Genomic DNA, 143447 nt, shown 5'->3' on the forward strand with positions numbered 1-143447 from the left:
TGCGAGTTAAGAATTCCAAGTGTTCTCTACTAGAAGCAATGTTATTTATCAATTCTGCAGGCACAAGCTGCCTAGGATTGGAAGATAATATCTATCACATCGATTTGGTGTGCCCTATGTCAACACTCAGATTTTGTAAGGTTAATAAGTGATAGCCGCATCCTTTCTTTTTGTGCGTCCAGCGAGATGCCCGCAGTTTGTTATATGGGCCCCCGTAAATGTTGCACACCCTGGTGAACTTAAAAAAAATATGCGCTTGGCGGTTCAGAACTGCAGTGGCCATAAACTTCACTGTGCTATCCTGGAATTATATCATGCATGCGAGTGTGAACCATTCAAAATCCGTCTGTGGATCCCAGGTTGGAACCACTGCTTCAAAGTTTACTGATGACTACTCTACCAAGACTACTGCGATCGTCATGAACACAGATACCGTCCTTAAAAATTAACATGTTTGATACATTCAAATGATTTCAAAGAGGGAAATATGTTTATTGCACACTGTTTGCATATAAAGAAATGATCATTGCAGAGAAAAACAATAATTTTAAAAGAAATTGCATACGATTGAGAAGTGATGCTAAAAGCATATGAATTATCAAGCATAAAAAATTAGACTGGGATATCAGAAACATATTTAAACTCATAATTACGATAAGAATAGCGCTCTATAAATTGATAAAAGACAACAATGAAGTTACATTAAATCATGGCAGAAATTTAGCAGGTAATGTTCGAATACTCCCAACCGTAGAAGATGCTACAACAAAATCACGGACACGTCTGCTGCTGGAATAAATTTATCAGCAGCACATAAGTTATCATTTATAAAATCAGACTCTTCTATCATTACTCTTTCAAATGAGTGCATGTGACCTCGTTCGCCGATATGAGCCGGGAAAGAAAGTAGTTCGTCATACGGTTCAAGTTACGTTATCAGCTTTCCCATATTACGCCTGCAAAGAACCAGTAATCTTATGCGCATAACAAACAGGAAATGCATAATGTAGAGATCAAAGCAAGGTAAACAGTCATTAAGTGAAATTTTATGATGATACGACCCCACTTCGAGCAAAGTCTGGAATCATTATTACAAAAGTTTTGAAGTCCTATATTTCATCTTGTAATGCATCTTCAATTTCGTCGTCATTTTCAATTGCCTTCGTATGAGTATCTTCTAAATTCCAGATTCCTTTTCGAATTGCTTCTTCTGATTTTTTCTTTCTCTCCCTTCTATTTTTCTCTATTTCTTCCAATAGACAAGAATGCTCATTGGCAAGGCTTGCTGTAAACAAAAGTTCAAAGAATTATAAGTCATTCGTGGCGTGACAGCACAATAAAAATAACCGAGACTCGCCTTTAAGGTCTTCGAGTTCCTTCCTGAAAAAAAAAATTCAATTTACTAGTTATCAGTATCTAATATATCCATACAAATTCAGACTAATTATCATTGTATCATACATAGTAGTGTTTGGAAGTATAACAATTTGGAGTAATCAACCACTTGGACACTTAACATACAAGCAGAATGGTTGGTTCGGACAATCCTCATTGGTTATATGCTGACTGCACTAAAAAAATATTAGGAATGCGGTTTGAATATTTCTGAAGTGTTAAAGCAGTCTTTCATGGCATTATGAAATTCACACTTTCACAAGTGTCTTTGGCTGGTATTCTGGGCCATGAGATCCTTATTCGCTGAATAGGATGAAAAAAAAAGGATTTCAAAGGTTCAATCCTTGCTTAATTGCATTACATACATATGCGCCGTCAACACAGTCATTCACTATCTATTCTTGTATATTGATTGCTTTTATTGTTCTTAAGGTATTCATAAGCCCAAATGAATACCTATATTGAGGCAATTCTATATCTGTCAAATAGAGGATGTGACATGTGAAGATCTATTTTTTATTGATAATAGTGTCAGACAGGGTGACTCATCAAGAGCTTTCTTGTGTCTTATTTTTATGGGCGACTTCAGTTAAACGAGGTAATGATTCGGTGTGTCGTCAATATTAATATCATTAATCATATTTCATCGTGCTGCACTTCTACTTCCGCCACAGGATCTCTGCCCGTAATATTGATCATGACAAGTTTGCATTTGCATTCATAAAAAAAGATCATTCTAGAAACAATCATTTAATTTGATAGATGCTCGTGATAATTTATTTCACTCGATTGTCAAGTTAGATTCTACACATCAGACTGCGTGTTTAGAGAGTACTTAAAGACTTTTCCGACAAATATGGCGATATAAACTTACACCTGCTAAAAAAATTATTTGTTTCCATCAAGTTTTTGTGACTGCTTGTAAATTTGTTTTGAATGACCAGAAAATGCTTCCCATCACCCTGCCCAGGGACAAAGCAATAGTTTGCTGGGATTGTTATGTTTTGTATATCTAAAAAAACAACTTAAGCCATTTTATTCATTCTTGACAATAGAAAATGTATAGAACAACATACAGAACTTTGAATGAGGCGAAAAAAAAAGAAACTTTACTCAAATGTAATCTGAAGTTTTAAATAAAAGATAAATTTTATGTCCTTTATTCAAACTGTATTAGATATACTTACTGCCTTGTTATTCTAAGTGCATGAACTTCATCATTTTTCTTCAGTATTTTATCAACTTCTTCCTCTTCATCACAAACTGATTCAAGTAATAATAAGATTTCTTCTATATCATTGAAGTCACCTTCTAGTCTACCTGCAGAAATAAGAAATCTGCAATAGTAATTAACTAGTAAATGTATCAAGGATTTTGCTGAATGAATGGCTTGATTTCGCGATTGTTCAACACTTCACAACTTGTAAAAAAGTTCAGCATATACTCTGCTACCTGCTCAACTGAATCAATGAGCTCGGCGGAGTGGCGCATTGTGATAAAAGTGGGGAATACGCTTGCCACCACACCTCTGATTACCCAGCGTGGGTTCGTAGGTTCGTATCCAGTGTGGGTATAGGTATGTGCGAGAGGATTGCTGAACTCGTCAGTTCCTTCACCATCAAGTCACAGATTCCAAAAACAAATAACTGGCTAATCCCGGGATAAATATGTAAATCCCATCATGACTAAATATTCTGCTAAAAATTTTACGACACACAAATCAAAAGTTTAGTCCACACAGCATACCTAAATTGATAGTGATGTTATCAACAGATTCAATCATGGAGGGAAGCATTTCTAAATGTTTGGAAAATCTTGAAAACTGATTATTCATTTGGAGATATTTCTTCTGAACTGCAGAAAGAATGGCCATCATGTTCTAGAAACATAAAACTCTCTTTAAAGGTGTCAAGGGATATCCAAAACAAATTAAATATGCGAAAGTAGCTATATTAAATACTTTATTAAATAAATTCTTGATTTATAAACGAATCAAGAGAGTTTCATTAAAAAAATTCATTTTGAACATTAGAAATCTAACAATATCAAGAAATAGTTGTATAAACAGCGAACCAATTAAATCGATGTTTACCTGAATTTCCAAATTCAAACCCATTGAGTATACATTGATAAGTATTCCTTGTTAACCTTAACCTAATTTAGAGCATACCGTAGTCAATATTCAAAAATATTATTCTAGAATGCATTTGAAATAGTAAATTACTTGGCCATCCCTAAACATAACAAAGATTTAAATCAAATTACATGTACAAGTAAATGTAGTGAGATGTTTCGTGCATCTGCGCACATTGCCAGACTTTTTCAAAAATGTCTAGCTGAATATACTCAGGTTGTGGTGACAAAGCTATCACTGACTCAACATTATTGATTACTCATGGAGAAAAAACATCTAAAAATTCTGATTCACATTTTGTCTATATTAATTAAAACAACATTCAGTTTGATTATTTCACCATAATATTATAACAAAATATATTGCAAACCTTTATCAAGGCAATATTTCTAGTCCCATCTTTACTGATTTGTCCCCAGTTGCGTTGAAACCTATGACAAGATGATAACAATCATGAAAATTATATGATTGCATTTAGTTTCTGATCAATGTTTTTACACAAGTACATTCAGGGTCGTAGCCAGAAATTTTCAAAGGGGGGAGTTCTGAAATTTTTATTTGGCAAGTTAGATCGAAACAGCTAGCGGGTCCGATCGAACGCTGGAATACGCATGTTTTTATTAGTCTTGAGGGTCTAAAAAGCATTTAAAGCTACGAAAAATTGCTATCTATGATACAGGAAAATGTTTTTTTTTTTTTACATTCCAAAAGGGGGGGTTTCGACCCCCAAACCCCTCTTTTCACCCTAGATGTAATTCTATCTGTTATCTCCAGTAGTTACCAACAATCACTAATCTCACCTTTCTAGAAGTTCGAAACCAGCATATTCACTCATTTTTATGAGTCTTTTTCCTATTTATTTCATAAGTAATAATATAAGCATAGTGTTCATCATATTTCTACATAAAAAGATAAATAATTGATCACAGTTCATGCAAACATATGGTAAAGAGAACAAAAGATATGAAAAACTGAATTGTAACATTACCAATTAACATATTGGTACAGAATTCAACACATAACGAATAGGGTTACCCGGATGAGGGAGAAACGAGGAGGTTTTAATCACATAATCCGAAATGATAGTTATTTATGGATATAGCCAGTATGAAGTGGAATTTAGTAGCCTATATATCATAACTACTTTTAAAGAAATGAATTCCAAATGTTCAAAATACAATGAAACACAAAGAAAAATGGTAGAATACCAAACAAGTGAAAATAGTTCTATCATTTGTTCTATCATTCTGAAATTTGAACAAATATTGGTAAATATGAAGGACAAAATGAAAATTGTGACCAACCGATAAGGAAATTTCTCACAAAATGTGATCCTTAAAAAACTATATCAAGGTTTGAAATAAGAGAAATACGTCCAATTTTATCATTAAATGACTACAGAGGTATTCATTATAATAAGTAATGTACTTTCTCTTATGTTTTGTATGGCTTTTTCAAGTACCGAAGTATAGAAGGATGGATTCAGCATATATAAGTATTAAAAATAAAAATTACAAATTTGTGAGAATCATTTTTAGGTACCTTGAATTAGGTGAAAAATATTTCCTATTAGGTAAAAAAAATTAGGAATACACCAAACAGAAGCCACAATTAACTATATTTAATGAATAGCACATGCTCTAATCATTGTAGAATCAAAGTAGAACTTTCAATTAAAGAAAATGCAAATAACATCTGCCTTCACAAGAAAATTTATATTTATCTTAGCTGGCATAGGTCAGAAAGCACGCACAGTTAGACTGAATAATAACTCAAAGACCATTTAGATAACACCTTCAAATTATACATATAATTTTTACATAAAATGAAACAGATTAAATTTGTACATAGCTAATAATAGCATGAAAGCTAACAGGAAAGAAATGTAAATCAAAATTACTAATCATACAGTAAATGTAGATAAAAGGTGTAAAGAGAATATTTTGCTCCAAACAGTATGGTTAAGTAAAACATGTTTTTTTACGATAACAAAAAAAAACAATTATGCATTTTATGCTAATAAATGTACAAACAAAAATAAACACAATTGTTCATCAGTATATAGTATATATAGATTTTAGAATCAAATATGGACATCAAATTTAAGTCGACTCTTGAGTAACAGGAATTTCGTTGATAATTCCATAACCTTTTAATATTATCAAACAGTCTTCTAATAACACATCTAGATTATTATTACCTTTTTAAATCATGCCCATTTAATTAAACATTTTTCTAACTACCGGTATGTGTGTATAAGTTACATCCTAACATGTGATTATAGAAAACAAGAATACAATGGAAAATAGAAAAAAAAAATTGCAAATGTAGTAAGCCACTGATGATGAAATAATGTAAAAGACTATTTTCCGACATGGACCGAATGAATCAATTCAAAATTATCTGTTTCATATTTTGAATTCCTCATTTTATGGATAATTTAGATACCATTTCAAGCACATTATTAGTGAGCAGATTGTTATACAACAACGAAATGTAGATATTCTGTAATTGGGATATAAAATGAGAGGTTTGAAGGTTGATATTTTGTGAGATTTGTTGTATGAGTAGACACAATAATCTCATGAAAAATGATAGAAAGGATAAAAAATGGTGTATGTATAAGGTATTTGATCAATTAAACAAATCTTACAGGTCAAAGAAAATCTAAACAAAGTTGAAAGTTTCATATAAGTAAGCACTGGGTAATAAATAGGTACTAAATCTGAATAAATCAAACTTTTTCAAATCAATATAACATGGGTAATTTATTACTAATAAATAGGCTTGTCAAATTAATCTTTTTGATTTTCTTCCTCCAATATCTTGCAACAGATTTAATCCTTATATTTACCATAAAGGTGCCATTCCAAGTTTTAAGCAAAATTTCTAAATACTGTGAAATGTGGAAACTGTGCTAATGAAAACACTAGCTTTGCAAGTATATTCAATGATTTATGATTTTTTTTCACATATACGATAGATTATGGCATGTTACAGGGTATAGTGAGTGTGACAAGGCACAAGCACCATGAAACATTGGTACTAAAATGAAAATTTTACACACAAAATCACTTCTGACTAAAACTTATTCATATTTCATAGCATCAATCATGCAATAATGCTAGCGGAATTAATAAAAAAAATGAAATACTAATAAGCCAGTATACTATACATACTAAAGCAGTTATTTCAAAGATTGAGTTAGCTTCATATAGTGATTCTTCTATCATCAGTGTGAATGTGATTATTGATGATTTTATTTTTACAAATACTTCATAAAGATGAGCTGAGAACTTTCTGAGAAGAAAATTTCCTCAAAATAGCGTCATCTTCTTCTTCTTCTGAAGTAGATCCAACATCCATCATTGAGTGGAAGTTACTTGTATCTCCATCGGAAACAACACCATCCTGTTCATCGCTCTGTTGTCCGAGTAACATCGCTCCAATATTTTCAGGTGATGAATCGTATCCTAATTCATAATCAGTGTCGGAAAGATCAGCGGAATATGCATCCGATGTTTTTCTTCTTAACAATTCTGAAAGATCCGTAAATGAAGTGTTTCCCTTTAAATTAGCAATTGAGGACTTTCTTCTTACATTTGAGAACGTCATTGTTTCTTCCGAAGCTGATCCAGGACTTTGTTCCGTTTTTATATTATGAAGATCGTTCCAAAATTTCCGTCCCCATTCTTCTGTACAATTTTCTCTACCATATTCATATCCAATCTCCAGAATTTCTTTCCATTTGGAAAATTCAAGCGTAGTATACTTTGTAACAGGCGGTCTTAGGTAGGTACAATAGTCACTGTGAATAACCAAATCCATCAGATAGAAACATGAGATATAAGACAGACGTGATTGAATGTCATTCATGTCAGGAATTCTGACATGTCCTGTCCATCTACCAGTCCATTTTTTCCAAAGAAGCCACCAACCAGATAAATGGTCACCGTAGTTGGTAAAATCGGTTTCAGTGGCCGCACCAACATTAACAGCGATTACGCGACAAGCTCCTCTTGATTTAGCTACGTCTCCTGGTAAGTTATTAATATATCCACCATCCATGAGAAGATGCCCATCCTTTGGATCGCAAATAGGTGGTAGATATCCAGATAAGGACATGCTTGCTCTTATGTATCGCCATAGTGATCCATCTGTGTGTACTCTCATTTTTGGACTTGTGATATCTGTGGTTATTGCAAAGTATGGTAGCCAGAGATCTTCAATCTGGGTTTCTTTAAAAATCATGTGAATTCCATTGTTAAATGAAGAACCGCTGAACATTGATGTTATAGGGTAGGTAAGATCAAATATTTTTGGTAAAAACGATCCCATTTCAGATGAAAAAATAGCTGTTTGTGATTGAACCATCGACAAATCTCGATGACTGGCCCAAAGAGCTCCCATGAAAGAACCAATAGAAGTACCACCAACCATGTCGATAGGTATTCCTGCTTCTAGTAAACACTTGATAATTCCAATTTGCGCAATGCCACGTGCTCCTCCACCACCCAGTACGAGTGCCACTGAAGTTCCAGTTAAAAATCGAGCAAGACGTGAAAAGTCACTAAATCGATCAACTTCACGTTTCTCCAACTTTTCACGATATTCTCTCAATTTCGATTTACGAGTTTTGGTGAATACCCGCTTAGATGCTTTAATGTGAAGATGTTCAGTCAACCATCCTCTTACATTAAGCCAATCAGCAGTTCTAGTTGGCTGTGACACTTCAGGTCTGTGAAGAAGAACCAAAACTTTCAAAGCACGAACAGAGTAAATTTCCAATTCCTGTTCTAATTCACCAACTTCTGGTCCTGCATCACCTAAGGCAACAATCAAAACAGCATCACTTTGTCTGACACATCTTTTTGTCCAATCAGACATATAAGTATCAGTCTGATACAAAACAATTCTATGAAGATCTTCTTGCTGAGCCAACCACCCTGTGAGTCTATATTCATTGGCAGAATCAAGTGCATTTTGTCCAAGCCTTTTTCTTATAGTATCACTATTCATATGTAAAACTTGATCGCAAATAGCAGATAAAGCATGTTCCAACTCCATCGTAAATTTATCAACAGGTACATGTCTGCTTGCAGGCAACACTGCAACTGTTGAAAGGTTGGCAAGATGATTAGACACATCACCATATGCAAATTTAGTTTCTTCTGATATATGATGCTTGTGTGATAGTAATTCAGCTGGATGGCTGCGATGCAACTGTCGATTTGACATCATAGACCCTATCAATTTATCTGACATAAGAGATACAAGATGGGACACTACACCAGGATGACGCTGCCTAATGTGTTTCAAAAGGCCTTCGGGAATTTTAGCAAGCTCTGTATCTCGTACAGCATGCATGGATACTGTACGACTTGTCCCACGTAGTGCTTCCATCATACCAACCAACTCGCCTCTGCCATATTCAGCAACTAATTCTTTTTTGCCGCCTCCGACTTCACGTACCGATCTCAAACGACCATGCAAAATGATATACATGCAATCACTTAGAGTTTCTTGTTTGTATAAAGCTTTTCCAGCTTCGACCATCGTCCAGTCAAGAGCAAAATCGATTTGACGAGTGAACTTACTCACTCTCTGTACAACAGTATGAGCGGTGTTGAGAACCATGCGAGGATACTCCTGCATTATAGTGTAAAAATCGTTCCTTTTCAGTTTTGCAATAATAGAATTCTTAACTGCACGCGCAGAAAAGAAAGAAGGTTCTCCAGTCAAGACGGCCAATTGTCCAGTCAGCATACCAGGATGGGCATGAAATAAATTCACGTTTCTTGTTTCGTCTGATGCTTCATGATCTTGGATAGCTTGATATACAGAAAGTGTTCCAGTCACAACAAAGTAGAGAGAGACATCCTGGTCACCTTCTTGAATCAATTCAAAGTTTTGTGGTACTTTGAGAAGTGTTACGTTATCTAATAGCATTGCATGGTTATCAATCCCAAATATTTTCAGCATATCTTGAATAACCAACTCAAGAATTTCAGGTTCATTTAGTTCGACCATGGTATTGGCATCTTCAAAACTTTCTTGTGAAACAAGACGCTTTTTATCTATACCGTAAGTCAAGTTACTTTCTGTATCAATTGGTGCAGACAAAATACTATTTCGATGACGACTGAAATTTTTCATATATCCATCTTGACTTTGTAAATCTCTGGCTGCTGTCTCAGATGATGTTTGCTTCAGCAGATCAGCCAATTGTTGTCTTTGTCTGCTTTGAGCTGGTAAACTTGTTTGTCTGTGGAAAACATTATCATTATCATCGACAACAGTATCAAACTCACCAAAACGAAGTTTTTTCGACTTTTCTGGTACCATAATAGGATTTGATTTATTTCTAGGTAACACTTCTTTTATAGGTGGTGGCTTTTCAAGGAAAACAGCTGCATCCACTTCATCATCTTCCTGTATTGTCTCTATCTCATCGAAAGACGATTGACTATTTGTTCCAAACGATTCTCTAGATTGAGAAAGTTTATGGATGGATAGCGTTTTTCCACCGACATTTTTAGCAGGAGTCAATAATTCTTGTGAGAGACCTAAGTAATTATGTAAAGCAAGAAAAGTTACACGCTGCATTCTTGTCATCACAACTTGAACAATTTGCACGAGTGCGTCTTGCCTGTTTTCGAAGGCGATGTTGAATGCCTCAACAGGCAACCTGATGACTGTCGAATTTTCTACAGCACGAGCAAAAACAGTTTTATATGGGGCAGAGTGACCAGTCAACACATCCAAAATACTTAACAAACTATGCAAGCTTTCACCAGTAGTAAATTCACTCAATTTAATTTCCAAACCGTCTTCAACAATATATAAATTTACTTGTCCTTCTTGAATAACGTAGATGAATTCATCGGGGTCACCTACTCTGAAAAGATACTTATCTTTTTCTATTTTTAATATTTCCATATGACGACATAATTGAAGAAAAATTCCTTTTTCAAAATGACCAAAAACTTTAACACTTTGCAACAGATACATCACCTCCTCTGGTAAATTCGGTTTAAGAAAATCTTCTGATAAGTCTGCCTCCAACATAGATGGCGGCAATTCCTTCTTCAATAATTTTGGAGGTTCTCTATTGACACGAAACATTTTTTTCGCTAGAATATACATCCTCTCTCTTTTGTGTAGTCTTCTACCTGAACGACTGTATTCTGGGACAGAAACACCCTCCTTGATCGCTGAGGCTTGACGTTGAAGACGTGACGCCGCATCTTTACCTTTACGTAAAACTTTTCTTGCAAAAAATTGCATTTTATCACGTTTGCGGAATCTTGGACCTCTGGTTTGTTTTATATCTGGAAGTCTTATCTCAACATTTGGCTTTTTTATTTGCTTGTAATGGTAATGCAAAATTGTAACAATAATAACAGCAAGTGTTGCTGTGATGGTCACCCAAATATGTATTCCAGTCATTTCAATATTGGGAATATGATCATAAACATGATCAAAATATTCCTGAATCATTTCCATATTGCTCAGTAATCCAATAAACGGTCCAATGTCTTTATTCTGTTATCACACTAAGATCTGCTTTTATAGAAGACACAATATTATTTAAATAGCAATTTTAAATGAAGAAAATCATATATGCCCAAAATCAAATATTTCAATATTTCGAATTATTATTTTTGAATACGGAATATCATTTCAACTTCATTTTCAACCTGGAGACTTGCATGCGTGAATTCATAGACATTGAAGTCAGTTAAGCAAAATAGTTTAGACAAACATTGATTTTGCAATTTTACATTGTCAGAAACTTGATTAAAGTCAAGTTTTGTATGCCATGCATGCTAACGTTGAATGAAAAATAATGAATATATTACAGGCTAAAAAATATTTTTATATACAGTAATAGCAAAGTGCTGAAGTGTTTGTATGAGCTGTTGAAGTAGTGGGGCACAGTTCTCCAATTCTAAGTATAGCCCCCATATTAAGGGACATCATCTATAACAGTGAGTACAAACCCCCTCATTTACCAAATGGTCTAGGCATCCAAATCGACTCAAAATGGCAAACTGGCACTGTGCAATAATCTAAAAAGAAGCACAATCTAAAAACATCACCATTGGATTCCTTGAAAAAAAATTCTAATTTACCAAAGAAAACTTTTTTTTACCATATCATTCGAGAGTTTTTTGCAAAAAATCAGAATTTTTGTCACATGGCAGCCGATGCATGTTGCGATTGGTTCTAATTATTATCAAGACAAGCTCGGCGCAATCGGACACATCTGTAGTACTGTGCCCTACCGTAAAGCTTGAGTAGTAAATTTAGAACTTTATTCATGGGACATTTGATGCATTTGAGACAGAAGAACAACAAAACAATGCAATCTGGCAATGGTCAAGTTATACAAATCATCTGATATGATATGATTTACATATTTATCCCGGGGGAGAGGAAAGCCGATAAGACGGCTTATCCATATGGCGAACCACGGCCTCTCGTCCGGTTACCATTCCAAGTCGGGTATGGGATTGATTTTACTGTATTGTTTGTTTTCGGAAGCATGGACTTGGTGGTGGAGGAAGCCATAACCGACCAGCGGTTACGTGAACCACCCAACGACGGCGAGGAGTCCAGCAATCCTCTCGCACATAACCATCTCTGCATGGGATTCGAACCTGCGAACCCACGCAGAGTAATTAGGGGTGCGGTGGCGAGCGTATTCCTAACGCTTAGCCCGTTGAGCCACACCGCCGCGCCAATCTGGTTCTAAATCTGGTTGAATTAAAAAAATGGGAGTACATACATAGAACCAGCTCATTGGTTACTAAATTCATGTCCATATTTAAATACATTGTTAAGGTGCAATTCTGTTTTAAAATTATTCATAATTATCTATACTAAACAAAAACCTGGTTTAGTCATTATAATAGATTTCATTTCCATAGAACATCCTATTGCCGCAATTTCAATGAGATTAGAGCCTATCAGACACCCTATTTCGGGGGTCATCAGCTGCCAGATTGCAGTTAACTATTCACACAATCATACACATGCAGACATGTAAGGCAGTACCGGTACGGATTGAACGACATCAATCAATCAATCAATTTTATTCGGTCACTCTGATACAAACAAAACACAAAACAACAACAAAGGGACAAACAAAATACAGAGGACCTGGAGGACGGGCATAACTTAATAAAAAAGTTAAATACGTACAAGTACGTGCCCGTCCCCCCAAAACAGAATAAAACAAAAACACAATGTAACATCGGGCAACAACTTATTCACATTATAAACGTGGCCAGCTTACAGACTACCGGTACCATTTAGGCTACCAGTACTGTCATACGTTATAGCGTTCTCGAATCATGTATGTCTCTATTCTGCGAGGCCCACGAGTATTTTTTTTTCCATAATTCAACGCAATGATACCGGAACCAAAATGCATACCGCTACCGGTACATAGAATTCATGATGACGAACAAGCATGCGTTATGTGAGTTAGGCCTAACTATTGCGCAATAAGACTGATCACTATTTTGCAATGACGCCGAAAAGCATACATAGAATCAATTCCATACATTAAATCTCAAATATGTCTTATTAAACTAGGCATATAATAAGTTACGGTACAACGTAACGTGAAATCAAAAGCTCGCGGAACCGGATTGTGATTGAACCAACCTTGAAACTACTTTCGGCAAAATTACTTTGATGTCAGCTGACATGAACGTGTCGTGACGAAATAAGCAAAAAATTATAATAATATCTATTGCTTTATTTGTCCTATTTTATGTTATTTTTATAACATTTCAATATTTAATAATTTGAAATTATATATTAAAAATTAATAAATTTTATTTTCTTCAATATTATTTGATAAATGCACTATTTCGGTTACATGAATGAATGTAAAAATATGTCACGGCGGGTAAAATGAATGTTGACAACTGGTTGTTAACAACGCTTCGCGCATTGGAGCGAATAATTTTAAATTTGAAAGCATGCATTTAAATTTATTTTATTTGTTCCACATTATGGGTTTTGACTGCATATCTTAATATTAGATTGATGTAGTCTAGAAAATAATTTATTCGTGTACACATTCTATGATTCAATATGGACGATGCATCTATCGAGGAAGATATACAGAAAGAACTTGATGCTATTTCACTTTCAAGCTTAAATTCCGATGAAGAAGATATTCATGAAGAAGATCAGATAGTACAAAAGTCCTACGATTATGGTGAGGGTTAAATTGACTACTGTTATCCCTTTTTTTCAAATATGTTCAACATCAACCTTGATTTTGCGACAGTAACAGCGGTATCTGAGTATGGCGGCGGTGTGGCTCAACGAGCTAAGCGTTAGGAATACGCTCGCCACTGCACCTCTAATTTCTCTGCGTGGGTTTGCAGGTTCGAATCCCATGCAGGGATGGTTATGTGCGAGAGGATTGCTGGACTCCTCACCGTCGTTGGGTGGTTCACGTAACCGCTGGTCGGTTACGGCTTTCCTCCACCAAGTCCATGCTTCCGAAAACAAACAATATAACTAATCCCATACCCGACTTAGAATGGTAACCGGACGAGGCCGTGGTTCGCCATATGGATAAGCCATCTTATCGGCTTTCCTCTCCCCCGGGATAAATATGTAAATCCTATCCTATGGTCAGATAGAAGACCTACAGATAGAATTGTAGAATAGTATTTTCATATTTATCCGCCGTTATAGCGCATTGTGCTAAGCGTTGAGAATACACTTACCACCGCACCTCTGATTACCCTGCGTGGGTTCACAGGCTGGCTCTATGGCTTCCACCATTAAGTCCATGCATCTGAAAACAAATACCTGGCAAACTAATTCTATATCCGGTATGGAATGGTGACCAGACGAGAGACAATGTATGCATGTTTATTCGTCTTGTGATAGTGAAAAGTATAAATAAATTGACAATTATTAATATTTGAGACGGGATGCATGCACAAGACCTACTGGCCCAAAACACATATGTGCGGCATGCAACCCTTTTGACTAATATAAAACTAAAAACGTTAGAATAGATACGTATAATATGGTCCCTTACCCCCTTATACAGACAGATGTGCCAATTGGCGCAATGAGTTGATGCGATGAAAGTGGTCATTCGCCATATGGTTAAGCTGTCTCATCGGCTTTCCTCACCCCCGGGATGAATATGTAAACCCTATGCCATCCAGAGAGACAGTAATATTATACATTGAATAATACTGCATATCATGATACTGATATATCTGTATATTTAATATTCTTAGATTAACTCATCCTTCAGATTTGTTAAATTTGAAAATATAACTTTATCATCTGCGTTTAATTTTTTATAACAGATTCAGTTGGTTTATTTCTGGAGAAATCGTCACAGAGACATCAAATTGCTCATGATATATTAAAAGAAGCAACGGATATTTTGACAGTGGTAGGCAAATACTGAAATGTATATTTGCGCTTGTTAACAGTTTATTGTGGCACGTATGCTACCCACTCAAACCTATTTTTGCTTTCATAAGTGTGATTGGACATATTCGATTATTACGATTTTCAGACAAGTGCTAATAATTCTGTGAGACCTCAATGCTGCAAAAAAATTTTTTTTTTCAATATATAAAACTTATTGTATTTTAGAAAATTAGGCATGGAGGAAATTGGGAATATCTTTAGTTTGAAATATTAAGGAAAAAAGATTAAATTAAAATTTAAATCATTGTTATTCTATTTTACTAAAAATTCAGTTTTGCTAATAGTTGATTTATTAATACAAAGCATGTGTAAGAAATTAGATTTGTTTTATATTGTTCAAACTGAGTTATATATGTGAAGAGGTTTTGTCCATTTTATAATACTTCTGTAATCTGTACATGTGTAGAAATCTCTATTTTCATCTCCCCATTGCACGTTGATAGGATTTGCACTTTGACCTGAGCTTTCCACTCCAAGAAACTTAAATTTCACATAATTTAAGTCTAATTTCATGGCCTGTTGAAAATGACAATATTGAAATGCAAAATTTATTTCAGTGTGACCATGTCGGAAAATCACTGGTTTTATCAGAAGAAATATCTGAAAATGAAGAAAATCAAGAAGAAGATTTTCCATCATCTTATATTCTCACATATCGTGATAATAATGAAATTTCCACAAAAAGCACAAATGAGGTGAAAAAAAAATAGAAATGGCATTGTGCCTCATTTGGATGTATAGATTTGAAAAGAGAATGATTACTTTACTTGTAATATGAGTAAGGATTGGAACATTTGAATGAATAAGAAATAGGACATCTTTGTTGTAATAAAATTTGATTTCAAGAAGAGTTTAGAAAACTGGATTAGAAAAGTTTGTCTCTATAACTGAAGTATTTAACATCTAGTAGTCAGACATTAAATAGATTTTATTTGTCGTTGTAAAAATAGAAAATCAGTCAAAACAATGTTTATCTAATGTGTTCTGCACCACCAAATTGAATTTTTACTGATTTATAGAGATTTGTGCAAATTCTTTATTTAACATTGGCCGATATTCCATATTCGGATATATTATTTTGAAACAGATGAAGGTGACCCAAAAAACTATACCCATAAACTTCTCAATCACTTCTATAAAAATGAAGAAAATATATTTTTCACTTTAATACTTCCTTCATTATGTTCTTTCTAGAAATGTTCCAGATGATCGAATTTTTTTTTTTGTCAACCCGACTATTCCTGGATATGATTTTCACTCTTCTGTGACTATAAATTCTAAGGAATATGGTCTTACCCCCGGTATTAGAACTATAGGCTATGTCACCAGTTCCCAAATTACATAAACAGTTCAGTTCAGTAGATAAATAAACTGCAGCTGGCGAAACTGCAGTCTACCTTTCTAGATGCAGACACTACATAACAGAAAGTAAACAACATAGAAAAGTAAAATTGATTTATTGATTTATATACCAATCATTCAATATGAGAAACAATAAAAAATTTATAATAAATACAATATGTTAAAGATTCTATCATATATTAGTTATGTTCAACACAATTCTGGTAATTTTCAGGGCGCATTGGCAAATCGCCTCCTTTGGGAACCACTACCATATGCTATTTTTATCATGACTGACTCATTGTATTTCCCTGTTCTATTCCAAAAATAACTAGATCGAAGAAGAAAATAGAGTTAAATTGGAGGAACTTGAAGACATTCTCAAAGTAAAAGAAGAGGATGAAATTTTACAACTTGAGAAGAAGAGAATCTCAGATAAAGAAAACTTAAATCGTTGGGTAGAGAATGAAGAAAAGATGAAGAAAAATATAGAAGTGATGGTGGACAAAGAAAATTACTGGGAAAAGGTATAAAATTTTGTACTTTTACATATTATTCGTTATGAAGAATGTAACTTTTCTGGATTTCTACATTGTGCGAAATGTTAGGAATACACTCGTCACCGCATCTCTGCTTACTTTGCATTGATTCGCAGGTTCGAATCCCCTGGGGGAGATTTATGTACGAGAGGATTACTGGACTCCTTACGGCTTCCTCCACAATCGAGTCCATGCATATGTAACGAATAACTGGTTGACTAATCCCATACCCGGCATGAACTGGTAATCAACGAGAGGCCGTGTTGCCATATGATTAAGCCGTCTTAGCGACTTTGCTCTCCCCCAGGATAAATATGTAAATCCTATCCTTTTGCAGGCATGTTTGCCTAGCTAAGTGGTAGACGAGACTATATTAGGATAGATCAGGGGTCTCCAACCCCGCCAGCCAATTTTTTGCGGCCCGCGTCATGGTTGGGATTTTTCCACAAAAAAATAAATTAGTACATTGTCAACTTTAAGTAGGTTTTATCGTGTCATTTATCATCAAGAGTCCGATCAGGCAAACTGTAAAAAGTGAAGCAAAATTCCCCCCTGTTGTCCACCTTCATGTTTTATTATATTGTTATAATGCAATTATAAATGCGATAATTTCATTTCGCATGTTCATTGTGACGAAATAAACGAGTTTCGGTCAGTCCATTGTGCCCGAAAAAGGTTTGCGAAGCTAATTGCACATTCACTTTGCATACCTGCGATTTTTGGCAGTTCTTATATTTGCGAGCAGTTTTTTTCGACTATGAAAGTTAGCAAGTCAGTCCTCCGCACACGACTAACGGACGAGCATTTGCATGTTGTCTTGAGACTAGCACACCAACGCAAAATAAGGCCAAACATCGATACCAAATAACCAGCACAGGTGAATGAATATGTTTCATGTCTCGTTTGCTGTAAGATTCAAGTGTAATTTTAACACAATACATTCAGATACCCATTTTTGTACCTAATTTCTCGGTTTGCGGCCCGCGTGGACAATAAATTCCAAAAAGTGGCCCGCGACATGTTTTGAGTTGGAGACCCCTAGGATAGATGCTTCAACTTCTAATTAATTACGATTTCTTTCTTATTTCTCACGATTTTTTCAACATTAACTCAATTTTACCTGATGCCTAATCATATAAATTTTGATCCTTCCAGAATAAAATAGCTTCTAACATATTAGTGACTGCTTGCGCAGAGTCTTGTTTAGAGCTAATCTCAGCATTGTGTCATTTTTCATTTAGACTTACGGGCAAGTTGCCAAAGAAGAGATATCTAAAAAAGAAAGTGAGCTAGAAAAAGAATTTCTAGAATCTCAACAGAGGATTCAGATAATGCAGGAAGAAGAGAAAAAAATTCTTGAAAATCTATTGGAAGAAAAAGAGGAATTGGATAGCAAGAAAAAACGAAGTTCAGCTATATGTATTCAGGTAAATGAATTATGCTCTTCTAATTAAGGTAGGTAAAGTCTAAATAAGTCTTATTAAAGGTATTGCCCAATGAAATTTATAGACTTTGTTGCAGATATTGTTTTTATGCATTGAGTTCAAAATTTTTCTGTGACCACTAGCTCAAATATAAGAAAACTTAATGGATTCTCTTCACAATTCAAGTGCATGCATGTGATAATTGGGTAAATTATGTATTACAGCAGGAGATAAATTTTCATTTTTTTTTTAAATTTTATCATTATAAAATAAAATTGTTAGGTTATTATGTTTATAGAGTATTCAATTCATAACTTTTCAAATCCTGAATTCAAAAAATGTTGTATTTTCAGAAATTTGTCTATTTTCATTGAATAACTGGGTATTATATTAATTCTCATCTGCATTTAAGTTTGTAAGATAACAAGTGTTCTCTTATGCAGCATAATCAGGATATACACGCTTTATTCTACTTTGAATAATTTCACATAAATTACGACTTCTCTAGCACATTGGTTAATTCAAGTGAATTTAATCAATTAACTCTGGTCTCTGAGTCCTATATTTTGTTTAAACTAAGCCATTTTAGACATTTCTTGAATCAATATTTTAAATTCATAGTTTTTACTTTCAGGCGATATTTCGTGGTTACAAAGTGAGAAAAATATATTGGAATGAATTGCAAACAAGAATTTTACAGTCAAAGGAGAGAAGACGACATGAAAGAATTGCTAAAATGGAGGAAGCTCGTGCAAAAGGAAAAGCTCGTCAAGAAGAGGAAAAGAGGAAAATGAATGAAAAGAAAAGGAGGAATGAAAAAATGAAGGAAAATTTGATAGAAAATAAAAACTTGACTAAAACAACTACGAACTCTGAACAGGTTTCCTTGTTACCAAGCACTGGAATTAAAACTAATGCTACTCAAGAACCGGATTCTATGAAATATAAAAATAAAGAAAATAAGTTGTCAGATGCTGAAATTGAATTCAACGAAACAGTAAATCAAGAAAATAAAAGTATGGAATCTCTATCTACAAGCACCTCTGAAAACACTGATACCCGAAACGAAAATAGACCTTCAGCCTTGGAAAGCGAAGCACACGAAACTGCATTAGATACTGTCTCCAATGAAGGAGAGTTAAACAATAAAGTTTCTAATGGAAATATCCAAAATGACAGCAGCTCTTCTGCTTTGAAAAATTCAGCACAAGAAACGACAATTAACGCTGTCTTCATTGAAGACAACTCAAATGATGGTTGTAATAGTGATACAAGTAATGCCATTCTATCTAACTCTGTGACAAATGAAATTGAAGAGGTGTCACAAGGTATTCCAGTGGAATCTGAGACTGATAAAATGATTCTTGACAAACCAAAAAATGAAGAAATTCAACTGTCTACTGATAATATTATAACGGGTAATGTAATAAACAGAGAAATAGAATTTGTTAATGAAGATTCCAGATCTGTGGAGAACGAAATGATATCATCTCCTGGTAACAAAGAAATCCAAGTTTCTTTAAAGGTAGAAACAAATTCTGGAGCTAGTGATCATACTGTGGTAGCTCAAAAAGATGTTGCTCAAAATATCATGGAAAGCCTGTCTTTAAATTATCCCAACCAACAACAAAATGATTCGGTTGATGGTGTGGTAGAGCCAGAACCTGCAGCCCAAACAAGAAATGAAGTGGTGGAAGAAGATATAATAAAACAAGACTCTAATCAGAATGTGACTACTAATCAAGCTCCAAATTCGGGATCACAAAGTAGGGGGGAATCTGAAAGTTTGGTAAAAAAAAGTAGTAATGCTCTTGAAAAAGATGATAAATTAATCCCAGAAAAAGATTTTGAATTGATTAACAAAAATGAAATGATTTTAACAGAATCAAACAAAAATCAGGACTCAGATGATATTTGTGTAACGGAGAAAAACATCGAAAACCATCCTCGAAGTACATTACAATTAAAGGAAGAAAAGTCAGTTTCATTTGAACGGACGCAAGTCACTTCACTATCCAGCTCATTTGAAAGCACACGAGATATAAATTTACCACCGATTAATTCTGAGAGTGCAAAGATTGAAGAAACGAAATCAAGTAATCCAGTTTCAGAGTTGAAAAACGATTCACATCCTGCTGAGGATACCTGTCCAACAGTGCAAACATTTGAAAATACTTATTCTAAAACAACTGAACTCGATAATGGAGATATATCTAATACTGGAATTTTTAGTCTATCAACAAAACCTACTAACATTAATGTGGAAAAAAATGAAAATATTCTTAGAGAAAAACAAACTGATAGTACAAAACCTGAATCTACCAATCTTGACAATTCTGTTCCGTCATCTAATTCTCATTTTAAGAAAGAAAAAATTGAAAATAATATGGATGAAAATTGTTCTTATTTGGAAAAATTGGAATTAAGGAGAAATGCCTGGTTAAAAAAATTCAGTTTGAAGGGAAAAAGGGAACACAAATCACCATCTACGTTGTCAAAAAGAAGAAGACTAATCAGAATTTCTTCAGCTGCGAAACGGCTTCCTCCCTTCTCACAAGAAGAAATATTTAATGGTAGGCAACCTTGTTGATATTCACTTCTCATATCAAAGTAGCACCCACTTCCTAATATAGAATTTCATTATGGTGAAGTTACATGTATGTGAAAGATAAGTACTACATAGTTGGTGGATCTTGGCTTGATCATAGCCTATTACGAACTATTCAACTATCGAAATGTTAAAATTTAGTTGGTTAAAGTGTCCTAAGGCGTAATAAATTGGATGAGCAGTGCGGAACTGGAAAGACCTCTGTTTCTTCCATTAATGATATCTCCTTACACATCAGTGTCTGCTTGCTGCTTGTTCATAGCAAATTTGTGAAAAATATTTTTAGTTGTAAATCTGGTTGTCAAAAACAATTTTTGGCTATAGATCAATATATTAATTATCATGATATTCTTCTGAAGAAATTCATTTTTCTATTTTTAAGTCAGCAATACGACAGGATATTTGATGATTGAACTTTGTGAAATTATTTTTTATTAAAGTATATTCATATGCAATTCAAATTAATTAAAATTTCTAGACTTTAATTATTTTAATAATCATGCTTTTCTCACCCTTACTGTAATCTAGTAGTGAAATGAATTTTCATAACACCAGTTGGGAATTCAAATAAGCTATGATCAATAATGAAAATGGAAAAATCCAAACCTGACTGATTTGACTACGGCTCGGCCGTTTGGCACATCATGCTAAGCGTTAGGAATACTCTCGCCCCCGCACCTCTGATTACCCTGCATGGTTTTGTTGGTTTGAATTTCAAGCAGGGTTAATTACCCGTATATGCAAGAGTATTACTGAACTCCTCGCCACCATAAGGTTTTTCATGTGATAGGTGGTCGGTTATGGCCTCCTCCAACATAAGTCTATACATCTGAAAGTATATAACTGTCTAACTAATTTCTTACCCGACATGAACTGGTAATTAACTTGATGAGAGGTCGGGGTTTGTCATATGATTAAGTCGTATTATCATATTTCCTCTCCCCCGGGATAAATATGTGAATCCTATCCTATTCGTTACTTTTGTATCCCAGGTTCTTATCAAACAACAGAATGCAGGATAAACAAAAAGGCACTTTCATTTGAACAAATTAAGTGTGTTTTCCTTACTGGGATTGAAGAAGGAAGAAATCTATCGAGTGTGTCAAACTGTGCTTATTTGACTCATTTAACTGTTCAAAACTGTGGTTTATTATCTCTTGAGAACATGCAATCTTGCCCTTGTTTGAAGGTACTATTTTATTTATTCTTTATAATGTATGACAAATGTGGAAATTTTCACTATTCCACGTGCCGGCAACCTTTAGCATTGATAGAGCCATTTGGCACTCATTCTCTTCAACTCAAACTTGCTCGGAGCCGCAACATATACTCTAATGTCAGTGGCACCTTGAAACTATTTCTTGGACTCTGTGTGGGTTTGCGGACCCAAATCTCCACTGACCCCACTGCGACCACTTTGATTCATGGGAATCAGAACTACAAGAACAAAGAGCCGCAGGAAAGACCGGGATTTTTCGTTTCGATATTACCCACCTTTTTTATTACACCCTTGGTGGCATGGGATTTAAACCCAACAAATTCAACAACAACAAAATGCTATTCTATCACAGGATTCGTAACTGTGACTAATACGAACAACAATCATGCAGCAATTGCGCAATTCTTGCTTATTATTGAGTAGGTCAACCATGGAATATGCAACAAATGCAAACTAATTATAAAAAATATTACTTGATTATGGCTATTAACTGACTTGGTTTTATTTATTGGACATGGGCATTTTGATTTCAAATTTTTAGTACTGAAGGATGGAATAGTCACTAAGAGACTAATGCTTTTATTTTTTCCAAATTTTTGCTGAGCCCGATATTCAAACCAAAATTTTGCTGGTTTTTATAATTTGCAATTTAGACCAGGGGTTCTTGAACTTTCGGAGTTATGGAGCTCGTGAGGATCTTAACTGATATTTATGCAGCCTCACAATAAATTTGAAAAAAAAATAAAAAATAAGAACACATAAGTTCCTGAGTGAATTAAAAATACTTCATTTGATGACTTGGAAGTATTTGCTGCTTTGTATTTAAAAAATATTTAAATTGTGGTTCAATCAAGGTCATTGTCAAATTTATTGTCGATGCCTTTTTTGCTTCTTTAAACAGATACAAATTAGTCAAGTGAGTAATTCAATAGCTCGTGGAGCCCTTAGGTTCCACTCACGATGCCTTGGGGTTCCAATTGGAGCATGAACATATGATTTCGATCAGGGGTGTGCAAGTTTCAATACAGAAAGGCCAGATACAAATAACTGGGTTTAACCGCGAGCCGCACCTTTAACTAATTAACATATGCTTTCTAGTAGTTGCAGACACAAAAATATTGGTTATTGATCTTGTGAAAGTTGTGACATGCGTTGTTTGCCTCGCACAAGCTAGCCGTCGGGGCATTGTAACGTCATGGGCTAGATAATAAATTGGACTCGGGTATAGGCTTGGAATTTCTAAATTAAGAACTCGTTTTGCAGGCCACACAATATTTCCTTCAGGGTCGCATTGGCCCACGGGCCGCAGGTTGCACATCCAGGATTTAGATGATGCTGTTAGGGGTCAGTCATATTAACCCCGTGTCTATATATTTGACCATTACTCTTTCATTCAGTTCATTGATGTTTCTCACAATTCTATCAATATGATTTCTTGTTATGGAATGAAGCAACTTCAATATTTGGATGTTTCATGCAATCGCTTAACTTCAATCCATGGAGTAGATGGTTGCCATGGTCTACTGTACTTCAATCTATCTCATAATAATATCACTAAAATATCCGGACTGGATGATGTTATAAATTTGCTTAATTTGAGGTTTGTATATTGATAAATTGTTTTTATATTTGGTTGTATTTGATGTAACTAGTAATATAGAATCGTCCTTTATTCTCCTTTTCGCAGATTTGGTCAATAATGACAATTTAATATTGTTTTTTTGTTTGTTATGAGTCTTTTTTATACCTCGGAAAAAGACTTTAAACAAGTTGCTGTGACTATGTAAGGAGATATCTATGAAAAACCGGTATCGTTTGGTTTGCCTACCAACGTGTCTACCCAATTTATTACCCCTGGGTGGATGGGCAGGCGATTAAAACCTGATATTTTTAATCCATGAGACCAACAATCAATGTTCTAACTACTACGCCTTTGCACCCACTAACTTAATGTGAAAGAGCTGTCATCACATCATCATTAAAAATTATTAAATAGGTGTGATTGGAAATTTTGTGAAACTGGCCATTTTCGGAGTGAAATCACTGTCATACATCTTGCCTTTATTACTTATCGATTTCAATCGGTGAGTATGTTGATAGGTATTTGTCTGTCTGTTTGTCTGTCTGTCTGTCTGTCTGTTAGATGCACGCGATATCATGTACATTCATCATATGTCGTACCAGAAGCCTATTGATTTTGGATGAATTATGTCGTATAATTAGCGAGTTATTAATTAATTAGTGATGAGACACAAGGTGTCACTATGGAGTAAGAGCGCTGTTTTCGGGGATCCCCTAATTTTCAATCGATAAGTCTTCGGTCTCTGACCGATATTCTCGTTTATTCATTTATTCTGTTTCTAAATTATACTATCAAAATCTAGAACACCAAACTGATTCGATATGGACAGAATGAAGAAAATTCCAACTCTGACTTCGGTAACCAATTCCCAATTTTGACCTAAATAACTTCAGATTGAAAACTTTGATCATACAAAACTTCTTATTTGCCTGTTTAGGAATGCTTAGTCAACTTGCTGCAATTTTAGTTTTCATATGGTGATCTAACTTTGATCACCGCCATAAGAAGTTTAAAATTTCTACTTCCCTTCCGGCTTGGGCCTTGTGAAAATATCAATAGAATCTGCCAATGTCCACTGACCAGATTTTTAACTACATTTTTTATCCATACTTTCTACACAGGATATGTAACAACCAGTTGATCAATATTTCTGGTCTATGTTGTTGTGAAAATCTCTTATATTTGGATATTTCTGAGAACCATTTAACAAATCTGGATGATTTGGAAGATTGCAAACTATTACTATCTGTAATAGCATCAGGAAATAACTTGGAATGCCTGGGACAACGGTTTTTGGGAAATATGGTATGTTCGATAATTAATTCACAATAAATATTTATGATTAATAAAAAAAATCTTTTTGTAAAGTATTTAATTCATACATTTTTAAATCACCTAGCCTAAGGGTCAAGTCCATTGTTTTGAAATGGCTTCAAGTACATGATAATACAATTATTGAATTAACTTTACCTACATTTGGTTTAACAGTAACCGGTGAACACTGTTATCTGTTATCAAGACACAATAAACATATGAGCCCACCATATATCCTTGCATATGAACCAATGTCACATATAAGCCGACCCCCTAAAACAGTGAATTTATAAAAATTTGCATACAAGCCTACCTTACAAATCATACACTCTTATTATGAGAACTTAGTTGTAGCTGCTGGAATTAAGTTAGCATAATCAGTGGCGCAACCAGCGGGGGGTTACGGGGGTCGTGTCCCCCCCATTTGAAATTCTTTTTTTTTTTATTATTGTTCTACGTTCAAACAACGTCGTTCTACGGTCATAACAATCCGGTGAAAACTACTTTTTTCCAGTGCTTTATCAACTCGACGTAATTTAACACCGCCCGACTTCAATCATACTTTTTGCTGTTAGTTACGTAATAATCGCTATCCCCGCGTATATGTTTGTATTCGAAAATGAGATATGTTACCTCAAAAAAGTAGAAATCGCGCGCTGTCGATGCGAATTGAAAGCGACAATAGCATAATGCTATCTCTCTCTCTCTCTCTTGTGACGAATACTCTCGTCTTCATGTTATAATGATGCAGTAGAAACTCTGAAAATCTGGATACGAACATTATTTTCGGAAAAATATTGCTTTGATTAACCTAAGATTTTCTACACATGAAAGGCCGAAAACCGAAAACGCCGTACACATCCTACCGCCCCCGTCCACGTTCTGATTTAAAAACATTTCACATTTATTTCATTTTTTATCCAATCGAAAGCAGTCATGTGTGGTACGGCAATAACTAACAGTCGTCGTGAAAGGTTTTCAATAAACTCCAACTTGGAAGTGCTTATAAGACGTCGAGGACGTTTTTGGTTGAAAATGTTTTACATTTGTTATCGTATATTTCAATTTAGTCAAGATATGTAGTGTGCCTCGGCAATAAACTTGAAAGCAAATCCTGCCCTAATTAATTGTTTTCATCCTCAGTTTCGATAGTTATCGAACTTAACGGGAAATATTTTAATTTTTTGCAATCTATAAAATAGCTTCTAAATATTATTTGGTTTCTATCGGAGATTTTATCGTTATCCCGACGTCGTTGATAACAATATCGTTCATTTTAAGTTGGAGGTATTGGTTTATAATCAAAAAATTATAACACATAACATGAAAAATTTAAATCAATGCCGACTCGAAAAGTATAACACGTTTTTCCATCTCTATTCTCCATTATTGGCGGACGGAAATTTGGAAATCGGGTTTAACTAATTTGATTATGATGACGATGGTAAACAAAAGTACACAAACATACCATACCGTTCTTAGTTTTTAGTCGTTATTTCTCTGTCCTTTCTTCTTTCTTTGTGCATATTAAGATCATAAAACGTGTTTTATTTTTGAACTCTGCGCTGATTGGAATATTTCATGTCGGCTGTTATGCATTTTTGTTTGTAAATGAATACCGCTAACTTAAACTGAACGATGTTGTCATCGACGCCGGATGCCGACGAAATCCGCGATAGATATTAAATACTATTTTAGAGATATTTTATACGCGGTAACTTACAAGAAATGAAAAAATTTCCTGTTATGTTCGGTCACTATCGAAACTGAGGATGAAAACAACTAATTAAGACACAATTTGCCGAGGACGCCTAAACCATCTCGACTAAGTTAAAATACACGATAAGAAAATATTTTCAATCAAAAACGTCCTCGAAGTCTTATAAGTTCTTCAAGTCGGCGTTTATCGAAATTCTTTCATGTCAGCTGTAATATATTGCCGAACCACACATGGACGACGTCGCTAGGATATGTGCGCCATATTCTGGATTATTATAAACACAAAAAAAAACAGTATTTGAAGTTTGCGATATTTGAATTTAAATTCGATTTGGACATCCCTGCATTAAATTAGTCAGTTTTTAGTTGTGTTTCCAAAAATTAGTTGTAAATCAATTATTTCAATTGTCATTATGTCTTCCGGTGAGCTTCAGTTTAGTTTAGAATTTTTCTGGGATTAGGGTCGGGAAAACATCCATTCGCAAGAAGTGCATTTTGTTTTTAGTCTTGACGAATTCACCCAACGAGCAAGGCGCGGCACGAGGGAAACACTGGAATTTATTCAAGCCGTGTTTCACTATCCACGAGGCGCAAAGCGAGGGAAACGTTGAAAATAATTAACAGCTTTTCGTTAGCAATTCCCTGGAATGTAATGAATGGCGTTTTGCTACCCACGAGGTGCAAGACATAGCGAAGCGCCGTTAATGAACGAAAAAATTCCGGTCGGACCAACCCCCCAAGTTGAAAACGGCCTGGTTGCGCCACTGAGCATAATGTCATTTCGTTTGAGTGCGATAAGAGTGATGCGCGTAAAAGCCGAATTTTTAGTACGATCTGAGTTATGCGTGTATAAGCCGATCCCTTAGTTTGCAACTTTTTTTTGTTTTAAACTCGTCGTATATGCGAGGAAATGCAGTAATTACTTTTACATCGATTTTTATGCATAATGAGGGAGAAACAAAGATTCAAAAAATAGGCGGAAGGAAGAAATTGGGTCTTCAGTCAGCCAGTATTTTAATTCTTCTATCATTTTATATCTATCTTTTCAGGTTCTTCTATCCAGATTAGACGTCAGTCGAAACAGCTTACAAGATTTGGATTTGACAGAGAACACTTGGCTTCCTTTTTTAACTGATCTCGACGCTTCCATAAACAGAATAGGATCTTCACAAGATTCCGATTTGCAAGCTGATTTCTCTATTGTGATGCCTTTTTTGAGCAATCTCAATTTAAGCAAAAACTTAATATTGAATGCAAAAGAACTCACTTCTCTTATGAAGTGTAAATGCATTAATAAAGTTGACTTGACTGACAATCCGTTAGCGTCAGACGATACAGAAAACGATTTTCGTTTCATTCCAGAGATAGTAACAAAAAGTGAATGCGCTAAGCAACATTTGCTTGAAAATACACAATTTTATAAATTACTACAAATGTTTTGTCCATTAGACAATTTTGGAAAAACATTTGCAAATATGACTCATCAAAAATCAGAAATTTTGACTCAACATGACCCGGCTAATAGTGTTATCGAAATAGTCTCAAAACAACTTGAAGAATTGCAATCTGAAGTGAAAAAATATTCATCTGAAATTCAAAGAACCTTGATTCGTTGGGGAAACAAAAATGAAGGAGATAGTAATAAAGAAACCATTACTCCACCCGGTATATTTACTAACCATATAGAACATTTGAAAAGTCTTCAAGAAATGTCACTATATTTCAGGTAATATATGTTTTTAATACAAATACTGTACAAATAAGCTTTTCCAGGGTAACAAGTGTATTGTTACTATATTCAGTGCTAGAGTCTCTACAAAATGAATCGAACTACATGTTATATGATATATCTTGCAGAGCATGATTTAAAACAGTTGTTCCCAAACCGCGGCCTGCGTGCCAATAACCTCTCGCGTAACAATTTAATATGGCCCACCGACATTAAGTGAAATTGTTTAACATTTTCTTTTTGTATTCTAGATACTGCCAATTGTTACATCATTATCACAGATTAATTATATGCGTAACAATTCAATTATAACGGTATCCCCATTATATGTACCGCATCTGCCCCTTGTGGGCGCTACTTCCTCCTGGCCCATGAACGTTCTTCCACTTTTAATTGTGGCCCCCAGTCAATCAACTTTGGGAACCACTGATTTTATAGGTCTGAAACCTCATACTTCTTTCTGATCCTGCAACCAAAGTGATATTTCATAATTAAACTTTATTTAGTTTTTTAATTATTTGAGTTTTAATTTAATTTCAACTATAATGTTTCAACATTCATAATTAAATAACCTTTACAAATTGTTATTAAAACAAATCAAAACTGTTTGGGGCTGTAAGATAGTAAAACAGTTTTAGTACTCCATGTATCTTAACCGAATAACTGGTTAATTATACCCATACCTTACATGCACTGGTATTCAGATGTAAAGCTGCGCCCTGGCCCTCTCTTATCGTCTCTCCTCTTTCCGAGATTTGTATGAAAACATTATCCTGATATGCAATCCTATATTTTTTACAGAAATGTACATGAACATGAAGGATTCAAGTTTGTTCCTATTTCTACAAGTAAAACTGAAGATAATGGTTTGCCAATTTCACATACAACTAGTAAAGAAAGCTTTTCAAGCAAAAAGTTAGACTCCAAAACAAAGAAAGATTGCATTTTGAAATCGTCTCGAATAATTCAAAATGTTTCGAGTGAATCTGTGCAAACAGTATCTAAGCCTGAAGATGTAAATGTGGGAGGGTCGATAAAATTGATCAAACAATCTAATGGACCTGGTGATAAAAAATTGGATTCGAATACCGTAAAATCATTAAATGTGTATGGAAAATTAAAATTACGAACAGATGGAAGTGTTATGGAAAATGTTGCAGCTAAAAAAATTCAGGTTTGATAATATAGTAAATATATAAATGAATATTGTAAATATATTTTGAGAATTTCACCACACAGTTTGTTTTGTGATTCAAAAGCTTCTTCACAAAATTGATTCTTCTCTGTTTTATATGTCTTATTGCAAATGTTATACAATATAATAAATTATTTTGTGCTATTGATTGGATTTCTGTGGGACCAACTAACTACTCATCCTTCTTCTACGAATTGTATTTTCATTCTACGAGATAACAAGTTTTAATATTGTTTATATATTATTTTTTAAGCTCTTAGGTCATTGCCACCTTTTTAAAGAACTTAAAGGATTCTCTTATCACAAACTTATCATCTGTTAATCGTTATTCAGTTATTTATTTTGTTCAGAGTTTCTGGAGAGGATTCCACGTCAGAAAAAGACATTCTAACATCAAGAAAGCAAGAGTAAAAGCAGCAATTAAAATTCAATCTACATGGAGAGGTTATCAAACTAGAATGAAAATCAAAAAAGCAATGGATATGTTGGAACAAACTCAAATGGTATGGAACTTTGGAACTTATTTTTTCACACCATAGTGATTTAGAGCCTTTCGTAGGTTTCAACCATAGTTAACTAAATAAAGTTCGCTCATGGCCGGTTCGCTACGCATGAGTGAGGCGTTACTACGTCATCAGTTTGCTATATTTTGAAGCTTTCGGTAAAGGATTTTCTTTCAAATTTATTCGCGTATTTGGAATGGCTTTGTTGGTTGAAATACCAGCAAAGATATACTGAGGCATTAGGATAAAGTAGGGGGTCGTGGCATCTGCCAGTCATCTTAGCGTCTGTACCATAAGGCATCAAAGTGGAGTATTCAGATACTCCCATGTGGGGATGGGCGATATAGAATATCGAATCTGGAGGGTTTGAATTCCTAGGATTCGGTTTCCGCCTCTTCAGCGCTGTGCGTCAATTTTTGTATTTCAGGATTTCTAATTTTTTAATCAATGACGAGCATTTTTCTCTGGCGACGAAATCGCAAAAGCGTTTTCGGCAGACATCAAATACCGTAATCCCAGCTTGAATATTCAAAACCTGAAGACGACGTTATTGCACCATTTTCGCGTTTTACAATTTTACTATGTAGTTCCCTTATAATAAATAATAATAATATTTATTGGTGCCGACTGCCATCTTACAAGCAATTTTCCGATTGCAACAATCTTAATTTTTTGAAATAGTGAAACATTCTTTATTTAAGATTTAAATGACTTTTCGAGTTCTCATGGAAAATGAGTACCCTACATTGGATGATAAAACATTATTTGCGATTAATTCAGATCAAATTTTACTTTTCATGACACCCTTTTCCCAAAAATACGAAGTTATAACGGAAAACAATGCGTTTTGTTATATTTATTTTGAGCTCCCAATAAAATACATATACCTTGGATTTCGAGTCGCCAATGAATCCGTTCCTATTGCCCAAACGCGACACACGCCTGGTATTTCAGTTGCCGATAAATTAAAAAAGTCGCCATACGTGTTATGTATGACGATGATAACTGGAAATTAAAATTTGGTAACAGAAATGAATTTGTTTCAAGTTGTTATTTTAGGAGTTTTGCTCGCAAAAGCAATCGATTTCTGTCAAAGGCACAAGTCATTCAAACAATATATAACGCTATCATATCATTCCGATAACCTACATCCCCATTATACATCGACTACAGTCAGATAGCTGAGTGGTACACGCGCCACAATATCGCATTGAGAGAACACCATGACGCATCACCCAAGCTTAACGAGAGAACTGTGTAACATAAATAAACACAAAGCCGACAAAAAAGCGTGAGCGAACTATATTCAGTAATCAGTAAACTATGTTTCTACTGTATATGTCCTAACATTTTTATACACTGTGTTGAAAAACATAAATTTATTTTAGAACACTGCAAGACAGGATGATTTTGAAGAAGAAATTGATTTGGATGGTTTTGATTTTGATGAAAAATCATTTGATGAAAAGTGGGCTTATAAAGTTTCTGGATTAGAAGATTTCTATCCTGAACCACAAGAACAAATATCTGAGAACACAGCAATGTACTTTAATCGCCCTTCCAGCCATGAGAAGGTAATTTCATCATAGTGAAATGTCAGTTTGTTCTGAAATTATTCTCAATTATTCCGGAAATCCAGAATTACCTATATCGAATGAGACTGATGTAGAATGCATTTGAAAATTTGATTCATTTTGGGCATTCCTAGATATAATAGAGCATTAATTCAAAATAAGGATAGGATTTACATATTTATTCTGGGGGAAGGGAAAGCTTATAAGACGACTTAATCATATGGCGAACCACAGCCTCTCGTCCGGTTACCAGTTCATGTCGGGTATGGAATTAGTCAGCCAGTTGTTTGTTTTTAGATGCATGAACCTAATCATTGAGGAAGTCGTAACCGACTAGGTGGTGAGAAGTCCAGCAATCCTCTCGCACATTATCATTCCTGCATGGGATTCGAACCTGCAAATCCAAGCAGGGTAATCTGAGGTGCAGTGGCGAGCATATTTCTAATGCTTAGCACGATGCGCCACATTGACGATTATTATATTATTATCATGCTTTTGTTTAGAATGCTGATCAACCTCCACATTACCAACAAAGGGAAATGACATATTCAAAACCACCTTTACCACCAATATCATCTAGAGGTAATCCAGCATTCTTATTGCAAAATTTACCATTTAATCAATCTTGCTATTGCTTATATATAAACCTCCATATTTTAGGAGACACACCCCTCAGCACTCGTCTACGGCTTGGTTTGGATTCACGTGAAGAATCTGTGACAGATTCAAATCGTTCTAAAACGTCTGCTAAACAGGTTGGAACTTGATTTAGTTAAGTAATTTAGAAAGGATAGTGTTATTTCTATAATAGAGTAATATAATAGCGTTCCTCGATTAGGATAAACTGATTTATATATGTACACTGGGATGGCTAATGCATGGACTTGATGGTGAAGCATTGTATGCCAATCAGAGGTTACACAAAACACTCTACAACGGCAAGGGGGTCCAAATATCCTCACATAATGGGATGTACAAGCATTCCTCTATTAGTAAAAAATTACGATTTCAATACATATAGTAGGGAGAGGACTGTTAATGCAAAGATATGAAGGTGAAGAATACTATGGCCAATTGAAATTTACACAAAACACTCTACAGCGACTAGAAGTATAGCAATTCTCAACATATTTATCACCCAATTATTCGAATTTGCGAATAGGTAGTCAGAAGGGTGATGGCATGTCTATATGATAAAGGAAATCGACCGCTTTTTAAGATTATCAATGTAATATGTTGGTAACACTATCACAGGAACTTCTCACAAATCAATGGGGAATAAAATCATCCAGTACTGCGGATTTGATGATGAGAAGAGCAAAAAGGTTAAAAGGAGGAAGGAAGAAAGCACAATCTGCTGAAGAAAAACTTCACAGATTTCAAGAGAAAGCTTCAACTTTTCAAACTTCAGAACAAATCTCTCATAGAAGACAAACCCCACCGAACAAAATAGATTATTTTAAAGGTGATTTTCGATAATATAATAAAATTATGTTCGATTATATTGTGTGGCCATTGGTTAGTTCATTGCTACATCTATATTGTTATTGTAGAGAGTTTGAGTTAGAGCTCGGACAGTGTGGTTACTCGATTCAAACTTACTGGCTGTTCAATCGCATGTTGCACATTCATAATTTAGGTTAGTATGAACTTTTTTATGCATCCCATCTCCAACAATCATTTTGCCATTTTATCTATATATGTGTATAATAAACACACATACCGGTACATACATCCCACACAGAAATTTCAGAATCTTTTTCACCTGGACTCGGTGGTGTGGCTCTTCGCGCTAAGCATTTAGAATACGCTCGCCACCTCATCTCTGATTACCTTGCATGGGTTCACAGGTTTGAACACTGCGGGGGATAAGTATGTGTAAGAGGATTGCTAGACTCCTTGCCGTCATAGGGTGGTTCACGTAATCTCTGGTAGGTTGCGTCTTCCTCCACCATCAAGTCCATGCATCTGAAGAGAAATAACTGGCTATCTAATCCCTCATTCGACATGGACTGGTAACATTATGACTCAGCCATCTTATCGGCTTTACTCTTCCCTGGGATAAATATGTAAATCCGATCCTATCCTAAACAAAATTTCATATCAGATGAATAATATGATTGATAACTTTTTAGCTCGTGAACAAGGATACAGTATGAAAAATCTGAAAGATGCTGAGGAAGAGCAACAAAAACAACAATACACATATGAGTAAGCATTTTTGAATTACATTTTAATACTATTTTATTTCACGAAATTGGCAAAGTTACACACATGTTTTACTTTTAATCTCAATCATGATAGTGATGTTCAATTACCATCAGCCTGTTCAATTGTATCTTACTCTTGTGATGTTCAGCCCTCAAACGAAGCTTTTTTCACTCAATTGTGCATACACTTATTGCTAAATTCCCAAAAATTTGGTAGTGTTGTTATGTAGTTCAGATCCATTTCTACAATGATGCATTAGGGTTTTAAATCCCCACAATGCCTATGGATTTCTGAGCTTTTCAATTAAATACAAATGTCTACTGTTTTTCTTACAGATGGTTACATAACCAAGTAGGATCAAACTACAATCCCAACCATAAAATTTCACCACCTCGAAAACTTGGTCAACCACATCCGCCAGAGACAAAAAGAGCTAATTCAAGATTTTTACCTGTCATTCCTAAAAGTCCATCATTAGTGGGAGTACAGGACTTAGAGGTAACTTTATAGCGATTTTCAAGTATTTTTTCAATGGTGATACTGTACATCTCTAACACAGTATCCTGTACTTTTGGTTAAGAACTCAGAAATCAGTGTGGATGTAGTGTGACAAGTGGTAAGGGTGTTTTACCTGATTATTTTGGTGTCACATGTGAAACGACCAAGGGTTCAAATTCCATACCCACCACATCGACCAATGTGTAATTAACATAACTGATCTATTAGCAACAAATCAATAGAATCTTGTTTACATATTTAGTCCCGGAGGCAAGGAAAGTCGATAAAGCGACTTAAATGTATTGTGAACCACAGCCTCTCGTGCGGCTACCAGCCCATGTCAGATATGAGATTAGTTTGCCAGTTATTTGTTTCAGAGGCATGGACTTGATCATGGAGGAAGCCGTAACTGACCAACGGTCACGTGAACCACTACGCGGCAGCGATGAGTCCAGCAATCCTATTGTACATAATTATACCACACAGGATTTGAACCTGCGAACCAATGCAGGATGATTAGAAATGGGATAAGGTTTAGTATTCCTAAACCTTAGCACGATGCCCCACAACAGATATTCCTATACACAAGCGGTACTGTACAAGTGGTACAGTAATAAGTTGGGCGACTTGGCAACTCTTTCCCAATATTACTATGATATCTCATTTTATATCTATCATATGCTGTATTCAGATTCAGTCATTGACCAGCGGAAGTAGCTACGCTAGCAGAAGTAAAGATAGGCTTCTAGATATCGTTAGAAGACACCATCCTTCGTATTCAGGTCTGTATATTTAATTTACTTGTAGTACCCTATCTCTTTTGTGATGTCCATTTAGTTTTAATAATTTTTCTCTATCTCAGGTCAACAACAAAGCTAACCCGACAACTTCATCCATATTGGTAGCAGCATTACTTTTATAAGAAATGAACATTCGCAATAACCATACACCAGCTGATGCTGATGCTGCAGTGCCCGTCCATTCTGAGAATTTCACCAATAAGGAGAACTAAAGATGCTGCATTAATTTGCTTCTGTTTTGCATGCAAAAGTTGGGCTGTTCACATAATTTTTCTCTCCGTCGATATGAGAATCTATTTGAATTGAATTGTCGTTTTATAACATGTTACTGTGATATTTATTGTTTAATAAACAAATCATAATAACAAACTGTAAGTTGTGTTTATTGCACTTCAATTAAAATGTATCACCATCAGGATCTACATAACGTTGATGACCCATTGCGTCATATTTTGATTATGGATATAAACAATTGGTGGGGAAGTGCCTTCAATGTCTGTCGGAAATTATTTTACAAAAATTTATCTTTCTTATGTTTGCCAACTTATGAATTATTCCAAGGTTGCTATGGTAATAAGCACTTCTTATTAGATATAAATGGGTTTACAATGCGTAAATTAGATTAGCCGTGAGCATTGTTGTCACGGAAATGTTTTGGCAAATCTGCTGAATTTCTGTCATATTTCCTGTATAGTGTCATTTTTGTACACTGGTGAAGAGGTTGATTCGGCGAACACATCTATGAAATATCTTTTCTCGCTAACCAATGAAATGTCAGCTAATGAGGTGTCATTCAGGCTTGCAGTGGCACGCATCGTTATACAGTTATAAATTGTGAATTCTCTGGCACCCAGAAGATTTCTCAACCATCTGAATTCTTGAGACTTTGAACTGTCGCACTGAACAATTTACGTGTCTTGAATCATCCCACACACCTAAATGAAAGAATAAATGAATCAAAAACTATTCAACATCTGCTGTTTCAATACCCCAGTAAAGTGTGTATGTTACCCAAACATAGAAGATCGCGGCGCCTTCGCTGACGTCACAAACGCTTCTCAAATCAAAACCCGCCAAAAGTTCTTGAACACGTGATGCGACTTCTGGTTTAACGTGATGTCGATCGAATCGCATCATGAGATTTTTCAGTGCGTTCTTCCCTCGTTGACTCAGAAGGGTTTTGATTGCCTGCCAACGCTGCAATGAAGAAAGGGTAAAGTGGCCCGTGGAAGTATATATATAGCCAATATATAACAAGCATAATCCTACGTACACGTAAGTCCTTTTCTTCCTTCACTCCTAGTAGCAAGTAAGTGCAGAGCATCACTGTATGTACCATCCGGGGTGGTTTTCCATAGCTTCGCAGTTCAGACACCACACTTTGCCGAAGGTCTCTAACAGCTGCCCGAATTCTCTCTAAATAAAAAATTAAGCCGTTCGAAATGAGGGTATAGTTGGATACGTGGACACACTCATATCCTGATCTGTCTAATTCACATCGGTATGGACTGTCTATTTCGAAAGCAATTTAGAGCACTTCATATCATGGCAAATAGGACTACACATCAACGGCTCCAAAACGGAATACATGCTTTTCAATCAGGACAATGAAGAATTGAAAACGATAGGTGGAGATGTGCTGAACCAAGTAGAGGACTTTCGATATTTGGGAGAATGAGTAAATACCTGTTCAAAAGATATAAATACCAGAATTGGAATGGCCTGGTCAGCACTATCCAAACTAGAAAAAATTTGGAAATCGGGATTGAGGGAAGAACTAAAGATAAAGTTTTTCAGAGCTGTAGTTGAAACTGTTCTTTTAAATGGATCAGAAACGTGGACTCTCACAAAGGCAACAAGCAAGAAGCTGGACGGCGCATACATAAAAATGCCTAGAGTAGTTAAAAAAGTAACATGGCAGGACAAAATTCCAAACAAAACACTATATGGTAAACTACCAAGCATCACAACCATTATAAAGGAGAGACGCCTTAGATTCAGTGTCCACTGCTATAGAAACAAGAAAGAAATCGTACATAAACTGATCCTATGGGAACCAAAACATGGGAAAAGAAGCGTGGGCAGACAGCGACGTACATACATCGATCAACTTGAACAGGACACGGGAATACCCCGGGAGAATCTTGCCAGTGAAATGGAGGACAGGGAAAGTTGGAAGAAGATTGTTATAGCAAATGTTCGACTGCGGTCGCATTGAAGTGAAGTCATATCATGTCATCCGCATCCAGAAAAGCCATTTTGGGGAAAGTTATTATCGTATTGAACGTAATTCCAAAATCGCGACTTGTCTAGCAATTGTGTTCTTCATCACACAAAACGATTGTAGGCTACTTACCCATATCCGCAATTTGCCGTATGCATCTTGATGCATGATAAATTTCATCTCTCAATTCTGCTTGATAGCCGTCGAACCTTGCCCACTCAATAGCGTCTTCTAGCTTCGTTACGTCATTGCTGGCAACAGCATCACTCAACTCTTTAATGTGTACAATAAAATAGCTAGGATTGACATGGGAATAAAACCCATAAATTAAAATTAAAAGTGTTTGTCAACATCAACGTTTTTGCAGAATACCTGAAGTTGAAAGTCAATAGCGTCAATTGATAAAATTATTTGAAGTAATAGCAAAATTACGAAATCGGAACAAAGATTGCTTTTGAAAAGGAGTAGGATACAATCTAAAATTCGAGCTTAGTTTTGTACTTTTGTCGAAAAAACGGACCGTGCAGAGCAAGCCTGGAGTAGAAATGTAAGGGCATTGCACCACAAAACCCACTCAAGTCACTCAAATATATGTTTTGAAATAGCAATGTACCTAGTATGAATCGAGAGTTGAATTTGATTACAGTAAAAATTCCTCTTTTGGCGTTACATTAATTCAACACCAGTATCGCATTATTATTTGATGACAGCAACTTTTTATCAAATAGACTACAAATAACTCGCCTGTTTTCCGTTTTTTCAGAAGTTCTTCATTCGTGCATATTGTTTCAATTACGGCAATTTCGAGTCGTCTTCCGGCCGTGTCATCATCATTGACCGCTTGATCATTGCTATTCTCAGGAGGCAGTTCTCTGAAATAAAACGTTAAAATTCCAATTATTTAACATTTTGATGAGCCTTTGACGTTTTTAAAATAGATTTTCTAATATACCGTCGCATGATATCTAAAATTATGAGATAGCGACGGCAACCTCTTCTGTCTAAATAAATAAATAACTGTCTTAATAAACAACCCAATTGAGAACGCTGGGTATTCTTTAATTAAAATATGATTTGTGAAGCTCTAATATATTACTTTCAATGGCCACATGCGTATAGGTTACACATATGATATAATCACAGCATCATTTATAGAATGATTTATCAAGAATACTATACCTGTAGAAATTTTCACTTTCTACGTCTATTGCATTTAACACTTTATCTATTTCACTATAAAAACGACGAATTCGTTTGTCCATTCCTATGCACAAACTCAATCAGTTTGATGATGCATCACCTCGTAAATTTACTCAATCACTGCGACAAATTTTCATCGATTATAAATATATTGCCCGCAATCGGTTCGCTTTAATACCAATTATACTTCTCCTCGATCAGCTGTACAAAGTCATTTAAACCACTCGTTTCAGAGATCGTTTCGTCGCCAAAAAGGAAAGAGAGTTAGCCACTACGATCTCAGTTATTGAACAACGCCTTTGTCGCTAAAATAACAACACTGTGACACGGCGACACTTCAGATTTACAAGTACATTCAATTCGTGATTCCCAGTTTTAATGGCGTGTGTCCGGTTAAGGGGAAAAGAGCATACCTAACCATTGTTGTACCAAACATGATCAACTAACGCCGAAACCCACAATTCTAACGGTGGAATGTTGACTATTAGCGAACGGAATCGAGAGTACGCACCACGAATACTCAAATGCCCTGATAATTCATGATTTGACATTGGAAATACAAACAGCGAGTTTCAACACAGAATGGTAAAATATTATGGAGACCAAAACATCATCTTATTACTTGTTACAGTTTATTCAACTTTATTGTATAGTTGCTATCTCACCCAAATGCATTGCCAGGAATATAGTTCAAGTTAGAATTGTTCTCAGCAGAACCCTTGTGCTCCAAAATTGAATCATTCGATGATACAAGTTTTAGATCACTGTTTGAAACAAAGGATGTATTTTTGTACTTTTCTTCTGGTATTTCCCTTCCATCATCATTCTGTGTCATTTGAAAACTTTGATTTTTCTTTTTTAGACAGTATTTCACCAACCTGTAAAAGTAATGGTTATGAATATTCATATATATACTAGACAAGTGTACTGTAAGTCGAACTAACTTCACTAACATTTCTATTCAGTATTTTACAAATGAGAATTCGCATCTCACCTGCAATGTATCCATATACACGCTAATTTGAGTAAGAATGATACAGCTAATGCTGGCATACCGATAGCTAACATAAGCCATATCGCATTTCTCATTCTTTCGAATCATTCAGAAGAATATTCAAATGAATTGATTTTTCATCACACTATCATGGAGTCGTAATAATAATGAATAATCTAATGGCATGCTATATTGGTTTATGATGTTTATTCGGAAATCAGCAACAACAGCGTAAAGAAATTATTCTGATTGTCCCGATTTTGACCTTCTCATTCGATGTGATCATGAAGCGTGATTAATTGACTGATGCGCGAAGGACGACGGCTTTAGTTTGCATTTACAAACACAAAACTATAACACAGATTTATTGAAATCCTGGTTTCATTCCTAATTCAAATACATTCTGGAATCTTATTTCAAAAACTACATCTAAGATATTAAATGAGTATTACTTGTCGACACGAAAATGTCTATTGCTTTTTTGAAGATTGTTTGGCGCGATCCCGTGAACGCCCATATTTCATTTTAGGCGTATAATTTAGTTTAGTAAAACCACAATAAATTTGAAATCGTTTTGTGTACTTATTGCATATTACAAATCTGCTATACTAACAAAGATTGAATCATTCTCGCGTGCATACTTGACAGTTCCATTGTGTGTACAATATCAGTTCTCAATATCTATCTACATCGTTCAGTAATAATTCGCAGCTGTAGATGGAATATAAGTAATTGAGTAAATATGTCAATTTCTAGATATTTTATAGCAATTGTGTTGGTATTTATTGCGGGCCTGGCACTTCTATTTGCGTATTTTCCCAGTCCCTTGAAACTTGTGCAGCAGCAAGACCAACTCCGGGCGAATGTAAATTCCGGCAAGACTTTCGACAACGAGTCTGCAACACAGGACAACCCTACTGTGAGTAGTGGTAATATCCCCGAACCAAATAGCCCATTAAAAGACACTACTGTGAACGAAAATGTAAAGAGTTTGAAAGCTAAAAACAGAACAACGAATTCCCGAAAATCTTTAGAAGCAGAGTCAGATAAGGGTACCTTTCAAAAGTCAGTGACAACAAAAACTACAAATACCACCAAAAGTCCTGAGAACGAAATACATGTAACAAAAGGCAGAGTTGAAAAAAATGAAACGTTGGGTGCACTGGAAGCTACAAATGATAAAATTAAAGCCAATATGGCTAAAATGTCAAAATTCGCGAATGACACTAAAAGTTTGAAGAAAGAAAGAAACGCAACAAGACTAGTGAACAACGTCAAAGAAGAATCAAAGTCAATTGTATCAGGAGGTAAAAACAATAAAATAGCTAAAATAAATAAAATGGCGGAGAATATTAGATTTAACAAAACATCATCGTAAATGGAGACAAACGTGAATTTTGTTGTTAAAATAGGTACCATCAACTTTGTTACATATGAAAGGATAATATTGCAAATGCGCAATGGGAGTCGATGGCGTCTATACCTCTATTTGAGTGTTTATTATTACTCGTAAAAAGTTTTTGCCAATTTATACAGACTGATTGGCATCAGACAAATGTGACATGTTTTTAACATTGCTTACGTTTCTAACCATATCAAACGCGAGTTTATATTATTATCAATGACTGAGTATGCAAAGGATCTTTAACTATGTGTGACAAAAAAGCTTACGATTCTGCAGTTGTAACAATCTTTCTCTTTCTAGTAAAAGCGCATATTCAAGATAAGATGAGACAGCTCCATTTACGACATCCACCATTGCATCCAAATCACTCTCAATATCATGCTGATTTTTTGAATAACTATCGCCATCTATATCACGAACAACATCAAAAGCACGAACTTCGTCATTTCACTCATCATGTGCATCGTCCATATCGCCACCAGTTCAACCATCACTTCTTTTTGAATCAATTTATTTATAAGCTGAAAGGCGTCCGATTTTGTGTCTTTCAATATGTCAAAAAAAAATGCTCACTGCATGTTTTATACCAGGTGAGAAAACTTTCCTCTGACTGAGTGAAGAATTGAATTGACATGAGCACTATTGGTCGGACTATCATCTATCTCCCATTTTGGGAGCATCATCAAATAAAATTACTCTTGAACTTTCCTAAAAAAAATAAAGAAAATATCTCACTGAGAATTTGGTTGAGAGTTCGATGGAACTTCTTCAATAAAATATGCCAGCAGGTTCTCTACATACAGTGAACTATTGTCCATCATATCATATGGACAGCTATGGCAATTTTGTTCAGTTATCGACGTCATCCTTGTATTCTAAGCAAAAATCCAAAATAACGAATTAGTTGGTAATGAACGATTCAACGATAACATGCCATTTAACGATAAATATGCCATTTAATTTAGCCATAACGTCAGGTACTTGATAATATGTTGTCGATCAGTCTGCTTTTCATAACTTATTTTCTAATTTCGTTGCCAAATTTTGTTGCAGAGTATGAATTTTGAGCCTGTTACGATATTTATCGCAGATGCCCAGAACCTTATTGTACACGAAAACAAACTACATAGAAGTGGAAGTTATCACAACATACCAAAGACCAGTGGTAACGTAGTTGTTATTACTCTGTAACACCAATTCATATCATGTGCATGCCTTTATCTTTAACTACCAACCAAGTAACTTTTCAAGTTCAAACGACTAACCTTCTCTAATATTCGTCCCTATTATTTTAAGTAAGATATATGCGTAATCAAACAGCTGTGTTTTCTCTATAGTCCCGCTAGAGGAGAGGTGGGCAAGGTTTTTGAGCTATAGGGTCAATAAATTGGACCACCTAGGCTGGCGGGGCATGTGAGTGTGACGTAATAGTTACCTTTTATGAACAATATTTACAGTTTTACAAAATCAAAAGTGGAAAACAATACGCCCCAAGCCAACACTAATTTAAATTGCAATCTCGACAAATTCCTTGAGCTATTTTTAGCTAAAACATCAAATTTGGTTTCAGTTTGGTTGTGGCAGCAACAGACGGGTCAGATTGAGGTACTTAATGGGCCGGATTTGGCCCGCGGCCCGTAGTTTGCCCATGTCAGCGCCATAGCGTCGGCCCGTTTATTTTATGGACTTTACAGGTGCAAAGAAATAATGAAGATGATGGGGAACTCCTTACTAAATAGTATAAGGACATGTTATTTGCCACTCCGCGTCGGTAAACAATTTAATTTCAATAAAATTTCATAAACGTATTATTGTGCGCAATCTCTCTTGGGCTAAAATTTAAGAGGAAAAGATATTTTGTTTCAGAGGTTGATTATAAGTATTTATTTAATTTTGTTTGTAGGCTCGTTTAAAGTATGTATGGAAAACTACAGTTGGGGACCGAAGAAAATATTTTTGTCCATTCGGGTTGAAAATCACTGGAACAGTCTTGTTATGAATATGTCTCATTATCATGGATACACAACTCTGGTAGGTCTAAGATTTCAATACAAATGTATCAAAGTACTTTAATTAGTTTCTGTATTTGTTCAGTTTCATCTTCTAGATGCCAAGCTTTTGCCACCAATGCCAGAAATTGGACGTGGAGCGTCGGCTTCCGAGTTTGTTTGTATTATAATCGTAGCAATAACTCAACGATTACGTTAACAATTGAACCATACCCGAATGTTTTTTTTTTCACTCAGACAAATTTTGAAGCATGGTCATAACCATTTACTCGTATTCATGTTATCATTTTTAAAATTGTATTTCCAAAATTATGTATAATTCAAGATAACTCAGTAGTAGTTTTCTTGGTTCGTATATTAGGGATTTCTCTGAAGTCGGGGTCCGGGAAACTAGTCATTGCCGATGGATTATAGTAATTTGGCGGCTTTTGTTTTCTACTTCTTCTAGCAAAGTCAGTTTCCTAATCAATAGTATTTGACAATTTTTCTCATCTCTCGCAGGGGCGAATAAGGAATTTGGAGTTAGAAGTTCGTACTATGGTCACGCAGTTGAGTCAGAAAAGAGCAGCTGCTGCAACTGACCTTATTCTTTCAGAGGACAAAATAGAATTCAGTATATGGATGACATGGGTGGTGTTGATTGTGTCGTTGATAACATATATCTTGGAAGTTATAGAAATTCATCGAATATTCAGAATCGCTGAGGCAACAAGAACTTTCTCTATGGATCAAATTGGGAGAAGACGATTGTTGACCAGTAAATAATGTATATATACTATGATTTTGCAACTTATATCGAGCTTTTATAGTCCATTTTGATTCTAAGTTTTGTACACATTCAGAGTCCCGGTGATGTATTCTCATATCGTTGTCAAACGATAGCTAGATTGTGCTATATACTTTGACTTATACCAGCTTATTTAAAAATTAACACCAGTCGCTTTGTGATGTAAGTTTATCATTGCGACTTGTCGTCAATATCATTGGTTTATACATAATGGCATTTACATAATGAGAATTCAATAGAATTGTTTGCATTCAAAGGAAGTCGTCATATGTACCCTGATATAGAGGCTTATGGGGAAATGTACGTGTTGTTGGAAAGGCCTTTTTACTCTTGGAACGCTGAGTTTAGTTAAATATATATATATTGCAAGGTAAACCGATACTGATTACTGTATAACTAACTTTGCACACGAACACTGTACTTGGAACATCCGAGACTTCATACTTTTGTACTCACATACAAATGCACCAATCGACGTTTACAGTTATGGACATTCTCACTTAAAGATATTTGCAACGTATTAAATGCAAAAATTTTGTCATTAGCAAAAAACGCTTTGTATAGTACCAGTTCTATGGGTTTCTATGTGTGTTTTAAGGTGCAATCTTAATCCGCTCTATTGCGGATTGTTTTCCATACGATCAAATTCTAAATACAATTGACGAAATTTAAAGTTTAATTTACTTCACATTCAAAGTGTTTGTTTTGAATCATTAACACCCGTCGAACTCAGATCGCCGGTACTTTTGAAGGTTTTCATGTGAAGGCTTGGCATTCTGGCCGATTTTGTTCTGATGGTCGCCAGCCGTTGTAGGAGTGATCTGGGCGGACTTTTACTGCGAAAGGTCTCCGAAGGAAAGATAGGGAGATGAACGTCCACTGGCTCATTAGGGTTGAGCAGAAATTGTTTCCAAAATCTTGGATCATTGTTACATAAGTCTGCATCTGATTTTTTCACGCGACCAAGAATACCTGTAAAGAAATAGGTATGTGTTACAAGCATTATACATGTGAATAATATAATCACAAACAATTTCCCCTCGGATTTCTTCAGTTTGGTGGACGGCTGGACGCTATATACTAATGCTTAGAGACTTGGAACTATATGCTATTTTTGATATATCGGGTTCAAAAAATATGCCCACAACTATAACTCAAGTTGTAATATTTCAACGGAGAATTCCAAACTGGAAAGATTCCAGATTTTCTAAAAAATAGCAGAGACGTATGTATAAGTGGGTGCTTGTATAGAGCCTTGTTCAAATTAGACTTCTTTTGAACTAGTTTTGTATTGTTCATATGCAGAGTTCAAAGTTTATTACATGAAACGTCGGAATTATATGCCTCTCAACCCTTTGATTTTCTACTTACATCCCTGAGTTGAAACGTTGATATAACCAATTCGTTTCTTTCCGTGAGAAGTTTGTGCTTCAACTGTAAATGTAATCATTTTCTCCATCAGCATGTCAGCATTAAATCCACGGATGATAAATATGTGGCCCCACCTAGAATGAGAATTGGAGGACTGTGTCAATATTAATATTTTCTGGGACCTGGGTTCACTAAAACTGCAAAACATGTGTAGCTTTAAACTGGAGAAAGAGCAGAAATCTAGGTACTCCCGTAGTATGTGAACCAAGTAGTATGTGTACCAGGTTGGGGTTAGGCCATGATTTCAGGTACAAATACTACGGGAGTCACATGGCTGGTCACCGAACTCGTATTAGAACTAAATTAGAGAAAATCAAATTGGAATCAAATTATGGCCTAACCCTAACTTGGTACACATACTATGTTCAGGTGTCCGCCATCTTGGTGCACATACTACAGGGGCGCCGAAATATATGGATTATATACGAATTTCACATGTAATATTTGCCAAAATGCGTAACTATAAATATTTATCTGTCGAAATGAAAATTTATTAAACAACAGTTTCTTGACCTCCATTTTTATTACCTCCCTAATGCCACTGATTTTTACACAATATATACATAAAATTTGTGTACCTTGTCACGTTGTTATAATTGGGTTTTGTATAAGGTGTGGACATTCCGGATCCATACAGCTCACTATCCGGTTGCACCGCACAGACAACTCTCGATTTGAGTTTTCTGTCATGGCTGTGAATCCATTTGTGTAAATTTGTTGCTCCGACTACCATTATTCTAAGCTCAACTCTGCATTTTTTGTTTTTCTTTTTTTCATCATTTTGTACAAGGAGCGATGGAAATGCTTTTAGGTCGTTTTGATCTTTGTACTCAAATTTTGATATATTGTCTTCAGAGTCTCCGCTAAAACAGTTGAATTAAATTAAATTATATATTGATAAATAAAATAAAAACACGTTATTACTGTATTATTTATATATTTATAAACTTACAACAAACTTATGAGGGAGCCGTGGTCGTCGTGGCGTTTCTTCTTTTTGAATTCAAAGTACTGAACGCGAAGATGAAGAAGCGGAGGCTAGAAATATGAACCTCAAAATATAATTGCTCATCGATCATACTGTAAAACGGATGTTACAAAATCACCGGAAGATACAATATGAACACAGGCGATTGAAGCGATTTTCAAAACAAATTATACGAGTGCACAAAATCTTTGTTCCAAAAAAACTAAACGTAGTTTCTGCATAGGATATTTCCTGATGAAATTTGCTCAAGTATAATACTATACTGACTACAATACTAATTCAATGAAATAAATGTCTTGAAATTTATAATTTAAATATAGGAGATAAGTTCACAGACCAGTTCCAAGTGACGTCAAGCCTTGTGCCAAATTGATTCAAGCAAGGGCGGATCCGTATGTGTGCAATCGTTGTTGGACATATTTAGCATGTCAAGCCAAAAGCAAATTGGCACTGTGTTCATGGCCGAAGATTTTGACACCTTATTTGATTCAAATTAAACCCAGTTCAGATCAAAGCATTTTACATGGAAGAATTCCTCTGAAAATTCTTAGAAATAAATATTCCTATGCCCCCAAGTTCTAATAGGAATTAGAATTGCTTACCATATTTTTTCTCCTCGCCAATTCTGCCTGTTTCCTTACAGATATACTTCCCAGTCTTGCTTCAATTGAATCTACCAACCGATTAGGCCTGTAAATACCAAATGACTCTTCTTGGCGAATGAGATGCTCGTTTCGTCTTTGTGCATACTTTTGAGGGTTTTCTAGTTTAAACCGCTCACTCATTTCAAGTAACGTTTCTTTCCGTTCTTCCGAATATAATATAATCTCCTTTTCTTCGCCAGAGCGTAAGTTAGATTCAGCTTTCTCCGGTTTTTCCATATTCGTTACAACATTTTTCCATTTGTCAAGAGCGTACAAGCAATTGTCGAACCTGCGATATTCAAATGTTACTTTTTTCAAAATGTTTGTGGACACATATGAAATTGTGAATACTCAGGTTCAAAATAGCACAAGGCTAAAAGTTTATGCGATCTACAATATAGGATTCTAGGAAAAAGTTACAGAAATCTCACCCTTGAGTTTCGTTTGCATCCATGCTGAGGCGAACATGAATTCTTGATGGACCACATGAGCGACTGTTTTATTTTTTTCGCCGTTTTCAAAACCTGTTTAGAGGATGATACAACATATATACCCATGACAAAACTTTGTTTCCGTCGATTCGTAACACATGCTCACAAAAATGTTGTTTCGCTCGTCTTGAATTTGTGGTTCGCTCATACGTGAAGATTTCTTTCCAAGACATTTGCACATATATAAAATATAATATATCGTTTACCAGTTAACGTATAAATGCATATCTGCAGCTGTATGTCTTTGCAATAATTTGCTCTATAGGTCAAGATGCACATTCGGAATTGGGCTGCAAGAAGTCGTTGTGCTATAAGTAAACATAATGCAAAATACATTAGGCCTACTGTAAATAGAAATAATATGATAATAATATAATATGTAAAAAATAAATATATATATATACATATAAAATATACGAGATATAGAAAGAAATTAATAATCACCGCTAATTGTGATCACTAGCTATACAAATTGAAAGCGAACGAAGTAAATGTTTCTGTTAGTAACAGTTTTTTGACAAAAATATGGGATTGGCGTAACTATGTCGAATTATATTTCGTATTGTAATTTGAGATAATAATTCAATCCCTTTTTTGTCAAATCCCACTTTCATAGCTGGCCAATATGAATAAATTGGGTTCAATACGGTACTCACTAATCTTCATTATTCATCTCCAAATTGGGTGTTATCGATCCTGAAGCAAATCGAAGATAGACAATATTAACACGAGAGCAGAATAGTCCACACTGAGAGAACATTTTTCCAGAGCAGCCTTATGCGGAAGAAATTTCTGTTAATGTATAGATTTTTGAGAGAACGATTGACATGAGGCTACCAGGGGTGGGCAAGGTCTTTTAACCAGGGGCCGAAAATTTTGCCCACATAGTCTGGCGGGCCATGTAAGTGTGACGTGCAAAGTTACATTTTATGAATAATATTTACAGTGTTACATAGCAAAGGTGGAAAACAATACGCCTCGTGTGAAAACTGGATTTGACCGCATTCTCAACAATTTCTTGGGCTATTTTTAGCTAGAACATCAAAATTTGATTTCAGTTTGGTTGTGGCTGCATCAGGCGGGCCAGATTGAATTACCCAATGGGCCGGAGTTGGTCCGCGGGCCGTACTTTGCCCATGGTTGACGAAAAAATAAAAATAAATCTCTCTCTGTCTGGGCTACAAATACTTGAGGTTTTTGTACACTTCATAGCTCTAAACAGGTGAGCCATATAAGACGCCCCATGCAATGAGGTAGCTCAGACAATAAAAGTTTATTACCAGACCATATAAATATATATAGAAGATTGCAATGGTAAAATATATGACTAATTAAACTTTTAATACTAGTATAGTTTTGTCTCGCGAGAATGGACATTTCGAAGATTGTAACTTTCTGGAAGTGAACCTTTGTGAGCATAAAAGATTACAAAATCAGAAAATCTAACTCACCGCAATGCGTAATCAGCGCTTCGATGGCGATATATCCCTATAGGCCTATAATAATTATTAAACTTGTTTCCTCAAACAAGATTCATTTTCCACGCTACCGGGGTATTTGGACAGGCTGACGTTTTTAGATTGACCTATGTATATGAACTCTTTTTTGAAATGTGCGGAGAGATCGACTTGGAATTTAGGCCAGAGTAAAGCCCTGAATTCTTTTCTTTTCAGTAGTTTTCGATATTGGCTGTAGTGAAATTATCATTATTCAATATAATCTGGCACAATCTTCAATACACATATCCCATCAGCTACGATATCTTATCGGAATGCATTGCGCTATTTAAACTGACCAACTTGGACACAATCTATTTAGACTGCTCAATATGGGGGCAACACGCATGGAACTTTTTTGTAATGAGGGCGGGATAGGATAGGATAGGATTTACATATTTATCCCGGGGGAGAGGAAAGCCGATAAGACGGCTTATCCATATGGCGAACCACGGCCTCTCGTCCGGTTACCATTCCAAGTCGGGTATGGGATTAGTTTTTACTGTATTTTTTTGTTTTCGGAAGCATGGACTTGGTGGTGGAGGAAGCCGTAACCGACCAGCGGCTACGTGAACCACCCAACGACGGCGAGGGCTATTGCGAGAATGCAGCTTTGCGCATGCAAACTTTTGTAAGGACGAATTTTGGCGAGAATGTAGTTTATTGTCAGAGGAATTTTGAGAGAGAAAGCATTTATGTAGTTGTAAAAATGATATTTTTCACTGAAAACATCTAGAATTTTTAGTTTATGGTCATGTTCTGTTATCATAATGATTAAGTATGCGATTCATTGTGAATCGTGTTCTGGTTACAGGGTTATGAAGATTTTAGTAGCCTGGATTTAAAACTTGAAAATTCCAAGTATTTCATTAATAAATTAGATATTAGAACTATGCTCGCAGGTTCCCGCGACTGCTACGATATCTTCCACGGTAAAAGTGTGTAATTATCATTTTCTCGTAAAGTCAATAAACTTGACTTTGCATAAGGGCTGAAGAGTGAGTACGGTACCGTAAAATAAAGTATACATTCTACATCATCAGTAGCCTACCGTACATAGTTAGGTTCAGAAGTAAGCATAATCGTAGTCCACTGTTGTATAGACTCGTACTGCTGTACTGTCTATGACTGCATGGAGCTAATAATTCTGTATTTGATTAAAATAAGTTATTTTTACCCTAGTTCTGTAGTTCGTACAGTCCCCTAGTTTTTGACATGCGAGATAATCTTTTTCCCGGGCCGGCGGTAATGTTAATTTACTTATTAAAGCAAGCGTTTACTGTCTGAACGTTGGTAAACTATAGCTGACATGTAGGAGGAGTTGAAAGTATTCCAGTATTCCTGTATTCTGGTATTCCAAGATTCAAACCTAAGCGCAGAAGTGTATTTCCAAAGACAGAAAGAAGGATGGGATTTACATATTTATCCAGGGGGAGAGGAAAACGATAAGACGACTTTACCATATGGCGAACCACGGCCTCTCGTTCGGTTACGGTACAGTGCCATTCCATGTCGGGTACCGTACCGGTATGGGATTAGTGAGCCAGTTATATGTTTCAGATGTCTGGACCTGACAACTTAATGGTGGAGGAAGCCCTGACTGACCAGCAGGTACCTACAGTCAGACAGTGGTGAGGAGTCCAGCAATCCTCTTGCAGATAATGCCTTACTGAGTTATCAGTTGAGGAAACACTGTTAATTTTAATTATTGTTAGAGATAATTTCTGAATTTAGGCCAGAGTAAAGCCCTGAATTCTTTTCTTTTCAGTAGTTTTCGATATTGGCTGTAGTGAAATTATCATTATTCAATATAATCTGGCACAATCTTCAATACACATATCCCATCAGATTGTTTATTGCTGGTCTAAAGTTGTGAATGTTTTGCCCATATTATTATCAAGTGATTAGCTACATTTTGCAATTAGGCTTCAATTGATTTTATTGATGGGGGACATTAGCACATTGATCCTAACAGTCTTCACTTCGTTAACACCAATATTGATTATTTGTTTTGTCAATGTAAAGTTTCCTCATTTCCTAGGCAGATAGGTCAGCAGGTGCTGGTCTTGATTACTTTTAATGACTGTCAGTGGAATATTATTAGATTGTGTCACTATTATCTTGTGGATCTAGAAACCTGTTTCAATTGAGACCCTCTGGCTTGCTGCTGATCTATTTCATCTGTTGGATATCCTATGGAGTAATGCTCACAGAGGCATCTACTCTCACTGGTAAGACATTTTTAGTTTGCAAGTTTTTTATGTATAAATAGGCTCAGTGGAGTCTTTGATTTTTCACGATCCATTGTGAAATAGCATTTCTTGAGACTTTTTATTTAACTTAATTTAACTTATTTTGTTGCCTTTTCACATCTGTATATATGAAATTGATACTGAATTGCTACTTGCTGATAAATAGGACCAAAAAAATATAGTCTTTACAAATGAGGTAGACTTTCACTGGTTTAATAAACGCAGCCATTGTTGCATTTGTTATCACTTGGTTTGAATAATCTTATTACTGCCGAAATAAACTTAGAGTTATACTGTATTAATAGTATTCATTCCTGAACTATTACTAACACAAGAACAATGTTAAAAGTACGCCTATTCAATATTTCGGCATTTTTTGTGTACAGGGTGTCCATAAGGTCCCATTACAATTTTAATTTTGTTGTTTTTTGATCAATAATTGTTTAGGTATTTTTTATCTTATCTACTTACATCTATGAAAGCCAAAATAATATATGGTATCGATAAATTCCCATTGCGATTTTTAAAAAAATTTGTGGACACCCTATATGACTATGCATTCTTCTGTCTTCTGTCAATTTATCTGTGTATGTTAGGGCAAAGTAATTTTGCCTATTTGCTGGGACTTCTTGTGCAAAACATTACTATAGGTGTAGAAGTTCATCACTGATCTTCAGATAAAAATCACCAAATCTCTTCATTCTTTTTTCTACTTTTATATAGATGGGTGTTGTCAAAGACAAATTAATAGAATATGGGTAATGTGCATCCCAGTTTTCAGAAGTTTTTTTCATGCTGTGATGTATGCTGTTTGTTTGCATATATATTTGAAGTGAATTGTTGAAAAGCAATAATACGATTTTTATGCAAATTAATTTAATAATATTCATCGTATGATCAACTGCTATTTTATAATATGTTTGAACCTCACTTATTTTTATTATGCACAAAGATTGAAATTGTAACCTTCCAAGGAGGTCATAGGCGGTCATAACATATGGCCTGGGCTGGAACATTGGGGTTTGAATGCACACATTTGGCTGATAACCACAATCGTCAAGACTTTATAGTCTCGGCATAGATAGGGGAGACATGCCACCCTCCTCAAAATTTTCAACATTTTTTTTTTCAAATTGCAATTTTGCGACATTTGCAGTGAGACAAAAATTCTTATACCTTTTCCAACACAATTTTACTCTATTCTTGAGAGATTTACTAAAAATTGACTTTTCCTGGGTTGCTATCAATCATCCTTTCACTAAATGAACCAACCAAGATAGATGAAATGTCAGTTTGTATACCTTGAATGACTTTGACAGCGAAGTAAGTCTGCAGACGTCGAGAGAATTTTTAATATATATTTCTAGATATCAGTTGCTGTTTTTATCTAGCCTTGTTCGGAGCAAAAGGCATGAGTAAATGTCGTATTAGGTCATAATACAAAAAACAATTTGCCCCCCACCCCCTCCCTAGAATTTGGGGCTGGCTGCGCTTTTGCATGACTTGGTAAAAGGATCAGCCCATTTAATTTTTTAAATGACATAGTCACATAGCTTTGCTATTTTATTCTATTTTTTTATTCAATTTATTAATTCTATTTAATTATATATATATATATATTTACTGTGGTTACAGTTCACCTTGTTTGTTCGGATTGCTTACAATCATTAGGAAAAACCATGACTGTGTGTTGTTTTGCGATATTGTGCTTGATATGAGCATGAAGAGTGTGCTTTAAGCTTTTCTTTGTATTTCAAAAAAATTTTTCCATAGGAAAGAAAAGTTATGCTCAGTATATTATATTTTATTCTAATTTTGTTTTCATGATACTTAATAAATATTTTGGACATTCATATTTACATACAGAAGAAGTCTTTGAGCGGTATTGGATTCTTGTTTAAGATCCTTTAAAATGTTGTTACATAGGAGTAAAGTGTTCCATAAAAATATTTTAAATTTTCTAATGTTTTACATAATGATCTAACTTTCATTAGACCTATTTAAAACGGCCAAAACTTTTTCTATTTGTAATTGGTGCCAAGTTTTTCAAACTTATGTATTCAAATATTGTAGGAATCAATATGTGAATGGGAGGTCGTGAAAAGTGTATGCCGGTCATAAATATTTCATTGTGAATTACAATGTAAAGTCGCATGCACTCCTAAGTGTTCTCTCTCTTTCATCTAATTATTTTAGCCATTGCCGATATTTATTATGTAAATGAGTTCAGCAAGTTCATTTTTAATCCTCTCATATTGAGTGTTTTATTTGAGTATGTTTATACCAAGCATCCTGTATCAGACAAAGAATAACAAGACTATAGTCCTTTAATAGGGAAACTATTTATATTGGTACATTTGAGTATATAAAACAGACTTGGAAATTAGATCATGACTTGAATAGTCAGAAACGATATTCTGGAACCATTACAGACATCAAGAATAAAATACCCACATCGAAAAGATTACGTATATAACATAAGAAAATATTTATTGTTGCTAGTTGCTACGGTAAAAGTATATTATAAATGCAATACAGTGTCTTTTGAAAGCATCCTGCATACATGCGATTTTCTTTAATTCATGACTCTTTTTGCTTATCTACATCAATGATTGCTCTATACCAGTGTTCACTATTAGCGCACTTTTTTGCGAAAATTGCGAAACACTTTCGCAACTTTTTTTAGGGACTGCGAAATAGCACTTTTTTCCGATTTTGAAGAGAAATAGCACTTTTTTCCGATTTTGAATGGAATAAAAATTCAAAGTTAACAAATATTTTCGAGTATTAAGTTGACAAATAAGTAACATACTGGTACTTTTGTAACTCAATTCTGCATATCATAACGATATTTACCGGAATTCTAACCTATGAGATGCAGACATAGGAGATAAAGCTTTTGCATTAACGGCAAAATTCTTGTTTATAATATGATTATTATACGAGCACACGGATTCCGCTTCTCCTGCAAAAAACGCTCACGGGGCGTTTCTTTGAACTGAGAGTGGTCATGTGACTATCAATGATATCGATGAATTCAAAATGACTATAAAAAGTGTTAGTAAGGTGTTATAGTCACTTTGGATGAATTGTGACCAAACTGCACGATTTTCAAATCAGACGAAACTTTTAGCAGCATGTCACAGATTTGCAAAATCAACAAATTCACAAAATACCATTAAATGCCATTTTATTGTAATCACAATGTTGAAAGGACGTGGCATTTTCCGGATTTTTGCGATATTTACACAACTATTTCTCATTGATATGCGAGGAGGGGTGGGCAAAATTCAATATTTTTTTAAATCGAATATTTTCAAGGAGTACCGAATAAACGTGGTGGAAACATTAAAAAATCGGCAACAAAGCCTTTTTACTGGTTAATTCCGTTGTAATCGCTAATTGTTCTTGTCACCGATCGTTTTGGCGGCGATATCCAGGTTTTGGGTAATCTATATTCCCGCCCTCTTTTTTTTACAAATATGAATTCTTGTGGGTCGGCGGACATCGAAGTTTTATATTTCGGGTTTACCCGTTCGTTCACATCGGCAACAGCTGTTGAAGACATTGAGGACTCGAATTAACATTTGCGCTGGCTTTAATATTACCTATCAAGATTTGTAAATTTACCGTCCCATATTTATGCGAATGGTAATATTATTGTCCATACCGTGATGCAGATATTTATTAAGACGATAATTAACTTTCTCATGTATTTCTATGGTGATAAACTTCGCAAATCTGAAATTGTGCCAATCCTGAATGTTGATTTGAAATAGTGATTGAATAATTCGGCTATAAAGGCATTTCTGCGTGGTCATAAGACGAGATGACGTTAATGAACAGCACTTCTTTTACAGGATATTTCACGTATGCGACTTATTGCTAAAAAAATTGGGCTCGAGTGCTTTTTTTTCGAGTGCTCGAGTGCCTAATAGAGGTCAGGCGCTAATTGTAACTAATTCCCTCAAGTTTCGACGTTTTTTCAACAAAACAATACCCCGGCGATAATTATAGCTAAAATGTTACCGAGCAATTCACAATTTTATTTATGGAATTTGCAAATTCACCAGTTTCTTGACGATTCTGATATTGTCACGCCCTAATTATTAATGCAAAAAAATACTCCCCTTCTTCCGCGGCGGTTTGACGGGTTCTTTGTTCCATTCTTCAGAAAGTTCTGACACGGGGGATATAGAATACTGAATCCGGAGGGTTGAATCCCTGTCCACTTACTGGTGATTTTCCGTTTTGAAATGCGTGAAACATTCTCTATTTTAAATTAAATGACGTTTCGCGGGCTAGAGTTCTCCCCGAAAATGATGTGTTCCAGACGTTAGTTAGACGATAGATAAAACATTAAATTAATAATTTTCGTGACGCCCCGTTTTCGAAAATACAAAGTTATATCTCAAAAAAATGCGTTATAATACATTTGGAATGAAACATTATTTACGGTGAATTCAGATCACATTTTACTCTCCATGACACCCGGTATCCGAAAATACAGTTGTATCTCGAAAAATGTGTTTTGTTACATTTAAAATAAAACATTTTTGCAATTAATTTAAATCAAATTTTACCTTTCACGGCAACCCGTTTCCGAAAATACAAAGTTATATCACAAAAAATGCGTTTTGTTACTATTATTTTGCATTCCCAATAAAATACATATTTTCCCTAATTAAGGTCGTCGATAAATTAAAAAGTTGCCACACGTTATTTGTATAACCATAATAACTGAAAATTAAGATTTTATAATAGAAGTGAATTTGTCTCAAGATGGTATTTTACGATTCCTGCCCACAGAAAATAAACACGCTGACAGGCTTGGTTATAATTGATATTCGTTTAATTTATTTTACACTATTAATAAACGCGCCACACCAATTGCGACCATATAAATTGCAGTCGCATCGGTATGGACTGTATGTTTTTGGCGCTCTCAAATTAATAATAATTTTCAACAAAACAATACCCCGACGGTCATTAAAGCTGAATTCGTTACCGAATAATTCGCAATTTTATTTACGGAATTTGCAATTTCAAGATCTCACTTGACGATTTTGATGATGTCATGCCCAATTATTACTGCTTAAATGCCTCAAAATACAACAAATGTAATCATTTTCGACGATAACAGGCGCAACAATTCGTAAACGAGCCGTTATAACGAAATTCGCGATTGATTTTACCTCTCTCTCTTGTTTACAATTTTAACATCCCGCCGGCCATGTATGGTCGAATAAAATGTTCCCATATTCGAAACATGACTTGGCCAAGGATGGAAGGGATCACTAAAGAGCTAATACAAAGTACATACGCGAGGGTATGATATTAATATTGAGAATATTTGTGAGCATATCACAGGACGGAAATATTTTGCACCCTGCTGTTTGTTGGCAGAACAACGATACGCTAAAGTTAATTGATTGATCGAATACAGGGAAGTATTCATTTATCATCTCACTTGCGAACATCGAGGTTTTGGCGGAATTGTACGATCATGTTGTCTTTCTTAAATAATAACTTTTTCAATAAATGTTCATTTTACTTTTGCCTCCTTATTATATATATGTCTGGTTTTCATTTATTTTAAATTCGAAATTGTCCGAAATACTTCCACAGGTGTATAGGTACAATAATAATAGTACTTACCAAAGTACCTACCAGGGAAGTTTAATACACACGATGTGTAAAGGGCGTCGTAACTCCCGTTTATTAATTATAAATTTTTTTACATTCTGCTTAAAAAACAACGGCAGTCATCTCACGTAACTCTCGCGACCAAATCTTTTTTGTTTTGTATGGCATCGTCTTGGCGACAAATTTATTGCCGACTGAATTTTAATTGTGTTTTAGGTTAGTTATTTTCTGTTTGTTGGTTTCTAAACTTTACAAACTTGGGTAGCAATTACTATTAATGTGAGATTTGTGCATATGAACGATTGAATATCGCGACTGGATGTCCGATATCTGAGAATGCGTAATTCTCTTTCAACATTAATTTTCAGGATATCAGCGTTCATGTGGTCGAATAAAAATTATTTATCAAATGGATTGGTATTTCGAGACACTCTCAAAATTATTTGGGATCCATTATCATATCATTCGTTTATTTTTTATATTCATGTTTTTCTCAAGAATCACCCTCGTTATATTTAGTGTACCTTCGCAAAGTAAACTCTTTGATGTCATTGTTCCTATTAGTGTAATTGAAATATATGGAAACCTCGCAAGTGGCGTTGTGATGCGAATATTTGATACTAGGTCAGCAGCATTACAAAGAGTGCTATTTATGAATGCTGAAAGTACATGAAATTACTAAACATTTTGCCAATATATGATGTTTTCTGCCCGATTTAAACTAACTCGCACGCAAACCAAGGCATGTGGATATTTAAAAATTACTTGTCTTTGGGTAAGCTCTGAAATAGTATAATATAAATGTAAATGAGAAATTAGGTCACGCTAGCTCACGAAACGGGAGGATTTTCAAAGTGATCTTGTGTGATATTTCGGAGAAAAAAGTTTGAAAGGAAAGTAGGTCAACCTATCTCCTAAAACAGGGGAGTATCCTGCATAATATTTCGGAGGGAAGGTAGGTTAACCTATCTTTTAAAACAGCGGGTGGCGACTTTCAAAGTGGTTCAAAATCACAAATTAATAATTATCAGATTAGGTTTAGGGATGAATCGAAAAGTTGAATTTCCAGCGCACCTAACCCTAATTAGTTGATTGCTATTTATATTTGGGGGGGGGGGGGGATTATTTTGCACCGGATTTGTACAAACGATCCACCCTGTAACTAATATGGTTTCCAGCCGGCCTCGTGTCTGTTAGATGGAGGGAGTAACAAATGTGAAAGTCTTTGCTGTTTACGCGAGTAAGCAACTGACACCGTGATACATTGCATGAAAGTTTTGTCCGCGGCAGGTGTTAGCAGATGTCATTTCGTTGCCGATGAATTCGCTTGTTTTAATTAAACATGAATTCGCTTGAAGGGAACTCGGTTAACGAAAAGGCTTCTCTTTAAATCATAATATTAACCGGAGGAGCGCTTTTTCGAGTATCTATGCCGTTTTAAATGGGTTATATGAAAGGCTAGGGCACCTAACTTGTTAAAATCGGCAAAAGCACTTTCGCACTTTTTTTTTGGACTGCGAAGCACTTTCGCATTCATAATTTGCTTAGAGTTAACACTGCTCTATACTCTTTAGGCACGATGTTGAAGTCAAAGAAGGTCATTTACTTTGTTTTATTACATTATTCTAATTCAACCCTTTTGTGTTTATTTCATATAGACATGCCATTTCAAACCAGGAATATAAGTTAATACTGGAAATGTTTTTTATGTTTTTCAGATATCCACAATAATTGTGATGCCACTGAGGTAGAACTTGTCTCCATTGTTAAAGAACAGATTCCTAAATATCGTCTTAGAGCCAACAGTGTGAGTATAATAATTTTAACCATTCAATTTCTTCATTTTTCCCTGCCATTGGAATAAAAAAATAATAGAATAAAGTGTTGAGGTTTGGCGAATCCAAGAGTAAGGATGTGGTTGCAAAATTATCTCTTCGAATCATTGATTTTTATGATGGTACTGCTTTAAAATTGGTGTTACGAGCGAGTATATCACACTATACTTGCTCTTGAAATTTCTTCTTAGAGTTGATACATAGAACTCCTGTCCTATGCTTAGGTTTGTGTGAACTGAATTTGATTAAACGAAACAAAGTTCATGACCAAAGTGTGAAATCATTGGTAAATTGCTATTTTTCTTTCAATGTAGGTAAATAATATTACAAATACTATCTTGAAACTATTCAGGACACTGTTTATCTTATTTTAGTGTTGTTGCCAAATGCTATAATTAAGAGGCCATAAAGCCCCAACATTTATTGCGAAATCTGGAGCAGATTCAATCTCGCTTTCGTGAGATATCGCGAACAGACAAACAAACAGACAGACAGACAAATACCTATCAACATACTTACCGATTAAAATCGATAATAGAATAATACATACACATAACAAGAGTAAATGGTATCAATGGTAAAAAGGCCATGGCTGGCTTTCCGTTACTGAATAGATTTCTGTATCAGTGCAGAAATACTCTTGAGTAGAATATTTCACCATTCCGAATACATTATGAGAAAATATCTTTGAATACGGGATATTGAGTGCATTCAAAATTGGGGGCAAGTTCATGTGGAAAATTAAATAAATCTTCATTTCTTCATGTTGATCATGTCTGAAACAACATAAATAATAGGTCATTGTGTTCTCTGTATTGCATGTTGCCAGTTGAGGTATCATGTGTTTTGACCTGCTTGTCTGATGGCTCCAAATTTTTTAAATAGGATTGTTCTGAATTATTCCAAAATTCAAAAAATTACTATATTATATATAATGAATTTCGAACATGTTCGAATATTCGATTCATTTTGAACATGCTCAAATGTTCGAAAACTTCAATTTGTCACTTTGTTCAAAAAGGGCATAAAATTATAAAACGTCTGGGAATATTGAGGGAATAAATTAATCGTGTCATGAAGTTAATAAGCTATGAAGTTGTAATCAATAAACATTAAATTGTCCAATCAATTCATTTCTGTGACAATTCTAATATTGTGTATGTGTATTTATAAAACCTTGATTCTAATTATTTCAGGTGTTGGGATACAACCAACGGGACTGGCTACAAACGCCTGTCCTAGCTCCTGAAACAAATGTTGACTTGTCTCCAGAACTTTGTGAACAAACATTCAAGTACTTTAGTAAGTATTAGTAAAACATATTCAAGTATTTGACAAGTGAAATAAATGCTTATGAACATAGAAAAACGATTGAAATGATCTATTTAGTTAATCAATTCATCAACAAAGAAAATTTTAGCAAATGGTTATTCAACTATATATTTTTTCTAAACCATGTGAGTTAATATTTCATATTCATTGCAGAACAATATTCTGAATATTGAATATATTGAAAGGAAAAAGGAATGAAAAATGATTTTTTTTCAATTCGTTAAACTTTATTAAGAGTACCATATATTTTTTATGCTTCATCTACACTTATAAAAAGTTCAGATAAATTAACTTTCATCTTGAAGATACTGATTAGCTAAGTTTAGTGTACACTAACAACAGATTAAGATCGGATGGAATGTTATATTTAGACAGGAATTTTCACTAAATTTGGCCTAGCAACAAGAGGCCAAATTCAGATTCTACTATAGTTTAGATATTATGTATTTTCTGCAATGAAAAAGAAAAGTTTAAACAGGTTAGGCTACATATAAGTAGAATGTATTAGATCAATAGCAATTTGACAAATACCATTATTAGTTTCAAGTTACGCACCCATGGGATATAGTTTGGCAGCTTCAGCCAGATGAGATATTGGAAGTTCTCTGTATTGATTTTCAGGGAGACTGCAATTGTTAGATTTCTCTGGTCTATTCTCGGTGTAAATTATTGCATTCAATCATGTATTGATGTCCTGGATTAAGATTTGAAAGGTTCACCAAATGAAGACTGTGGTACTCAGATGAAATGAAGCATCTGAATGCTGTATTAAACTGAATTATAAAGAAGATTTTCCATAGATCACCAAACTGAATTTTAGTGGTGTTATATCTGAAGTCACTACATGAACGGAATCTTTGATGGAGATTCCATTCTACATGCCTCGATCATACAAAAGATGTTCCATAGTACCAAGCTAAATTTGTATATTAATAGAAGCTACTATTTGAACTGAATCTTTGACAGGAATCGGGAAAAATTATCTAACGAACTTTGATCACTTTCATTGTTTGCAGTACCATATACTATGTTTACCATATACCATGAAGTTCGTTTATTTCTCTCTTATCCTTTTGTCCTTGGGATGTACATCAAAGCATGTGCCACCTGTCACGTATTCATAAATTTGAATAAACTCATGTTTAGTTTATGTGACTTTCTCACGAGTACCTACAATTGCCTTTAAATACACATTTTGGATGTTTTAATTCGGAGGTGGTCAAACTGCGGCCTCTTGCGGAATACTTTTTGTGGCGCCGCGAAAGCCTTTGATAAATGATTTAATCAAATGAATATAATCCGATAAAAGTCAAATTACAAATCTGTGGACTCATTTCGCTTGACTGCAGTGACGGACGGTACGATAGTTCCCAATCAATCAAAAGTTAAATTTAAATTCCACATGCAAACATTTTATTCGTGATAACTCTGACAATTAAAATTCACTGTATCTATGGAGTATATGTGTGACCGTGCTTATAATTTCTTATGGCCTACCAAAATATCGGAAACCACTTGCTTCGACCGGGTATTTTATCTCCGTGAGTAGCGAATTATTTTGCGAATTGCGGCTGTTCAGTCTTACTGTTTGAGTGCTGTTATAACACAGCACTGATAATGTTTAGATATATTTAATATCACTTTCAAGCGTGTTCCCTACCCTACAACTGCGCAAGCTTGAAATTTCAAATTAATTGCCCAAACCAGGGGTTCTCAACTTCTGGTGTTATGGAGCCCGTGAAGAGGTTGGCCATTATTTTCGGAGCCCCGAACAGAAAGCACATTGTTTCTCACTGTTTAATGTTCCCGCGTAAATCAAAATTAGTATTTTTCAATATCTCGGATGTATTTGCGGTTTTGTATTCCAAATATTCATTACAGCAACAAGTTGGTAATTGAAATAGGGCAATATGTATTGGAACTTCGTATTTTAGTTACCACATTTCGACGCTACCGCTATTTTATTGATGTCGTTACTGCTTCTTTGGACAGTTCCAAAATTAGCCAAGCCAGTATTTTCATAGGTAATAGCTAATAGTAGATAACTCGCGGAGCCCCTGTGTTTCTCTCGCGGATCCCTACTAGGGCTCCTCATGGAGCACTTTGAGAACCGACGTGCTAGACGTTCGCGGTTAAACAGATTCTAAACAGATATAATAAATTGCTTGACATCAATAACAAATATATCAACATAAAAAACCAAACACGGACGCGATACATGTCCAAAACAGTGTTTACCTGATTCGTAGTTGTGCGACATGAGCCCCTCACAAATATGCCAGATATTCAACAGGGAAAATATTCTGATGTAATAAATCGCTTAGAGTTTAACCAACCGAAATATTTGGTTAATACAGGTTACGTAATCTATTCAATGCAACTGAATTGAATAATAGATGGCTGAATAATCCCACACTCGACGTGGAATGGTAGCCAGGTGAGAGGTCGTGGTACGCCATATCTATAAGCCGTCTTACTGGCTTCCTACACCCGGGAAAATATAAAAAATCCTATCCCAGCCTAATTGTGGTCGGGGTTTCTCGGGTCGTCTGTGGGAGATTACCGGTATTTGGCCACTTGCGTCGCTCGTGGGCAACATTTTGTTTTTTTTCCCCGGCATGAGGTTTAACAGCTGTATTGATTGTGTGACGTATCACAACCGTCGCGATTCCAAAAGCAAACATCGATTGCGGCGGTCCTTGGTCTTTGAATCAGTTCAACCATAAGCAGCTCATCCAACCTATTATCTTAATTTTTAAGCCTTTCAACGTTTCGTATCCACAACGTGATTAAATCGACATATGACACGTTTGCAATGCACAATAAACATTTCTTCTTTTAGCAAGATTTTTCATCGTTATTTACTAGAGAAGGTTAACGTCTGATATCGATTGTTATATGTTAGTTTTTGGAGTACTCTGTTCGCAAATCTTGCTGCATATTCGCTGATAGTAAAACTTAGTATTACTTTTCCAAGCGCCAAAAAGCCGAAATTTCGTTCTTAGTAACTTGAATAGCGTCAAATAGCTCGCTTCTGTAAATATGGAGGGAAAGCCTGTGTGTGTCTCTTTTTGATTTTAAAAACTGAGTTATTTGTAAATTTATATCAACACACTAATTGTCGCATCCACGTTGCAAGCGATTAATATTTTTTCGCTATTTTTTTTATTTTGATGCAATAATAGTTTTGATTCTTCCAAAGATGACTGTATTATATTGCCATTAGGATGACGTTTTATATAGCAATCCCATAGCTGTTATGAGACACCAAGTATAGTTATTTGATTGTTTCTCCGCCTCCAAAATAGCTGATTCTGTGCGTCAAGCAATGATCTGAGAGACCCTGTTTTCGTGTCTTTCGGCGGTTTTAATACGGTGTCATTGGGGACCTGAACGAGCGTTTGATCGGTATTACGAACAGCTCAAGGAGATCATTCACCGGTAGTGTAGCGTAGAGGTAAACTATAGGTATTGAACTAGGAATGTCTCTAGTTGAAATAAGTAGACAAAGTATTCTTCAACAATCTTGGGCGTGCCACAGAGCAGCATTGTTCTCGTGTATATTAGATGTTTAGACGCAATGTCACGGGTGTGTGACGTGTATCGTTTATGTATTAGCTAGTTAACGTTTCGATATATACGTGGTTATAAAGCGTTATTTTGGTATATATTTTTTGAATCTGTACCACGTCCTGTATTCTTGCTAAAAATTTGCTAACAAAATAAACTGGTCGAGTAAACTTTGACTTCCGCGGTTAGCATTAGGGTAGGTCAATAGTTAATACAGGTTTGAGGTGAAACACGATTATGTGTTATTTTATTCCTAAAAATTTACTTTAATTCAAGTATCTGATGTTTACATTGCCCTGTTTAAAATGGGCAGATTTATTCCAAGACGGGAATAAATTATGCATACTTTACGTGTTCGCTTAACTACTTTCAAACGCCCTGTAGAGGAGACTTATCGATCCATTTTTGACTCATTCGTAGTGGTGCAATAACAACCTATGCAGTTGCATGAATACCCGAACCGAGCCTCTGTGGCTATTTTAAGCATCGCGGCGCAGTAAGGACATGCATAATGCGTTCATCGTAAACTGTAGCTGAATATGGCTAAACATTGGTATGAGTGATGCTGATAGTCCCTACATGGCCTCGGGGATATTTTTAGAGCCCATGTTTAGTTTATAGTTCTCTGTACATCGGACTCATTTTGTTTCGTGTGATATAGGTTTACAGGTTGTTTTAGGGATTAGCTGATTGAATACAATTTTAAAGTAATGTGGAATACGAAATATGCATTTTCGGAATATGAAAGAACGAATACTACTACGATATTTGAATATGATGATGTTTCATTGATTCTAGACGGTAAGTTGTGTAAATTATACGATTCTTTCACTCTTACTTGTAATGTTTGTGGAGGTGTGAGACCGTGATACTCTGTCTGCTTTTTCATCCGTTGCAATATATATCAAGTTGTTGTAGTATCGATATTTTATTAGCAAGATATGGTAGGCTTTTTAGTTTCATTGGACTGATACGGACTGACCGAACTTTTTAAAGCCCAGTTCCTAGCTTGTTTAGCGGTTTGCCTGCGGTGAGTGCGATGTAACATATACATGAATATTCTCCTAACCCGGCAAACCCTTTGTACATTTGGTCAAACCTACATAATACGGTGAACAAACGTCAAGATCACCTGGGTACATAATAGAAAGTGCATACACGATGCAATAGCCATTCTTAAGTAACTTTTCATGAATAATTGATGCAATTTTTAATATTATTTTAATATGAACTTTGTAAATATATGATTCCGTTACATGTAACAAATTTTTTGTTTGTATGAGGCGTTTTCAACACCATACTCAGATAAGTATTTGTACCAATAAGCTACGATTCTTAGGAGAATTGAAACTCCGAACACTTAATCGGAATCACCTACCCCATTTGTTACGCCCTGTTCGGGCGGTGAACATGGGTTCGATTTGAACCGAAGTTTCTAACGTGCGTCGCCAACGCAGTTAGACCAAACGATTGAACTACTAGGTTACCAAGCCAATATTAGTCGACAAACGATTCACATTTTTATATTTTAAGTTACATTATTGGTATTGATCAGGAAGTGGAAAGTTAACCAAATTCCAGTTGGACGTGTGTATCGCGGAAAAAACAAGGATAAGGAATAATACCCCATGTATGGTTAATACCTGACAAAAGTAATCTATAGGAACTGGGACAATGCGTTTACATCTATTGTTAGTAAAATATAAATGCTTGCCTAATAAGCCATGCGTTCTATGAGATATTGGCTGGAATGCTCATTGATAACCTCAGCGAATAAATGCTCCTAAGAAATGTTCGATGTGCTATCAATTTGGAATGGAATATTTCTGCAAATGACTACCGGTCGTTGAAGAGAAAGGAGGGAACGTTCAAGACGAACATCGTTCTTTGTGCGATACTATACACCGGATGTGACAAGCACATTACAATATTTTACCAACATTTTATTTAGTATAGCTCACAATTTGTGTGCTCTTAATTATGTGCATCAAGAAGTACTTAATAACGTATATCGATGAAATGCATACAAGTGCTTCTTCCACCTAATGTTTTCGACAAATGTGCGCATGCTGCGATCAGCAGTATCAGTCGCCAATTATTTGCTCACACGCTGGCTCTTTGCTACATCACAAGCATGTGAGGTCCGTGATATGAAAGATTTCTGACCTTTACAAATGTCGTCCATCTTCTGGATTGAAAGCTTTCCATCAGCATCTACGATCTATAAAAATTACAGTTTTGTGCACGCCATCTACAGTTTTACATCGTAAGAATGACCGCTCCGATCTTGCTTTAGAAATTCGAGGTCCATTTTTCTTTCTTTCGTAAAATTCAAACAACTTAATGCTTAACAAGCCTTTTTAAGATTCGATATGGTGTTCTTCAGCATACACAGTTTACACCGGTTCTCAGCATGACGATTCGGCGATGTTAAACATTAAACAATTGCCGCCATGGTCGCGTATTACAATCACAGCGGTTTTCTGTTCTCAATTTAGCGAGGTTCACGTTTATCACATCTTGATGATCAGGTTGTACGTGCACAAACATTGAAGACAAATTCTCATTTAAAAGCATGTTTGCATATCAAACAAAGGCTATGTGTGTTACGTGACTATACAAGTTCAAGGCCTAATTAATTCACCAAAAAAAGGTTCGTTTCATAAATACTGGAGCATTGCCGAGTTTTTTTTGCAATATCGAGTTTCAGTTTGCATAACACGAGCTACGGCATGGGGATGGGACAAATGATTTGGAAAACATCACGCACCACTCTATACCATGATTGATAAAGAAACCTCAGTGAACAGCGACCACAGGAATTACGGTATTGTTTTATGATAGTTAGCTGTTACGTAGGTAAACAGAAATTTCTGCACCTCTTTGAAATGATACATATTACAATTTTGTACGTGGTCTATGTTCTACTCCCTCCGGTTAGTGTGGGTTATCCAAGCAAACGCTTGTTCAGGCAGATCGCGATGGTCTCAATGTCGATGCATTTATCAACCATATTGATATGTTAAGTCATTCACTTACTGGAAAGAATTACGCAGATTAAGGGTCTCGTGGACAGTGGTATTTAATTCTCCAGTTCCGCCGCCGGTTTTATGACTTTTCAAACTCTTGAAATCCGGGTTAGCTCTAGCGATAGGGCAAGTCATTCATCTTGTGGCAACAATTTTCCGCGGCTTCCGTTTGGACTCCTTGGGAACCGAATTTGAATTCACCAAAGAGCATAATCGAACCCCTCAAACTGGTTTGAATTATGCTATCAATGCGTGAATATTCATCTTTAAAGCAATCCAATGCAATTGTTTGAGGATAGTTGTAACCAATTACTACCAGTTCCTATATTGTACGGAGTAAGTGGACTTGTCGCAGTCGAATTTGATTCATTTCACCAGTTCCACCACCTGGTTTTGGCTATCTTGACAACGCCATACTGCCGTATTCAATATTACTATTCATGTGTCGAATATATTTTTATTATTTGATAACAATGTCTGATGTTATTTTAGTCTGATATGAGATATGATACAGTCTTTTATTGTATTCACTGTTATGACAATTCGACACATCTTCCGCGCTATTGTAGGTGAATATCGTTTCCCGCAGACCTTATCGCGATTGATCACAGAAGCCCGGTGCGAAATTAACTGATACTGTGATAACATGCTGAGGAAGTATATTTAGCCTGATAAGATCACCAGACAGATTACTTAAAACAGAGATAAGGACTTCAGGATATTTTCGAGAAAAAAGTATCCTACGCCTTTAAATGGAGTAAACAACGCCGTAGCTGTACGATTGCCACTCATAATTATCAATCAGCCTTTGTTTGGAGACTTGAGGGGGCAATCAGGAGACTTATGTTTACATGACAGACGATACGTTTTGGCGTCTCAGGCTTTTGTTGATTTCTGTCGTTGTTAAGCTTTACAGTTATGGATTTCCGCATTGTCGGATTTTAAAACAAGTTGCTCTGTTCGCTTCACACTTGTGATATGCTGTGACTGTTGTTTGCGGTTAGTGACATGGATGTGAATTTGGTTTAAATGTTTTTATTGAGTAAATGTTTGCATGACAGCGCGATCACACAGAAATGACGTTCAGGTTCGAGCAGTGTTGTTACAGGATATTATACCAAGTAATATATAGTTGAGAGATCTGTATACGCACTGTTAGGCTGAACGTTTGAAAAACTAGTTATACGTAGGTAGACCCTACACTCGGTGAGCAACCTCTTGGGGCCTAAATTTCGATTGTCATCGCGTACATATTTAAATATTAGAAAATTGATGTTCATCAATTAATTAAATATTCATGAACGTAGCCGTGATTATATGGAAACCTAAGTCTTCAACACAGCTAACGTTGCGTATCTTCCTATTTCAATGTTCAGGGCATCCTTTTTATTTAAATTGTGCACAAAGTTATTGATAAACTAAACATGCAGTCTGATAAAATATTTGTTCACAATCGCATCGGATTACTCAGTGCGATGAATTTTATTCAGTCGCCTAACTCTACTCGTTCTGGTGATAGTACTACGACTACTGCGAGTACTATTGCGGTTTCGCCGCGTTTACCTTCGCCTATTTCGGACTTGGAAGAAGACAACGGATATAAGTCTTGGGAAAACGCAGGAAGAAGTGGATCCACAGAAAGTGAAAGCGATTTGCCACCAATTTCATCTGGAAGGTCGTCTGCGAGTGATGTATTTATGCCACCACCTACAAGTTCGGCTGTTTTGCGACGCAGAGTTGAAAAGAATTTTGCAGCCACTCCGGTATCAAAACCAAGAGCTGGAAGTGGAAACCCTTGGGTTACAAGCACTCCATGCACGGACAGTGCGGCCGCAAGAAACATGCAAAACAGAGGGCAAAAATTACAAATTCCAAACGAGAAAAAATCAGTAAATTCGTCGCTAAATTGGGACTCGGTAGATGAAGGACGTTCGTCGCAACAGTTAACACAAGAAGATTGCTGTGATCACGAACTGTGTGAATGTCAGCCTCAGTTAAAATTCAGTTTTGCCATTAACTGCGATGAAGGCAGTAGCGTGGTTCATAGTACATTTTCAGACGTTGAAAGTCTGTCAGAAGAAGATTTAAAATTTGAGGAAGACGAGAAAGGTAGCTTAAGTCTAATATTTGGTAGTCAATTTATTACCGTGAATAGCCTTTTTTTTTATCACGACCAAATAAAAAATAAAATTCCATGGTATGTAGCGTACGATAAATACGAAAATAGCCAAGTAATTGACCATTATTAATCTCTTAAAATTTACTTTACCTGCTTTTTCTTTCAGTACTCAGCGGGGATCGGTTGAGCCAAATGACACGAACATACCATGATATTGAAGCAGTAACACATTTATTGGAAGAGAAGGAAAAAGATTTGGAACTAGCAGCTCGTATTGGACAAACTCTTTTGCAAAAGAATAGGGATATTGTACATCGCAATGAACAGCTTGAAGAGCAATTAGCTGGAGCTTTGGAAGAGGTTTGTTGTCTCAAACTGCATTATTTTCAAACTTTTAGGCGTACTCACATGAATGACTTTCAACCTTTGTTTGTTTGTTTCAAATGTTACTTTCCAGGTCTCACAGTTGCGCCATGAAATTAGTCTCAAAGAAGACTTGCTTCACACCTATGCTGACGATGAGACAGATTCAAGTGGCGCTCCTTCCCCTGTCAAAGGTTTGTAATTTATACAGTAATTTGAAATTTGTCATGTCCGGAAATTGTTTACCTTCATGAACTTTAACCTTTTATAATCTTTATCAGAACTCAAGAACTTTGGCCGAACAGGAATGTATAATCATATTGAAAGCCTTCACAACAAGATTCGTAAATTAGAATCTGAAAATGGCGTACTCAAAGTTGAGAAAGTGCAAGCTCAGAGTGAAAACGAAGCATTAGAATCAGAAGAACAACAACTGGTTTCTGATGCAGTGAAAGAACTAAATGCTTTGAGAGAGGAACTAAGTAAGTAGAGATCGCTACAATGTATTTGTCACTCCATTTGATTTTGAATTGATCATTTAATCAACATGATTTTTATTTTTGTGTTACTTCTGCCAAGGGTTGAACCGCCGCAATTATGGATCCAATACTCATAATATCATAATCCTAATAGTTATTTTAATAGTTATGTATTTTCGGTACAATTAATTGTAAATTCTTGGTCATTGTTTGTTGTGCTTCCGTCAAGAAGCATGTTTCATTAGATAATAACTGTACTGTAGATACATTGTGATCGTGTATTTATTTCCTACATTCTGTCCTCTTACTTTTATACGCTTGTCATCATTTCTAATAATTCGTATCTTTATAATGTTTTATCGTAGGAGAGGCAAGAGATAGTAACAAACTTCTCCAAGAAGAATTGTTGCTAAGAAATGAAGAGTCTGTTCGCCAACAAGAGGAAATCACTAGGTTATTAACACAAATTGTTGACATGCAAAGGAAACAGAAACAACTTGCTCTTGAAAATGAAGAATTACAACAACATCTCACTGCTGCTAACAACACGCAATATGAACTTACAAGAGAGGTGATTACTTGATACTTTTTGTAGTGAATATACTAGTTTCTCAGTACCTAATGTGATCAGTTTTAAATATGCATACCCTCTTATTTCCAGATTCAAGCCCTAGAAGACAGATATCAGGAAGTTACAAATATGCTTGACGAGACTAGAGAAGAAGCTAGAATACTCAGAGACAATCCTGAACACTATGGAAGAACTGTGCCTTTTAGTGACTCTCTTGCTGCTGAGTTAGAATGCAGTGGAGGGATGTCTGCCGAAATGAATTTCCAAGATTTTCCTCAACCTAATAGTTTCTATAATCCTTTGTCTGGTTCCATTGAATGGTCGTCTCCTCCTTCAAGTGTGGTTGATGAAGATAATGATATTGAAAATATTTCTCCTGACACACGTGAGACTTTAAAATTGTCAAGATATACGAGATCTGAACCAAGAATTAGAAGTAGGAGAGATGAAACGTTTAGTCAAAGAGTTCTAAATACAGCAAGATTCGTCAACAACGTGAAAAACTTTTCGATGAATTCAAAATTCCAGGTACGACTAATACTTCTTTTTACTAATGTTTACTAATAAACATAATCATTTGATTAAAATTTGTATTTATTTATTTTTCAGTATACAACTCCTAGAAAGCAAGATCGCCCTATTCCAACGCCTCTTCCAATTCCTGGTTCAAATAGGCTCCCATGCTTTATTCATCAAGCTTCCCCAGAAAGTGGGCAATCATCTGGGTAGGTCTTATTGTATAATTTTTTATCATTATTATTATTAGGTAAAATATTACAAGTTGGCTAATATGCATGTGGGTATGTTTGTTTGGTCATGAAAACTATGTTTGTAGCTGTTGTCACTTAACGCAATTATTAGGCAATTACAATATAATATTCAATTATGCAAATTCGTAATTTGAGTAAAAGCAATGGAAAATAAATGGCTCCATTTAAACTGTTGTTGGATATTCACTTCAACGTACCTTTTCAAAATGTTAATTCATATGTAGCAAATTTGATTAATTAAGTCAAATCATATCTCTAATTTTTTAAATCAATTGTAATGCTTCCAGCTTGAGGTTGTGTTTTTTGCTATAGATTGTCCCATGTTGGACTGCAGTTAATACGTAAATATTATTGAATGTAATTTGCATGTTATTCTCTCTTTTTATCCCCTTCCTGCTTGTTTCCCTTTCTTGAACCCCAGCAGCCGATGCATGTCAAGTACTCCTCATGACAAACACCGTCTTGCTAATCATTCGTCCATTTATTACAATTACACCCAAAGTATACATGGTTGCGTTACCCCACTAAAAAATGCATCCTCTACCACCCCATCTTCTGTTTCAAACACAAAATCATCCTCACTTCGCTTACAACTCGCAAATAAAAAATTATTAGCCCAACAAAGTACAACTTTGCACAATGCTCAAAAAATTTCAACCTTGTCTGAAACCACCAAATCCTCCCTTTCCCGTCACAACCGCTCCCTTTCTGCTTTGCCGAATAAGGCCGAGGAGATTTGCAAAAAGAGAGCTGAGAGATCGTGGCATGGAGAGTCTTTGGAGAGCTTGGCAGAGGAGAGTAGCCCAAAGCTGGGGTGAGACTTCAGTAATCAGAAAGTTTGCAATTCTGATTTGAATTGTGTCATTCTGTGATTATGTTTTCTTGACTATATTTTCATTTCTGAATTTTCAAACTGGCTTGCCACGGTTTCTACGTACAATACATGTTGTCAGTGATGTCAGTAACTGCATTAATTTGCTTAAATGTGATCGAGCATGCATTTGTGTGTGATCATTTGTTAATTCAATTCCATACACCATAGCAGATTTCTAAACAAAATGAAGAAATTGCTTTCAATTTATGTTGATTCATATCTATTTGATCATCAGATATTTCATTTCGTGATATATTGCCTATGTATTATTCGATACTGGCGATCTTTTAATAACATATCTCCATTTTGTCAGGTTGACAACCCCCAGTCTTGGACGTCCAGGTATTCCAGGAACAGAAGATTTGGAAAGAGCTATCAGGAAATTAGCTTTGAGAAGAGAGAATGCAAGGTATATGGAACTTGACAGAAGGCTTGCAATGGTAAGTTAAACAACATCAAGTGTAATAATTTTTTAGGAATTGGTTTCAAGTTGATAAAGTGCTTTCAAACAATGCAGAGGTTCCCATTTTCACAGTTTGAAAACATTTATTTTCTGCAATATAAACCACTATGTAAATGGGAAGAAAAATTTACGATATTAACATTTGTACGAATAAATGTTTTATAAAAAATGTGCTTTAATCAATGTGATAAATGAACTTGCTTTTGTGCACATATTTGATCATAATCCAGTTGAATGAATGTTCAATATATCCAGCTATGCTTCTCAGTTAATTTCAACTAATTTGAGCATTGTATGTTAAGTTTTGAACACGGGCAGGGTAAGAATAAAAAGTAATTCTTCTAGAAATGACCAATATTTCGGACATATTGGGGACCACTACACTAATGGCCTTATTTTTTATCAAAGCAAATTTTCTCGGACATTCTCAAATGTTATTCTATCAATTCAATTGTTTCTCTTTTCAGAACGATGAATCCTTCACTGATCTTTGCGGAAGTGGAAACAACACACCCTGGTCATCAATGCCATCTGGTGGACAAACTCCTCCACCATCTTGTCCTAGCAGCCCTAAAGGATCACGAAAGAAATATAGATATGGACCTGGGTCATCACTGGCTCCTAAATTGAGGATTGTCAAACCACTTGAAGGTCAGTTTGAGAATGATTGTTTATCTCTTTAGAGCAGGGTTCTGAACATAATAACCGTTGGAAAAGGAATTTAAACTGCCTCAGAGGGTATATTTTACTTGGAAAAAATGAAATTTTTCTCGACACAAATATGCTATCAAGTTTTATTTCTTGTTTAGGATCGGTGACATTAAATCATTGGAAATTTCTTGCTGAAAGAGATCGTTTGCTGACGCTGCAACCAAGATCAGACATTCCATCTGGAATTATCACTCGCGAGCGCGTAGCTGAGGCATTATCTCGATCCCGTGACGGCAACTCTAGTAATTCATCAACAACAGAATCTAAAACATCATCAAACGAAACTCCACTAAAATCCTCAATTATAAAGATGGCCTTTTCTGGAAAGAGTTCTGGGTCCCCTCTCTGCATGACTACGGCCTTTCCTATGCCAATTTCATCTTCTCCTACTCAAAAAGAATCTGAAAGAAGTACAAATGATGATGTGAAAGCACAACAAGCGTCAACTGTTCCAATTAACAAAGGTTTGTTTCGTGTTGTCATGTGTTGGTGTCTGTCATTTGCTGTTCCACCTTGTGCATATGCACCAGTCACAACACTTTCACATTTCTTGCACACAAGCTAAACTGTACTGTTTCTTTTATGCTTAAAATATTTTCGTACTTTTGCAAATATCTTCACTTCTGAGTTCAAGAAATCACTTCTCAATCTAAATCTATTTCATGTTGCCTATACTGTGAATCGTCTTTATTTTGTTCTCTCTATCAACTTCATTTTCTACGCATTTCACTGTTAGTCACACATTAATTAATGCGAATCCCTTCACATCACTTGCAGTTGGCCCAGTTCCAACATTCTCTACTCTCACCACTGGCGACTTTATTTTACCACTCTTTTCAAAGTCTTTGTTTTAAAAGACTTATGTTTTGTTGTGTGTTCAACTTTTTGTAGAAACTAGCAGTATTCCGTTGTTTCATTTTATTTTTGACTATGCTCATTTAATTCATTTACTTATTGGCTGCTTTGTCTTTTTGCTATTTTTCTTTTTTTTTTACTTTTTCATTTATTTATTTATCATATTATTTTGTGACACTGTTCTATTTTAATAAATCTTCTTAATACCTGTATTGTTTTGAGTTTATTCTTTATTTGAAATTTTAATACTCCAACTAGGGTCACCATTCACCAGCCTCCAGTTAATAGCCATTTGGAGGACATGTTACCCCTTTCAAAAAAATACCTGCCCCTGGCATGTCTCCCATACCCTTTCCCATCAGAGGATATAGTAACTCCTCGCCTTGGGACATATAAATCACACTTCTTTTATTGGGTATGATTTGGCATATTTTCTAAAAATAATAAAGTGACTTTTCCTTAAAAAGAATCGTCCTTACTTTTCACAATGCACTGTTGTTTGTCAGATAGAAATAGATTTTACAAATGACCAATCTTAATATCTGCTATTGATCTTAAAAACCAGGAATATTGCATTGTCAAAATGCATGGATGTCTTTAATACTGGTACCAAAAAAAAAATTGACAAGACAAGCAAAAAAGCAATGAACTATTTTAGTTAAATAACTGGAGACCTGATACCATGTTACTTGAGAATTACTGTATTTTACTTTTTACATATCTATGTCTAATTATTTTGTATTATGTTACAGCACCAGAGATATCACCAATACGCCCAGGAAAACAGTTTCCGCTAACATTGACTCAATATACCTATATAAATAGTAGAGTTATGAACCCTACACATGAGTCTACAACTACTCCACTTTGGTAAGAATGAAGTTATTAGTAAATATTAGTAATGGCCTATTAGAAGATTTATACGAGGTATATAGAATATTGAAGGAATTAGTCAGCCCTGTTCAGGTTCATATCCTGTAAGGCAGTTGTGTGCAACCTTCGGGAGGGTCAGATAGAAATAACTGGGTGGAACAGCGGGCCACACCCTTATTTAACATGGGCTATCTAGTATTTGCAGGCACAAAAATTTTGGTTATTGATCTTGTGACATGCATTGTTTGCATGTTGAGGCATTGTAAAGTCATAGATAATAAATTGCACTCAGGTATAGGCTTCGCAACGCAAAGGGATTGGAATTTCTCGCATATACCAAATTAAATTAAAAACTCGTTTTACTGGCCGCAGGATGCATACCCCTGCTGTAAGGTATAGTTCTGTGTGAGCAATTGCCGATCTCCTCTCCGGCGTTGGGATTTACATAACCACTGGTATGCTACACATCCATTTATCTGAAACGAATAACTGATTAACTTTTCCCATACCTGACGTAGACTGATAATCGTTAAGCTTTCTTTATAAACTTTACTCTCCCTTGATAGAAGGTGTGTCTATTTACTTAGTGACTTATTAATATTTGTACACTTGAATGAGATTTTGACAAATTAGTTTGGTCCCCCATTGAAGCCTTTAAAAAACAATGCTGTTTCTTGTTTGCTCATCGTAAATGATTTTCTTTAATAAATGATAAAATAATTTTATTCGTTATCTACAGTTCAACATCGACTCAACAGTCAGTCTCTTCTTCTGTATCTTCTCGGTCGTACTTATCTTCCATTCATCCTTTCTTATCCGGACAAACTAAGAAACAAGATGTCAATAAGCAACCGAACAAATTCATTGTTGATAATACGAGAACATGTAGTATGCAGTTAGGGCTCGCACATCTTTTCAAGGTAGTGATTGTTATTATTTTTTTTTGTCTGGACATTGCTGTTTTATGGCAGCAATGATAATTCTTTTTGTATATATGTATGTATTCATGTCACCACAAAGATCAAATCCAATATCCAATATAAGGTGGGCAAGTTCAAATCTGACAAATCTTTTTATTTTTGATTTGCTACACGGCCCATCATAAAATGGTCTATGCCCTCTTTCTGGGGCGCGCCCCACCGTTTGAGAACGACCTCTCTATTATATTTTCAAATGACCTAGGTACTGTTTTTTTTTTGTCTGAATCACCCAGTATATATATATCAATCCTACATATCAATCATTGAAGTTGAGTGAAGTCATCCCCCCTATTTCAGTTACTCCAGTCAGTCTGTTCGAATGTGTTTTTGGTTTAGTTGTGAAACTTTCTTTTTTTCTTAAGATTTCTTAAACAAGAGAATTCTATAGAGATAATCTGAAATCGCTTGTTACCGAAACTGTTGATTGTTACTCAGATATTCTGAAATTACTCTTTACTTTCATGCAGATAATATTTTTTATTCATATTTTTCTCAGGAGCATAGTGTCAACGGTCTTCCACCTCCAGAAATTGCACCAGCTACCAGTTCCATAGTAACATCAGAACTAGAAAAGGTATTTCAAATATATTTACCTCAAGCATATTTATTGTACTTGTTGGCATTTATCTAATAATCTACCCATATGTTGATCTGTTGTCAATGCTTTGTGGGTTAAGTTCACTATTCTTCTAAACATATCTATTGGATCTCCACCTTAGGAGATCGTTATTCTCAGTTCTGTCTGTTCGTGTATCTGTCGGTCTGTTTAGATGTAGCGTCTTCACATGGGTTATACAGCCACCCTAGTTACAGAGTTCATAGAAAGTTCGGATTAAAGTTTCGTCTCCATGGCAACATTAAAAAATAGTTATATAAGATGTGCATGTTTCTTTGGATGGTAACTGGTTGCTTGAGTGCGAGTCTCAACTATCAGCGGAAATTCTGGGCGCCCACCCGCTCGTTTATAATAATAATAACACGAAGGGTTATAAAAAAGTGGCTGTACAAATCTTTGTTTACAAAATTAAAAAATCAGACCCCATTTTGAAAAAATAAGTTCTTTCAAGGAAGACTATTTTAAAAAAATTAACTAAGATATGTATTCACCTGGGACCTTTATTTAATTAGGATGGTGAAGTGGAATCGCCACCTCTTCTCAGCAATGGAGAAAAATCAGCTTTCACTCTGACTTCAAATGCTGAAACTCGATCGTCTGCTGGACATGTTGTTTGGAACAGGAGTTTACAAAGAACATTTTTATTGCCTTCTTCACTTCCTACTAGGAATATTCTCTTCAATTTGAATAGGTTTGTAATCATCTTTCTATTTTCGTGATTATTTCAAATACAATTGTTCATGTAACTGCTGGTCGGATACGGCTTCCTCCGACATCTGAAACAAATAACTAGCTAACTAATCCCATACCTAACATGGACTGGAAACCAGACGAGAGGCTGTGCTTCGCCATATGATTATTGAGTTGTGTTAGACTTTCCTCTTTTCCAGGATAATTATGTGAATCCTTTCCTATATTTGAAACTTGGCAAAATGATCTAGTTGGATTGTCTTGATTGTACAGGTTATCCAGCACTGTTCGATCAGAATGTCTACTTTCTAATGGGTTATTGGGGTCAATGCTCTAAGCATATCTTTAAATATTCGTCCACTATAACAGAGTTCCAGTAATCAAGAAATGTGTACTTTGAATTTCAACTAAAGTTTTTGATTTTCAAATTGAAGCATATTAGAACTTTTATGAGAGCCTTGCTACTATCAAAATCAACAAATAAAGTAGTGTGTAAGATTTTCCCAGCTTTTCCCCCTGGGATGCATAATTTAGTTCCATTCTACATTTTAGGAGAAGTGATTCAAGAAAACCTGAAACACCTCCAAATTCACCATTAACTAATGTACCATCTTCTTCATCTTTTCTACTCAATGAAATTATTTCTGAAACAACTTCACCGACTCCCGAGGAACCTCAGGTTTGTACTTACATTGCAATCATATGATTTGTGTACTCTCTTAGATTATTGTGATAAATGTAATACTTGCATTGATTCCCAAAAAACTGTCTTGTGTGTAAAATGTTTATTCTACCATGGCAATGGCAGTATTGCTATCAATCTGTGGGACAATTCTTTTATAAAGGTTTAATGATAAATTAATATTTTTAATATGGAAATTTTATTTCAATATAAAGAAGAGTATTGCAAAAATATTGTTGTCTTTTGGAATATTAGTATGATTTGATTCTGGTCACATGTTTTGGCACCTTTCAAAATAGGGCTGTTAATGAATTTGCACAGAAACATCTCAGTACTGGTAAGATAGGAATTTTTATGCAAATTTTCTCAGCAAGGTTATAAGGTAAATAAATAGCAACAGCAAGATAAAAAAAATGGAAGAAAGGTTGGAGCAATGGTTTTCAAATGGAAATATTCAGAAGCACTCATTGTTGATGAGATCTATTTCTAATCTATTTTTTTTTTTTAGAAAGAGGAAAAATTGTTCAGTTCAAATTTACTTTCAAAATTGGCACAAATTGGATGGATGGGATTACAAGGTTTCGCTGGAATGAAGACTTCAAGTAAGTTCATGTGTGGCCTGCCACAAAATTCAATTTCATTTTCAAATTATATTAGTATTTCTGTCAGATTATCTATGCTGTTTTTTGTAGGTTTTGTAGCTTCTACAATGAAATGAGAACAATTTATGTGCGAAAAAATCATTCATTCGAATAACGCAAAAAATAAATAAAACAACACTTCTACCATCAATATCTTTCAGAATGGAGAGTTGATATACTGAGGCTAATTAAATCCGAGGAAAATCTTAGAATTCTTGAAATCAAACAAACCAGTAGTTCTCAATTCCTATTGTTATTTTCATAACTTTTATTATTCTAATTTACTAAATAATTTACAGCGCCCACGTCTACCGCAAAGACCTCTCACACAAATGCCTGCACTACTATATCATCAACAAAATCCTCATCACCAAGAAACTCAATATCAAAATGTGCCACTGCACCTGGATCCTTACTTGCCAAGGATTCGACAACACCAACTTCAACGAAAAATTCATCTCGACTCTCCTTGAATATTAAAACACCTTCCACTGATCAAGGCCTGCAAATGTCGCCTGCTGTGACCGATTGGGCCGAATTGCATGGCAGCAGTGGGGCATTGAATCTTCCAAAAGGACTAAATGATCCCGAGACCGACATTTCGGACGGATATTTAGATGAAGTTTCGGACCCACCGACACCAAAATCAGATGACAAACATAGTCTACCACAAACTTCGGACGCTAAAAATTTGTCGACTGGTACGGACAACAGACCGGGACTGGAATTCTTTTCTGAGAGCAACAGATCAACGAGACCTAAAGTTACGAAGTTATCCGGCACTAAAACGAAACGGAGAACTGCTAAAAATAGTTCCAAATTATGAGAATCCGAATAGTAGATTGTATTACACCATTATAGGTAATACTAGGCAAGTATATACCCTTGTTTATTTTTCATTTCTTCATGACCATTGCATTTATCGTGACTGTGTGCCCAAATGCTTGCGCCCAATACGTAATATTTTCTGTAATAATTTTACTATAATGCATTAATTGCTATTAATTATTTCTGGTATTTATATTTATTACTATCGCAGTATAGAATTTTCTAAGTTATGTTCATTCAAGTATGAATCATGTTTATATTTTAATAACCATACATGACTCATACTTGATTGAGCATGTATAGAAATTTCAGCATGCTTTTCTAAAAAATGAAACTGTGACCTGACGCTGCTACTATTCTACTTGAATAGTAAATTATAAAGTATAATCGTATTTATAAATGTTGATATTAATAATAATAATATTTTTAACAAATATTATATTTAATCTAAAGTAAGTATGTTCCCCATTGCGTTTTTGTTCACCAATGCGTTTTTTTTCTGTACTAATTTCTGCTCCGAATGCTGCTTTTGTTGCAATTTTTTTACAATCATTTGCCTGCGTGGAACTAATTTTTATTTTCGACTTCTTGTACCGACGGAAAGTATTCATGTTGTGCTGCACTGAGTATGTTTATACCGCTTCATACTTGGTTCAAGTGTGGTTGTACCCAAAGCACTTTGGGACACACTAGATGAAATCTGGCCTTAACTTTGTGATTAAATTTCCAGCCAGCTTGAACCAGCACTGGATACAGCTTTTATATAATTGGTGTAATAGTCACGACTCACTGCACATGGTTTTTTGCTTTTATTTATTTATTTATCGACCGAAGTGTTTACCAACTGCTATGTTTGTTTGCATGCGTGTGGTTATTTATTAAAACCCTTTCTTTTTTTATTGTCGATTTTATCAATGTTCCACATCAATAATAAAGTATTTTTTATCAATTTTTTCGTCTCGTTTTGAATACCGTGGTTGTGAAACTTTGAGATGTTAAAAAACTATATGCAAGACTTTGGGTTTTCGCACATTACCCTATTGGATATGGGTTAAATTATTAGAACAAGATACACCTACACTTCGCGGAGTGCTCATTCTTTTCTAAACTGACGAAACGGCATACACCTACACTTCGCGGAGTGCTGATTCTTTTCTAAACTGACGAAACGGCACGTGCATTGTGGAGAGTGATAGGTTTATGTTCTGGCAATTCCTTGTGTGAATCCAGTTAGAATGCTTCTGGTTATATATATTCGGTTAATGACCTAATAAACCTATCTTTTAGCCTTTATAAATATATTTCCGTGACGCGAAGTCATTTGACATTTCTTCAGCAAGGAGTGCATTTGTAACCTTATAGCCTTCAGGTCTTAGGTCTCCCCACCCATTCCAAACACAATGAAATAGCATTAATAAACCTTTTTCGCAACACGACAAACGAGTAACTTGAATTTTCTGTAGCAGATGGAAGAAATGTTGTGCAGGGTTTGCTTAAATTCGAGCTCTAACGCTACTAAATTGTAAATTATAAACAATCGGAATTCATTATTATGGTAAGATCTATTTATTATTCACATAAATTAATACAATGTTGAAGAAATTTAAATAATTCATAAAACTTCATAATTTCATATGTACACACTTTACGAAGTTTATAAATACATTTCATAGACAAAGAAAGAAATATGGTGCATAGTCAACTCTATTCATACGCTTCTTGCTTATGATGGACAGATAGTAGAACTTTAATAAAGCGGTATGTTTCGATTAATCACAGCGTCGTGCCGCTCTTGCGAGCGAAAGTTACCGCCAAGCAAGTATATCTCAAACGTCCCTATCTGCACTAAGAGCTATAGTTGTGGTTACGTATGCGATGTTTGTCGTCGTGTTTGGTGCCGAGCTAAGGGTACGTAGCAAGTGAGGTAGCTTTTTTACATTGCATTTGTCGTCACTATAAATATAAATTTCTCCGCTTCTGTTTTCAACTTTATATATCAGCTACATTGTACATAATCAGCTACAGTTCATCTTATTCTATTCTTGATATGTAGAAATTGCTTCGCCTGGCGATGACCAAGATGACGTTTAGTTGACTTCAGATTTCAGTAACAGAAAGCAAAATTATTCAATCATTTGGTAATGATTCTATTGGACTTGTCAGCTTCGCTCATTGTACTTGATGTGTATGTAGTGGTACCTAAAAGTATATGGTATATATTGTTTTTGATACCATAACATTTACGCATAATATGAGTGTTTTCAAAATAAAATAAAAAAGATTAAAAATTTATAGCAAAGGCATTGGTGAAATGGCACTAGTCGCAACGGCATAGTAAAGTTTTCAATGCTATTCATTCCGTAACTATAGCGCAACATTGAAACTAGTACAATATTGTACTGTGAAAGATAGGGATGCCACTTTCGGATTTACGAATCGGATCGATTCGAATCGCATCTTTTCCGAATCGATTCGAATCAGATTTACGCGATTCGGAAAAAGAGAGCGATTTAGCGAAAAAAAAAGGGAACGTTTGTTAAATCGTCGTTTTCGGCGGCTTTAAATCTGCCAGAGTGTGTTTATGCGGCACTCCAAATAACGCCAAATTACGGGACCGAAAAAAAAACATTGAACGTGTGTTAATCGTTGTTTTCGGCGGTGTTAAAACTACCGAATGCGTTTATGCAGCACTCCAAATAACACCAAATTACGGGACCGAAAGAAAAACATTGAATATTTGTTAATCGTTGTTTTCGGTGGCGTTTAAACTGCCGAATGCGTTTATGCGGCACTCCAAATAGCAACAAATTACGGGACGTAAATAAATGAAAATGAATTTTTCGTGATTGACTTTTTTACTTGTCTGCCGTCATTTGTTTCAAGTTCGACACAACACACTCTTTTACGCATCACTCGAGATGATGTGTGGCGTAATTACCAGCAAACTGCGAGTTCAGTTTTCCACTAAATAGCCGAAGTTTCCATTATGCGCGAATTCAAATGGATCGTATACCTGAAAATTCGTGACAATTTTGATGAAAATTTTCAACAGCACACCTGCGCTGCCACTAAGTTATTGTACGCCCTGGCATGATTGGATAAAGAATCGGCTACCGACGTCTAGATAATGTTTGATTTTGATTGAAATTTAATTTAAACTTTGTTCTGAGAGCAATATTTCGCGTACATTTGAAGAGAACTATTGCTGAATGAGTTCATCGGCCGGCAATGTTAATTCACAATCATGTATCTCATCCTAAAATATATTTTTATTTTGTTTGCGTTTGTCAGGCTTCCACTCGAGTGGCGGTAAACGAAATCAGGGGGACATGATGTAATAGTACATACACGTCTTTTTTCAGCTGTTACCAAAAAAAGTAGTATTTACTTTTAATTTTGTTAGCGCGATACAAGCGGATAAAACATTTCGGATTATTTCGAGCAAATGTCATAACGGACAGGTGGGAGTAAATAATACTTGAGGAATGGCAACTTGTGCACTGTTTTACATCAACACGTGGCAGATTTCATACCAGACCGAGCATACGGTGCGAATGTCGTCTTACTTTAGCCCCAGCGACCATGTTTGATCGAGATAAAGCGTCAACCAATTATCGCTCGTCAGCGCGGCGTCCATTATGCACATTTGGACTTTCTGAATTACGAAATTAAACGTAGTCCACATTAATAATGAAGCCCGAGTTAGCCAATAACGCTGTTTGCCACAAATAATACTGTCTCTAATATTTATGGAAATTTTTGTTCGCAATCGTAGTCGGATGAACGATTGTTTTTATCGAAATTAATTTAATTTAATCGTGGTTAATTTTATCGTCTTCAATCATATTCTTGTAAGCATTTCCCATTTATAGTAATTCAGATGCAATTAGAATGTTTTTGTCGTATTACTCTATGCTGCTAGCATAAATATAAAATATTGTACTAAGATTTTGAAGATGAAGAATCGGTAATAAGGCCGTCCCTAATTCAATATAACAAGAAGGGAAATACCACGGTCACATATACTGGTGTGGGACAAGGGAAAGCAGTGCTGTTACTGTGTTTCCGACATAACAGTACAACTGTTCCCTGCTTATTTTCTCATATGAATTCCATCAAATTGCCTCAGCCCTGATACAAGTATAACACAATAACTCAGTATTGTAAGACTCACAGATAAGTTGCAACAGCAAGTTTTTCATCAATGCATTTATTAGTGATATCTATGACCTACATCTCTTTTATCATGATGAAAATAAGTGTGGCTTATTCACTGAAAAACCCTCATCACCCTTGCTATATAGCCTATTCCATTTTCAAATTTTTTTCTTCTAGATTTGAGCTTTTTTGTGAGTTTGGCCAAACATACGCATGTAATAAAAAAAAAAAAGCTTAATGGAATCAGATTCGGAAAGATTCGATTCGAAAAGTTTTGATTCGAGATTCGATTCGAAAAAAAAATGTATCCAGAAGTGGCAACCCTAGTGAAAGACAATATATATATGTATCCTTAAACGTTCATAAATCTAACCTGTATGATGAGTTGTTTTTGTGCTTGGAAACAACTTTATTATCAAGGCGATAATCGCTTTTTTGAGTCCAGCCAGATCCTTTGCCAGAATAACGGGACAGATTATGCTGTATAATATCGGAAGAGAAAGCAAAACGCTGCTTATAGACTGTTTGGTGTATTCTTGACGGACGCTATCAATCAGTAGACAAACCTGAAAAAAATCAATAATTTGTTTATTAAAACTATCTATGGTTCATACGGGCCCTACATTTTACCCCAAATTATGATGTTTTGTATAAATAAATCACTGACTCACATCAAAATTATATTCGGAATCTTCTGAATATACCCTCTGACATTCGGAACAATTATTTTAACATTTACTGACATTGAATTCTATGACAATACTGTACTAGTCATTCGACTTTCGTGTCCACATGTTGGAGCACTTTTTTTTGTTTGTTGATGAGTGTAAGATCTTACCATGGCTGGGAGTGTGCATGCGAAGAATAGTAAAGTGAGGTATGTCAGTTGTTTAGAAGCTGTTCTAAGCCATCTCGCGCGACGTCTTTTTCTTCTCTCTAACCGACGACCTTTAACAGTATTTTCTGAAAAAAAAAATGAATCAATAAGCACAAAATCATACCCTTTTTCATAAAATATTTTATGATTTCGATGAGGTGCTGGCCATTGATAAAAATAAAATAAAGGAAAGGGAATACACAGCGCCATTGTTCCATGCCATGGCCACTCTTTCTATTATTGCCTCATATGTTTATTTTGTAGCATTTTTTTTTCATTGTGACTTACTGTCGTTGATGATGGATGATCTCTTATCATCTGTACACGATATTCTTTTATCGATGGTTGAAGATTCACACGCCTGTTTCTTGTCCATTACTTTGTCATCTTCTTTGACAACTTTAAAAGTATCTGTGCGATCAAGGCCGTCTCTATCATATTTATCATCGGATTCCATGCAGTTGGTTGAGAAAATTTCGGAATGCCTGTAAAACATATAAATTACAAATAAATATGTATACTATTTCTATCCATTATTAGTATAACGCCTCCTACTAAGATAAAGTACCACTGAGTATAATGGTGTCTAACATTAACATGTAGTCTATTGAATTTATTACCTGAAAGTTTTGAAAATCATGAAAAACAAAGCAGACATTTCCAAGGTCCAAACGACGACCGTCACCAGCATGTAAGAGTTGCTCAACGGAGTAAAAACACGACTGCAAGATCTTTGAGGGGTAGTTTCCATGTTCTCCAGACTGTAGCAACCGCTTAAACATTCACATGTGTCGCTGCAATTCCACCCAGCAAGTGTCAGCAAAGACATTGTAGTAGGCAAGGTCCATGCAACTGAAAATGTTGAAATATTAATACTTGCTACTGATTCATCTTTTTACCATAAGAAAATTATATTCTTTTTTGACTTCTCTTTCCGAAATTTTAAAATCCTTACTTTATTCTATTCAACATACCTGCAACGAGAGAATATGCTTTACGGCGTTGCGCTTGTGCAGATGGTATTTTTGTTTCACCGGGAGACCACGATCGCAAGGACGCTGCTTTGGCGATGACGTAGTTCCCAGCTCGTATTGCATAAATCAAAGCACCGATGTTTCCAATCATGATTAAGTATGTTGCGACTGTGAGAGCCTTTCGGAACAGCCACCATTGTCGTACAGCCGAATTCCTATACAAAATAATTTGATAATTAACATATATATCCGTGAGCATGATCATTCGACCCTAACGTCCGTATACAAAATTTAACTTACTCTTTTGTAGGGTTGCCTTCAAACTGGTGATAATGGTTAATTAATTGATAAGACGACAATGTTGTGAAGAGGATATTTGACATCAAAACGCTGAATACGTAGATATAAACGTTGTTCTGCTTCAGTTTTGACCTATAACGTTTTCAATATATCGATTCATTAACATTGAATATTATCCTCCTACCTATGATCCATTCCGGGGGTGTTATTTGACATCCTATGCATCACCAGATTATGATAATGATATTAATGAATATTGCTACGATTCATAGTTGCACGATTTTTGCAATAATGTATAACTGATGAGTAGTAGTACATTACATCCGGAATTTTTATATATTTGTCTTTTGATGGATAGATGTATTTGCACAAAACTTCCCGTCCAAATTTCGCAGAATAAATGTGATTATGACACGCCATTGGCGTATTCGATTGCCAGAATCATTTTGGCCGTTTTGTAAAATAATTTACGCACTCGAAAACTCTCGATTTTCACAAAATTGTCTTACCTGTACAAAATAACAGCAACCAAAACCAAAATATTGAATAGAAGTGCTGTAATCGGTATAAAACTCAATATTAGGACGTGCGAGTCTTTTCTGCTGATACACGTTGAATTACCCAAATCTTCAGTAGTTTCTATCTCTATTGTGGTGGTCGCAGACATTTTAAAATGACTATTGAATATAGGTTATGTTAGCAAATAGATATCTGTGGAAGAAAAGTTAGAATTGAAATATTTTTTGCGTAAATTATTTTAAATAAAGTTAGAGAAACAATCATTACTATTTATTTTGGATTGATAATAATTTCCAAGATATATTTTATAACAGGTATTTTAAAATAACCAATGTACTTTATGTTTTATACGTCTTCACAAGAATATATTTCCTTTATATTCTGAATTCAAATTTTGACATATTTTATTGTTATTCGAAGGTTAATTACTGTAAAATGACATAAATATCAATTATCTGTGTTGTCTATGAACGTGTTTTGAATACTGAGAACAAATCAAAAAGCGAGACAGTTTATTGTCAATGTAGTGAATATTGTGATTCATTACCTTTTCTTTCCCAAAATGTATCGGAGTATTATTTTCGACGTTTAATTTACGCTTTCATATTTTTGCGGTGTTTTTTTTTGTAATTTGACATTTAGTTACATGTTTTATGACGTAATAAAAAACAAGTTTGCCTAATTTTAGCCAATTCAATTTCGTGGGTGAAATGACAAATATGACAAAATATTTAGAGACAAACGTAAGTTTACGACATAGAAAAATTCCATCGACTACACTTTCAAAGTCCTAAAATATTTCCAACTTTATCTTCATTTGACTCGATGATTGTAATACACCGATCGAAACGTTATACGTATTTTGTTTTGTATTTCAATTGTGTCACTGCCTGTATTTTTAGTCAGTTATACCTATTAATACTATCTATTGAAATTCGATTCTGTAAGTTGAATATTCATTTTAAAATGACTCAATAGTGCCTCTAACAATAATTTGTATCGGAATGAACTGAATTACTGCAAATAAAGAAGTAAATGTAGTAAAAACGATAATGTCATATGTATTCGTTTTATCAAGAAAACATTGCTGTATTTCGTCAGATATACTGATACTTGAGTTTGTACAGTCAAAAAGGCTGGGATGTTTGCAATGAATTATTTGTTGATATCAAATTTTCTCTACCTCAAATTTTCTCATATTGCCATGTTTAAAATGTCATTCAAGAAAAGACCCAAAAAATCCTGTATATTACCGATATATTCCGATGAAGAAAATAACGTTTTTAATGATATCTATCTAAAACGTGCTTCAAAATAGAATATTAATATAGGTAAAAGCGATTTGCTTCCAGACTATTTACAGTAATTTGATTACACTTAATATCTTTATTTTTAATTAAATTTATATGTTTTCAACTTAAAAAAAACACACATGTTCCTTTTACTATTTTCCTTTTCAATAACTCATCTCTGGATCATGCGACGATCGCCCAGACTGCATTATATAATTGCGATTTCAAATAATGGCGAGCAACATTAACGAAATATTATATTTTATAATTTCCTGATATGTCTCGCCGTGATTATTGCCTAAAATAGAGTCTCATAATTGCGATATTATAGTAGTCCACACTGAACGTAAAATGGCGCGTAAATACTGAGCGCACGAAAAAAGTAAAAGTAAAACATTAACCTTCGAGTGTATGTTCTGAATAATACATCAGCTCAAGAATTTCAAGTTATTTTCGTGTCCAGGGTGCTAGTTAGGGTTAGGTGAGAAAGGTTATTTGATAAAAGATCCCTGTCCGCTGTACAAACTTGAAAATACTAAAACTGCTAAAAAACGCTAGTTCTCATGTCATTAATCATTTGAACAAAAATAATGTTATCTTGAGTCGTTTTTCGTTTTTATGATATTTTTTAATAACATGAGCTTATATTTTTGCAAATTTATCCTTTTCGTATTTAACGAAAGGTATTTGAGTGCATCGAGAAGATATACATTATCTAGAATCGAAACGTAATTTTTGTGATTCATTGTACATTATTATGTTACATTATAGGTGTTAACATATGATGTATTCCGACATTATTTGTCCCGCATATTACGGTATTACGGGTAATGGTGATTAACACAGCAGGAAACATGCGTCGGTGTTTGTTCCAGTCACAAAATACTTTCGTATTTAAACAGAATTTATCGCAGGCCTTGTTTGGAACTTATCTTTTGAAGATCTAACATGCTTGGCTCATAGAAAGCAGATGACCAGTTATAATTTGGTATTATGAGTGTGGGATATAGTGGGCAAATGATTCAATGGAATACTAAGAAGACGGTGAAATATAGAAATTTTTAAATTTCGATTTGCAGTTGTTGTGCTGCTGCATTATTCATTATAATTGTACATACCTCCTGTAGAAAACACAAATATTTATCACGTTCTGTCAAAAAGATACGTCCGCATAACGAATTGACAATCTATGATTAAAAAAAATGTCCCGATTTTTTGTTTTGAGACAAAATTTCTATTTTCTGTAATAAACCAGATAAACTGAAATCATAAACATGGCAGAAATTTAATTTTTCTCATAATTATTACAGGTAGGATATTCGTGGGTTAAAACCCCATATCAATGTTGCAGTTAGTCTCGTCCCACAATCTTATCGGGTTCAAATTTTGTACCCACCACCTCACCCCAGAGTGCGATAAATTGGGTAGGTAATGCAGAGCTTGAGTATCTCCATACCTGGTATTGGCTGCTTATGCAGACCCTTGTTTGGAGTGTGAGGTTCCTAAAACGTCATAAAAAATAATCATTATGACATATGGTCGTGTCTATTTACATTTACACCAACGCGCAATGACACTATTCGGTTCGGCGTCACTCTGAATCGCTTCATTATTGCCATTAAATTCATTTAAATAATTATCGACGCATATTATGATTATGGTAATTGTCACGTCTCGTCTATTACTATTTTTAATAATAATATAAACAAATGCGATTAATATTATGAAACGGATAAGTAAATCAGACTATGTCTCAAAACAGACGGCGATTATTGTGTCTGTCGTGATTTTGCTAACGAGGATGGTCAAATAATATTCAAATATCATCTAAATTATTAAACGAACTATATTGCTATACGCGATGTCTAATTTCCAATGATATTTGTCTATCTTAGGTCATCTATTATATAATTCATTAAAAGAATAATAACATACTACCTATTCATAATCTATCTTATATGAAGATTGAGAGTCGTTATCTTGTTCAAGACGACCTATTCACTTTCTATAACTGACGTGCATGCATTTACTTCGATGTAATATAATCATTGAATTTATAATAAATGTTTTGTGGATTTAATACAAACATCGCCTCATCGTAAAGGCATTACAAACTTGACTTAAAATCTCTCTAGTAATAAAAACAGTATATCAGTATAAATATTCGACTAAATTCTATATTGTAATACTTTATTCTGAAACAATAAATTCTAGATGTTGATCGCTCGTATTTAGAACCCGATCCGTGAATAGTACACTGAAGACTAAATTGTCGCGTTTCTTATCCACCACCCTTTTGCTCATGCATTGACTGGACGAATGACAATATCGTTTTGATGCATTGAAACTATACCTCTGTCATTTTTTTCTTTGCGTTTTTCAGATTTCGACTCTCATTTAAATAAATTTAAGATAGAAACATCATTTTAATGTTAATTAAAGAATGACATTCTGATGTTAAAATAGTGATGATTAGTTGCGTTATTAGTCATTGGCGATCATGTATGGCCGAGGTTGTTTGTGGTCAAATTTCATACCGAATAGCTATGATGTCATGAAGTGGTCAACTGATATAAGTTCTTATCAATAAATTGTATTATACTTATCATAGATGGGCCGTACCTTAGCGAGGCAAATTATCTATTGCACGTGATAGGTTGAACATAACAATTATTCTGCATACGACGCTGCTTCGAAGTGAGAAAACGTTATAATGCGTAATCAAAAGTTATTAAAAATTATTACCAATAGATATGCACAACTCATAATTCATGTAAATCAATGATTTAATATATTGGATTATTGAATGCCAATGGATGAATAATGATTCCATAAAGAAAACTACAACACCTATCGTGTTCTCTTGCAAAATATATTTTTCGTTTTCGTGTATTTCGCACAGCACAATTTCAATGAATGATGAAAATGAAGTAATTACCCAACAAATAAAATTAGCCTAAGATGTATTGTGTTCACCAAAAAAAAAAAAAATCTTCTCGCGATACGTGATCTATGCAAAGCACTTGAAACTTTTTTGATATAAAAATAATTCGAACTATTTTCCCTTCCTAATTGAGTCAAATAAAATTTACATTCTGATTGGAATGACGTCAATGGATAGATTTTACAACACTTTCTTCGGAAGCTTATTTCAAAATGGAATCCTATTTTAAAAGTTATCCACGGTCTACACATAAACTTTTTTTTACCTCTACCTTAGCGTATACCCGAGGTGTTATTGGATCTTTTATCTTTCTATATACTGTTTCAAATCGGCGTTTGGCACAAACAGTTCTCTTACCTAAGTCAACACTTTCCTTACGTATAGGCCGCTTCTCTACTTTTAGATATGACAGTTTATATTGGCTTACACACGAACAAAGTAGCCAATCTACTACTTCCTTGATGTATTACCGCAGAAACTAAGCAAATGACCGATACTTAACCTTTATTGATGTTATTCTTTTCTTGTTTTTTAATGTTAATACTAATTTCCGCGTGATTTCTCTAAATCACCGGTAGACGCAATGTTGGCAGTACGCACAACTTCTTCACCTGACGACGTCACAAAGCCGTTTTCAAAGCACGCAAGAAGCTAGGAGTCACTGAGAAAGTTCCAGATTTGATGAACACAATTTGTAAGCTTCACTATAATAAAAATTCACACAAATTTATCATTTTGTTAAGGATGAAAAACATGTTTGAAGCAATTATAAAGCGGGTGGTTATAATTGCAAGAATTAAAAAGTAAATTAGTGTGCTTAAGTATATCAACAATTCTGCATTCTCTATACGGCGGTAATTCATCAGATACATTCTGCAGTCTTACTAGTACACGGCTAATAAATTTTGTATAGTTCACGGTAAAATTGAAATATTAATCAATTTAAAAACTTAATTCATATTCATTTTTGTGCAATTCATGATTGTGTAACTAACAAGAACATCGACTAAACATACGTGTGTATTAGCTTGATCTGCTCAGTATTCTAACATGGCATGAGTTCAATTTATATGACTGTAAATTTCCAGATTTCGACACCCAAGAAGGGCTTGCTGACTGTTTTTACTTGCTATAGGAATGCACTACTAAGAAGTCGCTTTCTGAATAGTTGCCTTAACCCTGAAAACTATGAAATCGGACGTTTGTTTAACTTTAGACAATTCTGAGTTTTCGAAATATTGTTGTTGTGGAATCACGACTGAAAATAAAGATATGTATAAATGAATCGAACACAGCACGTACAAAAACAAAACTTCTTAAAATCTTAGTTATCGATAATTATGAGGGCTAATTATGAGGCCATTCGTGTGTAATGTTTCAGAATAAGTTAAATTTATCGTTATGATTTCCGATTTCTGTTTCTGTGATTAGAGTCTATTTTGACTATTTTGGGAATATTGGGAACTATAACTATTTTAACTCGAGAACTTAAAAAAACAGAATGTGTTCGACACATGTCGGTTATTTGAACTTTCAAGCAATGAAGCGAAAATTGGTATTTTCCCACATCGACAGATTCACGATTCAAGTTTGCAAAGGCCACAAGGATATGAGTCATAAAACCGAGAGTATGCAGTAGAAAAATATATTGACGATACGAATCATAAAACTTATATGTTAAATTATATATTCAAATACGAGCCCTATATTACATGGCAAATCAGGATAAATAAAAATGTCGCAATCTTAAAATGAATTTAAAAGCAAGTGTGTACTGTTTATTGGAGTAGTTTTGTCAGTTGAATAAACTCTTTTATTGAAAAACTACTCTCAACTTATGTTATTAAACTATAATGGAGATGTTAGAAGACGCCCTTTTATAATTGTTACCAAGTATGAATATAAGTTGTAGAAATCTAGTTTGAAGAAAACACATGAATGTTGTGAAAACCTTTCAAACCTAAATTTTGAGAAAATGTCTGCGTAGATGTCATACCATTTCCGTTTTAAAACTGAATTCCAAGTAAGCATTCCGACTAACGAATGCGGTAAGGTGTAATATGAACATGCATGAAGTTCTGACTTTTCTGACAATTTGTTGATATAGGTGATGCATATGACTTTGTATCGAATTATTGAAGGAATTTTTTGTGAAAGAATAAAACTTTTCATTTCCTTTGTTGTGGTGATAAAACTATATAAAATTTTTGTTTCGCAAATTTTAACACAATCTAAACTAGAATATATATAATATGTGTAGATGAAATGAATTAGTAATATATTTTCGAAAATCGAAAGCGCTTTATTTATAGCTTCCACAAAAATGCATTGACGTACGTTGATCGTTGGACGTAATTTTTGAGTTGATCAAAATACCCTGATGACAAAAGATCCTATGAGTGAAACAAACCGACATCGGCTGATTGCGTATAGACACCGCTGTTTGTGACATGTGAGTACTCATACATACATGCGGATTTGTTTTATGAAATACGTATTTTGTGACTCAAAGTTGGACTATTGGATCTTCTTTTATTGACTTGCCTGTTTTATAAAGACCATTCTTTTTTACCAAAGTTGAATTATACATTAATACCACCACCTCGCACTTTTTTATTATTAAAACAGTGTTTTATTTCAAAATTATTCTGTATAAAGTTTTTACCATATCATCGTACTTTTCAGTTCTCTCTGTTCGGGTCACAAAGATTTTGTTGATGTTTGAATGAATCAAATTTAAGCCTTACTCATAACACACACGGTTCAAGTTGTCCTGGTGTTGTGTCGTTAACAGAATCATAATATGAATCGATCCTTGTACGAAAATCGAGAAAATTGCAAATTTTTGAACTTGCTAAATCGATAATGAACATTTTGGATTTGGTTGGTTTTCAGATTCCATACTTAAAATAAATGATGAAAATCACGTTTCTTAGTCACATTCATCTCATTTAGTTCTATGAATAAGTTTCGCAAACATCTCAAATTAGTTAAACACTGGAAAACGTCTAATTATATTTAGTTCTTACAAATTCAACAAAAATATATCAAATTTACTCGTTGAAGACGAAATGAACTATAACATTTATGTTTCTGGTAGTTACGTTTGGGATTCTATGGATGTTTATAGTTAGAAGTTGCTTTCTATTTAAAGAGCCGGAAATTGTCAGTGTTTTTTTTTATTCTATTGCTGTATACCACAATTAATCCTTTATTTTCATCAATCATAACCGTTTGTGACCTCATTGCCGATTTATATATTACTGCTGGTCCGTCACACTTGAATTGTGGTCCCAATTAAAATAGGGATTTTTTAAAATAATTTATTTGGCCCCAATCGCCATTAGAATGACGTAGATGGTTATTTGGTTGCCGAATAAGAGCCAAGTTGGATTTATTTATGGAAGTAACACCGACCTTCATGTTGCCAATCAGGTGCAATGTGTTTTTAAAAGATCCACCGCATTTTATAATTAGCGTAAAGGATATCATCATGTTAAGCCTAGTCCAATAAATACTGTGGTGCGCCCTTCATAAAAGATGAATTGTTTCACTACTAAGCAAGTCTTTAGCCGGATTCATATGTGGTTGAATACCATGCATTCCACAAAGTTTCAAAATGAATTTAGCCTGAACACGACATGGTAAAGTAATATCAACTATCAACTCATCCTGATCTCAACTTGATCATTGTGATGTGCTCCATCTCATCAGATTTTTTCTCATTCACACAAATTGTGTAAATATTATTTCCATAAAACGCGGAAGCCGCCATCACAAGGAAATTTTCCGATAACGACAATTACTTTATATGTAAAATTCAATGCCTTTTTGCTTCAAAGAAATTAAATGGCATAACGGAAACTTAGGGCATATTGAAATATCAAATTGGAAGTTTGTCTGGCATGAACCACAAATAATCGACAGGGGTCATCAAAAGTCCAGCTAGTGCGTCTTTCTGACAACTATTGAAGATTTAGTTTTGGCAGTTATACTTTATATTGGTAAAAAGTAAAACTGTTTATATACAATATTCCTATTTATATTATTTTATTATTCTTATTTATACTTAAATATTTTATATTTATATACAAGTTGTCACTGATACGTAAGTAATATTCGAATTATTTCTGTAAACGAGGGCAATATTCTGTTATCCGCTCCACAGCTAATTTTTAGATCCGTTCTCTCTGATTATGTTCTGGATTAGGTTAATCAATTAGGTTAGCTTAGGTGGGATGAAGCCCTAATTCAAACCCAACTTAACTTATCACAACTTAACCTTTAGTGGCGGAGTAATAGCAGTGTAGTACCCAATTGTCTAACCATATTATCAGAAGAATGATAGAGAAAACATTTTAGTGCAAGAAGTTCATATGTATACATTAAATTTGAATATTGTTAAAAGATCGCAATTTGCGCAAAAAGATTTCATTTTAAGTCATTTCCGATTAAAAAGTGTTGCAAATTCACATAAATTATATGCCACAAGAGCATAAATGAAAGGACATTTACCAACATGTACTCTTTACGACACTGTCTGTTTGAAATTTTGAACACCTTTCTAAATTTACCCGATGACGTCATACTTCGGGAATGACCTAATTAATGTATGCACGTTATATTATTTTCGTTGACGCATATATTACATATTTTCTTGTTTGTGATTCTCATCTGAAATTCCATAAAATTACCTTTGACATATAAATAAATAAAATATATTAATACAAAAGCTCAACACGAGCATTTAAAGGAAATTGTTTTCAAGTGGCTTTCACTGGAATTTAAAATTAGTGCAGTATGAAAACCAAAATTATTTTAGTATATATTTGACCTATTCCCTAGGTGTGAGCCATGCCTTCCACATAGAACAACTTAGAAAAAGTACTACTTGAATGATCAAAAATTTTAGAAAAAATCTTCAGCTTTCTCGAACGTCATCTTGGCTATACAGAAATTTATTATTTCAGAAAACATTTGAAGTAATACACCTTTCTATTTATAAAAATTACATTTAACGAACTTTGAGATAACTTCCGAAATGGTATTCTTCGCAATGGACATTCAAAGGAAGCACTGTATAGTATTAGGCTGATTTCTACCCTTAATGCTATAAAAGATCGTTTCTGTCATCAAACTTCCTACCAAAACGTTATTAACATACAACGTGTTTTCTATGAATTAACTCGTTCACTATGAAAAAAGAATTGGAGAACAATTATAAAGGTTTGATTACTGCGCTAAAATGACTTCAACCCTTGGCTCATTATTGGCAGTAAATTCCACAAAGGCTTTTTCGTGGAAACCACATTGCTTTATTCGTCTTCAAGCAAGTTTACATTGTATAGTTTCTTTTAACTCTATTTATCTTATATACGACTTTGTTTTCCTTTAAAAATTTTCGGTTGGTGTAAGACATGAACGATTCATCCATCTTCGTATCCGTATAAATTATTAAGAACTTTCAACATATGATTATAGAACAAAGCATGTCTTTTCCGACGGCAAAAACAGAATTACAGAAGTTTACTTACTGATATTTTCGCAGTAAAACAAGTAATATTTACCATTTTTGTTTTACCGCTGACCATGTTATTGCATTTCCGTATAAAAAGTCGTGGATATTTTTTTAGAGAAAAATTATATGTAATACACACGGGATAACATTGAATATGATTTAAAAGTAATATAATGATGATGATTTAAAGTGACCGATACACATAATACAACAATAGTTATATAATTTTGAAAACAAAAATTTTACGTACAAAACGCGTTTTTTTTTAAATTAGATCATTTTAAATATATACGAGATAAAAGTGCTGTCATTGCATGTCTGTATGTCTATTTTAAAAATATTTTGCATAAAAATTAATCCTTCAATATCGTTCAACCAGATTATTGAATAACCTTTGCAGATAATTTTTGAACATTAATTAGTTGTTATCTATTATAAAATTTTGGTTATTTGTGGAAGTTTAACTTTTACAGTTCTGAAAGTCATCGACAAGCTTTTCCAATACATCAAAAACTATAGCCAATCAGATTTATTTGTATATGACTCTGTGTAATACAAAGATTTGTCGCCAAGTGTAGTCATTTCTCATTCTCGAATGCTTAGTACGGCAAATATAGAATTATTTATTATTCGTGCGACTGCACATTGGAATAAGCACTGATTAATGCCATTAATCCCTATAATTAGTCGTCATGCATTTGTTTTGTGTCAACAACGTGGAACACAAACTGATTCCAATTTTTCAAATCTACTATTTTTAATCCTAAAGATTGTCGGTCATGTCTCGAATAGTTATAAACAGATTCGAATCACATAATGCTTTAGTATGATTATATTCATCCCAGAATGAAGTACGGGTGGATATTATGTATTTTCCTCATATTTGGATACATGAAACTTTAAAAGAAATGCGAATTCTTAAAAACTTACAATCAAAATTAATTCAATAAGTTTATGTTTAATCAAAAAAAAAAACTTTCATTAGATATGACAACGATTGGAAGTACTTTTATTGAAAATATACAAGTTACTTATTCAAATTTTTATCAACAACTAGAATTGCCGACAAAAACAGTAATTTTCAAACAAATTATATCGCAACCTAAACTAAGTAAAATTAAGGCTTATGAATAGTATGAAAATATGTCTCATAAAACGATATCCTATTAACGTGCTGTGACTGCTGAGTGTTGATTAATAATTTGTGATTTAATTTCTGGTCGCTCAGAGGACAGGGTTATCCACACAATTCTTTTTGAACAGTCAAGTTTTTTACGACTTGCGGATCAATTGTATTTCTTGATTGAAATATGCTGCAATTTAAAACACATATAAGTTTTGGTCCTAAACCCAATATTCTGACAAATTATTCATCATCAGTCATAACGGTCAATTTTTAATGTAGTTTGATAAATGTTCGTTTCTAGAAACACTTTGTAATTTTTCAAATTTGGGTTAAGTATATGGTGTAATAAATCATATTGACATGGTTTTAAAGTATTTAAGCTAACTTATTGAAGCTAAGTATTTTTATTGTAATGCAGGATACTTATACAACTCACTTAACAAGTACCATAAATAGATCACACTTGAATTGCTGATTCCTGAGCTCGTAAACGCAAAGGCTTTTTCGTGAATATTACTATGCAATTAACTTAATTTGCTTCTTGTTATAAATTGTAAATTGAACTCTCAAAAACATCTATTAATAAACGACAAAGAAATATCGGTGTTGTTAATGAGTCTGTCACAAGGTCGAGGAACGAACGGCCTTAGCCAAAACGTGATGTAGATCAGAACACAATTGACACCTATGAAACCCATTAGACCCGAATAACATCATCAATAAACGAAAATATCAATTTTCTGAGTTGTTCCGTCTTTGTTCACCATAACTATGGCATTTGAAATGAGTTTTGTTGTAATATACGTTTATTCTAATATTAATACCGATAAATATTAGTAACAGAGTGTATTTTACATCAAATGCTAAATAAATACTGCTTTATATATATTGAAATATTGTAAAAAGAATAAAGTACCCTATATAATATGGGTTTTTAAGTTTTAATTTTTAGTAACAATCATTTATCGATAAACATGAGACTCCATGAAATATGAGAGCATGTTGTGCCTGAAGGCTGTTTTTTTTCGTAGCCAACACATTCTGACGGGTTGGGTATTTGAATCAAAATCTTACCATTCAGTCTACTCACCAGTTTTGTGTTTGCTGACGGTATAAAAAATAGTACTAAGTTAACACTTCTGTCACTCCAAAAGATATCCAAATACATCTCTGAAAAAACTTGATGTCATTTGTATTTTTGAAGTATGGGTTGGCGAAATTAATATGCTGCCCAGGAAACGGCTGTCGATATTTTCAAATAATACAGCACATTTTTGACAGGTATACGGTACACGGTCAAGGTACACGGTTACATCACATATTTTTATTATTGTGCACTTGTCATCATTTTAGGAAACATTGATTACCTGTTAAAAACGACCAGATTTTGCCCAACGCCGATTCACAGCAAAATATTGCAATCGATATTGTATATTTTGTGATCGTTTTGCTAAAGTGTTGTAACAGTTTCTAGAGTTTAAGTTGTTGTCGTTGAGATACAAACTCATTATCTTCTGAATTATCGGACTGATCGTTTTCAATTTGGTCTTAGCTAAAGATAAAATATATCACTGGAAGCCATTGTTTTCATTTTAATTTGATTTCTCCTCAACTCTTTTGTATTTGTTGTATGAGTCTCCAAAATTGCATTTGCTGTAAATATTTTTATGTTAGTGTTTGCCTTGTCTGGTTTTTAGTTGTATATTTTGCCAAATTTGCATTTTCTATAATTTTTTTGTATTTTTATTCTACTTTCCTCGCATTCTTATTAGTAAATATTCCGAGATAGTTACATATTCCTAGTTTTACCCTGTGTCATATTCCCAAATAGTTCTAATGTCCCAACTACTGTATTTGCATCAGTTGTGACTTGTTCCTAGGATTTATATATTTTATCCCTTATTCATGTTAGTTTTTATGCTAACATGTAACAGCGCTGTAGGTCTCGCTGCTTGAAGACTTTCTTAGGTCCCTCGTGACTCCGGCCTCAAAAATATCATAAATAGTACTGTACTTTTGCGCCATCGCGTGATTTTTACGCAGCTTGATTGACGATAGACGAAGGGCGCGTATTTGCGGTTACTGCACACTGTATTACTGTTGTCTTAGAGGCATACGAAACTAACACAAAGTGGCGATTAATGTATAGTGGCTGTGAGATAAATTTCAGTTACGCCGTAACATGCAACTGGTGAAGGAGTAGAAAGCTAAACTCGTACAGGTAGGTCAAAAATCATAGTGTTTCTCTTGGGGGCCACCTTGCGTTCAATAAAATACGACATGACGATTTTATATTTACATTTATTATCTATATATATGTAAATACTACATTAAATCTGATTTGTCTTGACTTGGATATAAAAAATTACAAAAGAGCAATGCTTAAATAGGCGACAAAAAGATCGAATGACTACCACGATGTCAGTTAAATTTCAGGCAAACTTAGAATGAATTGTATCGGATGTCAAATGAAGGTGTGCATAGATCTCACCGAGAGATGTTTGAATGAAATATACAAAACGATGAAATAAGGAGTGAAATGTCGTGCCGCGTAGGGTTGAAAGAATCTTGTTAAAAATAATATAATATTCTTGTAGCGACAGCGACTTCTTCCATTTTTAATTACTAAAAATTTGAACTCGTTGGATTAGTTGCGGGAGAAAAGAAATTTCCTAACAACGACAACAACACCTCAATTTTGCAAAGCCATCGTTCCACCTAATGGACAATGATGAAGGGTACTCCAGAAGTATGTGAACCAAGATGGCGGACAAGCGGCCAAGATGGCCGGAACGTAGTATGTGTACTAGATTAGGGCTAGGTCGTGATTTTATTCCAATTTTCTCTTTTTTAGTTTTATTGCGACTAACTTCGGGGACTAACCAAGTGGCTCCCGTAGTATTTGTACCTGAAATTATGGCCTAACCCTAACCTGGAACACATCTTGGTGTCGGTGTCCGCTATCTTGCTTCACATACTTCGGGAGTACCTAATGAAGTATTTTTGAGCACCTCAAAGATTTGTGAAGAAAATATATCTCTACTCTGCAGTCTTGTCCACGCGTTCTATGCGGGAATTATTGCGAATTTAACTCTTACAAGCGGAATACGAATTACCCAAAAAGTTGACATGTACATTTGAAATTGGCAATGTTTTCATTTTGTCTCCGCTACACAAATAAACACAGTTTAATAAAATGTTCCAACTTTATCTTTTTGTGAGTGTCCAAAAAAGATTTTTTTTCCATATTCACAATGCACAACGTCCTTGGAAACATAAATTAAATTACGTCTTGAATTGCAAATGCAACATGTCCTCCTCGCTTGTACCGTGGCTGAGATTGAAATCAAAGAATCGAAAAATGTTACAACATCATTCACATTCTATTTTTGCCCATTCGTAAGATCAATAAATAATGCAGAACCTGAAGTAATCCCCCCACAAGTACACTCGGTAGATCTGGACAGCGGCGATCTACAGAGTTGTTGTAGCTCTTTTTGAAAGGCACAAACGCAAATGCATTATAGTGATAATGACTCTAAGATCGATAGAGCAATGCTCATATGACGGAGGTCAAATGAACAGCAGGGTTACCACAATCTCGGCACTGCCCTGACAGCAGCGAAATGGTAATCAAATGGGTGCTCCCGAAGTATGTGCACCAAGATGGCGCACAACCTGAACAAAGTATGTGTACCTGGTTAGGGTTATCAGGTTGTGTGCCATCTTGGTGCACATACTTCTGGAGCGCCATAAAATGAACTAAACGTCATATTAAAGCGCGCCCATGAATCAAAAAAAAAACAGGGAAAGTTTTGGATGAAATATGGAAATCGGTGGGAATTTGGAAAACAAAATTAAATTAATATATTTTCGCCACTTTAGTTTTAAGTAATAAAAACCATTAGTTATGAGTTATCTGGCGAAAGGCCAGCTTTTCTAATTTCCACAACAACGAATACAACAAACGGTTCCGAAAATTTTACCAAATAAACGTGGCGACCTAAAGCCTGACTCGCAAACATAGTAAAATAGTAGAGTGTTTCAATGAAGAATAACTAGTGAAAATACGGAATCATAAAATAAAACTATTTCGAACAAAATGACGTACGAATGATATTTCGTTGATGAGGCAATTATTACGTAATAAACGGCATAAATGTTTTCAAATTGTTTTCATCCTGAATAATGCAAGATCAGTGAAGATCCGAGAAATAGTTAATTGTGGATCATGATTGATTGTATATAAATTAAAGTGACATGTTTACGGAGATACGGTAATTTACCTAATTGGTTTTTAAATACTTTATATTGCGCAATCAATTTCACATTAAAATCACATTTCCATATGAATATTAACAAATAAATAAGACTTTTTGAACTTAAATATTTATGCCTACATTGAATACATACGCATTTCTAACCTCAATAGACACACCGCCGTGTGTTCTCTGGATTCAATTTAAGTATTGAAATAAAATTTAGTATAAGAATTAAATTAGTATCGACTACAAAAGGTAGGAAGAAAAATTTGTTATATGAAATTCTCGCTGTATGTATTATTTCAACTAAAACCGAAACACTCGTTTTCTAGTTAACCGAAAACGTCAAGTAATAGTAATATGTATGAGAACAGCCAGTTTCGCTTGAATCATCAATAGTGAAGTATAGACATTTGATAAGTTAGAATAATGTGGATATTTAATGTTTGCTTGAATTGTAGTGTGATGCAAAAGTAGGAAACCGTTTTTTTTTGTATAAAATATGAAATAACAGGATTATCCTAATGAGACAAATATTTGGCATTCAATAATATCAAATTTAAAAATAGTATATATACAGGGTGCCGAAAAAGTTCCGCCCGGTGATAAAGTCTTTAAAACCAAATGATATAATTTATTTTTTGATTATCTATTATCATACAATAAAATTTATTTAAATTTACATTTGTTATTACCATAAAACAACGCTTTATCAATTGAATATTTGAAGCAAAGATGCACCATCATTTCATCAAAAAATCATGCGACAGGTGCGCAATTAACAAATTTCGAATGAAAAAGCTATTTTGCTACTTTTTATCAAAGTCTGTGCAGTTTCCTTCACAATGAACTTATTTATCCCTAATTCATAAAACATTTTAATACATTTTTCAAAAAAAATTTATTCTGAACAAAACTTTTTGTGCGACTTGGAATCAAGTAATAAGGGTATCGCTACGAAATACGTTTCGGCATTACAATAAGAAATAACCACTGAAGATTTCAAAGCAATTTTGTCTGGTAGTTAATGAGCAGCGATTTTTTATCAACAACAAGAAGAAGAAAAGAATGACTAATAAAAACAACAACAAAATAACAAAACAATCCATATGTACATTTCGTGTCCAAATATATTTATTCAAATTTGATATTTATGATTGAACAATAGCTCACAATGGCAGACCTATTGAGTAAATAAAATAGATGTCAGTCAACAATAAAGCAACGACCGAAAACTTGATGCTACAATCTTTCCAAATACTCAAATTATTTAGCAAATTTTAGGTTATTCAGAATATTCGTACAATGTAAGTTTATGTGTGATTTTGTTTCTCACTCTCCCTCATAATGAAAACTAAAATTAAATTATTGTAAAAATATAACAAATTAATCCAACACACGAGATGTTAAACATTTAATACACATCCATTTTGCTACTCATTTCTCGGAAATGCCTATGATAATAAGTTAATTAGCTCACGTTCCAAATGTAGAAGCTTATTCGGTCTTGAGAAAACCCCCAAGGCTCAAAATTTGTGATCAGTGTAGAATGATGTGATTTAGTATTTACGTATTTCGATCAAACGACTTCAGTTTCTGAAACAGATATCTATAATATTATTATTTCTGAGACAAAAATTTGCGAACATTTCGTTATCTACTTGACCGATTCTGCAAACATTTTTATCAGTATTACTTACCGTTATGCAGAATCCAATACAACTTAAAGTATTAGTTTTTAATTGCACAATTGCTAGAAAACTTGAGACAAAGCACTTGAACTTACATGTGGATGCAATGTAAATAGAAATAAGTACTTACCTTATAAACTCTTCTGTGAAAAATAAACAATTTTTTAATTTGTTGACAAAATTATGCGTAAACTATAATCAAGCTAAATGAAATCTGTAATCGTTCAAATCATTTTGCAATTAACTTTTATTAAAAAATAGCATATAGTTTGGTTATCTATCCTCGTGGAATTTGAATATATATGTAACTCATCACCCCTGTTATCCCCAGAGAAGAATTAATAAGTTTTGTTTCTCAACAATCGATTGATACCAATAATAACTAAGATTATTCGAGTACGAGGTAAGAAACATTTTAGAAATATTATAGAGCAGGAGGAATGGGCAAGGTTTTTGAACTGCGGGCAAAAATATTTGCCACCTAGGTTGACGGGCCATGTAAGTAAAAAGTTACATTATATGGACAATATTTACAGTGTTACAAAAGCAAAAGTGAAAAACAATAAGCCTCGTGCCAAAACTATATGTAATCGCAATCTCAACAAATTCCTTGAGCTAAAACATCAAAAGTTGGTTGCGGCAGCATCAGGCGGGCCATATTGAATTACCCAACGGGCCGGATTTGGCCCGCGGGCCGCAGTTTGCCCATGCCAGCTGTAGAGTGACAGAAATTAATTCATCCCTGACTTTGGTATAGGTATGTCTTACTACTTATAATATAGACCTGAGACAATACAAAACGATTTATTTATTCTGGGTCATTTACCATCAACGGAAATTTCTTTTTTCTCAAATTATTTTCGTTTTGATTCATTCATTCGATTTATCTGATGACCTTTCAAACAATTTCAATTTCATTTATATTCAAAGTTCCTTTACTTGCAGTTGTATTTTTGTGACATCTGGCTCATTAGAATGCTCTAACCATAAAAAAATAAATAACAGTTCAAATTATTCTACCCAATGAAATTTAAGTTGTTTTCTGAAAACAAAGAAATAGACTGGAAATTGTTGCTTGCCATTTCATTAATGATTTGGAACATTGAAAATATTTTCCAGTTGTCACATAACAGAGCAAAACTCAATTTGTTTCGGAAAGATTTCACTTAGAACATATGTTTATGTCGTTCATTAAAAGTAATCTAACAACTTTTACGTGCAATACAATTGAAGGAAACCATTGTTACGCAACAAAATAGCGTGAATTTGGATTCTGAACTTGTAATTGACACGACATGAATGCAGATTATGTATTTAAAAATTTTGGATATACCTAATTTAGATTATTTTCTTCTTACTAATTTAGTCATTTGTCGAACGGAAATCCTCCATCTTCGATGCAAATAAGATAGCATATAATTTTATTTATTTCAACTTGAATCAAAAAATTGAACATTTTTTGTTGATGTTAAAGCTTACTCGACAGATTTTTAGAACTGTAGAAATTCAATATCAATTGTAGCACGGATTAAGATTTTATCACAAAATAAAATACGTTAGTTAGTCAGTTATTTGGTGTGGTTTGACAGGTTCTTACAAAATTTGCATTGATAGCATCTCTGAAGAATTTTTTAACGTGCAAACTTGCTTGTATCTGTTACTAATCGTTGCCTGGTTCAAGGTTGCTCTATTGTAGAAGTGTGTGAGAAAAGCACAAAGTTAGAGAATATTATATTGTTAGCTGGGTAGTCACCACAGGTGACCGTTGAATTCTTGCTACGCTTTTGAGATATTGTAAAAAATCAGAATTTTAACGCATCTTTGAGGTGTGTTGTGTCATTCTTGCTGGAATACCCCATCATTTTATTTAATTTTGTGAGATTTAATATAGCGTTACTCGATAGACGTCAGTAGTATGTGGTTTGTATATTTTTGAAAAGATCAAAAGTCTTGATATTGTCGTTTTATGACGCTTTTACATAAATACAGGCGAGGGCTAAATTTTCATATTTTGTGGTCGTAGTAGGTTTTAGAATGCCTTAGAATCTGTAGGTGAACTTTAGTTAGAAACAGGCTTGCAAAATTCAAAAAATGATGGGACAATATTATATCAAAATTAGTTGAACTTTCGTCAATAAAAATTGGATGCTTTACAATAATTTATCAAGTAAATATTCGGATGTTAAATTGAATGGCAGAATATTTGCAATAATTGCAAGATCTAATCAATAAATTGATGATAAAATAGAAAAAATGAGTGTATATACAACAACAAAATTTCATTCGTGAATCGTTAATTAATTTATAGATCTGAAAAACTTGAGTTATAATTTTGAAGTCTTACTGAAAAAGTAATTGAATTCAAAGCTTGCCAGATAAGCGTAATTTTCCATTCAAAAAACTGCAAGTTATTGTAGTGAACTTCCATCAAAACAGAGTCGGGGATTAGGCTATCAAACAAGCCGTGACTAATAAGATAAGTTGTTGGTAAAATTCTCTCGAAGTATAATCTCTATCTATTTCCTGTTTTAGTTGTATGTAGAATCTATATTATGCTTTGACGAAATCTTATGCCAACTTTCAATTTCGTTGCAATAAGGAGGAAAGATATCATATGTATTTATATATATTCTAGTATTCTTCTATTCCATTTAAGTTCGTAACCGAAGTCATACACTGGAAACAAGACTAAAGGTAAATATGCATGTGAAACAAGTTGTTGGCTCATCCATAGATATAGCAGCTGTTTGCTTATCTTAAAAAGATTGGATAACATCCCCAAAAAATCGTATGTTGATATATTTGATAATATTTTTGAAGGAAGCTGTTTAAATAGTTACGTGGATTTATAGCAGACATACTAAATTACATTGAATTGCCTTGAAAGTCAACTCTTTTGGCAAACAGATATTAATCGACTGAAATACCGCAAAAAATAAAATAATCTTAAATAATTTCTTTGTGGTTTTAAATAATAATGACGGGGATTTGTCAGATCATCTATTTGATAATTCAGGGTAAACGAATTATAGACAATTTTTTTCAAGTTCATCCAATGAATTCATCTTTTCGGGTGTCACAATATTAGGGTATTATTCACGAAAAGGAAGTAGAGTCGGCATTTACTTTCAAAATTGAAATATATTTTTATGTTAAAAGTTGATATAGAGTTTTGGATTAATATTATGTCAGTTTGCGTATAGAAATACTTATAATAATTTTCAGATGGAATTTGCATAAAGGTGGCATTGGCGATGTTTATTTTATCAAATTAAAGTAATTCTTAAAGAACAATTATGTATCGTCGAGTCAACGACGCACTTCGCGAATTTCATTGTATTAAATTTTCAGCTGAGCTCACCATCTTTCTGACACATTCAATTTTAGATATCTTGTTAACATATCTTCGTTGCCGAGAAAGCTCTATAACGAATTAAAAAGACGTTTTAAGTCTATTAAGATACCAATATTGCTAAAAAAATATTATCTGATATATTTCACTTCATCTTATTGCGTCGTACTTTTAGTGGAAGAGTTAGGCGGTTGACAGGACTAGGAGTTCGGTCGCGCGTATATCGTAATTAATCGTAATTCATGTTGATAAGTATTTGATACCTGATGTGAGCGCTCATTGTTTTATTGTTGGCTTAAATCTTGCCTCTAGTTTTTTAAGGTTAAGCGCATCCCTGACGAATTAAAAAAAACGTTTTGCTCAGACATCTGAGTCAAATAATTCAACTTGTTGTTCGATGAGACTTATACTGCCATTATGAATAAACATCATTTAAAATTTCATTCTTAGATGCCAACATTCTCATAAAAATGTAAAATTAGCATGCAACAGTTGTTTACAAGCATTGATGATATGCTCATATTAAAAACCTCTACTACATACGATTTCAATTAATCCAAATTAGTGATCATTTTTGGGTATCCCTTTCCGAGTAAATGTGATTGTACCTATACGAATCAAATAAAATGGTAGATGGTCATGTATTTTTTATGTTCATTAATATGGAATATCTGCAACTAATATATGTTAGTGATTAAAAAGCGATTGGATAATTGGATTATACAAGGACAGATTTGAGTAAACATTGCTATGACGCATTTCTCAAAGCAGATGGCGTTATATTATTAAATATTTATTTGTCAAATTGAATTTTTAAATATGGATGGTGGATCATTTGTTTTGCTAGAATATATTTTATGTTTTTCATACAATATATTACTTAACTTCGAACTGAACAGATCTTCTACAATTCAAATTTAAACTGTCAGTGAAGGTAAAATTATTTATTAAATAGAATCACAACCACAATAAAAGCTAATGTCAGATCATTTTTTGAGTGAAAAGATTTCGAAAGCAAATCATGAAAAATTTATTAAAAAGTATTACATTTCATATTCATATTTAATCTAGGTTTCAATTACAATGTCCAAATGCCGCTTAACAACGCACTAAATATCACATGACATTTTCAATTTTTATATAAAAGAAAGAAAATTTTACACACAATCATTACAAGTCGACGTCGGAGAAAAGTGATCATTGGCTGCTTAAATATTTCAACGTGAAAGCAGTCTAGTAAAGTTATCAACCGAGGTAATGTGTCGTACTAGTGCTGACATGGGCAAAGTACAGCCCGCGGGCGTAATCTGGCCCGCTGGGTGATTCAATCTGGCAGCTCGGATGCTGCCATAAATTTATGCTTTTAACCAATGCTGCATGCACTACGTACTTGCAATGGTGCAATAGGCTTGTTAGATTATGATTGTAGTCAGTGAAAGTTGTATTTTAGGTTTGCCGCGGGCTTTGATGTTATGGGGACGTTAACAAAACTTCACGTTTTCCCGCTCACTCGATTCGAAGGGGTGCTTTTCACACATCTTCCTTCCGCTTCGTGCGTTTGTCGTATGCGCCACGTGCAGCATCGAGTTTCAATTTAGTGCTCTCAAAGTTTTGTCAACGACCCCATAACGCTCTTCTAATGCTCTCTTTTTTGTACATAGCTCACGCATATTTGTAATGTAATTTAATCTATCGTTTCCCGATGGTTTCCAATAATCTGTCACTGTACCCTAATTCGTGAAGATTAATAGCTAAACTACACGGTCCACAAGTCTAAGTGGGCAACATTTTTGGACTTTGGTTCAAAAACCTTGTACTAGAGCAATGTCAAACAGCGCGATGTGGAATTGACAACGTTTTGATTGGAGCAGTTCATTACAGAACACAGCTGTAGCAATTAGCGCCAACAAATTTATGAGCAAAACTGAGTGAAATATTTATGGAATTGAGCCACAAATATAACAAAAATGACAGTCTCTGAATTTCTCCTTACATTACATTGTTAGTCGACATGGTATTGATGCGTTGTTGGCAAAGCATGAACTATTTTGTTTTCTTCCATCGAATTTTCCGGAGTAATTATGATCAAAATTAATTTAAAGCAATGCTACAATTTATGTAGTTGTATATTTGTAATCTTTCTCATGTATCATTTTGTATCATTTTTTTTTTATTAATATCTAGAAGTTAAAATTATGAGTGGCGATTATATGATGACAACCTCTACCTCACCGTCGTACACGCTTAGTGTCGTAATGAACACAACCATAAATGAAACTGAAAAATTACTTTTACAATTCGAAAAAGATCAAAAGTAAGTGTAAATGTAATATTGTTTCAATTTCATAAAGCACTAAATATAAAGATTAAAATTTGATTTTAGAATGTGCATAAATATATAAGAAACTGAATCTATTTGAAAATAGAAATTTTACAAGTAGAACACACTTAAAGTTGTACAACTGCATCCGAAAGAATTAGCCACCTGGCAATTGTAACTCTTATTAAGCTGTTTTTACCTTTATTTCTAACAAGCTTCTATGACTTCGTTTTGATATATCCTACCAAATTTTACAACCTGGTTGAGATCGTGCCCTAAACGTTAAACTACAAAGACTTTAATCGAACATTGCCTACTTTTATGCGAACATGGTTAAGACGATGGACACAGACCACTGTATCACCACGTCCGTTGAGTTTTCATATCCATTTCATATGGATTATATATATTCTAATAAAAATGTACGTGCTATTCGAAAGGACATGGTTTTTGATTTTGTGTTTTTTGAACTCCAAATTTGCATTTTAGGGACCTGCAAGCTGTTTTTTCAAAAGGAGAGGAAGTCATTCTCTGGTTGGTTCTTGGAACATTTGCGATATTTGGAATCATTGCAAACATTATAACATTCGTTGTCATTCAAATTACGCCCAAGCTTAACAGGTGGTTTAATAAATAACATATTATGCTTGATCAAAATTTTACTATTTTTTTATGTTTTTTTTTCACTTATTTTTCTCTTTTACCTTAAATATTAATTTTGTACATTTTTTTCCTATGTTTTCAGATCAGTTTTCAATATATTTTTAATGAGTTTATGTGTTTCGGATTTTGTGTCAGCTGTCAACAGTCCATTTGTTATATACCGTGCAACTTGGGGCTTCTATGAGTGGTCGATCCCTCATATCTTTTGTAAGGTAAGGACAGTTGAATAAACCATTCTGGTTTGAAACAATTTAGGCTACAGGCTGACTACCAAGAACTAAACTCATTAATTTCTTTATTACTCCTACAAAAATTAAGAGAATATATTTAATACCTGAACTTATGTTTGTGTATGATTGTAAAAAAAAGTTCTAATTATTTAGGACAAAAGTTATGTTCTCCCAGAATATGTCCCAATGACATTCTTTTTTGTTCTTTTTTGAATCACCAATACAAAAATATATGATGCCTATACTGAGTATTTAAATTGTTTATATGCTTGATTATAACACCGAAGCTACAGCGGAGATATTTCAAATATAAAACTAAAATTATATATTTTTAATAAAAGTCGTGCTCCAAATATCAAAGTATAAAGGAGCTAACTAAATTTTATTAGCTAAACTATTGTAACGTGGAAAATAATCTTCGATGTACAGCATATTATTAACTGTTTGATACAGACTAAACGGTACCAACCCTGGTCCAGATAAAAACATTTTGCTCTCATTGGGGATTGATTAAATTTTTTTTCGATATTGCTTTTCAAATTTGCCTCCCTTTCTTATATGTAACAAACGATCTAACTTATATTAAGCTTCACAGAATCATTTAAAATATCATATCAACTTCATATTACTTCCGAAAAAGCATGATTATATAAATTCTTCGTTATTTTTCAGTTGGCAATATCACTTGACTTCTGGACATCTTGTGTTACTATTCAACATATTTTAGTATTCTCTATTCTCCGATTGATTTCAATCAAATTTCCGCATCGCTTTGGAGTTTTAAAAGCTTTTCATGCTAAGGTTTGTTATTCTGTTTAATTTATATATATATATATATAAATATTGAATTTATTGTCACGAATTAATTGCAATAGACTGAACTAAACTTATAATAACACGTGTTCAAATATTTTTATTTAAAATGATTGCTATAAGTAGGCTTGCACGTGATTTACGGATTTACGGAATTACGGAATTATTTCGAGTTACGGAAGCGAAGTTACGAATTACGTAAATTCGTAATTATTGGTGGAGCGCTTTCGCGATTGAAACGAGCTCTCTTTAGAGCAGTCAATTCCGTCGATTGTAAAAAATTAAAGTTTAATAAGTAGAAGAAGTTAGAGTTCCGGTATTCGCAGCTCTTTTTCTCTCTCTTGTTACGCAGATGGAGAAGGCATAACGCGTTGCCATTTATTGACCTATTATCAACTTATCTAGCATGGCAAATGTACATATTAAGCGTAGATATGGGATAGAATTGTGTTGAGACCGATGGACGCCAACACACCTGGTTTCAACTTCTTCGGGTGAAATGACTAAAGAATGTAAGAGATCAACTTATAAAACATGGTCTATTTGTAAATGCCGTGATAATTAATTGTCGCGCTGATCAAACAGCAATATGACGACGGAAGAGAAATTGCGTAATGAACCAACGCAACTTAGTCTTTTCGGCATCGGTAAAGCGATTCAGACGGCAGAGAAACAACAAAAAGACGGGATTTCCCATGTTTATTCTGCGCGAGATCCATTTTCTATTCCAAAACTTGATGTTCTGTTACCGGTTTTATCGTTATATATCTGTCCGGACTTGGCCCTTTTTTCACAATGCCTCGCACTATTTCGGCCAAATACGTCTCTACAATATCTTCAAGTCTTTACCAAATGCGGCAACTTATTTTGATTTATCGTCGACTCAAATACCACCGGCACTCGACCAAACTTGTGTCAATCTTAGCCGATAGGATTGTCGACTTGAGTTAGAAAAATTAATTAATATTTTCGTGAGTGCAAAATAAATGTCAACAAATGCATTGTTTTGCGATATAACTTTGTATTTTCGGAGAAGGCATGTCATATAAGTACGGTATTTAAATTATGCTCAAATAATTAATAGTTGATATAAATTTATCGCAAATAATGTTATAACATTTAGGCCGCGAAATGATTTAGTGTAAAATGGAGCATGGTAATCGGAATATCGTCAATAAGTCGGCATCAATAATTATTATAAAATGCTAACTAGGTAGTAAAGTCGGATAATGTAAAAACACGGTACAATAACAAGTCTTCGTCGCGAGGCAAGCGCAAGTATAATCAAACGAGAGAATACGCTCGTCGTTGATTTATAAATTAGAAACCCGGAATTTTTATTTAATACGAAACTCGTATTAATACGTTAATACGATTTTAAAAAAGTCAACTATCGTTTCATAAATATATTACCACTTACCAGTGTTGGTAATGATAAAATTGATCGCATAAAATTGGGTGATAAAGTTGATAAAGGAAAATCAAAGCTAACACGAAAGATAAAAATCAGAATAAAATTAATTTGAATTCACTCCTTGATATTTTTCTTTAGCATCTGTCGCCGGCGTGTAGTACTGGCGGAAATATGAAAACCAAACTGTCCCAACTGTCGATGTCCCATTCGGAATAGAAGTGGATTAAATTGGTTGTTATGATAGGTTTAAAAGTGTGAAAAAAATATCGCAATTACGGGGTCATTACGTAATCGATTTGGCCGTAATTACGGAATTGATTTTTGTCAATTACGTGCAAGCCTAGCTATAAGCATAAGAAACAGTTTTTTATTTTTAAAAAAAAAGTAAAAGTTTGCAATGGTGTATATGAAATTTGTTTCTGAGATCAAGATTCGTGGTGAGGCTGATGACATTGATTTAAAACTGCATACAATGAATTCCATTTTAACATAATTTTTAGGTCATAGTCATTGTCATCTGGATGGAAACAATGGGCGCAAGTTTTGTCGTTTATTATATATGGCCTGGAGTTTTTCCTCCTGGTAAAAGAACACCTAGCGGTGCAATAAGTAAAGCATGCACTGCTCAGCCAGCATGGATTGGTATGCTCTTAGGGTACGTTCAGATCGGATTTCCGATCGTTCTATATGTACCTATGATAGCAGTAGTCATTGTGACTGCCGCTCTCGGTTACTTAATTTTTCAACGAAAAAGGAATCGGAATAAAGGTAAGATGATTTTTGTACATATTACCACTTTTTCATGCATAATCTTATGGTTCTGTATATACCAATAATAACAATGACGGAGTATGCAAGCTTTTTGGGTTGAAATAATCCGAAGGCACAATGGAAAATCTTGTTGATATCACTAAAGTTCTCCTTAAATCTATATCTACGAGCCCCCATTTTACCTATAATGTCTAATTGTCTATAATAGAGTTCTCTGCGAAGCGGCTGAAATTTTGAGTTCGTAGTAATCATCAACGCTAGGGTAAAATTATAGATAAACTGAAGGATTCATACTCAAATCATTTGAAAAAATAGTGAGGCGAAATGAAGATTGGTTATTTGTGCCGTACTTTCAAGTACTTATTTTAACAAAGTTTTTATGATATTTTGAATTCAATTGCATACGAATTAGCCAAAACTATGCCTAAAAAATGGTTCTCATAGAATTATAAAAAGCAATAAAAGTTGAACAACATATGCAAGCAAAGTTATCATAATCAATTTCTCTTTTATTCTACGGCGTTCCATAACAAGTTTTAGTTGCTCTGAAATTACCTTGATTTGTGATTCACACGTTAGGCACTGAGTGGGATTTCTCATTGATCTTATTGCGCTGATTAGAGCTAGAAAGGGGCGAAATAAAATTTTGATCCACCTACACTTTGATTTATTTCTGTGTTGATATTGAATGCACATGTGAACTTGAATCGAACAGTGTAAGTAGGATGCCATGCTGCCTGAAACGATTATATTTTGGTGGTATCTCACGCAAATATATCTATTTTTAGTATCGAATCTTCAATCAGAAAAAGCTGCAACAAAGAAAGAGAATTTTGCCTTGATCCAGCTTGCTTTAATCATCGCCTCGTTCATGTTGGGATATCTTCCCGATATCGGTAAGAATTTGTAATAAAATTTTAGTCGAATTTTACCTTTTCCAGGAGAATAGCTTGCAATGTCTCGAAAGTTTCACGTAGCGTTTCAGCACAGCATATACACTGTCTTGTAACGTTCTAGTTAGGATATCTATTGTAGATAGCCATGATGCTAGACTAAAAAGAGTTTTTATAATACTTTACTTTAGCCTACCGAATGACTGCAATCATTCTGAGAGCTTTTAATCAGAGTCTACCAGCTAGAGGCGAGTGGCAGTTTTCTGTGACATCACATTGTTTGCTGAGATTATCAGAATGTTTGAATCCGGTGTTTTACAACTTGGGATCGAGGTAAAGTGGAAAATATAATGAACGTTTTAATCTTATCAAAGACTAAAAATAGGAATTGTTTGCAATTTCCTATTGGATAAATTATCTCGATAGGTTGTTGCTGTAAAAAGGTCGATTCTTCTAGCAGCTAATAGAACAATTCATGGTTCGTAGTTCAATTCATAGTTACCTCCATATTGGTACACATATTTCTGGAGCGTACGATCCATTTCTCAATTTATATATATATATATGCGTTTTATATATTTCACCCCAAATTTGCTATTTTGACCCATATTGTGCCACCTGGTGGCCTTCCGTCAAGCTAGTTCGCCATGGTTTGGACAGACCCGGTTCTCAGCTAAGGGCTTATTGTTGTCCGTTACCAATATAAATTCCTACAAGAAATGAACGAAAATTAGTGATTTTAATTTTATAGAAATTTCTGATTGTTTTCAAGAAAGCTGATTCTAAGCTTCTCATATTTGACATTCGTGTCCATGTAGCCTACTTGAGCACTGCTCTCAGGTTCCAGAAATAATAATATAAATGTTAAAATACCGTGCCGAAACTTGACAAGTTTAAACCAAGATATTGATTTCAACAAGAGGAGTTTAAATACAATTTTCCACATGCCGTTGACATTTTTCAATTGAATTTTACCACCGCAGATAAAACATGGCCTTACTATTTTTATTTTCAGCAATATGCGTAAAGCTACGTTCGCGTTCATGAAAAGAATCGTTCCGTGTATGTTCGATGTGTCAAAACAAAGAATGACCACTTCTGGAAGGGCAATTCCGTTGGATAATAATACTGGGAGTTCTCAAACACCAAAGCAAACTTTCACCTGAAATCAACCACCACTAATTTGATGTTTGTGAAATTGTGATAACGATTCGGTGAATTAGTAATCGGTGAATTACTGAATCAGAAATGTTGTTTTGTCAATCTGTTTCGTAAGTTATCGCGTTGTGAAGAAACAATTTGTACAACTTAATCATATCATGATAAATGGGACTTCATGGCGTGCTTTGGGTTATTCCGATTTACAAATGTTTTGTCAAGTTGTTATAGTTATTATATGAAATTGAATGTATATATGTGAAAAGAATGGACGTGTACCTCAAGATATGTATGTAGAAAAAAACATTTGAAATTCACTGTGTCATAACATAAGTAACGGAATAAAATAGATGGGTATCTGTTTTTCCTGGAAACTATATACAGAATCCATAACATCCTCATTGGCTTCCGTCAATGAATTGATGTTCTTAGTATTTCATTTTATCTTTTTTTCTTTAAAACTGTTATGATTAGGTCTCGTGTTTTTTTTATCGTTTTTTGTTACTGTATATTTTTCTTCATGAGGTGTATTTATACGTTCATTTATATTTCTAATTGCTTGATTCAAGCACTGCCAATGAGTGTAATAGTACGGTTTTCACATACTGATATAGTGGGCTACACTAGATAGCTGATCTTCTCACAAATGCCATCGATATACAAACACTTCTGATGCTATTTTATGATTCAACGTTTAAATTATGTCAATGCAGTACATTTCGTATACGACTTATTCTGTTCTGATTTTATTCAAATATAAATTTGCATGTTTCGTATTTTAATAATTTTTTGTTAGATGATGAAAGCAGTGCTAATATGATGCAGTCCGTTTTGTGGCAAAATTTCTGTCCACGGGTATGTCTGAATTTCAACATCGTATGGGTTTCCATCCAAATCTTCCAGAGAAATTTTGCACCTGCGTTCAAATTATAATGAGTTTGACACGGAGGATATTGCTTGTAATATATGATGTTCTAATAATTTCAGGGGCATTTTTTACGGTATGTTCAAATAGATGAAAATCCCCGAATAAATATACCGCTATAAAAAAGAAAAACGGTAAATAAATTGTCGCATATTATGCTAGGTAGAGTTAAATTGAAAAGATCACCAATTTAGGTAATCACGAAACTTTGAGCTGAATGACATGACCAAAAATACCTTATGCCTGGTCTCGTTAGAAAGCATAATGTGTAAACGCAAAATTCCCATTCCGGACTTGTCCCGACAAACATCGATGATATAGGCTTACGATGTCCTTCCCAAACAAATTGTATTTTCTGTCTTCCAGACTAAAAATAAGTTTTCGTTTGTTCGAAAACTGCTAGATTACAACGAATAACAGTATAGCTATAGGAATGAAATCTACGTCATGCAACGCTTTATTAGAATTTCTACTTTATAGTACTAAGTAAGTACCAAGAACTAGTCGTATATCAGAGTTTTAACTTTTGTATAACAACTATTTTGTGTGAGTTACACAACTTCCAAATACCAAAAAAAAGTTTGCTCGAGTCAAGCTAGAATCAAGGGTGTTAGCGATATTTAAGAAGATTTATCGAAATTACCTCAAAGTTATCTTCTGGTTTATCCAAATGACCTCTATAATCAATTTCCCCGTCTTTCTCGAGAAGATAATATCTCACCCAGTTATGGAAACCGGTTGTCTTATTATCATAATGTTCCCCAATAAAGATATGCTCAAACCTAAAAAAATTAGCATTGAATTGAAAATACAGATGATTCCATTTCATATTAAATTGTAGGGCACATCCACAAGTAGGGTATTTGGAAAATAACGAACAAACATACACAATTCAGCACAGCTTGATAGAACATATAGCATTAAATATTGAAAAGTGTCCCACTGTCCGCAACGTGCATAGAATTCAACTGATTTATTCAATTAAAATGCTCAAAAGTTCATTATCTGTTGCCTACGTGGTTGCAAATTTACACGATCTGTTTTCACTAAAAATTCACAGGCTTTGTTGATCGAGTACAAAAAAGAAAGAATACACACCCACTTGAGTCCATAGCTCCTTCTTTCCCTGAAAAACTTGCGAACCATATCTGTCGTAATATTTTCTTGAAATCACTTGTTCTGCCACATCCCGATAAACCTCGGAAATAGAAACATAATCATTGTATGATTTGCAGTATGCGTTTCTTTCCCCGATAAGTTGCTAAAGTAAGTGGGAATACTCAAACGAATCGTTGAGAACTTGAAAACTTTTATAGATCGCATTTGAGGTTTAAACTTAATGCAGAATAAAAAGTAACATTGTTGTTAAAATCACTGGATTTCGTTGTGATTTCAAAATGGCGAGATACTCTCGTTATCTTCACAAATGCAAATGAAGAGTTAACTTTCGACTGTTATTTTCAAAACAATCCTAGGATAATTTCACAATTGTTATTATTAACGATTTCGTTCTATTATCAGTATTTATATTACCATTGCCTGTCTCCCAGTTACGATGCAAGATGTGCAAAAATATTTGAGCGCGATTCGGGTAAGATTATCGTAAAAGACAATCTCGATTTACAAGCTTTCAATTTTTATTATGCCAGTTTTTGAAGTTAACAACTATGAATGATTGATTCCATTTGTTATTAAATGGCCCACGACAACACGCTTGATTTGCAGGAAAGCTACATAAGCTGTGTACTCAATATAAAGTAACAAATTACTTAGTAACTCTACATCATATCCATAAATCGCAGACACTATAAGTAATAACAAACTGATATCTTATCAACTTGTTAATCAGAATCCGTGCATAAAATACGTAGGCTACGTTTCATCCCGATTAACAACAAATACTACGGTGGTGGCGACAGGATATCATGAAAAAATTACAAAATGCATGTAAAGATTACAGTTACAGTACAGTTCTGTAACAATTTTAGAGAAATTCTTTGGCAGGCGATAACATTCATGAGTTTTTCAGTAACAGATAGTCTTCAATTAACCGAATATGATCAAATCAATACTTACCATGTTTAACTAAAAATTGCCGAAGAGCTTTTCCAACTGGCGTACTCAAAACATAGTTGATGAAAGCATTTTGTTCTTTCTTCTTGTTCTTTGTGAAAGTTTCATTTATTCCTAATGCTTTTTCATAATTGTCAAATAAAGCGATGAGTTTTTGGAATGATTCCAATTGCAGAATTGATTCATTGACGTAGGTAAATAATCTGTGTACAAAATTGAAAATTTACTTTACTTATTCATTCTAATATAGACCTATGAATATATTTTTATATCTGAATAATAAAATTTCGATATAACTGAAAACTCTAAGACTTGACAAGTTAAAATTTCAGTTTCAATGGGTATTGGCAACTTTAAGAGGTGATCTCGTTACGGTTATTGCGCTAGTAAAACGCTTTCATATTATAACTTCTTATTATAAGAAATTTTGTATTGCTCCATATATTTCAAAACTAAATGTATAGAAACACGACTAATTACATTAAATAGCTGATTCTGTAACGGCATTGAAAATGTGGCAATAAATTATCCTAAACTATTCTCATAATATAATATTCATCAATATATTTATTAATGCCGCAAATTTCTATATCAATGAAATATATCCACCTCTCCTATTTCAATCAAGTTTTGGAAGCGGTGATCCCACCTTACCAACCCAATTTCAAGCACTCTTGTATATACCGAACTTTCTAATTGCAAGATCGACCATGTTTTAATTCAACAGTTTTATTACTTACTTTCCGTCAGCTTTATCCACAGTGTTTCGCGGCGTTGTGAGTCCTTGTTTATTGAAAGTAAAATCCGTAGATCGGGATTTAAATGTGTTTTCTTTCCAAAGTCGTTTGGAAAATTTAAATATCTCCAAGTTTGTCACTGAAATAAAATGTGTTTTTTCATGTTTATGAATGTACCCAAAAGAATGTGAAGACCAAAAATGATTGAGTTATAACCTATGAAGTACTAGGCTATATATTTATGAAGGATGATTCGAAATTTGTACTGATCCAAACACCTTGTTTCACATTGATGATAAAGCCGTATTTGTTTCCGGATACAGAAAGTCTGGAAATTAAATTTGAAAAATGTTTGTTGAAAACTTCTACTTCAAGGATGCGCAAAACGGCGCAAATAGGTCCAACAATGCCTTTTTTAATTTTCATCTCAATAGCCTTTAGTCCTATAGTAGGAGTGACTTGTGCTCGTAGTAATGCCCAAGCGATTCAAAGGGATCTTATAGACGTGGCACGCACTCGCGTATGTTTCTGAAAATGAAAACTTGTTCACAGAAAAGCGCAACAGAGCAGTAGGTTATATTTTCGTTAAAATGTGACCAATTCATTCATCAGAGAACACTAGTATATTACAAATTAAAATTCGAACCAGGTATCATTTTAGTTATGCAGATTTGCTACACGCTGTAAGAAAGAGAAGTAGTCATCCGTCTTATAAACATAAGCATTATTGCTTCTTACCACAACTCCCATTTGTAAATGCGCATTTCTGACATCTTTCTTTGTCTGGCAAATATATTTGACATTTTTCAGCGCACATGGTATTTAAATAGGTGAGAGATTTCAGTACTATATAAATAAAAATATTTTGTTTTGCTCCGTTCAATATCTTGAAATGAAATGAAACGAATGCTCATATATACATTGTCTTAAATAGGGGTGAGTAATCTTTAATACAAGAGGGCCAGATATAAATAACCGAGTGAATCTGCGGGCCACACCTTTATTTCACATGGGCTTTCTAGTAGTTGCAACCACAATAATGTTGGTTATTGATCATATGGCATCCTTTGTTCGCACAAGCTAACTGTAAAAGTATTGTGGATTCATAGGCATAGATAAATTGGACTCAGGTATAGGCTTCGCAACGCAAATGGAGTGGTATCACTAGATTATACCCAGATTAAACTAAACATAGGGATAGATGATAAATTGGAGATTGGATGACTCGCACGTACCTATTTAAATTTAATTGGAAACTCGTATCGCTGGTCGCACATCATTCGAAATAGGCACATCTCCGCGGGCCGCATAAATTTTCCTCGGGGGCGCGTTTGGCCCGCGGCCGCAGGTTGCACACCCCTAGTCTAAAACGTTTTTGGTCTAACAAGAATGATAGTATTTGTTGTAATTGTTGAGATTAAATGGATTTGTTGCAAAAACTAGTATAAGCTATGGCGCACTTGTTTATCAAATATTAGTTAATTTTCTAAGTTCAACTAGAGCTAACATCAAGAAGATTTTATAGAGCACACAATAGTCATAAAAATGCTTACATAGGTTGACACATTTCCAAGAAAACATCATTCCCATGGCAACAATCATCATATGCTATACATTGTCTATTGCAATGACAAGAAAATTTTTCGTCGATTTCTTCAAAACATCTGCCTTCACAGCTAAAAGACTCTGTGTTATTTCCATCTAAGAAGGTTTCAATGTTAAGACAGGCAAAAATTTGTATTATTATTTTTTGCGTATATTTGATACTGTGTTTTATTTTCAAACGCATTTAACATCAATTTACAAAATGGGACCGCTTTTGATATTGAGCTTAATATTGACCAGATAAACTTATTCCAAACTTGTGATGACTTACATAGCGAGCATTTTTATTTGGACATTTACTTGCCTTCTCTTTCCATAAGTCAAGCATTCTTACAGTTGTAAAAAATATTACACATACCTTGACAATTGCCTTGCCCAACGAATGCACAAATCAGGAACACGCAAATCAACACAACACTATTCCTAAAATATATCCCGGTCATTATTTCTTCAAGAGATGCTTAAAGATTTTATAAACTTATCATAATCATACTTCATAAATTAAGAGATTGTATATAGTTACTTTACGTATCATGCAACATATAGCCGCCTGGGGGCGTAACAGTCAAAAACATTAAATTGAAGTATAAATATAAAACAACTGGCGCGTGGAATGTTTTGCAATCATAAATATCAAAGTGATGATACAAAGAGATTTATATTTATTTTTAAAGAAAGAGTAAAATGTTTCTATTCAGCAGAGATTCTTTAGCCGTTTCATAATTTTTAATGATATTCACGGACCACCGACACCAGCGTTTCTCAACCTTTTTCGGTCGCGGACTATTTTCTCACTGGCGAAAACCTTTGAGGACTCAACGTGAGTTTATTGCAACCGTACTCTGTGTGAAGAAGTAATAAAACCAAACACAACAGAATTTTACCGAATTTCAAAATCGGAAATGCTACGCAATTACGCCTTTGTTAAAAGGGCCGACTTCTTTAGTGTATAAATGGCCTTTTCTGTCGCACAATATTCAATCCTTGACAATGACAATAATTTAAAATGTGTTCTTATTTTAATTTAATTGTGTTCATGGTCACTCGCGGTTGCGTTGACTTATGACAAGGTAAAAGCATTACTTCTTTTAAATGCCACGGCAATCTGCGAACATAATAATGTGAGAATATATTGACCGGTTATATTTAGTTTTGATATAAATTATTTGCGATCTTGCGAATTTGTTATCGCCGTTGGTCAACTTGATTTAGTGCTTATTAAAAATATAATTAGTATATTAGTAAATAAAAATAAAAAATATTTATCACCTTGTATTAATATTAATTTAATTGTGATCATTTCAATCTGCGGTTGTGTTGACGAAATAAAAGCAATACTATTCCGAAAATATCATGACAATCCGTGGACCCAAAAATGCGTGGTAAAGTGCCCGATTATATTTTGTTTTGATTCGTATTTTTGTGAATTCGACAAATCTGAGCTGTTCGTACAACAGCAAAGCCAGAAGTCGACAACATTTTGTCGCTCGCAGGTCAAAATTAAAGGTTGCAAGTCATTGTTTGGCCGCGCATATTATTGGAAAGTTAAAAGCCGGACGTATGGCCAATGAATCACATTTTTTCACACAGATCAGAAGTTAAATTTTAAGCAGTGCCCGAAGACTGACCATTTAAATATTGAACCAATTGCACTTAGCGTTCAATTTTTCTGCGTTTTGTTGCCATTGAATGCCTAATTATAATTAATTTATAGGCTCATTCAACGAGTAATTGTGAATTATATACTTGATCGGTTATGATATAATTTAGTCTAAACGTGCCGCAAAATAAATTCTGTCACGTAAAGAATATAATCGTAAAAACAGCTGTTTTGTTACTATAATTCAGAGAAGCGTCGCGGGCCTGATTATATTGCTCCGTGGGCCGTAGGTTGTGGATCCAGCAGTAAAGCAGGGAAATGCCCTGATACGAATACTAAGGTAGCACCCGAAATTTTGCATTTGCAATGTCTAAAAAAGCGTATTTAAGAAACTTAGGGTGTTTCCAGTTTTATTTTCAGTATTTTGTATTGCCGCTTTTCAATTTAGAAAATTTAGGTTGCCACCATTGACACCTACCAGAAAAATTATTCCTTGAACAACAACGACTAAATCCAATCGTTTAATTAAACGACGCGCAAGTGAACTGTCGCGTCACCTGTTACCAAATTTTCGAATAATAAATTGCTATTCTAATACTTGAATATTCGAATATGTGCCAAGCCCTACTCATTCAGTATCCATAAATTATTGACTCGATTAATTTTATATGAATAAACTTGCTTTTTATGTTTTGTGTAAATACTAACGTAAATCGTGGCTGATGGTTGGGTTTCGCAAAAACGTTTGCGGCCCGCAGTGAATTTCTGGCTCGTTGCGGACTCATTCAAACGCTCCGCGGACTCACTTGACCTACACAATACTTAAACCTATTTAGGAGACTGAACGACGACTATAGAAAGTAAAGTTTAATATATTAATATATACACTCTTCATCCCACAAGTTGAGTTGTTGGGAACAAAATGTTGCATTTATGTGCATTCCGTTCCTGAAAATGTCTTATTTCGACAAAATTGACATAGGCGAAAAACGTGAAATTTAACAACTTTCGAACTACAACAGCATGTTTATCCGATTAAGAGGGGCGAGATATTATTAATGATAATTATTTTAGTATATACACTCCTCATTCCACAAGTTGAGCTGTTGGGAACAAAATCTTGCATTTATGTTTAAACCGTTACTGAATATCGTCACGCTAATAACCGAATTGCGTAAGTCATTTTTGGCGATTTTGAGTTTTTTTTTTATAAATTAGGTATTTATGTGATACTGCGCACCTGTCTGTTAACTCAGATTTTATTTTAAGAATTCCGAAAACCATAAAAATGGAGATTTAATATAACATGCAAATTTGTTTCATTATTTCGTCATAATGAATTATCATTGTTACCGCAGGACTATTGTGACGTCACGAACGCAAAATAACCACTGCGAAGTATTTTCGAGTTTTTGCATCTCGGATTCTAGCTTAGCGCGTATTAATTTGAATTTATACTACAGTATAGGAAGGCATACACTTGTGATATTCACTGTCCGAGTCCAATACACCTTGGTTGGCTTTTATATTGGGTGCATTGCTGTTTTATTCTTTATATTTAATCTTAGTCTTATTTCGGTTGGTGTGCAGATCGTGTTATATTGATGAAATATATATTTTTAAGCATAAAAAATAATGTAATTGAAACTGATTATCTATTTTGGGGATTTAACATTGTAGATACTGAGAATTACATTCGTTTTTGAAATGTTTAGTTTTCAGGACTGGTGCATTTAGTAAAGTTGCAAAATTGCGTATGTCCCCAAGTCATAGACACATTTCTGCCTAAGTCACAGTGCGCCATTATGACGTCACTTAACTGTGTCATACAAATTAACTTGAATCCGGTCAAAAAATTGAACCATGGCAAATTATTGTCTCTCAATGGCGTAACAATATCATTAGGAAATTTTTTACGTTTTACTCAAAACTGCTAAAAATGACTTACGCAATTCGGTTATTAGCGTGACGATATTGTCCTATTTTGTCAAATCGACAATACTGTAGGCGAAAAAACGTACAATTTTACAACTTTCAAACTATAATAGCATGTCTATTCGATTGAGAGAGGCGCAATTTTATTATTGAAAAATTTAATAGTATATATGTTGTACATCATACGAGTTGAAGTGTTGGAAACAAAATTTAGCAGTTATGTGTAATCCTATACTGAATATGCCCTAATTCGTAAAAATCGACATAGGCGAAAAACGTAAAATTACAAAACATTCAAATTACAACAGCATTTCTATTCGATTAAGAGGGGCGAGATTTTATTATTCATCTCACAGGTTGAGTTGTTGGAAACAAAATTTTGCATTTTATGGGTATTCCGTTATACTGAATATGCCCTATTTCGTCAAAACCGACATAGTCGGAAAACGTGAAATTTCACAACTTTCAATTTACAACAGCATGTCTAAACGATTAAGGGGCGAGATTTTTCATTATTGACAAATAATATAATAACACAAGTTGAGATGTTGGGAACAAAATTCATTATTGAAATATCAGAATTATGTAACAAATTTAACGGTGGCGCCTGATTCTCATCAAATAATAAACTTCTCATTGATGATATGTGCATGACTGGTGTGAGCAAAATGCATTTTTTAATTGCCACTCTTTTCGTTATCAACCACAATAACAAAATAAATAAATAAAATTTTGATACGACGAAATAAAAAGGTTGGTTGTATCCGCCGAACTGGCGAAATTCAGTAGTCAGTTAAAATGGTCCAACAGAGACATCTAGCGACAGAAACGTAATTCATAAATTCACTCGTTGACGTTGATTATTCCCGCATTCGTCATTGGAACAAGTGCAGTTTCAAGTATTTCGTGGAGTCTAGAGCAGCCGCAAAACCATGGCGGGATTTCCAAACCATGGCCGCTATGACCAAACCCACGGCGACTGATTTTTTTAGCTGCCACAAACCAATAGCGAGCTGCCGTGGTTACCCTGGTCACCCTGATGGTGATAAATATAGGGTAAGTTGGAACACTTTTCTTATGAATACAATTTTGATGTATTTGGGGTTATGTTTAGGTTTAAGTAGATATAATTCCGCATGATAGACTAAAATATTGTACATGACTTTGTAAATATACCGGTAATAGCGCCATAAAACCATGGCAAGAGACGCCACGGTCACATACAATTGTCATCGTGTTGATAAAATTCCACAAACTCTATCAACTCAGATGCTAGCAGGAGCTTAGGAATCAAATTTATGTTTAAGATATTATGTTGCGCTGTCACACTTTTGTTTGCCTATCTTCTGGACTATATTTATATTACTTTTGTTATCGTGTATTTGTTTTTTTATTTTGGTGGAATACAACACTCGTACTTGCTTTTTGATTTTTCTTGTGGTCAACCTAAGTGTCTCTTGTCGAATACGCCCCCGAGGCGCCTGTTAAAATGAATTCAAATACACATGATAATCTAGAAGTGTTACTTTGCACGTATGTTTTAAATTACATTATATATATAGTTAAAAACTTCTTATTTAGATGTGCAGTAATAATATTCGTGTTAAGTTGGGTTGTAGTCTTTTGTCGATGAAAATAGAACGAATCTCAATCCGGTTTACGATTTGTTATTTCGCAATTGAACTCGGCCTGAAACAAAAATTGATTTCAAATATAATGATCTTGAGTTGTTGAAGTACCGAAGTAATGAGGTGTTGATGAAACTTTATTACATAGCAGCTGTAGCCTATATGACAACTCGTGAACACATAGAGTGGCAAATTGTGATGGATGCGTTCTAATGTTCAAAAACATGGTTTTAATCCGTTAAACAAATAATTTCTTGAGTGTTTGAACCGGATTCGTGTCAGAACCTCTTTGCATAAACACGCCAAAAAAGTACAAAAACTGATTATTAAAAATAGTCATACAGTAATAGTGGAGTGCAAGAAATTAATAGATTTGAAAATTTAAGTTATCAAAGGAATAGAATAAAGGAAATTAAAGAAGTGTTTGTTTTGTATTTAATTAAACTACCTTTATTGTGAGTTAATTTACGTTCTAATTTCAATCTACCATGTGTTCCTTCGAAATAGATTTAAAAACCATTCATTTCGCAGAAAAATTATTAGCCAGTAGGATTCCAAGAAGCTACTTTAAATTATTCTTTATTGTTTCAGTGAATAAGGTTGATGGCGTATATTATGAATAGCTTCGTACAGATTTTCATCTTCTTGATTTGTAGTTTCGTTGGGCAAGTCATTTGTCAAGGTATGTGTAACATATTACGAATTCGTTCTATGAGAGAAATATATAATTTAGGGCGTTGAAGATTGAACAACATATATTGCATAATAATGAACTCCGTTCACCACATCTTGATCTCATGATGAGTTCTTTTGCGTGATATACGGTCTATCTACAACCAATATCATATTTATATGTACCTAACTCAATATACAAATACAATCATTCAAGTTATGTATCGTACAGCAAATCGACTTCATGTAATAAATGTATGACTGTGTGTCTGATCTATATGTGATTGGCTGTGTGCGTACTGTTGACTAAACCACGTTTCCAATCCTATTGCTTATTTTTTGTCAACGTCTATATATATGACTGCATTTTTTTTTATCTTGCCGTGATTCCAGGTGGAAGCGTTACAGATTTGGTGGGTTGCGAAGGTAGATGTTTTAGCAGATACAACAGTTCGTTTCCATGTCAATGCACTAAACGATGCATAGCGCACGAAGATTGTTGTGTCGGAAATAATGGTTACCTTAAAACATGTCAACCTATGTAAGTGAAATTAGGAAAATATATTAGTTTCTATAAGTTAGATTTCCAAGTCCAAATATAGAGTCTCTTGCCATGTTTTTATGGTAAGATAAATAAATTGCAAAGATGGACTGACATCTATTGTTGTGTCGAAAGCTTCAACTATATTTAAATTTTTGGAATGAGCATTTGTTCAGTTTTGACTTATGGATTATGACCGTGCTGATGGAGAAAACTGGAATTTTTTGCATTTATAACTTTAATCCGACACGACTATTGGATATGAAGTTGACCTATAGATTATTTTGTTATTAATGTGTTGTTGTTATAAGGCTATTACCAAAATTTGTTTTTCTTTAGATTTCATATTTGTTCCTCTTCGTGTCCATATACTTAGCATTTCTCCTTTGTTTCAGGTGCGCTGAAAAATGTCAAATTTATTTGCCGGACAAAGAAAAATGTCAAAAGTGCGCATTTACTAATGGGAGTTGTGGTAAGACGGCATATTGCGATAATATATATTACATACAATGAAAAATGAGAATAGATATGTGCAAAAAACAAAGAAGTGGGAATATAAAGCCAATCGATAAGATCGGCAGATTGAGGCAAAGTGGGCTTATGCTGTGCTTCAGTCGTTCCTACTCACATTACCTATAATGAAACTTATTTTATTTCAGTGACAAACAAAGAGATATTTGAATTTTCTAAACGATTGTGGAAAGAAAATACATTTAAACCTCGATCTACGGATTTTGTTATAAATAAACAAGGTTTTACAACTGACAAAAACACGACAGATAAAGCTGATGAAAAGTAAGTTGTAATCGTTGAATGATAACATAATATATATATATATAAATTCTGTACCAATTTCAGTGTTTTAAGCTTATTATTAGCTATAGGGTCAGAAGTAAACAAAATGAAATCAAAGTTGGTTTTTAATTACTATATTGTGATTTCTTTCTCGTTGATTGTATATGACTGCGATGTTTTCCTTCAACACTTTAACTTTCTTCTAGTTTCAAGTTCAGATCGTGTACATTGTACAGCATTGCTCTAAATATATTTCTTAATTAGCCCATTCAAGTAGCCAAAAGATACATTAATTGTTTAAAACGCTTGAAGCAATTTCTATTTAAAGTTATTCGTTATGTTGTTGTGTATTCTTATTTATTCCCATTCATTCACATCATTTGAGAACAAATTGAGTCTTTTATTAAAAGTGCTCATAAGCGTGTACATTTGAAAAAAATAGGAAACTTATCAAAAATACTCAAATTAAAACATCATTTATCAATATCAAAATTTTGCGTTAAAATCTGTGAATAATGTGTGGCCATGTGCGTGCATGATTCAAAATTTTTACCCGATTTTATTTGGATTTTCTAAAGTCCAAATAGGTATAATAAGTGTTTGGAAATGCAAACTAATAAAATCTGGTCAGCCATATAGAGGTATAGATGACCTTCGTGTTGAATGATAAGAAACAAGAATAAACTTCCCTAACGAAAATACAATCACATCTAATCATGCTAACCTTTGCCCTTTACTTTAGTCATTGTCTTTTTGGGGGTCTGATTGATTATTATGAATTTATCGAAAAACATTTTTAACTTTCAACAGATTATTCACCTATGTAGATGAATCCATTCTGCAACTAGAGTCATTTCAAAAACTCATTGCTTTGTTTGACAATTATGAAAAATCATTAGGAATAGATGAATCCTTCATAAACAACAAGAAGAAGGAACAAAATGATTTCATCAACTTTGTTCTGAGAACGCCAGTTGGAAAAGCTCTACGACAATTTTTATTCAAACATGGTAAGTTTTAGAATAATTATGAAATAAAGGATGATGATTGCTTTCAGGACACGAAATGTACATTTAGATCGTTTTGTATTATGTTGTTGTTGTTAGTCATTCTTATCTTCTTATGGTTTTGAAAAAAAATGATTTATTCATCAATTACCGGACCAATTGCTTTAAAATTTTCAGTGGTCAAAGATTGTATTACATTTATTCATTTCAAAAAGTTCTGTGGGTCTATGAAAATTGTTATGTGCGCGATAACCTCATCACGCTTGATTGATTGAGATTTTATCAAATATGATTGAATAACCAGATTTAAACTTTTGATAATTCAGTATGACATAACCAATGCCATCCGACTTGCTTAAACGTGACCACACAAACTACAACCCAGTGTACTTAAATAGTTGGTTTTTAATTTACCACAGGCTTGTCAGGATGTGGCAGGACAAGCGATTTTAAAAATATTTTACGAAAAATTTGGTTTGAAAATTTTTCAAGAAAAAAAGGAGCTATGGATACGAGTGGGTACGTAGTTCGTAAGCTACTGAGTATTTTTACAGACTTTGAGATGAGACTGTAAATGGATTTCCAATTACTTTAGCATGATAAAAATCGCATTTTCTTCAAATAATTTTGACTTGAATTTATCAAAAGTGTAACCAATATAATGCTCGCTCAACCAATCATCTTGTTAGCGAGTTTTCTATTCAGAACGGCAACAATTATTTTTAGGTTTGAACACGTTTTTCTTGGAGAACATTATAATAATAAAACAAGCGGTTTCCATAACTGGGTGAGATATTATCTTCTCGAGAAAGACGAGAAAATTAACTATATGGGCCACTTGGATACACCGGAAGACAACTTTGCGGTGAGAAATTAAGTTGTTCTGAGATTCCGTTTTTTATATTGTTTTCCTTCTGGCTATGAAGGCTCGTTTTTTTTTGGCAAAAACATGAATTAAGATATATGAATGACATAGAAAATTAGGTTTCCGTACCGTAACTATCTTTTTTATATCGAAAGTTATAGATATAATATGATAGGATTTACATATTTATCTCGGCGGAGAGGAAAGCCGATAAGGCGGCTTAATCACATGGCAAACCACGGCCTCTCGTCCGGTTACCAGTCCATGTCGGGTATAGGATTAGTTAGCCCGGTATTTGTTTTCAGAAGCATGGACTTGGTGGTAGAGGAAGCCGTAAATAATGTTAAATGAGACAGCAGTTGACAATGTTAACTTCATTGCCTATTTTAAACACATTTATCAATAAAAAATCCTCTAAAGGTTGCACTATTAGAGTATAAATCATATCTCGTGAGAAGGTTTTCACAATGTCCATCAAAATTCAAACTTCATTGACCAGCTGCTGATGTAGACATTTAAAGCTCTTGGAATTGAATCGTTTGTCATTTGTATCTATTACTTCCATTTAAAAATACGAAAAGTTTAGGAATTTACTTCAAGGCTCTGTTAAAAATATTGCACTTACCACTTGTCGCACTTTTACAATTCAAATATTTAAAAAAATCATAAATTTGCAAAGCAACCTGAATGTTTAATATTTATGTTATTAGTTTCAATCCAGCCATCTTACAAACATTTATCTATGGGAAATTTTTTCACAGCCTGGAAGGCAACGATTGCAGTTTGTCTGGGAAGGACATCGCAAGCGTTTAACGTCATTCATTGTTGGGACTACTCCAGAATGGGAATTTAGCGTTATCACTTTATGCTACTTGACGAGGCCCGGCATGAGGTAGATTCTAATAATAGTAGTCAGCTCAAAGTATTTTAGAAAGGAAAGAATAAACATATGCTAAATAAAAAAAATACTCAAGGATCTGTCCAATTTTATTACAAACACATTTTACAATTTTGTTATTTATTTATTTAATTTCCAATTCGTCTCACGTTTGTGTAACAGTATACAGCCGTAGAATTTAATGAACTTTAGCTCACTGTTTCAGCAAGATTCACCTTCTCAAAGAATACATATTACATTCGCCCATGCCATGGCATAGGATCTCAATTCCTAAGGGACAATACGTCTCAACTGAATATGTATCGCAACTCAGTGACACATGCCATTGATGATGCGTAGACAAATGTATTGCCAAAATCTCATTGCTCTATACAAGGACAACCGAAACAAGTATTAAATTATAGACCTATATCGATTCTCTCAGTTCTTCGAACAGAAGTATTCGAACGCACAAGAGATTAATGAAATTTTTTGTGAAGCACGATGTAATGAATAAATCACAGTTTCGCTTTCAAAGCAAACATTCCCGATCACATGCAATTTTAGATACGGTATCCCATAATATTAATAATAAATTGGAAGAGGAAGAAAGAATATTTTAGTGCAACATTTTTGGACTTTACAAAAGTCTTCGATACTGTCAATCACAAAATCCTAATTTAGAATCCGTGGCATTATGGTATTGGTGCGGTAACAAATCAACTCCTCATCAACTATGTATACTATAAGACTGATAGATTCCAATATGTTCAATCTTGTACATATTGCTCATATTCTTTGCTTGTAACCCACAAGGTTCTTGTTTATGAACCTCATTATTTTTAATCCTAATTAATGATCTTGCTCGTAGCTCCACATTATTTTCAAAATTGTTAAATAGAAAAATAGAAAATTGGATGGAACTTAACAAACTGACATTAAATGTTAATAAATCAAAAACTATGCTGATAACTCCCAATAAGTACAAACATAAAGACTGTCTGAATATTCATATGAGGGGTAGAATTCTCGAAAATTCTCATTCGTTCAAATATCTTGGCATCCATATCGATAATAAAATGCACTGGGACATTCATATAAATAGCATCGTTGTTAAATTATCGAAGTCGGATGGAATGCCTTATAAGCGTCGGCGGTACACATCCATATTAATTTTACGTATGGTTACTTTGCCTAGTTGCAGACCCATATTCTGTATGGTATTGCAGCTTGGGGTTCAGCAAACAACCCTTATTGCATCTAATTGAAATTATTCAAAACCAGGGTATTCGTGCTATTACTGATGCGGGACCTCGGCCAAATCAGAAAATATAATTGGTGAAAATTAAAGATATTTATAAAATTGAGGTAATGAAAATTATGCACCAGCATCATAATAAAGAGTTGTCTGTTGCACTGACTTGTTATTTTGTGAAACGAATGCAATTCACTCATATGCAACTCGGCTATTTTCCAATAAGCTCCCATTATGTGACTTGCTATTCTTCGAATTGTACTTGAAATTCCATGAAGTTCATTCAACTTTGGAATATGCTCTCTTTTGCAATTCGTTCCAAGAACTATATTTTATTTAAACAAGTATTGAAATGTTTTTTTTTATCTCGATGCTAATATTTCTCAGTGAAAATCTAGTTGATAATTCTGCTTTCAACCTTGCTCTAACACTCGTCTAAAATGTATTCATGTATTGCTTTACCAACCCCAAACTTGGATTAACTGTTGCGGTTGCTGGGAATTTTTTCTCAGCTATCTCGGCTTTGCAGCCTCATGCTTGACAACAATTTCATTATTGTGATTGCGCTCACTCGAGCACGACGTTGCGAGACAAAACTGACATATCTTTTCACTTCACACTTCTTTTCTGACAGACTCGATTTGATGGATATTTTTACATTTAAATATTTCTCTCCTGACTTACTCTCTCGATGCGATTTATATTTCCCATTTATACATTTCTCTCTCGATTCAATTTACGTTTCCCAAATTTCTTTCATCCAACATGACATGTTTAATTAACAACTAGTTGAATTATTTGACGTTTTTGACATCTTCTGCTGAACTTGCTTCTGCAATTATGGTGTCGCTGACACGATGACTTGATAGTCTTTCGCGGCTCCTCGTCAATTGCAGTCGAAGCATTGTGTGTGTTTTTTTGGGACTCGATTTATTAGTATTTTTGTTTACAATGTTTCATGTATGACGAAAATAAAATATCTGAATATCAGTTGAACGACAATGCCTAACAGTTATATGTTCTCCGTCTATCACATTATTTTTTGTACTTAGGTGTAAAGTCTCATTAGAAGACTTGAATGGAAGCCCATACGATGTCGAAATTCAGACATACACATGGAGCAGAACCGCACATCAAAATGGGCTGCGTTATATCGGTACTGCTTACGTGTTATGAAGAATTGAGAGCAAGCAGAAAAGCGTAAATCTTGTCTAATATCTACCTAAAAAGAGAACATTAAGAATAGAATTAGCCAAAACTAATAGTAGCATGTACACATTGAAATTTATAATATCTCACGCGAACTAACAAAATTGACGGCAAAAAATATTAACTTTGAATGTCAATGCATGGTTTGTCACGCATGGTTCGATTTTGCAATATTTGCCTATTTGGGATGCTATCTTTTAATCAATAGGCTTTTTTAGAACACGGGGCAACACAGTTTAGTAATTGTTGCAATATTTATATAAAAAAAATTATAACTTTAAAAAAACTGCTAGGAATAATGAAATTTCTTGTTTCAAGTTCGAACAAATATGTTTGTGGGGTAATTTTTTACCTTCTTTCTTGATAAATCGTTCTGCGTAGCGACAAAAATCATTTTCAGTCAGGTCGTAAATTTGATATTTTCTGCTCTTTTACTTCTTTATCGTGCCTGTCCAATTATATAATACACAATAGATATATCAACACCAGGATCCATGTGAATTGATTTACAGTATATATATATACTAAACTACAACATAAAAATATATATGCTATTTTATATTTCATGATCATACATTTCTGTAATCCGACACTTGGAAAAACAAATTACACAACCATGCAATACAATTTTATTAGCTAATTTGGGAAGAAAATTTTGGGTGAAATTAAAAATAGGACAATGGAATTATTCTTGTCGTTTTGTTTTGTTCAAATCTGACTAGCTATTTTAGGCAGTGTGTTGTCGATGAGGTTTTGCGTTTTCCGTTTAAATTCCCATGAACAGATGTTTTCACAACAAGTTTGAGTAAATCCCTCGCGCATTTTTCACCACGTTTGGAATGTCTGCATTTATGCGTTCAGACAGAGGTTCTGCTTTTATGAGTCAGAAACTTCGCTCTTTTGTTATTGGCGAAGGTATTGCCATGAAACGTTTGCCTGTGCAACTGTGTCAGATAATCCACGTCTGTATGTTCTATATACTTCGTTGGATGTCAAGACAAATTCTTTATAGAAAAATGAGCAAGAAGTTAAAAAGCGAACCTTTCATTGCTGGGTGAAGTCGTGCTTCTGGAAGCAAATTCAAAATATGCCCGTGTTCACTTTCCCAATGGCAGAAAAAAAACTATGGTGTCAAAATTGTACAGATAAACAAAGTACCAATGGTATAAAACATAAAGCATCATGGTCGGGGACAAATTTAGACAATGATAGGTCAGGGATACCAAGTCATAAAGTGACCCATTTTTCGGAGACACGTCAAGTTACCGAAACCGACTTATATCTGTGCCATTATGCAAGGTTACATCAAACTCGCAAGAAATACAAGGCATGGCGTGGGCATAGTACAAATTGCTGGATGCAAAAAAATAGTAAAATGCTGAAATTCGTGGCACACTTCGTACATATCTTCTTATAACACGTCGCATTCGTCGTCGGCGACGGGTTTTCTCAGTTTACATTTTACTATTCTATTTTGGTTAACACCGTGACAATTTGTTTGTTACCTGATTACTAATACATATGATGTAACACCGCTCATCGTCCGGTTGCCAGCCCGGATAAGGTGTGACAGTAAGTAATGTACCAGTTCACCGTTGTGGTTACATGGACTTGTTTGGACGGCGCAGATAGCGCTAGCCAATCTGTAGTAGGCAGCTTGCTTTATTACGACATCTCTTTATCTGCGATTCATAAACCAATGATGCACAGGATGTTTTCAAACTCAAGGAGTGTGTTAAATATTCAATCACATATTAGTTAACTTTTTAGGCGCACTAGTGCGGCGCGGCGGCACCTTTGAGAACCGCTGCCGTAGGGCATCTCGCGTTATAATGCAACATGATAGTTTCGAATTCTGAATCGCTTTCTTTGTATAATTCAGTAAACAGACGAAAGTTCAGAGCGTCCGCATATTATGCGAACTTTAGGACTTCACCTGAATGTCTACAATCCACACAGCACTGTGGATTCCTAACAATTCACGATCAGGTTCATATGCATTTCATAAACAATGGTCAACATCTATTTATATTTCCTGTAATGAACTTGATACAATCACAAACCTTTGGTACTCAATAAAATCTTCATAATGGTGTCTTATTTTCGAGACAAAAACACTGTACTAGCGGACCCCTAAGTGACCGCGAACCCCAATTTGAGAATGTTTTAGACTTAGAAGGTATACGAGAAAGAGATAGTAAGTGAAAAAAAAACTTATTTTTCAGGATTATGAAAATTAAAGAACAAGGAAGTCCGGTATACAATTAATATTTTCATTCGATTTGTTTTATCAATAAAGATAATAATATGTTTGAGAAGTAAAACCAGATAAAATTAATGTCTCCACTACCGCTCACTTTTTCGATTCCAAAATTGGCCCAATATTTAAGCACATAAAACAATAGTACAATAAGTGTCTGTGAAACGATCTTGAAATCTGTGAAAAATTTGATCCTAAGTTAGGCTCCTTGGCGTAGTTATTTGATCTTTGTAACTTTATATTTGAGCATTGCTCTCTTGTTCACTGATAGCCTGCATGCATCTCCATCGCGTAATTAAAAGTTATTTTAATATTATTTTAATTATCAACCACGCACAATATATATACTTACTTGTGCGAAGTAGTTAAAGCCTTATCTCTACTTCCATTATTGCGTCATTCATTACGTCATATACGTAATTTGTATGTTAACGTTGGTGTGATCTGCCAGCGATAGGTAAATCCCGCACAGTGACATTAACAATATTATTAGGTAACAGTTGATTATTACGTCACAGAGAACATTACAAATCACCGAAATAGCTCTAAATCTCAAATTATTCGTTTCGAGATATCGTGGACAATAATGGTTGTTTTATCGAGATATTCGAATACGAAAATGTTCCTTGCTTGAGCAAAGAAATTTGATTCAGAATAAAAGAAGATGGGAGTAGGAGAAAAATTGAAGAGGTGGATCTTTTGCAGAAAAAGAGCAAAGGATTATGAAGTTGATTCATCGCAAAGTTCAGATAGAAAAAAGGTTGTTAACATTTGAAAAAAAAAATTAATTGATGTTCATTATTGAAATTTAATGAAAGTTTAATTACATGTTACACATTGCGAGCGAAGGCTCTCATCATATTTAGAGTCGGTTTAAAAGTTGTGATGAAGTAGTAGAAATCTCTCGTTCTCCGCGTACATAGCGTGGTGAGAATTAAGGGTTTACCCGGTGCATTGCTCATATATCCGAGACCGAGATAAAATTCTTTGTACATTCTTTAATGATATTAGCTACGGCGCTAAATATCAATATGGGAAGAACGTTCAAACATACACTTGTTTAATTTTCCCCGATTTCGAAGATATAAATAAAATTTCAAATCAGGTTTTTGCTGTCGTCTCATCTCAATCGGAATAAAAATGTGTGTTTGTGACGTCACACAAATATAATAATCATACTTCCCTAGGTAGAGCAATATTGATTTTGTAGGGCGTTGAGAGCGATACTTGAATTAATAGTATTCACATAATTAAAGTAAAATTTTACAAAATAATGAACGGGTTGAAATATAGTATAGCTACTGAACTTACCGACTTTTTCGTTTTCTACAGAAACGTAATGCGAGGCTTCAACGGTGGATGTGGCTGGCGACACAAGTTTTGCTGGTTCGTAACTCTCATGCACACAGGCGATTGTCTGACTAGTTTATTTGGATTTGAATATGAAATTCAAGTTTAAGAATGTAGCGTTTATTATATTGGTGATGTAAACTTTCGGACTTCATTCTACAGTAATGTCAAAATCTGGGATCATAATAACGATTTATTCACTGTTTAACTATCGTTTTAGTCGCCATTTTTCTGCATTGGAGGACAAAAACGTCCGAACGATGATTTTGATCCGATAGTTCTGGATTTTGGTTTCGGCGACAATGAAATATGGATAGATCCAATGACTTATAACAATGAAAGAACTCAGGATAAAACAGCTGCTGGTGATAATGTAATAATGATTTTGTAATGTTTTTTTTGTGACAATTTTCTTAAATAATGAATGGTAGGACGCCTAACAGTTATTCAAGTGGAGCTCATGATTTTACGAAAATTAGTGAATAATTACAGCAGTGAATAATTAAACGTTTTCAACTAAATAATATTAATTGCAGGTCAGTGTTTTATCTGGAGATTCTCTCGTGGTTCTGTTTGGTCAAAAGAAAAAGGAGGAAAAGTTGCTGAAAAAAGAACCTTTGGTATGAGATATCATTTTCATTTGAGTTATAAAAGATTAAACTAAAGCATTATGTAATACCAATGTGATATCAAATGTAAATGAGACCGTAACAAAATATTCTCAATATAAATTATTTTTAACTTTGATAGAACACAAATGAAATGTTTGTAAAATAGAGTGTATTCTGTAATAGACTATTCCCATAATGTCATCCATTGAATACGTTTCTCTTTTATTCCAGGACATCGAGAGTATAAAAGTAAAAATTATTGAAAGAACGAAATCGTTCGAGGTTTGGTTTGTATAAAGTCTTTAAACAAATTTGTGATATTTGATTAATATCTGACGAAATATTCTTGTAATATTGCATTTCTGTAAAGACCCATTTATAAGTCTGTCGATAATACATAGCCACAAGCACAGTGTAGTGGTGGCTACCTTTAATGATCCTGGCATTCCCGATTACAGAAGCTCGATTATCGTTGAAATTCTGTTGTATAATTGACAACACCCGATTAATCTTTCAATATTTATAACACTCACCCTTCTTATAAAAAATATGGTACTCCGGTAGTAAGTATGTGAACCAAGATGGTGGACACCGGAACGTAGTATGTGTACCAGGTTTGGGTTAGGCCATAATTTCAGGTACAAATACTACGGGAATCATTTAGCTATTCCCCAAACTCGTAGTAGAACTAAAATAAGGAAAATTAGAATAAAATTATGGCTTAACCTTAACCTGGTACACATACTACGTTCCGGTGTCAACCATCTTGATGCATATACTACGGGAGCGCCAAAAATAGTAATACGCAGTATTAAATTTATTATATAGAATCTTCCAGGAATGGTGTTTGATGAAAATGAACTCGTTTTGGAAAATTTGAAGGTAACACAAGTTGAGTTTAAATCTCGAAGTAGAAAAATTAATTTGAATAATGAACAATAATATTTCAACTATATATATATGACTAATACTATGAGTTCAAATAGAAGTAATCGTATTTAGAGAATAAATACGCAACATTATTTATATATATTCAAGTAATCAAGTTAATGATGAAAGGCCTTTGCGCTATACGTTTCAAAACTTCTCATGAACAGGGTAAAGTAACATACCGTCGTCCAAAGACAGCACCTCCAACACGAGAAGCAGCTCGTTACTCACCCGCCGAAGCATTTTGGACTCCACTTGATGACACTGGTATTGGTCTTCGTCAAATTAATCAGGAGCTTCCAAGTCTTCAACAATATGTGGAAGCACGCGAGGTAAAGAAAATAAAAATAAGTTAAGAAATCAAATCACTGCACCATGATGCACAAGGTACCCAAAAATATGGAATTAATAAATTCAAAACAGCAAACAAATTTCATTATTTTCAAGTTAACATGTTATTAAAACAAAAACTTATTACGGTTTGTAGAAAAAGAGACGACAAAGAAGATCGGCCACGGCTCACTCTTTTCCGAGCAACATCAAAAAATCCAGCATGGAAAACTTGCAGGTTACTGAATGTGGTGTTTTCTATCATTATAAACTACTACTAAATGGTGTCTATATATATTAAAGAAGAAAATTGCTTATCTAAAGGGAAAACGGAAAAAAAAGAATTAGAAAAAAATTGTGGTCTTTGTGTACAACCATATACTGTACTGTAAATATACCGTATGCCATATACTGTAAAGTCGTAGAAGTTGGTCGACACAAAATAATTTAATTAATTACTTATTCATAATTTGAGTTTTTTTCAGATTATGAAAGACGTTAAGTTAACGCTCGATCATGTATTGGATAAAGTTTCAATTTTACAAGAGGTTCGTTAAACACATTTGAGGTGAAAACGTATAATAGTTAGTTTAGAATATATTCAGCAGACCCAATGGTTTATGACCAGAGGAAAAGTACTTCTTTTATTTAATAAAAAACGATAGAATAGATTCAAATATATTCTTATTTATGATTTGTTAGGTTGAAAATGAAGCAAAAGATTTCATCAACATGATAGTTGACAGAGTGTTAGAGATTGAAGACATCAAAGAAATTCTACAATCTCCGTTAAACTCAGTGAGTGGTAAACTGTTGGCAGAATAACGTGAATTAGCATGATTTACTTGTGTATTGCTATAATACCATTATCATTTTTTCACAGTAAATTTCCAAACTATCCTTCATATGATAAAGCTATTGTTTCTCATTCAAATAAATAGCTAGCATATTCCAAGCTACACAACCTTATTGCTACTTATGACGTTTATGAAGTGAATTAATACGAAGCAATTTCTTACAATCTCCTCATTTTGTTACGTCTACTTAATTTCAGGAAAGCGATTTGTTTTCATCAATGTCTTCAGACTGTGATAGTCTTGATATAACCGATTTGTTGTGCGACATTGACGAAATTGAGCAGGTAAGAACATATGGTCGTAAGAACATAAGAATATATGGTTTTTGGATACACAGACAGTTTAATTATTCGAAAAAGAGTGCTCTTGTAGATAAGCTGTTTTGGTATTTAATTAAATTTTTCTCTAACTTTGCAGAAAAGTAATCTTCAGCAACCATCCGACGATAAAGAGAGTGGACAATGTTTTGTTGCTGATGATAACCAGCTCTAACAAATGAGATGAATACCGGGTTCTATTTATGATTTTCCTCCTTGTCTTTTTTTATTTTCTCATGTATTCAAATACATTATTTTTGTCTCACTTTGTTGTTGTCACTTCAATTTAATTTCGGGTAATGTGAAAGGCGTGGTCATCACTTAAACTGATTCTCTCTTGGCATTGCTGGTCTTGTCCAGTAGCCTATCGGTTTGGCAGTCCAATTTTGCTCTGTTCGCTTTTCTTATTCCAATGTGTACATTTTTATTATTACATTTTTATTATTACAATTTTCAATAATTTGTTTTGAAAAAACGCCAGGAATCACTAGACTACTAGAGCATTTATACTCGATTGATTCTTGTACAGCGAAGAAATATATCACAGGAAATTCACATTAGGCAGAACTATGATACCATTATTGGCATTTTTATCAGAACGATTACGATCTTAATTGAGCTAACTTGCTTCATTGACAAATATGCACTTTACGAAGACTAATTGTAATGTACAATGACAGTTTGGTCTTCCACGCGGCTTCGTATAGCAAAAAGATTTTATGTTGTAATAGGAATGAAACAGTCATCTTTTGTTGCGTGATATCCATTCTACGTTATTCTTTAAAATCATTAAAGTGGCTATGTCCGCTATGCTCGTCCTAAAAAAGCTATGTCTCTACTAAAACGTTCTTAGTAAAATTGCTATGCCTCTACTGAAATCGCTATGTCCGCTATGCCTCTACTAAATGGCACTGCTCGCTATGTCTCCAATGTGCGTCTTCTTATAATACTACGTTGAAACCTGATTTTACGGGTATATGAACACAAACAACTACAACTGTAGAAATATTGCCTGGGCAGTGGGCACTCTCGTCGGTACCAGGGAGGAAATTCGACTACATGAACTACTCGACTACCGAGAAGATTGATAAGTTGTCCGTATTGTCACATTTTCTATGGCGACGTTGCCTTTGTTGGCGTTTCTGAATTTTGTTTAGACGACGAATGTGAGCTTCGTAGCCGAATAGGAAGCCGACGGTCGCATGAGTCTCAACTCGCCTGCAAGGCAATCGATATCTATCCAACCCTCACCAGCCGGACCAATTGCTCACGAAATTCGATATCATTGATCGAGTTGCAGGCAAATTAACTACTAGGTGGAGAGAAAGCATGGTATCAAAAAGACTGTACAACCTTATCACACAGCGAGCTTTGCAAAGCAGGTGCGAAATACGGAGAGCAACCGCGCGAACTGATAGTGAAAAAGCTGCTGTCAGCATCGGTCAAAGGTCATGAAGTTGGTAATTGTATACAGTAGTCGTTGTCGTTGTGGCTTTCCGTGGTGTACGGTAATTCTGATTTTTTTATTGTTCTTCCTTTGTATGATTGTGTTTTATTCAAGTAAATATTCAAAATTTAAGAGTGTCTGTGGCATCTCGGGGTTTATTTAGGATTTCATATTGTTCTCTTTTATGCATGTGTTTGATTAAGTAAATATGTTACCATATTCCATACCTGTTACCGTACCGGTACCCCAGTCTGGATTTCATGGCCTTTTCGAACGAGAAATCGGGCGTGCAATCAGAAATTCCCGCGTGCAAATAAGAATTTCTGGCGTGCAATTATAGCTCACGGCGTGCAAAACAACTGCGCCCGCTAAACTGATTTCGAACTAAGATACGGTACCTCTCAATACATCCGCGTAAAAATAAGTTGGATCATAGCAAAAATGGACGTTTGACCTTTGACCCCCAAAACATTATTTCTATATTTTGTCACTAATTTTGAGAGTGTTTGTGCGACTTTAGATACCGGTACTGTTCAGTACATCCGTGTAAAATTATTGTATTAAAAATACGCTGAATCAGAGCCATAACTGGCCAGCGTCGGTGAGGAGGCGATTTTTCTCACGGGATTCCTATCATTCAACACGATATGGTGATTTTTGCTTCGCATTTTTCGATGAGGCCAAATCTTGCAAGCAAGTATTAGTCGACAATTGTGAAGTTATAATTTTTTGGCATCTTTATATTACTAGATTATTGATTTAAAAACTATTTAAACCGATTTACATTGGTGAGCAATTGCAAATTTTTGGCGTGCAAAATTGAATTCGCTCGCGTGCATTTTTGTGGAGCGCTAGCGCCCTCGGGCGTGCATCTGCCATGGAATCCAGTCTGGCCGGTACCGGTACCGGTACCACCTGTCTGCCTGTGCTGTACCGGTAATCCAGTGAGATTTGTTGAAAAATTTAGTTTAAATGAAGTTGCGGCGTGTAACAATATTTTGTGTTTCTTGTTTTTAGTTTATAATGCACTGTTAGTGTGAGGCTCTTTTTTGACCAGGATTTCATTACCGGTATTCAGTCAGTTTTCAGGCTCGCACAGCCGTCTGGTTTCAGGACGCCTTGCTGACAGCTCTTGTCTTAGGGAGAGTTGATTATTTATATACTTCCGTAAGGATTACAAATTTTAACCTGAAATTTGTGAAAACTAACAAAGATCTTCTTAAATCAGCAAAATCACAATAAAAATTTAAATACCAAAAATACTAATTTCTTGTGTTTTTTGTTAAATATTTAAATCTACCTAGTGAAAATAGTACATTTCCCTGTTTTAGTTTATTTTGCATTTATGCGTTAAAGAATCAACATCTCACAACTTTCGTTGATTATCATAAATTTATTTGCAGTTTGGAAAATAACGGTGCACGAAGCACAGCGCGCACTGTTTCTTTTGACGTTATTCGTGTTTCACAAGCTTCTGTTGCATCATTTTTCGAATTCTAGACATTAAGATTAAAGTGTCCCGGAATGGTTTAACACAAAGTTGGCAACCCTATCTGACAGCCTGACTATGTCACCAAAAATCACGCAATGTAGCTAGGCTATACTGGTAATTCACTTGCTTCGTATATCATCTCTTTTTCTTATGGACAACTATAGTTTTATCTTAATACATGTAATAACAAGTACTACCAACACAAAATTACAATTTATATTCAAAATTTGATAAGCCAATCTCACTTTCAGACTTTCTTTTTTGGGTGACAACATTAACCCAGCCTGGTGGTTCATTGAAGTACCCTTCACAAATATTAGCTTCACTTTATCGTTAGTACTATTATTTACATTCTTGCTCACTCTCAGACACTAACATTTAGACTGGCAGGTTTTCTAGTTTTTATTTTTCATTTTCTGAGCCAAATATAGAAAGAAAAGGTATGAAAGAAAGCAGTTGATTAATGAAAAGCTGGTATTTTTACTCTATGGTTATGGCTGTATGGTAGTGATCATAAGAATACAGAAATACCTTTACTGCTTTAAATTGTTAATCTTTTCTGTTGATATTTTGCAGTGATTGTACAAGATAATAAATAGTAAAATGCAGCCTAATAACTATGTATCACCACCCAGTTCTGTATATTCATATCCTGGGTCATCTCACACTGGCCGAAGTTTGAAAAGTTCACATAGTCAGGGATCTATAAATGATTATTCTTATACAATGGAAGATGTGCAATTCTCTGGAGTTGGTCGTAAAGCATGGTAAGTAAGAATACAACGGGCTTCGTGTAGTTTCGAACCAAAATAATTTCTAGTGGGGGTGGTGTAACAATTTTGCATATTCATATGTCATTTCTAACCACCACCTGACTACGTCATCTAAAAATCAATTTGTGAAATTTAAATTGTGCCCCCACACTTAACAAAAAAATTAATCAAATTCTGTTCAAGTTCCAAACCCTGCTAACACGCTTAAAAACAGTGTAAAACCGTCAAAAAACACCAATATTTATGAGCAGTAAGTCTTTTAGTGGAACCTTTGTGTTTTGTTTGACTTGTCCAATCTTGAATTTACTTCTCAAAATCACAAGTTTCAACATAAAATATTCTGAAGTTAAGACTTAATTAATGTTATAAAATATAATTTCCTTTGTGGTAAAATTTTCAGTAACTACCTGTTAAATAATAAGTAATATTATATTATCTCTTGTTTATATGTTTGCTATTTCTAGTACCGGTATATCTCTGTGAAATAGGACATATTTTATTACCAGAGACTTTCAATGACCTTTATTCCCTCAATAGTTGTTGTTTTTGTGCGTCTAATGTAATAGAATTTATTGGAAACTGAACCTAATTGTTTATTTTCTGGTATTTTTGCACATTCATTGTGAATTCTGCTATAAAAAATATCCACTGATACAGAAAGAGCTCCCAATTTCGAACGGATGGGAATCTTTTTGGTTTGACAATTGCCTATCCAATCCAAATGGATGAGTTGAAGGACATAGGAATTGTCCAATGGATTTCAATCTCATTCTAACATATTTGGGTTCGACCACCCACTGTTAGTTGTAGTTGGGTCATTGGAAGTAGGTAGACAAATGGATATAAAATTTAACCTTTCAAAATATGTAATTTTATTTTAAGTGCAACTGGCATGGAAAAGTGTAAGAAATACATGAGACGAATATTCAAATTTCGACAAATGGATTTTGAATTTGCACTC

General features: G+C 34.4%; 13 protein-coding genes across 21 annotated transcripts in view; 7 read left to right on the top strand and 6 right to left on the bottom strand.

Moving 5' to 3' along the window:
- Nucleotides 1–437: 437 nt before the first annotated feature.
- On the bottom strand, nucleotides 438–4453 carry LOC120329301 (dysbindin-like). 2 transcript variants are annotated; one of them, XM_039395883.2, is made up of 6 exons: nucleotides 4330–4453; nucleotides 3900–3960; nucleotides 3142–3274; nucleotides 2583–2715; nucleotides 1358–1380; nucleotides 438–1285 (listed from the first exon to the last, which is right to left on the bottom strand). In XM_039395883.2, the coding sequence occupies exons 1-6, from the start codon at nucleotides 4362–4364 to the stop codon at nucleotides 1110–1112; spliced, it is 561 nt and encodes a 186-aa protein (XP_039251817.2). In that variant the 5' UTR covers nucleotides 4365–4453; the 3' UTR covers nucleotides 438–1109. The 2 variants fall into 2 exon arrangements, with proteins under 2 accessions (XP_039251817.2, XP_077974445.1); XM_078118319.1 differs by lacking the exon at nucleotides 4330–4453 and adding an exon at nucleotides 3488–3549 and having other exon boundaries at nucleotides 3900–3933.
- On the bottom strand, nucleotides 4433–11105 carry LOC120329300 (patatin-like phospholipase domain-containing protein 6). Its single transcript, XM_039395882.2, has one exon. The coding sequence runs from the start codon at nucleotides 11033–11035 to the stop codon at nucleotides 6806–6808; it is 4230 nt and encodes a 1409-aa protein (XP_039251816.2). The 5' UTR covers nucleotides 11036–11105; the 3' UTR covers nucleotides 4433–6805.
- Nucleotides 11106–13508: 2403 nt separating this feature from the next.
- On the top strand, nucleotides 13509–35481 carry LOC120330087 (uncharacterized). Its single transcript, XM_078118544.1, has 20 exons — nucleotides 13509–13766; nucleotides 14887–14975; nucleotides 15574–15711; nucleotides 16693–16884; nucleotides 18138–18323; nucleotides 18955–20893; nucleotides 21921–22117; nucleotides 23545–23747; nucleotides 24851–25034; nucleotides 27812–28488; nucleotides 29293–29665; nucleotides 30037–30189; nucleotides 31578–31763; nucleotides 32267–32345; nucleotides 32424–32518; nucleotides 33018–33228; nucleotides 33899–33974; nucleotides 34310–34472; nucleotides 35164–35254; nucleotides 35335–35481. The coding sequence occupies exons 1-20, from the start codon at nucleotides 13640–13642 to the stop codon at nucleotides 35349–35351; spliced, it is 5376 nt and encodes a 1791-aa protein (XP_077974670.1). The 5' UTR covers nucleotides 13509–13639; the 3' UTR covers nucleotides 35352–35481.
- A 258-nt stretch (nucleotides 35482–35739) lies between these two features.
- Nucleotides 35740–39847, bottom strand: LOC120330088 (uncharacterized). Of its 2 annotated transcripts, XM_078118546.1 has the most exons (7): nucleotides 39691–39847; nucleotides 39362–39574; nucleotides 38241–38368; nucleotides 37629–37769; nucleotides 36546–36688; nucleotides 36284–36469; nucleotides 35740–36207 (listed from the first exon to the last, which is right to left on the bottom strand). In XM_078118546.1, exons 1-7 carry the CDS (start codon nucleotides 39783–39785, stop codon nucleotides 36181–36183), a joined length of 933 nt encoding a protein of 310 aa, XP_077974672.1. In that variant the 5' UTR covers nucleotides 39786–39847; the 3' UTR covers nucleotides 35740–36180. The 2 variants fall into 2 exon arrangements, with proteins under 2 accessions (XP_077974672.1, XP_077974673.1); XM_078118547.1 differs by lacking the exons at nucleotides 39362–39574; nucleotides 39691–39847 and adding an exon at nucleotides 38676–39135 and having other exon boundaries at nucleotides 35745–36207.
- Nucleotides 39848–40313: 466 nt separating this feature from the next.
- LOC120330439 (uncharacterized) lies at nucleotides 40314–44457 on the top strand. The gene is made up of 5 exons (XM_078118545.1): nucleotides 40314–40997; nucleotides 41396–41685; nucleotides 42149–42260; nucleotides 42999–43126; nucleotides 43606–44457. Exons 1-5 carry the CDS (start codon nucleotides 40433–40435, stop codon nucleotides 43867–43869), a joined length of 1359 nt encoding a protein of 452 aa, XP_077974671.1. The 5' UTR covers nucleotides 40314–40432; the 3' UTR covers nucleotides 43870–44457.
- Nucleotides 44045–47434, bottom strand: LOC120329678 (uncharacterized). The gene is made up of 6 exons (XM_039396413.2): nucleotides 47386–47434; nucleotides 46913–47243; nucleotides 46275–46360; nucleotides 45901–46185; nucleotides 45263–45396; nucleotides 44045–44863 (listed from the first exon to the last, which is right to left on the bottom strand). The coding sequence occupies exons 1-6, from the start codon at nucleotides 47406–47408 to the stop codon at nucleotides 44583–44585; spliced, it is 1140 nt and encodes a 379-aa protein (XP_039252347.2). The 5' UTR covers nucleotides 47409–47434; the 3' UTR covers nucleotides 44045–44582.
- Nucleotides 47435–50954: 3520 nt separating this feature from the next.
- On the top strand, nucleotides 50955–80069 carry LOC120330337 (uncharacterized). 7 transcript variants are annotated; one of them, XM_039397244.2, is made up of 21 exons: nucleotides 50955–51172; nucleotides 51917–51951; nucleotides 58558–58646; nucleotides 59871–59976; nucleotides 68891–69084; nucleotides 69182–69281; nucleotides 69369–69569; nucleotides 69932–70137; nucleotides 70228–70665; nucleotides 70747–70862; nucleotides 71329–71721; nucleotides 72095–72221; nucleotides 72712–72895; nucleotides 73054–73419; nucleotides 74563–74680; nucleotides 75423–75603; nucleotides 76160–76237; nucleotides 76792–76970; nucleotides 77522–77648; nucleotides 78160–78253; nucleotides 78592–80069. In XM_039397244.2, exons 2-21 carry the CDS (start codon nucleotides 51948–51950, stop codon nucleotides 79116–79118), a joined length of 3828 nt encoding a protein of 1275 aa, XP_039253178.2. In that variant the 5' UTR covers nucleotides 50955–51172; nucleotides 51917–51947; the 3' UTR covers nucleotides 79119–80069. The 7 variants fall into 7 exon arrangements, with proteins under 7 accessions (XP_039253178.2, XP_039253177.2, XP_039253180.2 ...); XM_039397243.2 differs by lacking the exon at nucleotides 51917–51951; XM_039397246.2 differs by lacking the exons at nucleotides 50955–51172; nucleotides 51917–51951; nucleotides 58558–58646; nucleotides 59871–59976 and adding an exon at nucleotides 64249–64377.
- Nucleotides 80070–80667: 598 nt separating this feature from the next.
- Nucleotides 80668–86150, bottom strand: LOC120330338 (uncharacterized). Its single transcript, XM_039397247.2, has 8 exons — nucleotides 85939–86150; nucleotides 85430–85561; nucleotides 85130–85344; nucleotides 84776–85007; nucleotides 84444–84640; nucleotides 84117–84241; nucleotides 83652–83844; nucleotides 80668–81319 (listed from the first exon to the last, which is right to left on the bottom strand). The coding sequence occupies exons 1-8, from the start codon at nucleotides 86094–86096 to the stop codon at nucleotides 81252–81254; spliced, it is 1320 nt and encodes a 439-aa protein (XP_039253181.2). The 5' UTR covers nucleotides 86097–86150; the 3' UTR covers nucleotides 80668–81251.
- A 21171-nt stretch (nucleotides 86151–107321) lies between these two features.
- LOC120329649 (histamine H2 receptor-like) lies at nucleotides 107322–114556 on the top strand. Its single transcript, XM_039396371.2, has 9 exons — nucleotides 107322–107387; nucleotides 108318–108447; nucleotides 108943–109074; nucleotides 109199–109328; nucleotides 110019–110147; nucleotides 112074–112341; nucleotides 113133–113240; nucleotides 113429–113570; nucleotides 114253–114556. Exons 2-9 carry the CDS (start codon nucleotides 108329–108331, stop codon nucleotides 114401–114403), a joined length of 1179 nt encoding a protein of 392 aa, XP_039252305.2. The 5' UTR covers nucleotides 107322–107387; nucleotides 108318–108328; the 3' UTR covers nucleotides 114404–114556.
- A 569-nt stretch (nucleotides 114557–115125) lies between these two features.
- On the bottom strand, nucleotides 115126–120233 carry LOC120329650 (uridylate-specific endoribonuclease-like). The gene is made up of 9 exons (XM_078118591.1): nucleotides 120094–120233; nucleotides 119682–119831; nucleotides 118869–118943; nucleotides 118134–118269; nucleotides 117397–117596; nucleotides 116419–116518; nucleotides 115964–116102; nucleotides 115557–115687; nucleotides 115126–115311 (listed from the first exon to the last, which is right to left on the bottom strand). Exons 1-9 carry the CDS (start codon nucleotides 120176–120178, stop codon nucleotides 115188–115190), a joined length of 1140 nt encoding a protein of 379 aa, XP_077974717.1. The 5' UTR covers nucleotides 120179–120233; the 3' UTR covers nucleotides 115126–115187.
- Nucleotides 120234–124307: 4074 nt separating this feature from the next.
- LOC120330316 (uridylate-specific endoribonuclease D-like) lies at nucleotides 124308–132533 on the top strand. Its single transcript, XM_039397205.2, has 10 exons — nucleotides 124308–124326; nucleotides 125490–125580; nucleotides 125964–126111; nucleotides 126507–126583; nucleotides 126771–126906; nucleotides 127717–127916; nucleotides 128333–128432; nucleotides 128640–128778; nucleotides 129540–129670; nucleotides 131963–132533. The coding sequence occupies exons 2-10, from the start codon at nucleotides 125502–125504 to the stop codon at nucleotides 132084–132086; spliced, it is 1134 nt and encodes a 377-aa protein (XP_039253139.1). The 5' UTR covers nucleotides 124308–124326; nucleotides 125490–125501; the 3' UTR covers nucleotides 132087–132533.
- A 1881-nt stretch (nucleotides 132534–134414) lies between these two features.
- On the top strand, nucleotides 134415–138994 carry LOC120330189 (uncharacterized). The gene is made up of 12 exons (XM_039397047.2): nucleotides 134415–135139; nucleotides 135712–135765; nucleotides 135950–136102; nucleotides 136266–136349; nucleotides 136572–136622; nucleotides 137169–137222; nucleotides 137438–137602; nucleotides 137758–137838; nucleotides 138086–138148; nucleotides 138303–138398; nucleotides 138655–138741; nucleotides 138875–138994. The coding sequence occupies exons 1-12, from the start codon at nucleotides 135044–135046 to the stop codon at nucleotides 138947–138949; spliced, it is 1059 nt and encodes a 352-aa protein (XP_039252981.1). The 5' UTR covers nucleotides 134415–135043; the 3' UTR covers nucleotides 138950–138994.
- A 3271-nt stretch (nucleotides 138995–142265) lies between these two features.
- LOC120330159 (protein unc-50 homolog) overlaps nucleotides 142266–143447 on the top strand; it is a 5591-nt gene continuing 4409 nt past the window's right edge. Inside the window, exons 1-2 of the mRNA XM_039397009.2 lie at nucleotides 142266–142480; nucleotides 143369–143447. The exon at nucleotides 143369–143447 is cut by the window's right edge and continues 38 nt beyond it. Of these exons, the coding sequence (XP_039252943.1) occupies nucleotides 142317–142480; nucleotides 143369–143447 (243 nt within the window). The 5' untranslated portion in view covers nucleotides 142266–142316. The remainder of the gene's footprint in view (nucleotides 142481–143368) is intronic.

The sequence above is a fragment of the Styela clava genome, chromosome 12 (genome assembly GCF_964204865.1).
Source record: "Styela clava chromosome 12, kaStyClav1.hap1.2, whole genome shotgun sequence".
Taxonomy (NCBI): domain Eukaryota; kingdom Metazoa; phylum Chordata; class Ascidiacea; order Stolidobranchia; family Styelidae; genus Styela; species Styela clava.

What these genes read in the sequence shown, in the direction of transcription:
- LOC120330189 (XM_039397047.2), top strand. Translation starts at nt 135,044, where the DNA reads ATGGGAGTAGGAGAAAAATTGAAGAGGTGGATCTTTTGCAGAAAAAGA. An exon ending in AAACAGCTGCTGGTGATAAT is followed by an intron (nt 136,103 to 136,265) that starts GTAATAATGATT and finishes TATTAATTGCAG; the next exon opens with GTCAGTGTTTTATCTGGAGA. An exon ending in AAGTTTCAATTTTACAAGAG is followed by an intron (nt 138,149 to 138,302) that starts GTTCGTTAAACA and finishes ATGATTTGTTAG; the next exon opens with GTTGAAAATGAAGCAAAAGA.
- LOC120329649 (XM_039396371.2), top strand. Translation starts at nt 108,329, where the DNA reads ATGAGTGGCGATTATATGATGACAACCTCTACCTCACCGTCGTACACG. An exon ending in CAATTCGAAAAAGATCAAAA is followed by an intron (nt 108,448 to 108,942) that starts GTAAGTGTAAAT and finishes TTTGCATTTTAG; the next exon opens with GGACCTGCAAGCTGTTTTTT. An exon ending in GGGATATCTTCCCGATATCG is followed by an intron (nt 113,241 to 113,428) that starts GTAAGAATTTGT and finishes ACTTTACTTTAG; the next exon opens with CCTACCGAATGACTGCAATC.
- LOC120330088 (XM_078118546.1), bottom strand. Translation starts at nt 39,785, where the DNA reads ATGAGAAATGCGATATGGCTTATGTTAGCTATCGGTATGCCAGCATTA. An exon ending in ATTCCTGGCAATGCATTTGG is followed by an intron (nt 38,369 to 39,361) that starts GTGAGATAGCAA and finishes GTTTTATTTCAG; the next exon opens with AGAACTGCCTCCTGAGAATA. An exon ending in TCTGAAAAAACGGAAAACAG is followed by an intron (nt 37,770 to 38,240) that starts GCGAGTTATTTG and finishes TACACATTAAAG; the next exon opens with AGTTGAGTGATGCTGTTGCC.
- LOC120329300 (XM_039395882.2), bottom strand. Translation starts at nt 11,035, where the DNA reads ATGGAAATGATTCAGGAATATTTTGATCATGTTTATGATCATATTCCC.
- LOC120329301 (XM_039395883.2), bottom strand. Translation starts at nt 4,364, where the DNA reads ATGAGTGAATATGCTGGTTTCGAACTTCTAGAAAG. An exon ending in GAAATATTGCCTTGATAAAG is followed by an intron (nt 3,275 to 3,899) that starts GTTTGCAATATA and finishes TTATGTTTCTAG; the next exon opens with AACATGATGGCCATTCTTTC. An exon ending in GGAACTCGAAGACCTTAAAG is followed by an intron (nt 1,286 to 1,357) that starts GCGAGTCTCGGT and finishes TTTTGTTTACAG; the next exon opens with CAAGCCTTGCCAATGAGCAT.
- LOC120329650 (XM_078118591.1), bottom strand. Translation starts at nt 120,178, where the DNA reads ATGACCGGGATATATTTTAGGAATAGTGTTGTGTTGATTTGCGTGTTC. An exon ending in TGGGCAAGGCAATTGTCAAG is followed by an intron (nt 119,832 to 120,093) that starts GTATGTGTAATA and finishes AAACCTTCTTAG; the next exon opens with ATGGAAATAACACAGAGTCT. An exon ending in GCAATTTTTAGTTAAACATG is followed by an intron (nt 116,519 to 117,396) that starts GTAAGTATTGAT and finishes TCTATTTCCGAG; the next exon opens with GTTTATCGGGATGTGGCAGA.
- LOC120330087 (XM_078118544.1), top strand. Translation starts at nt 13,640, where the DNA reads ATGGACGATGCATCTATCGAGGAAGATATACAGAAAGAACTTGATGCT. An exon ending in ATAAATTTGCTTAATTTGAG is followed by an intron (nt 23,748 to 24,850) that starts GTTTGTATATTG and finishes CTTTCTACACAG; the next exon opens with GATATGTAACAACCAGTTGA. An exon ending in ACCACCAATATCATCTAGAG is followed by an intron (nt 32,346 to 32,423) that starts GTAATCCAGCAT and finishes TCCATATTTTAG; the next exon opens with GAGACACACCCCTCAGCACT.
- LOC120330337 (XM_039397239.2), top strand. Translation starts at nt 68,030, where the DNA reads ATGCAGTCTGATAAAATATTTGTTCACAATCGCATCGGATTACTCAGT. An exon ending in CGCTCCTTCCCCTGTCAAAG is followed by an intron (nt 69,282 to 69,368) that starts GTTTGTAATTTA and finishes AATCTTTATCAG; the next exon opens with AACTCAAGAACTTTGGCCGA. An exon ending in CGCTGGAATGAAGACTTCAA is followed by an intron (nt 78,254 to 78,591) that starts GTAAGTTCATGT and finishes AATAATTTACAG; the next exon opens with CGCCCACGTCTACCGCAAAG.
- LOC120330439 (XM_078118545.1), top strand. Translation starts at nt 40,433, where the DNA reads ATGTCAATTTCTAGATATTTTATAGCAATTGTGTTGGTATTTATTGCG. An exon ending in CAACATACCAAAGACCAGTG is followed by an intron (nt 42,261 to 42,998) that starts GTAACGTAGTTG and finishes TTTTGTTTGTAG; the next exon opens with GCTCGTTTAAAGTATGTATG. An exon ending in ATCATGGATACACAACTCTG is followed by an intron (nt 43,127 to 43,605) that starts GTAGGTCTAAGA and finishes CATCTCTCGCAG; the next exon opens with GGGCGAATAAGGAATTTGGA.
- LOC120330316 (XM_039397205.2), top strand. Translation starts at nt 125,502, where the DNA reads ATGGCGTATATTATGAATAGCTTCGTACAGATTTTCATCTTCTTGATT. An exon ending in TGGGCAAGTCATTTGTCAAG is followed by an intron (nt 125,581 to 125,963) that starts GTATGTGTAACA and finishes CCGTGATTCCAG; the next exon opens with GTGGAAGCGTTACAGATTTG. An exon ending in ATTTACTAATGGGAGTTGTG is followed by an intron (nt 126,584 to 126,770) that starts GTAAGACGGCAT and finishes ATTTTATTTCAG; the next exon opens with TGACAAACAAAGAGATATTT.
- LOC120329678 (XM_039396413.2), bottom strand. Translation starts at nt 47,408, where the DNA reads ATGGATGCAAACGAAACTCAAGG. An exon ending in GGCTCCCTCATAAGTTTGTT is followed by an intron (nt 46,186 to 46,274) that starts GTAAGTTTATAA and finishes CAACTGTTTTAG; the next exon opens with CGGAGACTCTGAAGACAATA. An exon ending in CAACGTTTCAACTCAGGGAT is followed by an intron (nt 44,864 to 45,262) that starts GTAAGTAGAAAA and finishes ATTTCTTTACAG; the next exon opens with GTATTCTTGGTCGCGTGAAA.
- LOC120330338 (XM_039397247.2), bottom strand. Translation starts at nt 86,096, where the DNA reads ATGTCTGCGACCACCACAATAGAGATAGAAACTACTGAAGATTTGGGT. An exon ending in AGCATATTCTCTCGTTGCAG is followed by an intron (nt 85,008 to 85,129) that starts GTATGTTGAATA and finishes CAACATTTTCAG; the next exon opens with TTGCATGGACCTTGCCTACT. An exon ending in AAAAACAACTCATCATACAG is followed by an intron (nt 81,320 to 83,651) that starts GTTAGATTTATG and finishes ATATACTTTTAG; the next exon opens with GTACCACTACATACACATCA.